This window comes from Oncorhynchus tshawytscha, linkage group LG03 (assembly GCF_018296145.1).
Source record: "Oncorhynchus tshawytscha isolate Ot180627B linkage group LG03, Otsh_v2.0, whole genome shotgun sequence".
In the NCBI taxonomy this organism is placed as follows: Eukaryota; Metazoa; Chordata; class Actinopteri; order Salmoniformes; family Salmonidae; genus Oncorhynchus; species Oncorhynchus tshawytscha.
This window is the reverse complement of record NC_056431.1, coordinates 1-111,151: the sequence shown is the minus strand read 5'-3', so window position 1 is coordinate 111,151 and position 111,151 is coordinate 1. Positions and strand designations below refer to the sequence as shown.

Genomic DNA, 111,151 nt, shown 5'->3' with positions numbered 1-111,151 from the left:
TAGCTTTAGCTTTACAGAGCTTTGGAGAGCTTCAGAGAGCGTTCAGAGAGCTTTACAGAGAGCTTTCTAGCCAGGCTCTGCATGACCACCCGTCTGGCCAGGTCACTGTACAGCGCCACTCGGTGGACACGACTATCCACAACGCGGTAATCAAACCCGTTCGCCTGTCCCGTCACCAGCTGGCACACGCCCGCCTCATCAAAGCCCTCGCCCACAGTGACGGCCAGCAGCTGTGTGTTCTCTGCCAGAGCGGCGGTGGCGGCTCTGGGGATAGCAGCCCGGGCAGAGGCCACAGACCTGCCGTCCGTGAACACCACCACTTTCCTGGGGACAGCAGAGCGGCCCTCCCTCTGGAGGGTGGAGGTCAGGAAGTCCAGGGCAGCTGGTAAGTCGGTGGCCCCGTTCATGTAGAGCGTAGCTGCTAGCCCCGCTAGCACATCCTCAACCCTGGCAGTGAAGGGCACCTCCACTCTCTGCTGCTGCCCATCGCTGTACTGCATGACGGACAGGCGGAGCAGCCCTCCCCGGTCCTGTGACAGCAGCCTGGCGGCCATGTTCTCAACAAACTCTCTGGCTCTGTAGAAGTTGGCCTGGCCCACACTGGAGGAGCCGTCCAACATAAAGACTATGTCTGTAGCTTCCTGGAAGTTGGCTGGAGGAAGAGTAGACTATTTTAGAACAGCAGTTGGGGTTCAGATACATTTACATACATTCCACTAAATCTTTAATTTGCAGTACTAGGCTGAATGCTAAAAATAACGTATTGTAATGCATAGGAAACTGTAACCATAAAAACAAGGGAGAGGAGCAGTCTTACCTGGACAGGTGTAATCAGGACATTTCTTATCTGTAAACAAACACAACCCAGACCTTAGTTGAGAGCATAGGAACATAGCATGTATCTAGCTCCTGATATTGTAAATTAGGGCTAGCCTGTACATAGACTACCTTGGCAGATGTAGCTAGCTCCAGATATTGTAAATTAGAGCTAGCCTGTACATAGACTACCTTGGCAGATGTAGCTAGCTCCAGATATTGTAAATTAGAGCTAGCCTGTACACAGTCTACCTTGGCAGATATAGCCAGTAACGTTGTTGAAGAAGGAGTCCTCCAGCAGTTGCACGTGGTCTGTAATCTTCAGGTAGAGTCCAGGTGAGGCTGTGCCCAGACAGATGATCTCCTTCAGCATGGTGGCGTAGGACGCCCGTCTGAAGATGTCACCTATGCCAATGCCCACCACCTGAGGAGCCAAGATGGAGGACATACTGAGGCTTTGCCACAAAATGGCAGACTTGTAGGAGAGAGAGATGGTTCTCTTTATGTCTAATGAAATGAACCCTTGGTCCTGACATCATCTCTTCACCCCAACCTATACATGTCCTTCAGCCCACTCTCCCCCATCCCATTGCCCAGTCCCATTGACATCCCTCACCCTTATATTGGGCACAGAGCAGAGGGAGGACAGCGGTTTGGCGTCCCGGCGGGTGTCCGACCGTCCGTCTGTCAAGACTATGGCCACCTTCCGGTCCAGCTGGGAGCTGCCGAATGCCTGCCGGGCAAAATCCAGCGCCTCTCCCGTGTACGTACCACCGGCAATCCAGCGCATGTTTCTCACCGAGCTGCAAGTATGGGACATCAAACACAACAGTTAGTCAGTCAGTCAGTCAACTGATATCAGGTAACTGCTGTACTTTGGACTTTTGACTCTTATCTGGTCGGACCTTTTGAGCTGTGCTACTGTGGTGATCTTGGGGTCCTCCATAGATACCAGCTCCTGGGTGCCGTCATGGCTGTACTGAATTACACCCACTCGTGATCCTAGATCCTTCTGCAAACAGAAACACACACAGAGAAACAACATTTAGTTAAGGCCCCTCTATCACCCAGGGAAGTCAGGACAAATGTTCACCCACCTTGTCTTTGCTGAACTTGGTAATCTTGTTGATGATTCGAATTATAAACTCTTTTTCCAGGGTGAAGTTCTGCAGCCCAACACTCTCTGAACTGTCCAGTACAAAGAGTAGCTTCACCGGACCACACTCACACACTGTGAATGCCAGTTACATTGTCATTATAATAATATCATGATAAATTCTGAGGATCATACACCATATGAATAGTACAGATGAAGGATCTTCATTTGATCACTCTTTTGTTGCTGAAAAATGTCCTGCACAGCAGGAAATGCAAACTTGTAGTGTGTTCGAGGTTTAAAAAGGCTTCTAAAGTTTGTAATTTACACTTTAGAATGTCAGACTTGATTTGCCCTAATGAAAAATGTATCAACTCCTACAAAAAAAATCCCAGTTAACTATAATCCACATAATAATTCACATTCCCTGTTGCTGCAGGATAATTTCCTTGCTGTAGCAAACTGTCTCAAATTAAGATCGTACATCTGTATATCTATGTGACTATTTACAATACATGCTGTGAATGTAATTTGGTGCCTCTTAGAGTCTCTCACTGGCATACAGAGTGAAATTGAATCTTGAAAATTGAAACTGAAGGTCATGCAAGGATGTAAAATAATGCCATGTGTAACTGTTAAGCGCTAAAACTTTGTAAGGGTCCAGGAACTTACCACAGCATGCTACAAGAGAAAAACAAAGACATTACATCAAGATCCACCCTGATTGATATCTTAATCACATCCCCATCATTTACAGTTTTGTTTTTTTACAATCGCTAACATCCTTTTGTCCAATCTGTAGTCACATTTTCAAAACCCTAAACACGATTAGCACAACATCTGTCTGTGTTGTGGATCATCATGCCAATAAAAATGCAGCGTGGTATGTGTTCACAGAATAATTAAAGAAAACTGAACATACAAAATATACAAAAACAATAAACTTTAACGACTTGAACTATGATACAAACTGTGCTGACACAAGCAATACCATAGACAATCACCCACAAACAAAATGTTGCACCCAGTATGCCACGTATGATTCTGAACATCATTTACACCTGCCTCTGATTGAGGTTTAACCTGGGCCAAAACATAGAAATCCCCAAATCATAGAAAAACAAACATAGACTGCCCACCCCAACTCACACCTGACCATACTAAATAATGACAAAACAAAGGAAATAAAGGTCAGAACGTGACAGTTGTGGACCATACCATTAACACATTTCATGTTGTTTTCACAGAATATTCAGTCAATTAACACATTTCTAAAATGCTTACACTTTCTTTACATACAAGCTTACCCAATACCATAATGAGGGATCTTTCTTGTCTTATTTATAAATGCTTGCACACAGTATGCCAGAAATGAACGTCATTTATGTAGACGAGGCAGGGTTTAACCTGGGAAAAACACGTCTGTGGGGAAGAAAGGTCATCGGGAAAAGGGCCACCGTTGATGTCCCGGGTCAGAGAGGAGCAAATATCACAATGTGTCCTGCAATCTCTCTGGTTCGGTCCTGCAGAAATGCCAGATTTCGGAACACACATAGTCATTCAAGCAAATGAGAAATAAGTGCACTCAGGCTATCCGGAAGGCCAATGTTAGTTACTTTAAGGAGCAGTTCTCTCTCTGTGGGTCTAGCCCCAAGAAGTTCTGGAGAACGGTTAAAGACCTGGAGAATAAACCCTCCTCCTCACAGCTGCCCATGTTCCTTAAAGTTGATGATGTGGTTGTTACTGACAGTAAGCACATGGCTGAGCTCTTTAATCACCACTTCGTTAGGTCGGGATTCCTATTTGACTCAGCCACGCCTCCTTGCCCGTCCAACATTTCCTCATCTCCCACCCCTTCTAATGTGACTATCCCCGATGCTTCTCCCTCTTTTTCCTCTGCCCTGCAACAAAGTTTCTCCCTGCAGGCAGTCACTGAGTCCGAGGTGCTAAAGAAGCTCCTGAAACTTGACCTAAAAAAAACACCTAGGTCAGATGGTTTAGACCCTTTCTTATTTAAGGTTGCTACCCCTATCATTGCCAAGCCTATCTCCAACCTTTTTAACCTTTCTGGGGAGGTTCCCCTTGCTTGGAAGGCAACCACGGTTTGTTCTTTATTTAAAGGGGGAGATCAAGCTGATCCTAACTGTTATAGGCCTATTTCTATTTTGCCCTGTTTATCAAAAGTGTTGGAAAAACTTGTAAATAATCAACTGACTGACTTTCTTGATGTCTTAGTATTCTCTCTGGTATGCAATCTGGTTTCTGCTCAGGTTATGGATGTATCACTGCAACATTAAAGGTCCTCAATGATGCCACCATTGCCCTTGATTCTAAGCAATGTTGTACTGCTATTTTTATTGACTTGGCCAAAGCTTTGATATGGTAGACCATTCCATTCTTGGGAGTATTGGTGTCTCTGAGGGGTCTTTGGCCTGGTTTGCTAACTATCTCTCTTAAAGAGTGCAGTGTATAAAGTCAGAAAATCTGCTGTCTCAGCCACTGTCTGTCACCAAGGAAGTACCCCAAGGCTCAATCCTAGGCCCCACTCTCTTCTCAATTTACATCAACAACATAGCTCAGGCAGTAGGAAGCTCTCTCCTCCATTTATATGCTGATGATACAGTCTTATACTCAGCTGGCCCCTCCCCGGATTTTGTGTTAAATGCTCTACAACAAAGCTTTCTTAGTGTCCAACAAGATTTCTCCAACATTAACCTGGTTCTGAACACCTCCAAACAAATGTGGTTTGGTAAGAAAAATGCCCGTCTCCCCACAGGTGTGATTACTACCTCTGAGGGTTTAGAGCTTGAGGTAGTCACCTCATACAAGTACTTGGGAGTATGGCTAGACGGTACATTGTCCTTCTCTCAGCACATATCAAAGCTGCAGACTAAAGTTCAATCTAGACTTGGTTTCCTCTATCGTAATCACTCTTCTTTCACCCCAGCTGCCAAACTAACCCTGACTCAGATGACCATCCTACCCATGCTAGATTACGGAGACATAATTTATAGATCGGCAGGTAAGGGTGCTCTCGAGTGGCTAGATGTGCTTTACCATTCGGCCATCAGATTTGCCACCAATGCTCCTTATAGGACACATCACTGCACTCTATACTCCTCTGTAAACTGGTCATCTCTGTATACCCGTCACAAGACCCACTGGTTGATGCTTATTCATAAAACCCTCTTTGGCCTCACTCCCCCCGATCTGAGATATCTACTGCACCCATCATCCTCCACATACAACCCCCGTTCTGACAGTCACATTCTGTTAAAGGTTCCCAAAGCACACACATCCCTGTGTCTCTCGTCTTTTCAGTTCGCTTCAGCTAGCGACTGGAACGAGCTGCAACAAACACTCAAACTGGACAGTTTTATCTCAATCTCTTCATTCAAAGACTCAATCATGGACACTCTTACTGACAGTTGTGGCTGCTTTGCGTGATGTATTGTTCTCTCTACCTTCTTGCCCTTTGTGCTGTTGTCTGGCAGGCCAAGCGTTACTATACAAGGTGCAGAGACATCTCAGCTGAAGACTGCCAGGGGTGGATAAGGCAGGCCAAGCGTTTCTATCCAAGGTGCAGACATCTCAGCTGAAGACTGCCAGGGGTGGATAAGGCAGGCCAAGCGTTACTATCCAAGGTGCATAGCGAGAGACGACATAAGATGTGATGTGGACGAGAACATGTGGCCAAATGCTGAAGATGGTATAGATTAGAACAGAACGGGGCATTTTACTGTTTTTCCCTTCTGTGCCTTTTTTACTGTAATTGTGTTTTATTTTTACACATTTGGAACCAAAGGTCATGTATGTTGGAGGTGTTGTTGAACCAAAGGCCATGTATGTTGGAGGTGTTGTTGAACCAAAGGCCATGTATGTTGGATGTGTTGTTGAACCAAAGGCCATGTATGTTGGAGGTGTTGTTGAACCAAAGGCCATGTATGTTGGATGTGTTGTTGAACCAAAGGCCATGTATGTTGGATGTGTTGTTGAACCAAAGGCCATGTATGTTGGAGGTGTTGTTGAACCAAAGGCCATGTATGTTGGATGTGTTGTTGAACCAAAGGCCATGTATGTTGGATGTGTTGTTGAACCAAAGGTCATGTATGTTGGATGTGTTGTTGAACCAAAGGTCATGTATGTTGGAGGTGTTGTTGAACCAAAGGCCATGTATGTTGGAGGTGTTGTTGAACCAAAGGCCATGTATGTTGGATGTGTTGTTGAACCAAAGGCCATGTATGTTGGAGGTGTTGTTGAACCAAAGGTCATGTATGTTGGATGTGTTGTTGAACCAAAGGTCATGTATGTTGGAGGTGTTGTTGAACCAAAGGCCATGTATGTTGGAGGTGTTGTTGAACCAAAGGCCATGTATGTTGGATGTGTTGTTGAACCAAAGGCCATGTATGTTGGAGGTGTTGTTGAACCAAAGGTCATGTATGTTGGATGTGTTGTTGAACCAAAGGTCATGTATGTGTTATGCCCCTGAGAACAGGGGAGAAATAATCACGAGAGTGATACGGTGTTGTATTCTCAATTCAACGTTTCGTGTAATGAGAAAAGACAGCGATTTTCCCCAGGAATATGGGTGGAGACCAGAACAATCGATCTCCGGATCATAGATTAAGAGCATTTCGTAGATGACAGATGAACACTCTTAGGCACCACAAAATAAAGTAATCAATATAACGTTTACACATTACTCTCACAATTCGTACCCTTTGACAGATTTTAACTTTAACACAATTATATGAATGTTATCAATCTCTGTCAACTAATACTGAATGCATCTTCTTAACCTTAGATGTTTTAAGATCCTCACATACTATGAACTTACTCATACTTTTTAATGTATAAATAACAGGCTATGAATATTTCCTTTAACCTGTTACATATGTTGGATGTGCTGTTGAACCAAAGGCCATGTATGTTGGATGTGTTGTTGAACCAAAGGTCATGTATGTTGGATGTGCTGTTGAACCAAAGGCCATGTATGTTGGATGTGTTGTTGAACCAAAGGCCATGCATGTTGGATGTGTTGTTGAACCAAAGGCCATGCATATTGGATGTGTTGTTGAACCAAAGGCCATGCATGTTGGATGTGTTGTTGAACCAAAGGCCATGCATGTTGGATGTGTTGTTGAACCAAAGGCCATGCATGTTGGATGTGTGTTGAAATATAGGCCATGTATGTTGGATGTGTTGTTGAACCAAAGGCCATTGGATGTTGGATGTGTTGTTGAACCAAAGGCCATGTGTGTTGGATGTGTTGTTGAACCAAAGGCCATGCATGTTGGATGTGTTGTTGAAATATAGGCCATGTATGTTGGATGTGTTGTTGAACCAAAGGCCATTTATGTTGGATGTGTTGTTGAACCAAAGGCCATTTATGTTGGATGTGTTGTTGAACCAAAGGCCATGTGTGTTGGATGTGTTGTTGAACCAAAGGCCATTTATGTTGGATGTGTTGTTGAACCAAAGGCCATGTGTGTTGGATGTGTTGTTGATCACTGGCAGTAATTTCATGTTGCTAATAAAGCTTTTACTGCAGCAATTCTGTCACTTACTTTGTTTCTACTTTACATTCTATGAAGTAAAGATCACTCATTCACTTTTAGATAGTATGTTGCCAAAAAGGCACACAATCGACACTCAACCAAAACATGTAGAGTGGTTTACAATAAGAGGAAACTGAATTATAAAAACAATGGATTTCATATTGTCTAATGTATGCAGGTAGAACTGAAACATGAAAAGTAATGCAGTTTTTGTAATGCCATTAACTGTTAGTAGTTTGAAAGTCATTGTGTTATGATTGACTATACGTTCCTCTTGGATAGAAAACATGTGTTTTGACAGAATGATGAGATACTGTATTGAGTCGGGTTTGCCGTGCTTTGATAGAGTTAGTGTTTGTACAGTAGAGAATCTCTTTTTGCATTTTGAAATGGAGAGTTGGTATTTAATGTTTGTATTTGTATTTTGGTTTGAGCAGAAAATGTACTATTTGGCTAATTGTGTGATGTAGGTGTGTTGCTGTCTTAAGAGTTAATCATTTTAAGTATAAGTAAATGCTTGTTAGCAATTGTAAAAAAAAAATTAAAACACTTGCATTCCAAACATACACAACAAGCACTGAACTACAGAGTTCTTATAGCTACATTACATCCACAGCTGCCGCCACAATTCGTGTGTCCCTGAGTCTGTGTGTGTGCCTGCATATGTGTGCGTAAGTAAGTGTGTTCGAGAGTGTGTGTGTGTGCCTTCCCGCCTGCATGTGTGTGTTTAAGTGATTGCGTGTGTGTTCGTTTGCATCTCTTTCACAAAGTTTGTCCCAAACTCAACCCAGGATAAATGATGCTTCAAATGAACTGTTTAGCTAGGAAGATAAACTGTGTATTAGTCAGCTTTAATGGAGACATGTTTAGATGACTAGTGCAGGGTACATTTCTAACAGTAGAGGTTGGAACTGTGTTCAGGCTCACTGATACATCTTCTAAATCTATGTTGAGTAAACTTATGTTTCACTAAAGGAACATGTTCGGCACAGCACAATGTTCATCTGGAAAATAACCAGTATGACTGAATTTTGAGCACTCGATATACTTACAGCAGAGTTTCTGAATGACCTCCAGGATCTCACATTCCTGAGACAGGAAGATAAATGCATTACAGAGTGATTTAGGAGAACAAGTATTTGATACACTGCCGATTTTGCAGGTTTTCCTACTACGTTTAGACCATGTAGTCGTCTGTAATTTTTTAAATCATAGGTACACTTCAACTGTGAGAGACGGAATCTAAAACAAAAATCCAGAAAATCACATTGTATGACTTTTAAGTAATTAATTAGCATTTTATTGCATGACATAAGTATTTGATACATCAGAAAAGCAGAACTTAATATTTGGTACAGAAACCTTTGTTTGCAATTACAGAGATCATACGTTTCCTGTAGTTCTTGACCAGGTTTGCACACACTGTAGCAGGGATTTTGGCCCACTCCTCCATACAGACCTTCTCCAGATTCTTCAGGTTTCGGGGCTGTCGCTGGGCAATACAGACTTTCAGCTCCCTCCAAAGATTTTCCATTGGGTTCAGGTCTGGAGACTGGCTAGGCCACTCCAGGACCTTGAGATGCTTCTTACGGAGCCACTCCTTAGTTGCCATGGCTGTGTGTTTTGGGTCGTTGTCATGCTGGAAGACCCATCTTCAATGCTCTTACTGAGGGAAGGAGGTTGTTGGCCAAGATCTCGCGATACATGGCCCCATCCATCCTCCCCTCAATACGATGCAGTCGTCCTGTCCCCTTTGCAGAAAAGCATCCCCAAAGAATGATGTTTCCACCTCCATGCTTCACGGTTGGGATGGTGTTCTTGGGGTGGTACTCATCCTTCTTCTTCCTCCAAACACGGTGAGTGGAGTTTAGACCAAAAAGCTCTATTTTTGTCTCATCAGACCACATGACCTTCTCCCATTCCTCCTCTGGATCATCCAGATGGTCATTGGCAAACTTCAGTTGGGCATGGACATGCGCTGGCTTGAGCAGGGGGACCTTGCGTGCGCTGCAGGATTTTAATCCATGAAGGCGTAGTGTGTTCCCAATGGTTTTCTTTGAGACTGTGGTCCCAGCTCTCTTCAGGTCATTGACCAGGTCCTGCTGTGTAGTTCTGGGCTGATCATCCTCATGATCATTGATGCCCCACGAGGTGAGATCTTGCATGGAGCCCCAGACCGAGGGTGATTGACCGTCATCTTGAACTTCTTCCATTTTCTAATAATTGAGCCAACAGTTGTTGCCTTCTCACCAAGCTGCTTGCCTATTGTCCTGTTGCCCATCCCAGCCTTGTGCAGGTCTACAATTTTATCCCTGATGTCCTTACACAGCTCTCTGGTCTTGGCCATTGTGGAGAGGTTCGAGTCTGTTTGATTGAGTGTGTGGACAGGTGTCTTTTATACAGGTAACGAGTTCAAACAGGTGCAGTTAATACAGGTAATGAGTGGAGAACAGGAGGGCTTCTTAAAGAAAAACTAACAGGTCTGTGAGAGCCGGAATTCTTACTGGTTAGTAGGTGATCAAATACTTATGTCATGCAATAAAATGCAAATTAATTACTTAAAAATCATACAATGTGATTTTCTGGATTTTTGTTTTAGATTCCGTCTCTCACAGTTGTAGTGTACCTATGATACAAATTACAGACCTCTACATGCTTTGTAAGTAGGAAAACCTGCAAAATCGGCAGCGTATCAAATACTTGTTCTCCCCACTGTGTGTGTGTGTGTGTGTGTGTGTGTGTGTGTGCATACGTACGTACGTACATGTGTGTGTGTGTGTGTGTGTGTGTGTGTGCGTGCATGCATGTGTGTGTGTGTCTGTGACTGTTATTTACGGGAGTAAATTATTTACGGAATATACACAGTTGTCATTCAGTGTAAGCAGTGTTGACTGCTGACCTGTTTGACACAAATCCCGATGACAAAGTTTAATACACACCCACTGTGACTGAGGAACAGAGGTCACTTTTTTACCTCTGACCAACCTCATCAAACCAGCCCACCCTACACTCGCCCATCCCTACGAGCTCCAAGTCCCAACCTTCCTCAACTCTTATTCCTGCACTCCCCCATTACACACACAGTGATGAAAAGTGTGTTGGACTTTGGCTCCTTCCCATCACCCACAATTGCTCCATTATTTAAGAGTTACTCACGTCTGCCCCCGGATGGCCCACTGGGCCTGGTGATCCCTGTAGGGAAGGACATGAAGCCATGAGTCAGATAGCAGATTTTCGTTGGTACTTTGTAGGTACTACTTAACATATTCATACAGCATAGGTCATAATAAAAGTCGAAAAATACGTCAACTATGTATTCAGAGCTGTGGTTCTGTAATATTTACTGTGAACTCAATGTTGTTGTGGAACTTACATTCTCTCCTGTGACACCAGGGTATCCTTTTGGCCCCTGGAGTCCTCCCCGACCTGGCTGGTCGTTCTGTGGAATCAATAAGGAAGGAGTATGAATGAGCAAACAGGTATTAGCTATGCTAGGCAATTTATACCCTACGGAGATTACAATGGACCTGGTTTAGCCCTTTGGTGGCAGTGGACAGTGCTGAACTCTTTAATCTAAGGTCAACTTACATCATCACCGCGTTCACCTGGCAGGCCGACATCACCCTTCAGCCCTGTGAATCCCCTGATGCCCTATGAGAGAGAGAGAGAGAGAGAGAGACAGAGAGAGACAGAGAGAGACAGAGACGGTTAGTGGCTTGTGCTTCTAGTTCCGACCGTGCAGTAATATCTAACAAGTAATCCAACAATTTCACAATAACTACCTTATGCACACAAGTGTAAGGGAATGAATAAGAATATGTTATATAAATATATGGATGGGCGATGGCCAAACAGCATAGGCAAGATGCAGTAGATGGTATAGAGTACAGTATATACATTTGAGATGAGTAATGTAGGGTATGTAAACATTGTATAAAGTGGCATTGTTTAAAGTGTCTAGTGATACATTTATTACATCCAATTTGTAATTAATAAAGTGGCTATAGATTTGAGTCAGTATGTTGGCAGCAGCCACACTGTTGCGCCTTCTTCACCATGCTGTCTGTGTGGGTGGACCAATTTAGTTTGTCCGTGATGTGTACGCCGAGGAACTTAACTTTCCACCTTCTCCACTACTGTTCCATCGATGTGGATGGGGGCGTGCACCCTCTGCTGTTTCCTGAAGTCCACAATCATCTCCTTTGTTTTGATGATGTTGAGTGTGAGGTTATTTTCCTGACACCACAATCCGAGGGCCCTCACCTCCTCCCTGTAGACCGTCTCATCATGTTGGTAATCAAGCCTACCACTGTAGTGTCGTCTGCAAACTTGATGATTGAGTCAGAGGTGTGCATGGCCACGCAGTCATGGGTGAACAGGGAGTACAGGAGAGGGCTGAGAACGCACCGTTGTGGAGACCAAGTGTTGAGGATCAGCGGGGTGGAGATGTTGTTTCCTACCCTAACCACCTGGGGGAGGCTCGTCAGAAAGTTCAGGACCCAGTTGCACAGGGCGGGGTCGAGACCCAGGGTGAACAGCATTCTTACATAGGTATTCCTCTTGTCCAGATGGGTTAGGGCAGAGTGCAGTGTGATTGCGTCGTCTGTGGATCTATTGGGGTGGTAAGCAAATTGGAGTGGGTCTAGGGTGTCAGGTAGGGTGGAGGTGATATGATTCTTGACTAGTCTCTCAAAGCACTTCATGATGACGGAAGTGAGTGCTACGGGGCGGTAGTCGTTTAGCTCAGTTACCTTCGCTTTCTTGGGAACAGGAATAATGGTGGCCCTCTTGAAGCATGTGGGAACAGCAGACTGGGATAAAGATTAATTGAATATGTCTGTAAACACACCAGCCAGCTGGTCTGCGCATGCTCTGAGGACACGGCTAGGGATGCCGTCTGGGCCAGCAGCCTTGCAGGGGTTAACACGTTTAAATGTTTTACTCACATTGGCTGCGGTGAAGGAGAGCATGCAGGTTTTGGTAGCGGGCCGTGTCAGTGGCACTGTATTGTCCTCAAAGCGAGCAAAGAAGTTGTTTAGTTTATCTGGGAGCAAGACGTCGGTGTCTGCGACGGGGCTGGTTTTCTTTTTGCCATCTATGATTGACTGTAGATCCTGCCACATATTTTCATGTCTGAGCCATTGAATTGCGACTCCACTTTGTCTCTATACTGGCGCTTAGCTTGTTTGATTGCCTTGCGGAGGGAATAGCTACACTGTTTGTATTTGGTCATGTTTCCGGTCGCCTTGCCATGATTAAAAGCAGTGGTTTGCGCTTTCAGTTTTGCATGAATGCTGCCATCAATCCATGGTTTCTGGTTGGGGAAGGATTTAATAGTCACCGTGGGTACATCATCACCGATGCACTTGCTAATAAACTCGCTCACCGAATCAGCGTATACATCAATGTTGTTGTCTGAGGCTATCTGGAACATATCCCAGTCCACATAATAAAAGCAATCTTGAAGCGTGGAATCAGATTTCGTCGGACCAGCGTTGAACAGACCTGAGCACGGGCGTTTCCTGTTTTAGTTTATAGGCTGGGAGCAACAAAATTGAGTCGTGGTCAGACTTGCCGAAAGGAGGGCGAGGGAGAGCGTTGTATGCATCGCGGAAGTTAGAGTACTGATGATCCAGAATTTTGCCAGCCCAGGTCGCGCATTCGATATGCTGATCAAATTTAAGGAGCCTTGTTTTCAGATTAGCCTTGTTAAAATACCCAGCTACAATAAATGCAGCCTCAGGATATGTGGTTTCCAGTTGACATAGTCCAATGAATGAGTCCAATGAAGTTCTTTCAAGGTCATTGAGGTGTCTGCTTGGGGGGGATATACACGGCTGTGATTATAATAGAAGAGAATTCTCTTGGTAGATAATGCGGTTGGCATTTGATTGTAAGGAATTCTAGGTCAGGTGAACAAAAGGACTTGAGATCCTGTATGTTGTTATGATCACACCACGTCTCGTTAATCATAAGGCATACACCCCCGCCCTTCTTCTTACCGGAGAGATGTTTGCTTATGTCGGCGCGATGCGTGAAGAAACCGGGTGGCTGTACTGACTCTGATAACGTATCCCGAGTGAGCCATGTTTCCGTGAAACAGAGAATGTTACAATCTCTGATGTCTCTCTGGAAGGCAACCCTTGCTTGAATTTTGTCTGCCTTGTTGTCAAGAGACTGGACATTGGCAAGTAGTATACTCGGGAGCGGTGAGCAATGTGCCCATCTACGGAGCCTGACCAGAAGACCGCTCCGTCTGCCCCTTCTTCGGCGGCGTTGTTTTGGGTCGCCTACAGGGATCCGATCCATTGTCCTGGGAGGTGGTCCAAACAGAGGATCCACTTTGGGAAAGTCGTATTATTCCTAGTCGTAATGTTGGTAAGTTGGCGTTGCTCTCATATCCAATAGTTCTTCCCGGCTGTATGTCATAAGACTTAAGATTTCCTGGAGTAACAGTGTAAGAAATAATACATAAAAAAAACAAAATACTGCATAGTTTCCTAAGAACGCGAAGTGAGGCGACCATCTCTGTCGGCGCCATCACGATCCTGTGGTTCATTAAGTACCAGTAGGACATGATCCTGTGGTTCATTAAGTACCAGTAGGACATGATCCTGTGGTTCATTAAGTACCAGTAGGACATGATCCTGTGGTTCATTAAGTACCAGTAGGACATGATCCTGTGGTTCATTAAGTACCAGTAGGACATGATCCTGTGGTTCATTAAGTACCAGTAGGACATGATCCTGTGGTTCATTAAGTACCAGTAGGACATGATCCTGTGGTTCATTATGTACCAGTAGGACATGATCCTGTGGTTCATTAAGTACCAGTAGGACATGATCCTGTGGTTCATTATGTACCAGTAGGACATGATCCTGTGGTTCATTAAGTACCAGTAGGACATGATCCTGTGGTTCATTAGGACATGATCCTGTGGTTATTAAGTACCAGTAGGACATGATCCTGTGGTTCATTATGTACCAGTAGGACATGATCCTGTGGTTCATTAAGTACCAGTAGGACATGATCCTGTGGTTCATTAAGTACCAGTAGGACATGATCCTGTGGTTCATTAAGTACCAGTAGGACATGATCCTGTGGTTCATTAAGTACCAGTAGGACATGATCCTGTGGTTCATTAAGTACCAGTAGGACATGATCCTGTGGTTCATTAAGTACCAGTAGGACATGATCCTGTGGTTCATTAAGTACCAGTAGGACATGATCCTGTGGTTCATTAAGTACCAGTAGGACATGATCCTGTGGTTCAATAAGTACCAGTAGGACATGATCCTGTGGTTCAATAAGTACCAGTAGGTGATCCTGTGGTTCATTAAGTACCAGGACATGATCCTGTGGTTCATTAAGTACCAGTAGGACATGATCCTGTGGTTCATTAAGTACCAGTAGGACATGATTCAAGATAACTTGAATCTCTCTTTGACAGGCATGGCGCCAGGATTTTCTCTCCCGTTGCTAAGGGGAGCTTGACCAATACATGGGGGATGCTCAGAAAATAATCGATTTTCATGACTTCAGAGTTATAAGGAAGTTCTCGTTTCTTCAATAAAAGCAGATATGGCACACAGCACATTCTATATAATTTAATTGAATTTGGCCAAAGAATATTAAACAAAATAGCTACAAGCCTAATACAAGTGACCACAAGGCAATGACAAAAACATCTTTCACGTGCAAAGGTGCAAGACTTCAGCACCAAGCACTGCATGGGTGCTGTCCGGTGCTGAAGTCTTTCAGCAATAACAACACAATACATCCAAAATGCGACAACAACAGGAAGTGCATTTATTCCATATGCATAATCAGACAACTGTGTGTTGGTAATAATGTTTCGGATTAAACGGCTATCAAGAAGTGCATTTACCCTGTGTGTGTCAACTGTGCACACATGGTGGAAAACGAGCTGGCTATCATCACAATAATAGCGATTATATTTCAATTGCAAAAAATACTTGTAGACCGACTGGCTGACAATATGGCTGTGTCTTCTTGTTCCATCTAGATCCAGATCAGCATGATTGAATCATGTTTCCACAACTGGACAGGCGCCCCGTCAATTAAAAGACCTTTCAGTTACTCACCAAGTGTTGTTTTATAGAAGGACAACGCGTCTGTTGTTGTGGTTTAGTGCAAGATAGTCTATAATCTTCTGGACATACAGGGCTTTGGTTGTTTCTACGTGTATGGACAGGCAGGCAAGGTTGATGAATCGAGGGTTTGCCATTTTGTTTCTCATGTAGATTTTTACACGCCGCATGCAGGAAAAACTGCGCTCACATGACGTGGAGGTTACTGGCAGTGTGACAGATATGTGTACAAGTTTATAGATGTCCACGAAGGAGTCTTGAAGGGTTAAATCTTGGACAGGAACTCCAGTGTGCTGCTAACTGTTTCGCCTTGTTCTTTTTTTCTTTCCAAGAGCCGGCGCACTTGGTGCACCTCTGCCAGCTGACTGTCCTCTCTGATTCCATAGTGCTGTGCCATGGGCACAAGGCTCTCCTTTTGAAGGAATCTGGCATGCTTGGGGTTGAGGGCTGACTTTCCCATGAGAACTGTACCTGCTTCTGTGTAAAAGTGTTGGGTCATTTCGTTCACCAGTCGGTCAATGACATGAGAAGAGAGGACATGGATGGATGTTCAGTTTGAATTGGAGCTTCAACTATAAAGTCCTGTAAGTGGGGAGGATGTTGGGATTGTCTCTTCTCTTGTGGGGGCGGCGGTTGTATGGCGAGATCGACCTTTGTGCACAGGGCCTCTGCCTTGCTCCATATGGCTCTCCAAGAGTCCTCCGTGTGCTTTTCTTTTATGCTCGTGATGACGGACTGTGCGAGGTCAGAGGCAATCTCGAGCAAAAGATCAAGGGACTGTAGAGTGTCAGACATGAACTTTGCTGTGCGGAACAGATCCTCAAACAGGATAAGGTGGAAAATGAATTCAGAATCAATGAGTGTGAGTAGTGACCGCTCGTCAGTCGAACTGCGTGAATTGGGCTGCGACTTAATGTCATTTAAGGTAGCAGTGATGGCTGGGAGGGTTTTTAAGGTAGCAGTGATGGCTGGGAGGGTTTTTAAGGTAGCAGTGATGGCTGGGAGGGTTTTTAAGGTAGCAGTGATGGCTGGGAGGGTTTTTAAGGTAGCAGTGATGGCTGGGAGGGTTTTTAAGGTAGCAGTGATGTGGCTGGGAGGGTTTTAAGGTAGCAGTGATGGCTGGGAGGGTTTTTAAGGTAGCAGTGATGGCTGGGAGGGTTTTTAAGGTAGCAGTGATGGCTGGGAGGGTTTTTAAGGTAGCAGTGATGTGGCTGGGAGGGTTTGTTGCACTGCCCACAGCGAGTAGTACTGGCAGGACCATCGCGTATTAGACCGTTTCTTGAGTTTAATGGGCTGCTTGGAAGGCTGAAGTTCCCTTTGCTTCATAATGAAATAGGCATGAACAAATGAGCCTGAGAAAAACAACGTATTTACCTCATTGGTTGGATATTTAACAATTATTTACTTAACAAACAGTAAGATATTTCTGTCCTGCTAATGCTGTGTTTGATGGTCTCCACTCTAGCACCCTGCAGCTAATCTGGGTTTATGGTTTTACTAGAGATAGCTTGAGCTGATAATTGATGGATATCTCAGTGATAAAAACCAACAGCCACATTCCATTCTATGATTAGTGGTGCACATGAGACATATGTCTCCGGTCTGATTAAGCCTGCATTCCATAGACAAGATATGGTGTATGTTTAGCCGGGATAGAGAGAGCCTGGAGGAGCAGAACCAAGGCCTCAGTATTCCTAAGTATCCGGGAAACTAAGACAGGGTGGGGTTAAGACAACACTAGGGGCAGATGACCAGGAGATGAACCAGAGTGGCTTATGATGGCCCTTAGTCTGAATGGGAAGGGTGGAGCCAGCCATGACAGCATTTTTAGGTCTACTATATTAACACAACTCTGCATTTCTGTAAAAGTTAAGCTCTCGGCAACACAACTTAGGGTGTGCAGTCGACGGTTTCATTATTGCAATAATTAATCGATGTTGAATGAAGATGATTGTTTGAATAATTGTCCAAGTCTCTCTCAGTACTGAAATTTCCACGACAAGCGCCATGCCTGCTCTTTGAAACTTTGACTGAAAAGTTTTCAACACAGCTTGAGTAATTGGAGAGATTTTTCACTTTATACATATGCCAGAGTCACTGCTTCCTCAAAGACACTTATACTGGTCTGGCTGTTGATAAAAGCCAAGGTGTTTGGATGTCAATGGTTAGTGGTGCAATTCAAGTTTATTGGGCCTGACAAGGAGTTGGAACCAGTTCATGGAAAAGAACCGAAAACATTTTCAATGAACAGAAACGGAACCCGGAGTGAAAGTGATCAATACTGTTCCAGAACAGAATGGTTATTTTAAAAGCATGGGAACCGGTTTATAACGTTATTTTACTTTCCAGGCATTTTTTTCTAGTCCCACAAATGCAAAGTCCTCCCTCTGTCACTCAAAAACTTCTTCCAGTGTCTACCAACAAGCTGAAAATCTTTACTAGTGTGTGTGTGTGTGTTTAGGCTATTGTAGCCCCTCCCCCTCCAAAGCATAGGCTACTGTAGCCCCTCCTCCCTCCAAAGTATTGGCTACTGTAGCCCTCCCCTCCAAAGCATAGGCTACTGTAGCCCTCCCCCTCCAAAGCATAGGCTACTGTAGCCCTCCCCCTCCAAAGCATAGGCTACTGTAGCCCTCCCCCTCCAAAGCATAGGCTACTGTAGCCCCTCCCCCTCCAAAGCATAGGCTACTGTAGCCCCTCCCCCTCCAAAGCATAGGCTACTGTAGCCCCTCCCCTCCAAAGCATAAGCTTCTGTAGCCCCTCCCCCTCCAAAGCATAGGCTACTGTAGCCCCTCCCCCTCCAAAGCATAAGCTACTGTAGCCCCTCCCCCTCCAAAGCATAAGCTACTGTAGCCCCCCTCCCCCTCCAAAGCATAGGCTACTGTAGCCCCTCCCCCTCCAAAGCATAGGCTACTGTAGCCCCTCACCCCTCCAAAGCATAGGCTACTGCAGCCCCTCCCCCTCCAAAGCATAGGCTACTGCAGCCCCTCCCCCTCCAAAGCATAGGCTACTGCAGCCCCTCCCCCTCCAAAGCATAGGCTACTGTTGATGCAGACAGACAGACATTTAAACCTGCAGGTCCTCTCAGACATAGAGATAGAGATAGAGAGACAGACAGACATTTAAACCTGCAGGTCCTCTCAGACATAGAGATAGAGATAGAGAGACAGACAGACATTTAAACCTGCAGGTCCTCTCAGACCTGGGTGTATAGATAGAGAGACAGACAGACAGACAGAGACAGACCTTTAAACCTGAAGGTCCTCTCAGACCAGGGTGTATAGATAGAGAGACAGACAGACAGAGACAGACCTTTAAACCTGCAGGTCCTCTCAGACCAGGGTGTATAGATAGAGAGACAGACAGACCTTTAAACCTACAGGTCCTCTCAGACCAGGGTGTATAGATAGAGAGACAGACAGACCTTTAAACCTACAGGTCCTCTCAGACCAGGGTGTATAGATAGAGAGACAGACAGACCTTTAAACCTGCAGGTCCTCTCAGACCAGGGTGTATAGATAGAGACAGACAGACCTTTAAACCTGCAGGTCCTCTCAGACCAGGGTGTATAGATAGAGAGACAGACAGACCTTTAAACCTGCAGGTCCTCTCAGACCAGGGTGTATAGATAGAGAGACAGACAGACCTTTAAACCTGCAGGTCCTCTCAGACCAGGGTGTATAGATAGAGAGACAGACAGACAGAGACAGACCTTTAAACCTGCAGGTCCTCTCAGACATAGAGATAGAGATAGAGAGACAGACAGACATTTAAACCTGCAGGTCCTCTCAGACATAGAGATAGAGATAGAGAGACAGACAGACATTTAAACCTGCAGGTCCTCTCAGACCTGGGTGTATAGATAGAGAGACAGACAGACAGACAGAGACAGACCTTTAAACCTGAAGGTCCTCTCAGACCAGGGTGTATAGATAGAGAGACAGACAGACAGAGACAGACCTTTAAACCTGCAGGTCCTCTCAGACCAGGGTGTATAGATAGAGAGACAGACAGACAGACAGAGACAGACCTTTAAACCTGCAGGTCCTCTCAGACCAGGGTGTATAGATAGAGAGACAGACAGACCTTTAAACCTACAGGTCCTCTCAGACCAGGGTGTATAGATAGAGAGACAGACAGACCTTTAAACCTACAGGTCCTCTCAGACCAGGGTGTATAGATAGAGAGACAGACAGACCTTTAAACCTGCAGGTCCTCTCAGACCAGGGTGTATAGATAGAGAGACAGACCTTTAAACCTGCAGGTCCTCTCAGACCAGGGTGTATAGATAGAGAGACAGACAGACCTTTAAACCTGCAGGTCCTCTCAGACCAGGGTGTATAGATAGAGAGACAGACAGACCTTTAAACCTGCAGGTCCTCTCAGACCTGGGTGTATAGATAGAGAGACAGACAGACCTTTAAACCTGCAGGTCCTCTCAGACCAGGGTGTATAGATAGAGAGACAGACAGACAGAGACAGACCTTTAAACCTGCAGGTCCTCTCAGACCAGGGTGTATAGATAGAGAGACAGACAGACAGAGACAGACCTTTAAACCTGCAGGTCCTCTCAGACCAGGGTGTATAGATAGAGAGACAGACAGACCTTTAAACCTGCAGGTCCTCTCAGACCAGGGTGTATAGATAGAGAGACAGACAGACCTTTAAACCTGCAGGTCCTCTCAGACCTGGGTGTATAGATAGAGAGACAGACAGAGACAGACCTTTAAACCTGCAGGTCCTCTCAGACCAGGGTATCCCTGTAAGAAGGTGAAAGAAAAATCTGAAATAGGCAAATGAGGTCCATGGACACTTTGTCCAGACAATGTTGATAAATCATACTTGTAACTAAGAATCAAAACATGAGGTGGCAGGGTAGCCTAGTGGTTAGAGCGTTGGACTAGTAACCGGAAGGTTGCAAGTTCATATCCCTGACAAGGTACAAATCTGTCATTCTGCCCCTGAACAGGCAGTTAACCCACTGTTCCTAGGCCGTCATTGAAAATAAGAATTTGTTCTTAACTGACTTGCCTAGTTAAATAAAGGTTACAAAAAATATATATTTTTTAAATGCCTACTTATTGCTCAGAAATTCACTGCTGAGGAATACAGACCTGGAACCCTGGATATCCAGGTTGGCCTTCTCCTTGTGTTCCAGCATCACCCTGAAGAGAGAATCAAGATAATATTGTGTATTCAGAATATTAGCCTCATGATAAATCAGATAAGCTCTTCAATACACTCGCCCTTTTCCCAATGGGCCCTGCATCTCCCGGTGCTCCTGGAGGCCCCCTGGAGCCCTTAACACCCTGGGGGGAGAGACCCTGGTCAAAACATGTATTGTAGTTTGCATGTGTTACCACATGGTACAGCTGTGTCATCATCAAAATCATTAAATGACTGGCCATCGTACCGCAGGCCCGTAAGGTCCCGGCTCTCCTCTGTACCCTTTGAGCCCAGACACTCCACTCAGACCCTTTCAGGGGGAAGAAATTAAGAGAGGGGGTGTGACAATGACTGGAGGTAAAACATCAACCTATATTTAGCAATAGCCCATGAGAGAGCTAGCTTGTTCCCCAAGAAGGTGTTGGTGGAACCATATAAGAAAGAACAAGTGATCACACAGAGTAATAGAGGACCGAGGGACACTCACCTGTGAACCCACGTCTCCAGCCTGACCTTCATGACCCTGTGCTCCAGCAGAGCCTGTGTCACCCGTCTCCCCTTGACCACCTCTTATTCCTGGAGCACCTCTTAGTCCCCTCTCTCCCCCTACACCCTTAAGAGAGACAAATAGGAAGAGAGATGGAGAGAGAGAGTGTCATGTGTGCTCCCTCTCCGGCCTCTAGGTCACCAGGCTGCTCGTTAAGGCGCACACCTGTCACCATTACGCGCACCTGCACATCGTCAGACTCACCTGGACTCCATCACTTCCTTTATTACCTGCCCTATATGTCACTCCCTTTGGTTCCTTCCCCGGGCATCATTGTTTCTATTTCATATCTGTGTGCTGTTTGTGTTTCTTGTTTTGTATTTAGTTGTATTTATTTATTAAACAACAAACTCCCTGAACTTGCTTCCTGACTCTCAGCACACGTCGTTACAGAGAGAGAGAGGTCACCAGCTTGGATGTGAACAGCATTGTTCAGCTAAACAGCAGCTTCCCATCGGTCAACAAGGCCATTTTACCATAATGTAAACATCAAAGTGTTTACAAAAGCTAAACCAACTTTTTGGATTCATTATATACTAATGTGTTTTCTTTTACAGTGATACAACTATTTAATTCAGCCATTTAGTCAATGTAGAGCAGGGATCATCAACTAGATTTCTTGATTTTTCTCCCCCTATCAGAGGAAACAGTCATTACCAACATCAACCAGTCTGAACTTAAATATGAATACTTCAGATCAGAGGAAACAGTCATTACCAACATCAACCAGTCTGAACTTAAATATGAATACTTCAGATCAGAGGAAACAGTCATTACCAACATCAACCACTCTGAACTTAAAGATGAATACTTCAGATCAGAGGAAACAGTCATTACCAACATCAACCACTCTGAACTTAAAGATGAATACTTTAGATCAGAGGAAACAGTCATTACCAACATCAACCACTCTGAACTTAAAGATGAATACTTTAGATCAGAGGAAACAGTCATTACCAACATCAACCAGTCTGAACTTAAATATGAATACTTCAGATCAGAGGAAACAGTCATTACCAACATCAACCACTCTGAACTTAAAGATGAATGCTTTAGATCAGAGGAAACAGTCATTACCAACATCAACCACTCTGAACTTAAAGATGAATACTTTAGATCAGAGGAAACAGTCATTACCAACATCAACCAGTCTGAACTTAAATATGAATACTTCAGATCAGAGGAAACAGTCATTACCAACATCAACCAGTCTGAACTTAAATATGAATACTTCAGATCAGAGGAAACAGTCATTACCAACATCAACCAGTCTGAACTTAAATATGAATACTTCAGATCAGAGGAAACAGTCATTACCAACATCAACCAGTCTGAACTTAAATATGAATACTTCAGATCAGAGGAAACAGTCATTACCAACATCAACCAGTCTGAACTTAAATATGAATACTTCAGATCAGAGGAAACAGTCATTACCAACATCAACCAGTCTGAACTTAAATATGAATACTTCAGATCAGAGGAAACAGTCATTACCAACATCAACCAGTCTGAACTTAAATATGAATACTTCAGATCAGAGGAAACAGTCATTACCAACATCAACCAGTCTGAACTTAAATATGAATACTTCAGATCAGAGGAAACAGTCATTACCAACATCAACCAGTCTGAACTTAAATATGAATACTTCAGATCAGAGGAAACAGTCATTACCAACATCAACCAGTCTGAACTTAAATATGAATACTTCAGATCAGAGGAAACAGTCATTACCAACATCAACCAGTCTGAACTTAAATATGAATACTTCAGATCAGAGGAAACAGTCATTACCAACATCAACCAGTCTGAACTTAAATATGAATACTTCAGATCAGAGGAAACAGTCATTACCAACATCAACCAGTCTGAACTTAAATATGAATACTTTAGATCAGAGGAAACAGTCATTACCAACATCAACCAGTCTGAACTTAAATATGAATACTTCAGATCAGAGGAAACAGTCATTACCAACATCAACCAGTCTGAACTTAAATATGAATACTTTCAGATCAGAGGAAACAGTCATTACCAACATCAACCAGTCTGAACTTAAATATGAATACTTTAGATCAGAGGAAACAGTCATTACCAACATCAACCAGTCTGAACTTAAATATGAATACTTCAGATCAGAGGAAACAGTCATTACCAACATCAACCAGTCTGAACTTAAATATGAATACTTCAGATCAGAGGAAACAGTCATTACCAACATCAACCAGTCTGAACTTAAATATGAATACTTTAGATCAGAGGAAACAGTCATTACCAACATCAACCAGTCTGAACTTAAATATGAATACTTCAGATCAGAGGAAACAGTCATTACCAACATCAACCAGTCTGAACTTAAATATGAATACTTTAGATCAGAGGAAACAGTCATTACCAACATCAACCAGTCTGAACTTAAATATGAATACTTCAGATCAGAGGAAACAGTCATTACCAACATCAACCAGTCTGAACTTAAAGATGAATACTTCAGATATAACTAACAGCATGAATCTACTATTTATCTAGAGACTATGAAGTCTGCTGAGGACAGAGTTATGGGAATAATGTGTAGTATTGTAACTCCCTGTTTGCAGTACATGTCAGTCTACTGATTAGCTCTGGCTCCTAGAGCGCTATTGGCTGCCAAGACGTTCTTGGCTGTGGGGGGAAAATTCTGGGAAATGATGACCGCTTGGTGTAACGCTCCCAGAGTTTCACTGTAACTAGTCTAGGAGGTCATGTGTGTGTGGTGCGTGTAGTGTGTGTGTGGGTGTGTGTGGTGCGTGTAGTGTGTGTGTGGGTTTGTGTGGTGAGTGTGTGGGTGAGATGGTGAGTGTGGTGTGTGTGTGTGTGTGGGTGAGTGTGGTGTGTGTGTGGGTTCGTGTGGTGAGTGTGGTGTGTATGTGTGGGTTCGTGTGGTTCGTGTGGTGTGTGTGTGGGTGTGTGTGGGTACGTGCACATGGGACGGAGTAGATGGTATATTTTAAAGGGGGAGTGTGGAAGTGGGACTAAGGAGGGCCGGTGGTGATCAGTCTGGAAAGACTGTGAAGAAAAGGAAAAGCAGTAGGAAACAAGACAAGCAGAATGTGATGACTTTGACTCTGGCTACATGACCTTGCATCACCCCTATAGACTTACCTCTGCCCCCTCGTCTCCTTTACAACCAGGCAGGCCTATAACCCCAGAGTCCCCCTACAGAGAGAGAAAGAGAGAGGGCGACGTGGGAGTTTACTGCACATTTCAAGGAATAATACAAACATGAGTGACCTCACTGAAGGTTTCCAGAGAAACAGAACTCGATTATGTACTTTGTAATCTGGGCCTACTACACAGTTATCTGCTCTGAAAAACATCTGCTCTGGTCTGAGAAACATGTCAAGGGATTCAGGACCCGGGGTGGAGGTGGAGGTGGAGGTGGGGGTGGGAACTGTCTTTAAGCTAAATCTTCAATTTTAATCATTTTTTGGAAAATAATTTTTTATTATTTGACTTTTATTTATTTATTTATATATATATATATTTTAAATATATATATTTTTTTCTCAGAAAAACCAGTGTACAGACAAAAAGTATAGAAACAGACAATGATAACATATGCTTATTAGTGATAACATAATTTTCCATTAGCGCAATTCGATTTATGAAGTAAAATAGTTTTTCTTTATCCTTTTCATAGTTAAGGAACTTCCTGTCAAATCTCCCAGGGGGGGTTCTAAAGGGATGTGACCATGAGGCTTTAGTGCTGAACATTTAGTCTATAAAACACCTATATGATTCATCTGGCTCATTCATATCCACCATACAGCACCTGGATCGGTTTTAAGATCATTTTTTTGGCACCCTGTTATGCTCCATATAGTGCCTCACGGGGATGGACAAAAGCATTGCTCTGTACTGTATAATAGGTCCAGAGCCTATGGAAGAAGGTACAGGTGTTACATAATACTAACAGCCTTCAGCATGGGCTGGGCCATCCTTCGTCTGTATTTCATTCTCATCTTGTTTTCGTCTCAACCCCTCTAATAATTCTGGAATATGGGTGTATATAAAGGGAGACCTGTGAGGGCGAAGCCTGCATCCCTGTTTAATTGGTCACTCACACTTTACGAGGCCTTGATATGCTTGTTTGTCTGTTTGTAAGTTTACAAAGTGATACTCTTGTTAAACATTTAATAATGCGGGGGCTGTGTGTTGAGTAAGAGGTAGAAAACAAACAAACCACAAGGCCATCCTTCCCGTCCACTCCATCCGCTCCTTTCTCACCCTAGAAACACATGGGTCACATGACTTCATTCCCACCACTGCAATTGGTTGAATTGGTGAGTATGTGACAATGTGGATGACTGAATGGATGGATGGACACATGAATGAATGAATGAATGATGCATAAGATCAACAACATACCTTTTGTCCAGATGGTCCTCTTGGACCCTGTAGGGCAAAATAACGTTTGAACATTTTGACAGCTGAACCTATGGCTGTTGGATGATGTGATGTATTCTTTGTTTACATTATATACGTATGTACTATAAGGTTTATAAACACTATTATAAACACTATTACTCTCCACAAAATCGATGAGAGCTTACTCTGTCACCAGTAGGACCACGGTCACCCTGTAGAGAAAGAGAGTGATGAATATCAGAGTTTAGCTTCTAAGCACTTAATACGGATCCGGACAGTTAACATTCCTGGTGTTGGAAACACTGGGAACATATGGCATATTTTAATTCGGGTTAAGTGAATGCTCATGGAACATTGCATTAGCTAACCTCATACAGCCAGACAGGTATGTCTCTAAATATTGCATTTACGCCATAGCTCTAAATTCTACCAGGCAATGTTACATTATAGCTAACCAGCATGTGTTATGAATAATCTAAAACATTCAAAGTGGTACATATTTTTATTTTAGATAAATAATCACTCTGACCTTCTCCCCTCTGTGTCCTTGGGGCCCCTGGTCACCTGCATTCCCCTAGGTGACAAAGATATGATACACATGTGATCCACATATGATCCACATTGCCTGTAGCCATAATCTGTAGCATCAAACAGACTGCAAAGCATAATGTCTCCACAGTCTACAGTCAGCAGACAGACAAGTTCATGTTCTGTAATGTGTCATATACTACCTTTGCTCCCAAACTTCCCGGTCTCCCGGCAACCCCCTGACGTCCTGGAGTTCCCTGAAAAAAAGAATCATATCTATTTCTCGTGTCATCAGTCAACCTCTTCCAGTGTTAGTCATTCTGAAGCAGAGTCTGAGTGAAGCCGTTTGTATAAACTGTGTTAAGCCACAGGAAGCTTCCATCCCCAAGCAATACGACTGATAAATAGATAACAAATAGCTACATGGACTATCTGAGTTAACCTTGTATCTTTACTGAGCTTTTATTTTTATTTGTGCACTGTCTCTGTTTACACGCACAGGGCCCTACACACACACACACACACACACACACACACACACACACACACACACACACACACACACACACACACACACACACACACTGTCTCTGTTCACACACACAGGGCCCTACACACACACACTGTCCTGTTCACACGCACAGGGCCCTACACACACACACACACACTGTCTCTGTTCACACGCACAGGGCCCTATACACACACACTGCCTCTGTCACACGCACACGCACACACACACACACACACACACACACACACACACACACACACACACACACACACACACACACACACACACACACACACACACACACACACACACACACACACACACACACACACACACACACACAGTCTCTGTTCACACGCACACACACACACTGTCTCTGTTCACATGCACAGGGCTCTACACACACACACACACACTGTCACTCCATCATCTGCTCACTCAGACATAATATGCACATTCATATTGACTCTACACACAAGCACAGCCACTCACATACAAGCTGCTGCTACTCTGTTTATCTTAAATCCTGTTGCCTAGTCACCTTACCCTTATATATATATATATATATATATATATATATATATATACATACAGTGCCTTGCGAAAGTATTCAGGCCCCCTTGAACTTTGTGACCTTTTGCCACATTTCAGGCTTCAAACATAAAGATATAAAACTGTATTTTTTTTGTGAAGAATCAACAACAAGTGGGACACAATCATGAAGTGGAACGACATTTATTGGATATTTCAAACTTTTTTAACATTTCAAAAACTGAACAATTGGGCGTGCAAAATTATTCAGCCCCCTTAAGTTAATACTTTGTAGCGCCACCTTTTGCTGCGATTACAGCTGTAAGTCGCTTGGGGTATGTCTCTATCAGTTTTGCACATCGAGAGACTGACATTTTTTCCCATTCCTCCTTGCAAAACAGCTCGAGCTCAGTGAGGTTGGATGGAGAGCATTTGTGAACAGCAGTTTTCAGTTCTTTCCACAGATTCTGAATGTGGCAAAAGGTCGCGAAGTTCAAGGGGGCCGAATACTTTCGCAAGGCACTGTATATATATATATATATATATATATCTACCTCCAACACTCCAATGTTCCTGCACATTGTAAATATGGTATTGGAACTGACCCTGTATATAGTATGCTTACTTACTTATTTATTGTTAGGTTTTGAGTTTGCAAGAAAGGCATTTCACTGTACTTGTGCATGTGACATTACACCCTTTGGCCCAAAATTCCCATTGAGACAGAGAAGAAAGTCTTGGACTTGCCAGACTGCCAGAAGTTGTGCACAGAACACGGTACTGTACAATAGAATCAATCAAACTAAGCCTTTTTCAGTTCCACTACCTCCTCGTCTCCTTAATGCATTTCTTGGCTGGAACACACAAGAGCTGTGTTGACTAGCAGTGGGCTAGGCAGGCCATCTGGACGCCATGATTAGATCAGACACAGAGAAAGCCAGAGTCATTTGTCCCCATCAGGTAAACAGGGGCCTGGGGGCATGCTCAGATCACACATAGAAATGTCTGTTATAGAGTGGACATGATTCCCTATTCCACATGACATAGAAGCATGGCTTTTCTATGTAATATATTTCTATCTCAATGTTCCATAACGCTGCACCCCATGGAATAGAGTCCTGGTAAAGCAAAGATTGTCATCTCATTAGCATTCCATTGGATATTGGCACAAAGCCACTCCTGTCCTTAAAACCTATGGTTTGAATCCAGAACACAGCAGGGGCAGCTTTTTTTCAATCAATCTGATTACAAACCAGTATCAGTACTTTCTGTTTCACTCATTCTTTCACTGTCCTGATATTGACCTTGTAATACTGTGTGATTATAAATGTCTGGCATATTTATAGTAATGTGCACAAACGCACACACGCACACACACGCACACACACTCACGTGTTTACATTGTGAATCCTTACTATATATGAACTGCAGTACATGAGCCAAATCACCAGGGTTTGATTAACGTTCCTCAGGCCCCCTTCTCTCCCCCTATGCTTACTTATCCCTTAATTAGTCACTGAGAGTTGGAGCTAAGCAAACCATCAGTAAGGTAAGGTAAGTATAAGGTAAGGTAAGGTAAGTACAAGGTAAGGTAAATATAAGGTAAGGTAAGTATAAGGTAAGGTAAGTATATCTAAGAACGCAGCGATCAGCATTTTCAACATTTTCACCAATAGCTAAGGTGGGCGACTGATAGCCTAGCGGTTAAGAGTGTTGGACCAGTAACTGAAAGGTTGCTGGTTTGAATCTGTCGATGTGCCCTTGAGCAAGGCACTCTAATAACCCTAATTGCCCCTGTAAGCCGCTCTGGATACGAGCGTCTGCTAAATCTAAATGTGGTGTTTTAACTAAAAGGAAAACAGATAGCACCCTACCGCTCCCCCTCCGGCACCAGCAGGGCCTTGAGATCCCAGGGGAGCCTGTGAAACAAAGAACACGGATGAGAAAGACTTTTGACTCCACTGGACCCCAAATTGTATTGGTAACATACACATATTTAGCAGATGTTGTAGCGAAATGCTTGTATCAAAAAGACTGAAGAAAAAACTCACCACAGATTCAGAATCCTTGTACTACAGATCCATAAAAGAAGAGACAGACATTTGGTTAGAATAGTCTGTTTGGGCAACAAAAAAATGCCCTACAGTAAATTACATTTAGGTACAGGGCCTTGGTTTAAAAATGTCCGCTTGTATGATGGTAACTATGTGACGATGGTGTACTCACCATGGTAGACACTATGGAGCTGATGGTGTTCCTAACAACCTGCAGGTCCTCACTAGTAGCAGACATGTTATGGGTGTGTTGTACATTTGTTGCTATGGAACCAAGTCTGTTGTCCTGCAGAGAGAGAGAGAGAGGTGGAGGGGGAGAGAGAGAGAGAGAGGTAGAGGGAGAGAGAGGTGGAGGGGGAGAGAGAGGGAGAGCGAGAGAGAGAGAGGTGGTCCTGCAGAGAGAGAGAGAGAGAGGTGGAGGGGGAGAGAGAGAGAGAGAGAGGTAGAGGGAGAGAGAGGTGGAGGGGGAGAGAGAGGGAGAGAGAGAGAGAGGTGGAGGAGAGAGAGAGAGAGAGTGGAGGTGGAGGGGGAGAGAGAGAGAGGGAGAGAGAGAGAGAGAGAGGTGGAGGGGGAGAGAGAAAGAGGGAGAGCGAGAGAGAGAGAGAGAGGTGGAGGGGGAGAGAGAGAGAGAGAGAGGTGGAGGGAGAGAGAGGTGGAGGGGGAGAGAGAGAGAGGGAGAGCGAGAGAGGTGGAGGGGGAGAGAGATAGAGAGAGGTGGAGGGGGAGAGAGAGAGAGAGAGGGAGGTGGAGGGGGGAGAGAGAGAGGGAGAGCGAGAGAGAGAGAGGGAGAGCGAGAGAGAGAGGTGGAGGGGGAGAGAGAGAGAGAGAGGTGGAGGGGTGGAGAGAGAGAGGGAGAGGGAGAGAGAGAGAGGTGGAGGGGGAGAGAGAGAGAGGGAGAGCGAGAGAGGTGGAGGGGGAGAGAGAGAGAGGGAGAGCGAGCCTTAGAGACAGAGCAGAGACTGAAACACTGAAAAACTACCTCAAACTAGAAAAACTACAGTAAAAAAAGGCTGTTTTAATTGTTTTAATTATTTGTATATTTTTTATTTAACTAGGCAAGTTAGTTAAGAACAAATTCTTATTTACAATGACGGCCTACCCCGGCCCAACCCGGACGACGCTGGGACAATTGTGCGCCGCCCTATGGGACTCCTAATCACGGCCGTATGTGATACAGCCTGGGTTTTGGCATACCCACACATTCTTGAGGTGCAAGAGAAGAATGCAAAGACTACATATAAATATATAATATATCAAATACAGTGGGATCCTTGAGTTAAAAAACTCAAGGATGTCAGACTACAGCCAATCCAGTTTGTTTGAGCAGTATTAGTTATTGTATTTCCATGACCACTACAGAGGGCAAAGTTCTCTGTCTACAACCTGGACCTTCTAGCCAGAGCTCTATTCCCTCTTGATTACCAGGTGATGTGGAGTGATAGCCACGCTGAAGATGTTAATGTTCATGGCTCTGGCCTCAGACACGGTGTATTTATCCCAGTGTTTCCTGTCTCTCTGAGCCAGTTCATCTTGTATGTTTCCAAGTCAACCAGCGTGTTTCTCCCCGTGCTCCTGCTTTTGCTAGTCCTCCCGGTTTTGACCCCATGCCTGTTTTCTGGACTCCGTACTCGCCTGCCTGACAAGTCTGCCTGCCCTGACCTCGAGCCTGCCTGCCACTCTGTACTTCCTGGACTCTGATCTGGTTTTGACCTTTTGCCTGTCCACGACCATTCTCTTGCCTACCCTTTTTTTAAACTAATAAATATCAAATACTCAAACCATCTGCATCTGGGCCCTGAGCCCTTATACAATCGATGGACTCACCCTGTCATCAGCTGCCCAGTTGCTACGGAGATGGCACAGTCGGTGTGGGTTCCCTTGCCGATGTAGCGAATGTCCTGTATAGCTCTCTTCAGCTGATCTCTTCCTTGGGCCTCCTTGGTGCTGGTCAGCTCCCTCATCACCTTTACCTCATCACTGTAGTGCAGCACTCCCACACTCCACGTCAGGTTACGCTCACAGCGGTAGTATCTAGATGAGTACAGGCAGAGCTATGTCACAATGGCACACAAAGCGTGACACCAAGCAAGTTACCTCTGATCTACATGTACTACAGGGACAATTCCCCTAAATCAGCAGTATTTAATTTACTGTCTACAGATTAGAAGGCAGGGAGTTCATTCATGGGAATGATGTATTGATTCCCAGAGGGGAGAAAGTGGTACTAAAACCTGATAGAACAAATCTATTACAAGTGTGCCGTCTTGTCAAGCCCCAAGCACATTTACACCCATCGTCCTCCTGCTATTTTCTCCAGTACCCAATCAAACCATCAGGCAGTTGCTATTCTGATGAAGTCAATGAAAGATACAAAAATACTCAACCAACCGTGTCAAGAACCAGGACCTGTCAATAACTAGGTGTTCTTTAGCTCTTTAAACTTTAGGCCAGTAGCATTTTGCATACTTCAGTAGGATCACATCACTAATGGATCACATCACAAAAAAAAAATCTACTATTTTGGCTGTTTTGCAAAGAAGTTGTGCTGAGTCAGACACATTAGAGGATACACCATGATCTTTGGCAAATGGCATACTTGGACATGTATCCTTCCTTTATAAACATTGAGCTGATGATATTTTATTGTACAACAATGTCTTGAATCACAGGGATTCTCCAAAACATGGGCCCCAATTCAATAAATGTCAGATAATGACAAAGCTCACTGTGTGCCTGCATGACTGAAAGTGTTGTTCTCTTATATGTGTATTTCTTATCACGTGAAGACGTCATTCATCAGGTCCTCTGAACTTCAGGAGGACAACTCCTTAGCTGTAAGGTGAGACTTCGTTAGATGGAGATATCATATCAAGATGGAGATAACATATCAACCTTTCTCTCAGTCAGGAATGCAGCTCAGTGCCCCAAAGGTAAACCCCAAACCTTTTCTGGGCGAATGATTTGGAATGGCTGCACTGAACAAACACGCACAGTCGCTCATTACACTGGCTGCCTGTCTGAGCTTGTTAGTGAGTAACACACACACACACACACACAGGCATTCAGTGATGAAACGTATCGGTATGGGTCACAGAAAACACAGCTCAAATATTTTAACTGTAATAGTTGCACTGTTTCCGAACAGTGGGATGGCAAAAGAAAATCTATTACAATTTTAACAGATAAATTGCAGCATCTGTATAAATGCTGCTGGTCTTAGCAAAAAGCCCAATGCGTTTCGTAGTTCAACAAGATGAGCTGTCTTGGCCTCCGTAGACCGCTTTCCTTCAGTCAAATGACCAAATCGCCCTCTAGTGGCCTCATGGATGGAATGTTATTCATATTTGTCATCATTTCATAATGAATAAATGTTTCTTTTTTTTTACTCCCAAACTCCGGTGTTTTAATGTCAAACGATTTTGTTATATTTTTCTGTGATGTATATAAAGTGTAAGAGTGGGATGCAAACTTAAAATGTAATACATTTGAACTCTATATCTTTCACACCCGGATCTGTTTCACCTGTCTTTGTGATTGTCTCCACCCCCCTCCAGGTGTCACCCATCTCCCCCATTATCCCCTGTGTATTTATACCTGTGTTCTCTGTTTGTCTGTTGCCAGTTTGTCAAGTCAACCAGTGTTTTTGTTCTCAGCTCCTGTTTTTCCCAGTCTCAATTTTTCTCCCCCTCCTGGTTTTGACCCTTAGCTGTCCTGACTTTGAACCCGGCTGCCTGACCACTCTACCTGAGCCTGCCTGCCGACCAGTACCTCTGGATTATTGACCCCTGCTTACCCTGACCCTGCCTGCCGTCCGGTACCGTTGCCCCACCTCTGGTTTACTGACCCCTGCCTACCTTGACCCTGAGCCTGCCTGCCGTCCGGTACCGTTACCCCACCTCTGGTTTACTGACCCCTGCCTACCTTGACCTGTCTATTGCCTGCCCTGTTGGATTATTAAACCATTGTTCATTTGACGTGTCTGCACCTGGGTCTTTCCTTCATACCTGATAATATCTGACATTCTTTTTTTAAGCCCATAACATGTGTGTGAGGTGTATACTTTTGTTTCAAGGTAGATTTGTTTAAGACTAACAAGAAACACTCTGTGTGACTCTGTTTTAGCCCACAGCAGTATGCTTGTGCTTTTCCAAGAGCATCATATTAACGCAACCCTGAGCACCATGTAAGGAGAGAAGCTGTTCTCATACACTACCTCTCAGCCCCGATTCATCACTGTAGAACCACAGTTCACACAGAGGTCAACACACAACCGTGTTCATAAGACTGCATGTAGTGAGGCAGACCTCCTGAGATGATCATCAACAACACATTGTCAGGAGAACACTACTGCCCAGAGCAGCTCTCAATGGTCATTCTGCATGTCGCTTATCAGGGTGGGTCTGAGTGTGTGGTAAATAATACTGGTACAATATGACTGTATTTTTTAATAATGATCACAGAGAGGAGTTTAAGAAATGAAACAGGAGGTATGCCGATGGAAGCCTCTGTAGGAGGATTGATATTGTTTGGTCTGCGCTAGTCTGTGGGGTGAATAAACGGTCAGGCGCGAGTTTCCCAGAAGCCTTGTCGCTAACATGACACTTGGTTTCTCTTGGCAAGCTCGCCATAATCATTACTACGTAGCATTAATTACCGTTTAGTTGCCAAATGTCATGAATTGAAGTAAGGGACCTGAAAGCACTCATTGTTAACCACATAATTTCTTAATGAATACCAGTCATGTAGCTGAAACTGTCAGAATGGAGGTGATACACACCTAGTATTGAGCTGGTCCACAAAGTCCTGGGCAAACTGCTTGATCTGTTTAACAATGGAGCCGTAGGGCTTGGCCCTCAGTGCCACACTCTCTGAGGTGTCCAGAACAATGTACACATCCGCTGGGCAGTCTGGGGAAACAAGAAGGGGAGGATAATGTTAGATTTGACAAGGCATAAAATAAATGTACAAAATATTTTTTTAAATTGTGATACTGTGTTCAATATAGTTTAAAAAAAAAGTTTATTCTGGATACTGAAACAGGCTTATTTTTTATTAAACTGACTGTTCTGGTTAAATTCAACTTCAGGACAGTTTTCAACACATATGATGAAAATGTACTTTGTTTTAGTCATTTACAAAAAGAAAGGAACTATGAAAAAAATCCATGAACAGACATTATGTGGAATTCCCACTGGTGAGCTCAATTCCCAAGAATTTCTGAAGAACTGCTTCTTTATAGCCAACTCAGCCAAGGATCATTTTCAAATGTGATGACATCTCCTTACAAAATATTTGATAGAAAATTATTCAAATAAAAGTGAAAGTCCCCCAGTAAAATATTACTTGAGTAAAAGTCTAAAAGTATCTGGTTTTAAAAGTACTTAAGTACAGTCGTGGAAAACATACTCATTGTCATACTTAAGTAAAATTACAAAGTAAATACTATACATCAAATTCCTTATATTAAGCAAACCAGACGGCACAACTGTATTTTTTTAAATGTATGGCTAGTCAGGGGCACACTCCAACACTCAGACATAAATGACAAAGGCAGTATTTGTGTTAAGTGAGTCCACCAGATCAGAGGCCGTAGGGATGACAACGCATTATATTGATACAGTATGTGCGTGAATTGGATATTGCTGTCCTGACTGAGCATTTGAAATGTAATAAGTACTTTTGGGTGTCAGGGATAATTTATGGGAGTAGAATTTACATATTTTCTTTAGGAATGTAGTCGAGTAAAAGTAATCAACAAAAAAATATATAGATACTGAAGAAAAAAAATGACTTAAGTCGGACTTTAAAGTATTTTTTACATAATTACTTTACACCACTGGTCATTGCTATAACAACTAGCATAGAATGCTTTCTGAACACAAATCCAATTTGGTCACAACGTTTGGAGAGTCAGTTTTCCAGAATGGATCTGAGAATAAATTTGAGCATTAAGGCCTGCTGTAACGGTTTTCTAGTGGTGATGAAGGAGAGTCGGACCAAACTGCAGCGTGTCGATTGCGATCCATATTTATTAAACAAAACGTAAACACAACTAAACACTAAACACTACAAAACAATAAACGTAATGAAAACCGAAAACAGCCTATCTAGTGCAAACTAACAGAGAGTACAAGTAAGACACTAAGGACAATCACCCACGACAAACTCAAAGAATATGGCTGCCTAAATATGGTTCCCAATCAGAGACAACGATAAGCACCTGCCTCTGATTGAGAACCACTCCAGACAGCCATAGACCTTGCTAGACAACCCACTAAGCTACAATCCCAATACCACCACCAAAACCCCAAGACAAACACACCACAATTACAAAAACCCCATGCCACACCCTGGCCTGACCAAATACATAAAGATAAACACAAAATACTTTGACCAGGGCGTGACACCTGCAGTGTGAACAAAGCTTTAGCCCTATACAGACATAGAGAGAAATGGCTGGTTCAATCCAAAGATCTTAGATCAAAGGTCTTATTACACAGGTACTCCATATATCAACGTGTTGTAGTAGAGAGATTACATGCAACCTCCTATTTAACGACTGCTCAGAGGATATTGACTGACAACAAGATTTACTACTGACCTCCCTCTGTTTTCTATTACAGGGGTTGAGCACATTTGAATTTGGTTAATCAATTTGGCCACTTTCCAAAATCATATATCATCTCCAGCACGAAACAACTGTCTATTCAGAAAGTACTCAGACCCCTTGAATTTGTTACATTACAGCCTTATTCTAAAATGTATTAAATGATTTTTTGCCCGCAACAATCTACACACAGTACAAAGTGAAAACTGTTTTTTGACATTTTTGCAAATGTATAAAAGATAAAAAACTGAAATACCTTATTTACATACGTATTCAGACCCTTTACTATATGACTTGCAAAAATGGGGAGAAAGGCCTTGGTCAGGGAGGTGACAAAGAACCCGATGGTCAATCTGAAAGAGCTCCAGATTTCCTGTGTGGAGATGGGAGAACCTTCCAGAAGGATAACCAACTCTGCAGCACTCCATCAATTAGGCATTTATGGTAGAGTGGCCAGACAGCCCACTTGGAGTTTGCCAAATAGGAACCTAAAGACTCTCAGACCATGAGAAACAAGATTCTCTGGTCTAATGAATCCAAGATTGAACTCTTTGGCCTGAATACTAAGCGTCACGTCTGGAGGAAACCTGGCACCATCCCTACGGTGAAGAATGGTGGTGGTAGCATCATACTGTGGGGATATTTTTCAGTTTCAGGGACTGTGAGACTCGTCAGGATCGAGGAAAAGATGAACGGAGCAAAGTACAGAGAGCTCCTTGGTGAAAACCTGCTCCAGAGTGCTCAGGACCTCAGATTGGGGCGAAGGTTCACCTTCCAACAGGACAATGACCCTAAGCACACAGCCAAGACAATGCAAGAGTGGCTTCGGGACAAGTCTCTGTATGTCCTTGAGTGGCCCAGCCAGAGCCCGGACTTGAACCCGATCGAACATCACTGGAGAGTCCTGAAAATAGCTGTGCAGCGACGCTCCCGATCCAACCTGACAGAGCTTGAGAAGATCTGCAGAGAACAATGAGAGAAACTCCCCAAATACAGGTGCGCCAAGTTTGTAGAGTCATACCCAAGAAGACTTGAGGCTGTAATTGCTGCGAAAGGTGCTTCAACAAAGTGCTGAGTAAAGGGTCTGAATACTCATGTAAGTGTCATATTTCAGTATTTTTTATTTGCAAACATTTCTAAAAACCAGTTTTTGCTTTGTCATTATGAGTTATTGTGTGTAGATTGGTGAGTTTAAAAATAATTTAATAGATTTTAGTATAAGGCTGTAACGTAACAAAATTGAGAAAAAATAAAGGGGTCTGAATACTTTCCGAATGCACTGTGTCTGAAAATTGCGCATTAATATGATCTGTGGTTAACAAGATAAGAGGAAAGAAATCCAAAAAAGTGCTTCTCTGACATCACAGGAAGGATACATGTTTTTTTTAACGGTGATTTTCAAAACCTTCAACGAGTTTCTAGCCAGAGGGAGGCTATTTTTCTTGATCCCCACGTCACCGCCAATCTCATAGTGTTCTAATATCACTGTTTTTAAAATGTTTAAACTTTCGATGATGTCATCGGGTAGGATGTTTTCATTTTTTTTTTTATTATACAAAAAGTAGACATGTTGTTTTCACGTGTTGACTATGTGTTGACTATGGTACGGTGCTGGAGATGATGAAAATGAGGTTGAAATGTCATGGAGTTGCCCTTTAAAGTGCATCTAAATTAATATGTACTACCATTTCACTTGGCAACATTAAGGATTCTTGTGTTTAATGCTTTGCTTTGGCAAATGTTCAACAGATATTAAGCATTGGCATAACATCTTGCTAAGAAAAAAAAGAGTGGGCAGGAGAGCAAGGCTACTCAGCTACAGCTTGGCTTGATAGCCTACCATAGAGGTCTCCTCTGTTCCTCCCATTGAGAGAGCAGGCACCGTGGACTAGCGACACCAACGAGAGAAGTAGAATAGCACCGGTCAGCTTCATCATGGGAGAGGCCCTCTGGAGACGCAGGGGAGAAGGGACTTCAGGAGAACCTAGGCCAAAGAAAAATATTCACTAAAAAGAGAATGTTTAAGCACATCCAGCTTGGGTGGTCAAAGCCTGAAACCCCTCTTCACACCCAGCCTCCATACATCCTGTTGTAGGTCTTTGTAATCATCATCCAAATATAAATGCATCAGAATTTTCCTCAGTCAACATCGGTATCCACTACCTACCTTCAACAAGTCAACAAGAGTAAATGCTTTTCAAAAATAAAGTACAGTGTTTAAAAAAACATGTATTGACAAATTATTTTCCAATTCTGGTATTTCCAAATGCTTTGGTGTATAATGCTTATGACTTAACTTCAGATCCCATTGAATCCTCACTTGACAACGGAGAGGTTTCCTTACCATTCTAAAGACAAGTGGCATGGTTCTAAACTGACAAATGGATTTGTTCCAAACTCTTCTAAAGTGACCAGTGGTAGGTTCTAAGCACTTTAGAATACCTATGTGTTTGATAAAGTGGCATTTCTTACCTTTCTCTTTTTTGCATATGTGTTCAAATGTGAATATCCCACAGGTTTGTGTTGTCCAGGTGTGTTTGCTGCTCTCTCTGCTAGCAGTCTGTGCAACAGGAGAGGGTGGGGCTCACCAGCAAAGTGTCCTCCCATCTCATACAGTTTACACCCCACACAATCCTTGCTGCTACCTTACAGCAGCTTCTACTGAGGCCGATAGAGTAAATTACAGGGGATTTAATAAAGTAGGCTGCACAAATACATAGCACACAGTGCAATCTTTGCATGAAGTATCGCTGTGTGTGGCCTAAAAATGTTGCCAGTAGTGAAGATTCAAGGCCCTCTGAAGGTTCAATGTCCTCTTAGAGAAGTTTCTACAGGATGCACTTCCTCACATTATAACAGTTTCACAGTCTTCACCTCAGAATGACATGGAGGTCTGACTCAGTCAACTGAACAAGACTGTGCGAAGAATGAGAACACAGTTCTTGGCTAAAGTTGTTAGATTCAAGTGTCTGCAAAGTCCAATCTAAACAATGTAATGGATCTCAAATAGCATTTGGCTCTCCCCAGATTAGACCTGAAGGAGTCCTTTCATTGCTATAAACTTGGCCTTGATGGAAACATTGACGAGTCAAGCTACCAGCTACCTTTTCTATCTCACTCTTATGCAACATTGAAGCTAAAAGCTGTGTCGAAGTGTCCTGGTAAATAGTGTTTTTAATGTACAATAGATTTCTCATTTCCTCAGACATGAGAAAAACAGAAATCTCTTGCTCTAACACAGGAGTTTGATGGAACCTTAATTGGGGAACTCGGGCTCGTGGAAATGACTGGAGTGGAATCAGTGGAATGGTATCAAACACATGGTTTCCATGGTTTCCAGGTGTTTGATGCCATTCCATTTGCTCCGTTCCGGCCATTGTTAGCAGCCTCCATTAAGAATAAGTTCACATGCAGATAAGTGCCTGCAGCATGCAATTCAAATCTGATATGGACTGGTCTTTGTCTCAGCTGGGCCTGTTTTGCCCTCAGGCTAACATAATGGAAGTCAGGAACTGCGAAGGCCAAACATGCAGATACATGCATCCTGCATGCAACCTGGCTGCCACCACTGACAGACCATCCTGCTCCTAAGTATGGATGGAAACGTTCAGCATGGTGGGCTGAACAAAAACATGGTAGACAGGGGCAAAGATTTCCACAATCACTCAAAGTAAATTGCACACTGGCTTTCTTGTTCAACATTTAGTTGACCAATAGATGATTGTATCTCCTAACTTGGTATAGGCTCTGAGATGAAATAGGCTATGAAGTCACTCTCCTATCTCATAGCAATAGGCTACTATAATAGATCCATTACTATACTATATATTTTAAATAGGCTACTGGTCTATTTACTTTCGATGCTTATTGAATGAGAGACAGATCAATGGTAGCTTAACATTTGTTGTGTAGCGGTAATAAACCAGTCATGTAAGACAATGAGAGACATGTCCTGCTGTAACGATATGCCCTGAGAGTCGGGAAGCAAGTTCAGGGAGTGAGTGTTTTAATAAAATAAACATAATCCAAAACCAGAAGGAAGGAACCAAAGGGAGTGACATATACAGGGAAGGATCCAAAGGGAGTGACATATATAGGGAAGGAACCAAAGGGAGTGACATGTATAGGGAAGGAACCAAAGGGAGTGACATGTATAGGGAAGGAACCAAAGGGAGTGACATATATAGGGAAGGAACCAAAGGGAGTGACATGTATAGGGAAGGAACCAAAGGGAGTGACATATATAGGGAAGGAACCAAAGGGAGTGACATGTATAGGGAAGGAAGGAACCAAAGGACCCAAAGGGAGTGACATATATACGGAAGGACCCAAAGGGAGTGACATATATAGGGAAGGAACCAAAGGGAGTAACATATATAGGAAAGGAACCAAAGGGAGTGACATATATAGGGAAGGAACCAAAGGGAGTGACATATATAGGGAAGGAACCAAAGGGAGTGACATATATAGGGAAGGACTCAAAGGGAGTGACATATATAGGGAAGGACCCAAAGGGAGTGACATATATAGGGAAGGAACCAAAGGGACTGACATACAGTATATAGGGAAGGAACCAAAGGGAGTGACATATATAGGGAAGGAACCAAAGGGAGTGACATATATAGGGAAGGAACCAAAGGGAGTGACATATATACGGAAGGACCCAAAGGGAGTGACATATATAGTGACATATATAGGGAAGGAACCAAAGGGAGTGACATATATAGGGAAGGAACCAAAGGGAGTGACATATATAGGGAAGGAACCAAAGGGAGTGACATATATAGGGAAGGACTCAAAGGGAGTGACATATATAGGGAAGGACCCAAAGGGAGTGACATATATAGGGAAGGAACCAAAGGGACTGACATACAGTATATAGGGAAGGAACCAAAGGGAGTGACATATATAGGGAAGGAACCAAAGGGAGTGACATATATAGGGAAGGAACCAAAGGGAGTGACATATATAGGGAAGGAACCAAAGGGAGTGACATATATAGGGAAGGACCCAAAGGAAGTGACATATATAGTGAAGGACTCAAAGGGAGTGACATATATAGAGAAGGAACCAAAGGGACTGACATACAGTATATAGGGAAGGAACCAAAGGGAGTGACATATATAGGGAAGGAACCAAAGGGAGTGACATATATAGGGAAGGAACCAAAGGGAGTGACATATATAGGGAAGGAACCAAAGGGACTGACATACAGTATATAGGGAAGGAACCAAAGGGAGTGACATATATAGGGAAGGAACCAAAGGGAGTGACATATATAGGGAAGGAACCAAAGGGAGTGACATATATAGGGAAGGAACCAAAGGGACTGACATACAGTATATAGGGAAGGAACCAAAGGAAGTGACATATATAGGGAAGGAACCAAAGGGAGTGACATATATAGGGAAGGAACCAAAGGGACTGACATACAGTATATAGGGAAGGAACCAAAGGGAGTGACATATATTGGGAAGGAACCAAAGGGAGTGACATATATAGGGAAGGAACCAAAGGGAGTGACATATATAGGGAAGGAACCAAAGGGAGGGACATATATAGGGAAGGTAATATGATATGATCAGGCTATGACTTAGGCCTATATACTGTGATAAAAGTAAAATAAATATTACACGACATACTATGTGAGATAGTAGATGACAATTTGTGCATAACCATGGTCTGAGCTGATAGTGGAAATATGCACACTTTCCAAATGACAAATATATAATCTACCAAGATTTTAAAATAACTGAAATTTGCACAAGATGGAGGTAATGTTGGAACAGCACTAACAAAATTACAGTTAACTAAAATGTACAGTTAATCCAGTATAAACTAATTTATAGAATTTAATACACAAGAGACAACATTCACAAATTCTACAGCACCAGGCAGAGTAATGTCTTAAGTGTAAAACTAACAATTACTCAGTAATCCATGCATTCTGGGAATGCTATAAAATCCCAAAGTTATGGGCGGAGTTAGGAAGTTGGCTCTCAGAAGTATTACAATGTAAATGTACTTTTAATCCTCCTGTCTTAATATTTCAAGACATGGCACATGAGCGTGGAGATACAACATAGATTGGACAAAATTTTACTTGTCAATAATCGCGTGGGCGGCGACGGAGAGAAACAAAATGGTGCCGTTTGAGGCAATGTGGCGGAGAGTGACACAGACGCTGGAGATGGGGGTGTGAGCAGGTGGGTCTGGGCAGGGGTGATTTAGTCAATGTTAGTGTGCGTCTGTATGTTCTAGTTTGTATTTGGATGTTTTATACTGTAAAAAAAAGAAATTGTTCAAAAAATGTAAGAAAATCACTTTACCATCAAGTTCCAAATGGATAAATACCAATCTTCGAGGAAACAGGCGCACGCAAGGTTTAGTGTTTTTTTGTGTGTACGCACCTGATAAATGATGGGAAGGTGTCCATGCATAAGCACGACTTCTAGTGGTTAATGAATTGTATGGCAAGCAAAGATGAAAACATCTTTAGAGGGTTGAAGTTGAGGAATGTTTCGATAAGAAGAGCATGGCTACAGTGTGTCGCTGTCAAAATGAGGGTTACTTCAAGAGAGGTGTATTTAGATGCCCTTAAACTTCTGTACACACGTCATGCCATCAGAACGTACTGTACTGTCTCTGAGGCTGCTGTAAAGGGCTGTCTCTGACGATGCTGTGAGGGCTGGCTGTCTCTGAGGATGCTGTGAGGGTCTGTCTCTGAGGATGCTGTGAGGGCTGGCTGTCTCTGAGGATGCTGTGAGGGCTGGCTGTCTCTGAGGATGCTGTGAGGGCTGGCTGTCTCTGAGGATGCTGTAAGGGGCTGTCTCTGAGGATGCTGTGAGGGCTGGCTGTCTCTGAGGATGCTGTGAGGGTCTGTCTCTGAGGATGCAGTGAGGGCTGGCTGTCTCTGAGGATGCTGTGAGGGGCTGGCTGTCTCTCAGTATGCTGTGAGGGTCTGTCTCTGAGGATGCTGTGAAAGGCTGGCTGTCTCTGAGGATGCTGTGAGAGGCTGGCTGTCTCTGAGGATGCTGTGAGGGTCTGTCTGTCTCTGAGGATGCTGTAAGGGCTGTCTCCGAGGATGCTGTGAGGGTCTGTCTGTCTTTGAGGATGCTGTAAGGGCGGTCTCTGAGGATGCTGTAAGGGCTGTCTCTGAGGATGCTGTGTGGGTCTGTCTGTCTCTGAGGATGCTGTAAGGGCTGTCTCTGAGGATGCTGTCAGGGCAGGCTGTCTCTGAGGATGCTGTGAGGGCTGGCTGTCTCTGAGGATGCTGTGAGGGCTGTCTGTCTCTGAGGATGCTGTAAGGGGCTGTCTCTGAGGATGCTGTGAGGGCTGGCTGTCTCTGAGGATGCTTTGAGGGTCTGTCTCTGAGGATGCTGTGAGGGGCTGACTGTCTCTGAGGATGCTGTAGGGGGCTGTCTCTGAGGATGCTGTGAGGGTCTGGCTGTCTCTGAAGATGCTGTGAGGGTCTGTCTGTCTCTGAGGATGCTGTAAGGGCTGTCTCTGAGGATGCTGTGAGGGTCTGTCTGTCTCTGAGGATGCTGTAAGGGCTGTCTCTGAGGATGCTGTGAGGGTCTGTCTGTCTCTGAAGATGCTGTAAGGACTGTCTCTGAGGATGCTGTAAGGGCTGTCTCTGAGGATGCTGTGAGGGTCTGTCTGTCTCTGATGATGCTGTAAAGGCTGTCTGTCTCTGATGATGCTGTAAAGGCTGTCTGTCTCTGAGGATGCTGTGAGAGGCTGGCTGTCTCTGAGGATGCTGTGAGAGGCTGGCTGTCTCTGAGGATGCTGTGAGTGGCTGGCTGTCTCTGAGGATGCTGTAAAGGCTGTCTCTGAGGATGCTGTGAGGGTTATCTCTGAGGATGCTGTGAGGGGCTGTCTCTGGATAGAGCCAGAATGTTTAAGGAATAAATGGGAGCTGAGTGAACGCAGCATGGTCCCGTAAAGCTACAGGAGGCCCTTCCCCAGGGCCAGGCCCTATGATTTATGACATGAACCAGAAATGGGAAGGGAGGGGAGTGGGACGGATGAAGAGATAGAGAGAAAGAGAAGGGAAGTCTGTCTTCAATCAGACTAGATGCCTCTGGGCCATGTTTTACTCTAGATTATAGATTCTGATAACTCAAATGGTGAACATTATTTTCACAGAAAGGGAGGATTCCTGACAGATATAAAGCATGATGTCACATTTTCAACATGCACACTTGGACGTTCCTATCATTCCTGTCTTGCAGGAAATGACGCACAGAATGAGCAGTATGGCTTGTGGCATTGTCATGCTGGAGGGTCGTGTCAGGATGAGCTTATTGTTTTGTTCTGTTTTGTTTGATTAAACATTATGGACACTTACCACGCTGCGCATTGGTCCTCCGATCCTTCTCGCTACTCCTCAGAAGAGGAGGACGAGATCCGTTACATAGCTGGGGTAGCCTAGCCCAGCAGTTCCCAACTCCTCAGAAGAGGAGGGAGAGATCCATTACATAGCTGGGGTAGCCTAACTAAGAAAAGCCCACTGCAAAGTATTCATCAGACCATTAGCCCGTCACATCTATGACATCTAAACATGAGTTGCCAAATACAAGTACACTGGCTGTACATTTTTTATGTTGAGAAATCAGTCTTGTCATGTTTATTAAAAAGATGCAGGGTTGAGCTCAATTCCTAACTCACTCAGCTATTACATTCAGGGAGTGTAGACCAAAAACCAATGATCTGGAAACAAATGTATTTCATTGTTCAAGAGGCAGAGTGGCGTGGGAGGCAATTCATGCCTAAAATTGAATATAAAAAATAGTTATGTAAAAAGGGTTGTGTACGCTGCAGTTCTGTGGTGAGTATTATAGCATGCTAAAATGAGGGCATAAATGTAACTAGTTGTAGCCTAGCCCAGCAGTTCCCAACTCCAGTCCTCGAGTACCCCCACAGCACACGTGTTGTAGCCCAGACAATCATACCTGATTCAACTCATTGAGGGCCCGATGATTAGTTGACAAGTTGAAGTGTGCTTGTCTGGGGCTACAATAAAACTGTGTACTGTTGGGGATACTGGAGGACGGGAGCTGGGAACCACTGGTCTAGGCTACTATATGCCAGTGTGGGGTTAGCATGGTAACTGGGCTGAGTTTAAACCTTGACAAGCAGGAGCAAAGTGACAGGTGTTGCCCGAGGATAAATGTCTGCTGAGTGAAAAAGGTTTCAGAGTCAGACCTCTTGGCATCACAACTTTTTTTATTTAACTAGGCAAGTCAGTTAAGAACAAATTCTTATTTACAATGACGGCCTACACCGGCCAAACCCGGATGATGCTGAGCCAATTGTGCGCTGCCCTATGGGACTCCCAATCACAGCCAGTTGTGATACAGCCTGGATTTGAACCAGGGTGTTTGTAGTGATGCCTCAAGCACTGAGATGCAGTGCCTTAGACTACTGCACCACTCGGGAGCCCCAACTTCTTCTGCACTGGTGTCAGAAATGGGATGGAGTTCACTGAAGGTGTGTTTTGGAGTGGGGTGTCCTAGAGCAGAGAGGTGCAGTTATATTTCACCTATCCTGCTAGGTCTGGATAGGTAACAGCAAAATGATCAAAGGTGTTAGTAATTGTCACTGAAAGTTACAGAAAAGCAAGACAAGGTTGTGAGGTTTGGCAAGGTTGTTGTAAGGTACTGGGTGTCGAGTGTGAAGTCAGGCGCAGGAAAACAGAGGGTTCAATATAGTGCTCTTTTAATGCGCACACGGTGAACCACGGCCCCCCCCACTAAACACTGGGTGCTCAAAACAAAATGCCCCAGACACGGGGAACGATACCATAAACCAACACGTTCGTCTGTCTCAAACACCAGGGTTACAATAATCAATCCCGCACAAAGAAACGGGCGGGCCGGCTGACTAATAAAGCCCAACTAATTACAACAAACTCAAAACAGGTGTAATCAATAAACACATAAGGAGGGATAGAAAAGAATCAGTGGCTGGTAGTAGGCCGGCGACGACGACCGCCGAGCGCCACCCGAACGGGAAGGGGAGCCACCTTCGGTCTGAGTCGTGACAGTTGTGAGGTTTGTAAATCTCATTATACGTTGAAGAGCATATAGCACTGGAGGCACATTCCCGCTCCTCTTGCAAAACACAATCGTAGAAAACAAACGGTCCTCAATCAGCCGTTTGAATTTCCCCAGAGGCACCAATTCATCCAAATTGAGAGAGCCTTGCATAACCGATAATGACCAACAACACTAGGCCTATATTGTAAAGGCTAATATTATAACACCAATATGTAATGGTGTTAGTCTCCTGGTACAAATAACCACTCCTGTTACATCACTTTACTATTTCTATCTGCTTCAGAATTTCCTTAGAATTCCTTCCCGCGGCTCCGAACATCAAGTTTCCCGGTAGAACTAATTCAGGGGGATGTAGGGGTGTGTATGACTCACAGGTCGTGTAGACTCAACCGAATAGTAGCGGGATGAATACTGTTGGCTATTCTTTGCCTAACCATTCGATGATTCGGGGCGGGGTGTGAGGAGTGGCCAGCCGCACCAATTTCTGCAGAACAAGATTGGGCTTTGGGTTCTATAAGGGAATGGGATTCCTGCCTGCGCGCACCAGATAGTGCTTCAGCCACATTGTAAGTTTATACATTTTCCGTACGCTTTTTTTGTTTGTTGTGCATGCAAACCTAGTCTACATTTAAATAATACAAAAATGTTGTGATTTAACGAATTAGCTCACAATGTCTCAGTGTATATGCCTAATTATCCTTTTGAGGGACATACTTGGAAACATAATGTAGGTTTTTATAGAGAAACTTTTGAATTCAATGGGTGGTTTTGAGGATGTTATTCTAAGTGCAAAGTTGTTAAGTACATTTTTTAAAATGTAAAATAATCGTGTAGGCCTATAAAATAAATAGGCTGAAGTGAATTGATCACAAATCCCTCTAATGATGGTGTCCATTGGATTGGCCTACCCGTCGTCGCAGTTTGCGTTCATTTAAGTGAATAGTCTACTCTGAAATGTTAAACATTTAGGGCTACAAAGATAATACAGCTGCCTTGTTGATTATAGTTAGGCTATAGACAGCATGCGCAACTTGTATGTTCAACATGTTTGAAGAGTGTATTGAACAAATTAATTAGGTTCAAATTATTATGAAAAATATATCTCTTTGCCGTGGATGAACTGGATCAAAAATAAACAATAGAATGGTATGTGTGCGTAGGTGCATGTGTGCTTGAAATTAATTGTAAGAAATTCTTGTCCATTTGCCAAAATCATGTTCTGAGAACATTTGGATAACTTTCTCAAACATTCTGTGACAATCTTTGTTCCCAAAATGGGTGTGTTGGTTGTAGATAAATGGTGTTGACTGGTAGTGGAGCCTCCTGCCAGCTGGATGCTGTAACAGTATTTCACAGACACTCCAGACTACTGCAGATCATGCTTATCATACTATCCACCATTTAATCACCATGCTGTACAGTTGCATAATAGACCATTCCCCTGTTAAAGTACGTTTGCTCACTAATGAAGTTTGTCACTGGATGACGCCTTATGATGCTGGGATGTTAGTACCTTATGATGCTGGGCTGTTAGTACCTTATGATGCTGGGATGTTAGCACCTTATGATGCTGGGCTGTTAGCACCTTATGATGCTGGGGTGTTAGCACCTTATGATGCTGGGATGTTAGCACCTTATGATGCTGGGATGTTAGCATCTTATGATGCTGGGATGTTAGCACCTTATGACCTTGTTAGCACCTTATGATGCTGGGATGTTAGCACCTTATGATGCTGTTAGCACCTTATGATGCTGGGATGTTAGCACCTTATGATGCTGGGATGTTAGCACCTTATGATGATGCTGGGATGTTAGCACCTTATGATGCTGGGATGTTAGCACCTTATGATGCTGGGGTGTTAGCACCTTATCTTGTGATGCTGGGGTGTTAGCACCTTATGATGTTAGCATCTTATGATTGCACCTTATGATGCTGGGGTGTTGCACCTTATGATGCTGGGGTGTTAGCACCTTATGATGCTGGGGGGTTAGCACCTTATGATGCTGGGATGTTAGCACCTTAGGATGCTGGGATGTTAGCACCTTAGGATGCTGGGATGTTAGCACCTTATGATGCTGGGGTGTTGGCATCTTGTGATGCTGGGATGTTAGCATCTTGTGATGCTGGGATGTTAGCATCTTGTGATGTCTTGTTTTCTAACAGTGTATATCTAAAACCTCAAAGGGTTCATCGGCTGTCCCCATAGAATAACTATTTGAAGAACCCTTTTTGGTTCCAGGTAAAAACTATTGAAGCCAACACTTTTAGGTTCCTTGTAGAACCTTTTCTACAGAGGGTTAATTTGGGAAACCTTTTTTCTAAGACAGTGTGATTGTTCTTTGGCCCAGATGAATGTCCACACGTTTGATTCTGGATTTTAGATGAGCCCACCACAATGCTTTATGAATAAAGGCAGCCAGCACTCACAAAGATGGTACATTATTTTGTTTCACTCCATAGTTTAACTTTCCAGGAAACCATGAATCAAGGATTGACGTTGAGCAGGTACAATGTTTGTGATGCTGGTTGTAAACTCAAGACACGATGTTGAGTCTTCGTCTGACCAGATAAACACAGTCAAGCACAGTTTATAGGTGCTTCACATCCTATACAGTTTATAGGTGCCACACACACACACACACATACACCAGAGTGAATACATCCATCAGTAGGTCCAACCCAGAGACCAGACCATCTAGTGACTGTTTATGGTTTCCTGTTTATATTGCTGTTGGGGAAAATATTTTTTTCATGTTAAGGAAATTGCTCCAGGTTGTGTTTACAGGTTCTGTCACGCCTTCTTCGACACCACATGAAGGCTCCTCATCAAATCCATTCATTATAACCCACACAATAATTCACATTTCCTTTTGCTGTAGGATTCTTTCCTGTTGTGAGAAACTGGTGAAATGAAGATCCTGCATCTGTAACCATTATTCTGCCCTGCCCTCCACCTCTCTTTCCAAATAACCTTTTCATTTAGACGGGATACTTTTGTTAAGACCAAGTTTGGATACTTTCTCACTATATCGTTCAGTGTTGCTCTATTTCCTTTCAGGCTAAACACAATGTTCTCTTCCTGTTGTGTCAGTCTGCATCACAATGCCCATGGACGTGCACCCTTCATTTGTTAAGGAATATCATAATGGGGAATTTCCACTTAATACACAAGACAGAGCCAATTAACGGGAAAGTGGCCTTTCAGACCATTTAGGGCAATGTGTAATTGTTTCACCCCCAAGCTCAGACTTGATCTTGCCAAAGCCACATATACACCTGTCAAAAGTTTGCAACACAAACAATACCGTTTTTAGTCTTCAATGACATGCAAACCACAACAGCCACATCAATAAGTGCCCTGACTTAATTTCTCAGATGTACTGCATCATATCACAGCCAAATCAGAGAAGTGTGCTAAGTTAAGTCAATAACAGCCGAGCAATAACATCTAATCTGTGCTACTCCAACTGCTTATGGTTCAAGTAGCCTTACATATTGTTATAGTTAAGCAATCTGGTACAATGTGATCATTACAATACGAATTCAGTGTAGTGTTCTGTTCTATTGATGATCAAGGTCACACAGTACGTTATTAATACTGTGTAATTACTGCGGTTGTTACTGTACAGCATGGCAACCCTATTGTAGCCAACACTACATTACTTAAATCTGCAACATTGGTTTGCTGAAACCTCAGCCACTGATAGATATCACTCACCAACCGCCACATTGTGAATAACAGTAAAACTGCAGAAACCACTGCTGCCAAGGTGATCTAACACAGATACATGACAAATAAGATTTTTTTTTTTTAAACAGGAACAGTTTCACAGGCTTCTGAATTTTCAATATGATTGAAATGAGCTGTGATAGTGGTTCTGGAAAAGTTGCTGTCACTCCCCCTGTAAAAAGCCTTTTGAGAAACATTCTGGCTGTGTAAACAAACTGACTGTGTTCACACAGCTACCCGAAGAACACAATTCACAATTTTCCATATCCAATCTTTTTTTCTGAGTGTCCAGACTCCGTGTCCAGACATTTTACCCATATCAGATTTGCTCATTCACACAGATGTAGCCTCTGAAGTAGATGGCCGGGCGGGTGGATGTGGAGCTAGAGAAAGCAGGGGTACAAAGTGTAGAACACAGTTCCTACATTCGAATATAAAAATAGATTTTATCAAACAAGACTATGCCACATTTTATCTCTGGGACCATCAGGATGACAAATCAGAGCAAGATTACTGAATGTAAGTCAATTATTTACCTTCAGAGGTGAATATATCAAACCAGTTGCTGGGATAAACGTTTTTTGTTGTTGTGCACTCTCCTCAAACTATAGCATGGTATTTTTTCACTGTAATAGCTACTGTAAATTGGACAGTGTGTTACATTAACAAAAATTTAAACTTTCATCCCATAAGACATGTCTATGTCCTGGAAAGTTTGCTGTTACTTACAACTGTCATGCAAATCACATTAGCGCACGTTAGCTCAACCGTCCCAGTATAGGGACACCGATCATGTAGAAGTTAAAATGTTGGGGTGGTTGCCATGGTAATGGCAGGTCATGTCCAAAAAAAGGAACACTTCAGAGTAAATCAGTTCTGAATTGAGCATCTAGACTGAGGTCACATTTGTACCATCAGAATTGTGATCCACATACAGTATGGTGGTGGTATACAGTAAGTCAAAAGATCAGATTCATGTGTTTTTTGTTGTTGCTGTTTACACATTAGGGACAAGATCAGAGAGGTATCAGATATGGAAATAATTGACAAAAGATCTGAATTGGGCTGCCTGTGTAAACACAGCCCCTGTGGTCCACAGCCAGACTAGCATGACCTGTAGTTCTGTATATTAAACAGCCAAGTTTCTTTGTTTACACCTCCTAATGCCTCAACGTCTGTGTCTAAAACACAGCCGGCACCAGCTGTAAATCGAAAGTGATAAGATGTAAATGTTAGGCTTCTCTATTTAGAGAAAGAGGGGAAGAAGGACATTGCATTGGTTATCCCATAGGTCTAGGACGTCTTGTCAGCAGAGCTAACAGCATACAGCTGTAGTGAAGAACTCTGAAATAGGATCCATTCACGTCTTCAGGCTTTATGATGATGTGTATGTTTAATGGAACAGGCATGCAGCTAAAGCAGTTAATAACTGATGCCTACCAGAACCCCACAGTCATCAGTTCAACATGAATTGATAGGTGACAAACAGAAATGAAGCTTGAAATCAACCAGCCACTGAAACCCTATTGTTGATTTATATGTTACGTTAAAGAGTCAGTCTTGGATAATTGTACTGGACCGTTCTGACCATAGACAATCTTGACCTTGACTCGTCATGAAGAGGTAAACCAAATGTTGGTGGTGTAATCATAGTCCTGTAGAAAGCTTTAAAGTGCTCCCTAAGTTAACAGATCCCTTGTGCCTGAATGTTCACGGTCAATCTGTGACCACAGTTTGAGTGGAATAGATGATTTGCCATTGAAAACAATGGGCCCCCACTTCTTTAGACCTCACTCTGTTGACTGGAAAGGAACTGCTTTGAACGATGCCTAAATAAACCGAGGTAGAGAACAGAGAGTGAAGGAAATGTGCATGGAGATCTGTTAGACCCAGATGTAAGTATATTCAGTGGAGTCTGACCTGAACAAATGAGATGTCAAGACCACCCTTTCAATCACTGTCATTCAAATGCGATTCTTGTTTGAAGTGGGGGTCTGCAAATCCTGATTACGTCCAGATGCATCCGGTTAGGATGGACCCCTGTTTCCTGAATTTCTCAACTCATTGGGATCGGGCCTCAACAAGCAATGGTATAAGATTCTTAAACAACCAGACACATACAGTACACATTAACCAGGCACACACACACACTCTGTTGATACAGTAAGTTTTGCAAGATAGGACGCCATATTTGGAATCCATTTGGGAATGGCGGTCGAATCTACAGATAATCCATAGATAAAGTATTTTCAAAACGGTCTTTGTCCTAAATACATTTATAGGCTGTGAAAGATTAGTGGAATCTGTGTGGGTAGCTGGACAGGTAGGATGACTGACAGTGAAGGTGAACAGGTGGTCACGTGTCAGGTGACAGGAATGGATGAGACTGAGGCAGGAATTCCTTTAACCATAAAGTGGTATATTTACGGAGTAGTCTGTGCTGCATCACAAAGGAAACAAATAACATGTATCCAATCAAATTCATAATCAAAGATCAAATCATATCATTCATTATTAACATAATTTAGGGATTTCAACAGTTCAGTTCATTAAGAAGTCAATAGTAATCATCCGCGAGTCATTTAGGCTCGTAACTATTTATCATAAATCATGAATACAAACAGTGAATGGTTATACAATCTATAATCCCCATTATCAAAGTCATTCAGTTAGCAAACAATGGCGGTAATAACTATAAACAATAACTGATGGCCCATCTCCGGATCGCAACAGATAGTTCAGATGAAAGGTAACAGAGTCGGTGGACTTACGTGGATTCATGGACGCACAGAACTTCTGGATCAGATGGAGTTGAGGAAGAGAAAGCGGCGAGATCAAGCGATGGCAATTTCCTCCTTTTATGGAGTTGAGATCTGTCGGACATTTCCACCTGACCTAATTAAAGCGCCCCTGGCCCAGCTGAGTAAATGGCAATGAATTAAAGGATTATTCCACCAACTCCATGGGCCATTTCTACAGGCTGTTTTACATTAGCTGAATCCTGTCCTAAAGACATGTATAGGCTGTTTTACATTATCTGAATCCTGTCCTAAACACATTTATAGGGTGTTTTACATTAGCTGAATCCTGTCCTAAACACATTTATAGGCTGTTTTACATTAGCTGAATCCTAAACACATTATAGGCTGTTTTACATTAGCTGAATCTTGTCCTAAAGACATTTATAGGCTGCTGCACTTGCTATAGGCCTATTGTTGACCTTTTTGTTGGTGACACTTTAATATCTTGATAATATGCAGATGTTTAAATGGCAAATCCACAGATGAAACCATAACAAAACGGTTGCCCCGCCTCTGTTTTGATAAAAAGCTAAGGAATGGGCCTGGAGAAATGTAACCACTCTCAGATTAATAGACAAAGACTGGTCATCCATGATATCAAAATGATTGATATCAAAATGACTGGTCATCCATGATGTCCATGTTATGAGGCTATACAGTGTTGGTTTACATTTACAATGTTTACAAACAATGGAGTAAAACATTCTTATATTTTGAGTTCTCATGGAGAGTGTCGTGTCTTTACTATCATTAAATTGAAGATTTCGTTTTTATCAAAGATTCTCTGTTATTAGTATTACGCGATCAACCGATTAATCATGTAACTGTAATTAACTAGGAAGTCGGGGCACCAAGGAAAATATTCAGATTACAAAGTTATAATTTCCTAATATAACTTTTCAAATATTTTATATCTGATCAATTAGTCTTCGAATTGATTAATTAATTATTTTACCTCACGTTAGTCTCATTCCAAACGTCGTAATTTGTTGCCTATCTGCATGAACCGTCTTCACTATGAGTCATACATCAATTGTCTTAAATGATTTATTTATTAACTAACTAAACAATCACAGAAGTGCATAAACAAACAAGTAAATATGTTAACAAGGAATGATAGGGGAATGTGCCCTAGTGGGCTAAACCGGCATGGCGACTTGTGAGACGAAAGGGGAGTGAGGGTCAGCTGAGAAGTCACTACAGAGTAGATAATTATAACTATTGAAATGCTAATCCTTTGCACATGAACGCTCACTCATTCGGGAACAATTACAATCAATATATATATTTACGCTCAGTGTGTCGTCTTGATCACTGTTGAAAAGTTTGTTTATTTTGTAGAATTGTCCGTCTTTCTGTCGTGGTTAGAGTGGATAGTTCAGAGTGACATTCATTCATGTTTCGGCGGTTGTCGTTCTTCACGTTCAATGATACCGAATTCCTAGCTGCAGACTAGCAATTAATATCAAAGACTTGTTCTTATTCTGTCGATATCGATAGTCTTAAGAGTTTAACCACGTGGTATGGTTAAAAGATTCAGCAATCATCTGCAACCTTTGTCCTCTCGTGATTGAGAGAACATGGTCTGTTGAAAACTTCTCAAAGTTGGGGTTTTATTCGTGAGTTGCAGAAAAGGGCCTGTCCCAACTTGCCCGACCCTAACTGGGCTCATGGGCAGTCCTCTGATTTAGTTAAACTCAAAAGGGAATTGGAGTTTCCTTCATTAAACAGTCCAAAATCACATTACACAATTTTACAAACAGTATCATCCTCAGTCGTTCATCTTATACAACAATTAGATGTAAACCTCATATCTGAGGCTATTATATTAACAGCTTTATGGTAATGTGGCCGCACCGTCTCATGAGTTTTACAAACTTGTACCAAACGGACCAGTGCGTAGCTGGATTCTTCACCAATCTTTTATACCTTCTCCAGAACATAAATGTTGTTCGGACGTCAAGTTCTGTGAGGTGGAAGAAATTCCTTTGTTCTGAAAATTCACTCTGTCACTATACTGTGGCCATAAGGAGATAATCTCTTCCAGGAATTTACGACCTCTCTGACCACAGCAGCCTAGTTGTAGGAGGCAGGGAGAGGGGTGGGGCTTGCTGTACCCAAAGAGGGCAACGTCATGACAAGTGTGACAGTTGAATTAAGCTCATGAGGCACATACATACAATTTATAAGTCTAAAAATGGATGTAGCAACTACAGATTGTCCCTTGTAAGTCTATTAAAAGTGTACAAGGTTGAGCATGTGTCCATTAGGCCTATGAAATTTATTTGGATTAGCATGAATTAGATTGAGCAATAAAAGCCCCACTTTTATTCCATAGGCTGGGATCCGCACTATGCAGCTGTTGCAAGACCACATTTTTCACCGGCTGTCCACTGGTTTCAAAAATAATGATTGATAGGCAGCTTTAACTTCTTGAATTCAAACATTTATTGGGTTCAAATAATACATATAGATTTGAACAGCCATCCACAACAACAACAATCCATAAGGCGCAAATAGCTAAAAGAGAGAGCAGCAGTGTGATTCACATCAATGCGCTATGTAGATATCAATAATAAGTGATATCCGTATCGCCGTAGACTAGACCACTGCTGTCATCCTTACCGCCAAGCATTTATTCAAGTTGGATAATCTTTTGAAGCCGACAGCAGTCGCACCATTGGAAGACATAGCTTTGACTGTAGCCTACCGAAGCCCATTCCTGCTCTTTTCCCGCAATCCATCAAACACATTTGGTGTGCCATCATATTGGTCTCTGATTTGAGGTCAGACTCGCTCAGGTAGAACAAACTTAAACTTGCTCCTTTTTTCAATGCTGATTTGAATGTCATTGAAAAAACAGAAGTGTTAGATTTGTTTATTTCGCAAAAACATCCTTTCTGAATTTAAAAATAATCCTTGAAGTAATCATGTCGTTTTTCAGATGTATCTGTACATGTAATCCTACTCCCCAACCCTGAGCATGAGCAATAGTAGCGCAAAATAATCTGTTATCGTGTAAGAAACATTTATAATTGAAGGCTAGGATGTCACAGGATGCTATGTTTAAATTAGATCTAACCACATTTCAGTTGAATCTGTTGTCAACACAACTTGATCTGATAAACAAATACTTTCTGTGTTCCAACAGTTGATCTGTCCATGTTTGTGTTCAAGGAGAGAGACTAGAGAAACGTTCCAACATGGAGGGGACACAGGGCCTCCTGGCCATCTTCACCATAGCAACATGTTTTCTGGTTAACGGAGCACAAAAAACAGGTAAGCATGTTTGTCTCCTGACATCTGAATCATTCCAGAATGCAGACCACAGTCCAGAATGGCATAAACATAGAAACACTGAAGAAATACCACACAAATGCAAAATTATGACCAACTCTTTGGGGCTTTAGACTGCTGAGCAGTTATAAGAAATGGGTTTTTATAAAAGCACGATAAAAATAATATTTGATTAATAGATTGATTTATTGATTAATTGCTTTCATTGCTCATCCCATGCACCAAAAACCTTGTGGTTTAGACACTTTTACGGAATTCCATTGGCTGACGACCATTTTCTTCCCCTCCCAGTCTGCAAGGAAGAGGCCGTGGCCGACATCGTCTTCCTGGTGGACGGTTCATGGAGCATCGGCTCAGAGAACTTCAAACAGATTCGCCAGTTCTTGTACACGCTGGTTAACAGCTTTGACGTGGCCCCCGACCAGGTGCGCATCGGTCTGGTCCAGTACAGCAACACACCGCGCACCGAGTTCCTCCTCAACACCTTCCAGGACAAACAGGACATCCTGCAGTACATTACAAACCTGCGTTATATGGGTGGTGAAACCAACACGGGCCTGGGCCTGGACTTCCTGCTGAACGAGCTCTTTGTTGTCCGCGCAGGGAGTCGGGTGAATAGGAACGTGCCCCAGATCGGCGTGGTGATCACTGACGGTGAATCAATGGACAATGTGGGGCTGCATGCCCTTAAGCTGAAGAAGCAGGGCGTAACGCTGTACGCCATCGGGATCAAAGAAGCAGACGAAGATCAGCTGAAGGAGATTGCCACTACACCTCACAACCAGCACGTGTACAGCGTGTCAGACTTTGCTGCACTGCAGGGGATCTCCCAGAGCCTCATCCAGGTGCTATGTACTACCGTAGATGAGGCAAAGAGACCAATATTCAAAGTGGTACAAGGTACTATAACAGTGTATTTATTGTTTCCATTTGAAAAATATTCTTTACAAAATAAATTATAGGATTATTTTCCTTAATCTCCAGAGTGCCTCAACGCCACAGTGGCTGACATTGTGTTCCTTGTGGATGGCTCCACCAGCATCAGCCCTACAAACTTCCAGGAGGTTCGGAGGTTTCTCCACAGCTTCATCGAGGGGCTGGATATCGGAGCGGACAAGGTTCGCGTAGGACTGGCCCAGTTCAGTAATGAGATCCAGAAGCAATTCCATTTGGGGGAACATACGGACCAAAGGGCCCTACTGGAGCAAGTGGACGGGCTTGTACAGCTCGAGGGAGGCACAGCCACCGGCAAAGCCATTACTGTCCTTCGGGAAGAGTTTTTCACCAAGGCCAACGGTAGCCGCGCTGATCAGAGGGTGCCTCAGATTGCTGTGGTGCTCACCGATGGGGAGTCTGCGGACAACGTAACGCTGCCAGCCAAGGCGCTAAGGCAGCAAGGGGTCATTGTGTTTGCTATTGGAGTTGGGGCAGCCAACATCACCGAGCTGAAGGATATCGCTAACAGGCCCCATGAGCATTTCGTGGTCAACATAGAACATTTCCAGGCCCTACAAACACTTTCTCAGGGTCTGCTGCAGACTGTCTGTGTCTCCATCAAGAACCAGAGGATGGGTAAGGGACTTTTATAAGGAAACATACTGTATGTTGTAACAAATTGTGAATGTTGAACTTGCAAACTATGTAATCCAAGTGACTTGCCTTAGTTGTACCATGGGATACCATTCTAAGCAAAAGTATGCAACCTTGAGAGGCAGACATTGGTTACGGCCGCTTGTGCCAACATTAAAGTCAACATTCAAAGGACCATTTCTAAAAATGAAAATAAAATATGACATACATTCACACTGTTGTCATAGCAATTATTCTATCTTTTTTCAGCTCTAATCCCAAAGTTCTCTGATATCTTCTTCCTGGTGGACAGCAATATGATGCAGGCAGACTTCCAGCTGGTCAGAACCCTTCTGATGCGACTGGTCAACCAACTCAACCCGAGCACTAAAACGATGCGCCTGGGTCTGGCCCAGTTTGCCCAGGACACCAAGGTGGAGTTCTTACTGAACACCCACAACACCAAGGAAGAGTACTTGGCAGCTCTTAGGAAATTCAGGCTGCCGCTGCGTCCCAACAGGTCTCGTCACCTGGGCAATGCCCTGGAATACGCCCGTGCACACTTCTTCACCACAGCGTCTGGTGGCCGTAATGAACAAGGCTACCGGCAGTTTCTAGTCACGGTGACAGGGGGGGATTCGAAGGATAACGTGATGAAGGTGGCACGTACTATCAAATCTGAAGGGACAACCATTGTGTCTATCGGGTTGGGTGAATCTACACTTCCAGAGCTAAAGTTAATGGCCACCTCGCCATTCTTTTACCAGACTACATCCATCACCTCTGTGCTAAAGACTGTCTTTGAGACTGAAGAGGTGGTCACTGTGACTGACGGTAAGGGCATTTGTGGATTTTTGCTGAATTAAGTGAATATCTGATCTCTTGTGAAATAGTTGCTCATTATACACAAAGGATAACAGATTGCTGTTGACTAACAATTTCCTCTCTATTGCAGATTGCAGTGAAGCTTCACTGGCTGACATTGTGTTTATAGTTGATGAGTCTTCGAGCAATAGTACTGCAAACTTCCAGCTGGTTCGTGGATTCATCTACAAGATAGTAGACGGCCTAGATATAGACTTCAACAGGGTGAGGGTGGGCATCGTCCTCTATAGCAACAAGGCCTCGGCCCAGGTCTACCTCAACTCCTTCCGAGAAAAAACAAATATCCTTCAGTTCATCAAGATCCTGCCCTACCGTCGCGGTCTCACATACACTGGCGAGGCCCTGGAGTATGCCAGGGAGAAGATGTTTATCAAGGAGAGGGGCAGCCGGAAAGAACAGGGGGTGCAGCAGGTGGCGATAGTCATCACCGGAAAGTCCCAGGACAACGTAACTTCTCATGCCGCTGCACTGCGCAGAGCTGGTGTCACTGTCTATGCAGTGGGGATCAAGGATGCTGACGAGAACGAGCTGAGACAGATCGCTTCAGATCCCCCTAACAAGCACGTATTGCATGTGGACAGCTTTGCCAAGCTCAAGACCCTGGAGAAGAGCCTGAAGAAGAGTGTGTGCTACAATATCCTTAAAAAAGCAGTCAAAGACAACGCAAGGACATACACTGCCAAGCAAAGTGAGATCAAAATGACTGTAACAATGCTTCTTGTTGTTTAATTTGTAGAGGAATGTTGATACAGACATAATGTGATCTCCGAGATGACACTAGTGCTTTCTTTTCTCTTTTGATTCTAGGCTGTTTGCAGACAGATGAAGCAGACATGTTCTTCCTGATCGACCACTCAGGGAGTATTGAATATCCAGACTTTGCTGACATGAAGACATTTATTAACAAATTCATAAACACATTCCACATCGGACCGCATCATGTCCGCGTGGGTGTGGTAAAGTTCTCTGATACACCAGCTCTTGAGTTTGATTTGACAACCTACCCTGACAAACCTTCAGTGGAGAAAGCAGTGGATGGTATCATGCAACTTGGAGGCGGGACAAAGACCGGATTAGCGCTGAACTCTATGGGTCCCCACTTTGATCGGGCTAAGGCCACCCGTAGTAACAAAGTTCGTGAGTACCTCATTGTCATCACAGACGGAGAGTCTGAAGACAGCGTGAAGGATCAAGCAGCAAAGCTGAGGGCGCAGGGCATCACCATATATGCCATTGGCGTGAAGCTAGCTAACGATACACAGCTGCTGGAGATTGCTGGCAGCCAAGAGAAGAAGTTCTTTGTCAACAACTTTGACTCTCTGAAACCAATAAAAAATGACATCATCACAGATATCTGCTCCCCTGATAGTAAGGGCATCTCTATTGTTTTTAAGTGTTACATCTTATTTATTTTTTGATTTCAGTAAAAATATGAAACACCTTGTCTCTTGCCAGGGATTGATTATGAGCACACATTGAGTTATAACAACAGCTAAATTAATATTTGTTCTCTATTCATAGTTTGCAACGACATGAAGGGGGACGTCCTCTTCTTGATCGACAGCTCAGGTAGCATCAACAACCCAGACTTCCAGAAGATGAAGGTCTTCATGCAATCCATCATCAACAAATCTGACATAGGCCTGGATAAAGTGCACGTGGGCATCATACAGTTCAGCACCAGCCAACAGGTCATCTTCCCTCTCAACAAGCATAACGATAAGGAAGGCATGTTGCAGGATTTACAAACGATGCAACAGATAGGCGGGGGCACACACACCGGCAAAGCCCTGTCCTACACATCGCAGTTCTTTGACCCACCGAAAGGAGGGCGCACTAACGTGAAGCAGTTCCTGATTGTCGTAACCGATGGTGAGGCGCAGGATGAGGTCATGTCTCCTGCCAAGAAACTTCAAGACAAGGGTGTGATCATCTACGCTATTGGGGTGGTCAATGCCAACAATACACAGTTACTGGAGATCAGTGGCGCACAGGAGAGGGTCTACTCCGAGAGGGACTTTGATGCACTCAAGGCTTTGGATAGCCAACTGGCATTGGCAATCTGTGATCCGGAGAGAGGTGAGTGCCACTTGGTTCATGAAACATTACTTAAAAGCAACAATGAGTTCACATTTCTTAGATTTTGACATTGATATTTTCCTCTATCTCTTCTTCTCTTCCACCAGAGTGTGTGAGGACGGAGATCGCAGACATTATTTTCTTGGTGGACGGCTCCACCAGCATCAGCTCAGATAATTTTGACATAATGAAAAACTTCATGATGTCCGTGGTCAATGAAACCTCTGTTGGGGAGAAGCAGACACGCTATGGTCTGATTGTCTTTTCAGACAACCCCGAGTCTAAATTCACACTCAACGAATACAAATCTAAGCGAGACGTCAATAGTGCCATCGCAAAGCTTAGAGAGCCCAGTGGAGACACCTACACTGGAAAGGCACTCAAGTATTCCTTGGGTTATTTTGGTGCACAGTACGGCGGGCGAAAGGCCCTAAATGTTCCCCAGTGGTTGATGGTGATCACAGATGGTGAGGCTACTGACCCCTATAGCCTAGCTGGGCCAGCCAAGGAGCTACGGGACAATGGGATCATAGTCTATAGCATCGGAGTGGTTGGAGCAAATAAGCAAGAGCTTGAGCTCATGGCAGGGGACACGAATAAGGTTTTCTTTGTGGATGACTTCCATAAACTAGACACACTGCACAAAAATATTTCCTTTGAATTCTGCCAAACGAGCAAACCAGGTAAGACAGAATCCAACTGTAAAAACATCTAAACTGAAAGTACAAAGCCTTGTAGCATAAGCATTTTGAAATGAGATGGTTCAACATGATCTGACATCTTCTCTTCTCCTCTTAGTCTGTGAAAAAACGCAGGGGGATCTGGTCCTGTTGATTGACAGCTCAGGGAGCATCAGCACCACCGACTTCACTATCATGAAGAAGTTTGCCACAGACCTTGTTTCCAGCTTCAACATTGCAGAGCAGTCCTTCCGGGTGGGAGTCGCCCAGTTCAGCAGTGATCCTAAAAAGGAGTTCTTCTTGAATGAGTATTACACAGAAGCAGAGGTGAACAACCAGATAAACAATATGATGCAGATTAGGTACACAACGAACATCGGAAAGGCCCTGGACTACGTCCGTACAGAGTACTTCCAACCAGCTAGAGGGAGCCGTATCAATGCCAAGGTCTCTCAGAACCTGGTTGTGATCACTGACGGACGTTCAGATGACGATGTTGTTGATGCAGCAGAGAAGCTCAAGGCCATGAACATTGAGGTGTTTGCCATCGGTATCGGGAAAGACCACAAACCTGTTGAGCTTGGGCAAATCACTCTCAACCCGGAAAGGGTCTTCTCTGTGCAGGACTTTGCCAGCCTGGACAAGATCAAAAAGAAGGTGGTGGATACTATATGCTCCTCCAAGGTACCAGACACTCAAGCGTGTGAGTAAACCGTATGCACGTTTTATTTCCTCTGTCTCTCCTGACTCAATGTAAAACCCTCGTCAAAGAATGCTTGTTAGTGTTTGAAAAACAGGCTATTTTACATTCTCTCATATTATCCTTGAGTAAACATAACACATAAAGCTTTTGAACTTGTTAAAGGGGTTAATTTGGATGTTAAGTAATAATGAGTGTGTCTGTGTCCAATAGGCTGCACCATAGACATTGCCATGGGGTTCGATATTACACGCAGGGCCACCACCCAGGGGCTCTTCGATGGCCAAGCCCAGCTACAGGCCTTCCTGCCACAGATCATCCGCTATGTGTCCAACCTGAAGGGCCTGTGCTGCGTGGCGGGAGATGGTTCCATTGAGACTAACATTGGCTTCCGCGTGGTGGAGCAGGACGGAAAGGTTCTCTACGACTACAACTTCGAGAAGTACGACGAGAAAATTGTGGAGAAGGTTATGGCCCTGCAGACCTCCCAGACAACATACTTCAACTCCTTCCTCCTGCGCTCCTTCAGTGATAAGTTCCAGAAATCTAATGCTGGCGTGAAGGTGGGCCCAAACATTATGTCTCCTGTGTGGTTGATCACAGACTCCAAAAATGTTCATTTCATAACATATTTTGTTGGTTATTTCACATTGTAATGACAATGTCCCAACTACTTTGTCCTTTAGGTGCTGGTGATCTTCTCAGACGGACTCGATGATGACGTGATGAAACTGGAGCAAGAGTCGGAACTTCTCCGCACTAAAGGTTAAAGAACCAGGGGAAACCCACCGAAACGGACAAATTTAAGAACATTCATGAGACAAAAATGAACATTAAAATCGGTTATATTTTATTTCTGTCTTCCATGTCACATTTCAGGAAAAGGTATCAACGCCCTGCTTACAGTCGCCCTAGAAGGGATCCAAAATGCCAACCTTCTTCAGAAGGTGGAGTTTGGGCGAGGATTTGGCTACAAGCAGCCGCTCAACATTGGCATGCACAATTTGGGAAACACCCTGTTGACACAAATAGTAAGTGGTTCATCATTTTGTGACAACAGAATCAGAACAACCCTTTTAGTTGTATCTCCCTGTGTTGTAGTAATACTGTATGTCACTTAGACTGGCTAAGACTCTTCGGGCTGACATGTAAGTCCTTTATGTCTCTATCTACAGTAATTCCATTTCCAGTCATATTCCCAGCTGTAGGGATAGAGAAGTATTTCTGTCATACAGTACAATACAGTACAAGGGTCATACAGTACAATACAGTACAAGGGTCATACAGTACAATACAGTACAAGGGTCATACAGTACAATACAGTACAAGGGTCATACAGTACAATACAGTACAAGGGTCATACAGTACAAGGGTCATACAGTACAAGGGTCATACAGTACAAGGGTCATACAGTACAATACAGTACAAGGGTCATACAGTACAATACAGTACAAGGGTCATACAGTACAAGGGTCATACAGTACAATACAGTACAAGGGTCATACAGTACAATACAGTACAAGGGTCATACAGTATACAAGGGTACAATACAGTACAAGGGTCATACAGTACAATACAGTACAAGGGTCATACAGTACAATACAGTACAAGGGTACAATACAGTACAAGGGTCATACAGTACAAGGGTCATACAGTACAAGGGTCATACAGTACAATACAGTACAAGGGTCATACAGTACAATACAGTACAAGGGTCATACAGTACAATACAGTACAATACAGTACAAGGGTCATACAGTACAATACAGTACAAGGGTCATACAGTACAATACAGTACAAGGGTCATACAGTACAATACAGTACAAGGGTCATACAGTACAATACAGTACAAGGGTCATACAGTACAATGACAAATGTTTCTGTTTAAAAAAGTGGATTATGTGACATTGTTGAAGGATGTCAGGATGTCAGAAATGACAAAGGAATTGTGTTCCTGTTTCGGCATGTCAGGTTGGAAGCATCAAAACTAGAACTCTGGGGTCATGGGAAATGGGATATAGTACACCACGAAATAGAGTCGTCACTTGCTAGAAATGTACTTAGCAACAGGAGCCACTGGAGTCAGAAAAACAGAGCAGTGACATGATTGGTTGTTTTTAGAGTGGCTTTTGAGATGAGTGCCTCCAAAGGTGTCTCCAATTATGAGGGTATGTCAACAAATGACATATTGGATTTAATAACACATGGTCTCATTCTCTCTCTTTCTATCCCACTCTCTCCTTCTCCCCCTCTTTCTTCCCCCTCTCCCGTTCTCTCTCCAGGACACAGTGGCTGAGAGGGAGTGCTGCAATGTGATGTGTAAGTGCACCGGACATGAGGGTATCCGTGGCAACAGAGGACACCCAGGGACAAAGGTGAGGCCCTCTGAGCCTTCTTTATAAAATTATACAGTGTTTAAGATGTGACGTGACACAGTAATTTAACACTGTTAAAATACTGTAAAGAAGATGTGGGTTAATGTACTTCGTCAGTCCTCCCTTTGCCAGTTTCAGTTTCCTCATTTGTTTTTCATTTCTCTCCTTACAGGGTCAGCCAGGACTGAAAGGACACCCTGGCTTCCCTGGCGAGGATGGGGGGATTGTAAGTGTGTGTTTTCAGGGAGGGAAGAATAATTCTCAGTGTGGTATTCAGACATCTGACAAATCAAAACATATGAATCGTGGATGGTGGGCAAGGTCTACAAGTCAGTTTAATAACCTGTGACCTTTGACCTTAAAACCAATGACCCTTGTCCTCGCTCTCTGATTTGCCACAGGGCGAGAGAGGTCCACCAGGTCCCACTGGCCCACAGGGACTACAGGGCTGTTCTGGGAGGAGAGGCGTCAAGGTGAGCAGATGGACTACTGACTAACCAAAAATCTATGTTTATAGACTGTCTGGTCTGGAATGTTTCCCATTAGATGTCTTCCCGACATCTGCTTTTAGATCACCTTTTACCATGACCCTGGGGAAGTTACCTGTCCAAAATAATCCCATCTAATCTGACCTCTGAACCATGACCCTGGGGCAGTTACCTGTCCAAAATAATCCCATCTAATCTGATCTCTGAACCATGACGCGCTGGAGTTACCTGTCTAAAATAATCCCATCTAATCTCTGAACCATGATGCGCTGGAGTTACCAGTCTAAAATAATCCCATCTGATCTCTGAACCATGATGCGCTGGAGTTACCAGTCTAAAATAATCCCATCTGTTCTCTGTTTTTTTCCAGGGCTCAAGAGCCTACAGAGGGGACAGGGTAAGTGTATGAAGCTGTTGATACCACGTTCACACAGCTAAATGTAGTGTACAGTAGAAACCTTTCTATGTGCAGTATACTAGGTATTTTGTCTTAACCGATGGAAAACAAGGTTTACCATGGTGCTTTCTTTTTTTCATTGTGTGGATGTAAACGTCTGCTGTTTAGTGTGTTGTGAATCAGTGTGCACATTACCATGGCAGGGTGATGATGGAGACCATGGCCTTGATGGGGTTGATGGTGAACAGGGTCTGATTGGAACAGCTGGAGCTGCAGGAGAGAGAGGAAACCCAGGAAGACCAGTAAACACAATTTCTCATATTCTACATATATTTCGCCAATATACTACTCCTAGGTCACTGATATACTACTCCTATGTCACCAATATCCTACTCCTATGTCACCAATATACTACTCCTATGTCACCAATATACTACTCCTATGTCACCAATATACTACTCCTATGTCACCAATATACTACTCCTATGTCACCAATATACTACTCCTATGTCACCAATATACTACTCCTATGTCACCAATATACTACTCCTATGTCACCAATATACTACTCCTATGTCACCAATATACTACTCCTATGTCACCAATATACTACTCCCATGTCACCAGTTTACTTCTCCTATATCACTAATATCGTTCTCATATGTCACCAATATACTTCTCCTATGTCCCCAATATCCTACTCTTACTCGATTCTCTTCTCTAATGTCTAACCTATTGATGGTGGTTTCTCTTGCAGGGCAACAGCGGCCTCATAGGAGAGCCAGGAGTGAAGGGGCAGCGTGGACTTAGAGGTGACCCTGTAAGTCACATAAACTATGGACGCCATTTAACAGTGCAAATGATTTACAATGGTTCAGGGACCAGAATCTGCTGGTTTTAGGTTTTCCTTTCAATTAAGATCTAGATAACCAGAGGAGGGCAGTTCCTCACTAATTAGTGACCTTAATTCATCAATCAAGTACAAGGGAGGAGCAAAAACCCACAGAGACTCGGAATGAGTTTGACAGTTGTGGTTTAGACTGTAACAAATGCAGTGTTTCTATATCTTATTTTCTAACTGCTACTAAAAGTTAGTCTCTGGTCTTTTAGGGAGACTCTGGAGTGGACAGCATTGTCGCGGGTCCCAAAGGAGGAAGGGGAAACCCAGGACTACCGGTATGTAGCTTGTAGTTGGCCACTGTCAATGTACTGATCTAAGAATCAGAATCGCTTATTCACCAAGTTCATTTGCAAGTACCAGATCATTTTGACTGGCTCTTTCTAGTGAGTAAAGCAGGATTCCCTTACCGTCCTGGAGGGTGACAACACTGCTGTTATTCTCATCCTCTCTCTCCCTCAAAAACACCTTTTTTCTCGTCTCCCTTTCCACACCGACAGGGAGACTCAGGAGAAGAGGGCAGTCGAGCAGAAAGTGGAATCGTTGGAAACCCAGTGAGCGAAGTTTCATTTCTGCTAAGCTGTCCTTGTCCTGTTATACTGATGTTGTCTCACCTTTTTGGTCAATTGTCAAGTGATGATTATGTCCTGTGTCCTGCTTTGTAGGGTCCTCAAGGAAGAAGAGGTCTCCCTGGTCCAAATGTACAGTAGGCAGCATTATCAACAAAGCTACTTCATGAATAACAGTCCCTAGGATTACTATCTATATCTACTGTATGTACCCATTACTGTGTTCTTTGTGTGTGTATGTGTGTTTTGTGTGTATGTTTGCCTGTGTGTGTGTGTCTAGGGAACACCAGGGGATCCAGGAGATGTAGGCCTCCAAGGAATTCCTGGCCCTTCTGGACCACAGGTAAGTAATATATACCCATTCCCCTCATCCACAACTCCACAGTAATGCTACTACTAATGCACTTCTGTTGCATTTGGAACAGTCCACCAATACCTCAGATACTGTTGCTGAACATGTTTCTCTCCTGTGTGCACAGGGTATAAGAGGAGACTTGGGCCAGCCCGGACCCAGGGGCCTGCAGGGTTTACCTGGACCTCAGGTCACTTTTCTTACCTTTCTACTTCCATCCCATCTTACCACATTGAGGATGCCTGATACATAAATCCTACTGTTATGTGATGTTGACATGTAATGATTGCGTATGAATGGCTTTTCCCTCAGGGCACACCTGGAACTATGGGTGGCAAAGGATCAACAGGAAGACGAGGGATGAATGGACAGAAGGTGCATTGCCTTTGTTAGCAATTTATGATATTCTTCAATAACACAAACTACAAAGCAAATCAGGGGGAGAAAAATAGGTTAATTTGAGAAGGATAAATCAAGATGTTATGCTGGGAGGTAGATGTTCAGATGTGTTCAGTCTCCCCTGTCCTCAGCTTTTCCCCACTGAACAAAGGAACAAGATGCCATTTATAACCCCCATCCTAGTTTAGGGTTGACCAATCAGAAGTCCTTGCAGTACAACTTGGCCAAATAACAAGTATCCTGCCCCAGACTCCATGTACAGAACGTAGCACACGTCACTCTGAGTTCAGGAGTGACATTCCACAGATTCTAAACAGATGTTGAACTGAAACCCAACTCCTATTTATAATTCCCTATTGACCATTAGGACTTTTAGTACGCTCGTCCTCTCAAACCCTCAAACTCTGCATTTGGTATTTATATTCAACATATTCCATTACCTTTGACCTACAGTTATGTAATACATTACAATACATTGGCCATCTTGGTAGGACAATTTGTTACCAGGCCTGCAGAGCAACTGAAACATATTACATGTAGACACATAAAAAGTATACATTAAAAAATGTCTGTAAAATAATGTTTTATAGCCCTTCTTCCAACCCAATACTGTGTGGTTTCCTCACAGGGCCAACCTGGGGACCTCGGAGTCAACGGAGCCCTTGGAACACTTGGGCCAAGAGGGATGCCGGTAAGGTGTTGCCTTGTCATTACACACTTTACCTGCATGCACACACACATGCTGTACACACACTGCATGTGTTTGTAAGGTCATGTAAGAATGGGACGTGATGGTGTGTTTTCTTTAATACAGGGTCTTGATGGCAGTGACGGCCATGGGCCTCCCGGACCCCAGGGAATGAAGGTAAGGTACACTTACTCAGTACTCAGATCAACAGCTGCTGTCCATAGACATCCTAGTAGTTTCCCCTTTGGAAAATATTGTTCATGTACTTAGTAGATTATAAAATAAAATGTCTCTTCATCTAAATGATGGTCGACTGACCGAAAGCTCAGCTAAATGAAATAAATGTGCATCTGACTGGAAGTGTTCAGAGACTTTTTCCTACTTCTCTAGTGGCGTTTTATTCCTCCAGCACCTTCTCTAATCAGATCTGGTTGGGTGCTAGATTCTGCCTATTATCGTTTCATTCAAATGAAAGGATTTTAATATACAGTAGATTTGTATTCCAGACATGTTTGATGGACACTAATAAATTATTCCTTGTGTTTTGTGATTACTTTAAAGGGAGAGCCTGGTTTCCATGGTTACCCTGGATTACAGGTCAGTTATTGATATAAAATCTCCCCTTTCAGAATGGATAAGAGAACAAGGCTGGAATCCAATCATGGCACATTGCATTCTGAAGCTCACAAAAGGTAAACAATCCCCTTTTCCTGTTTGTCATCTTCAGGGTGAAAGTGGTGATTTTGGAGTCAAAGGAGGTCCAGGCCCCAAAGGAAACCGAGGCAGAGGGGTGAGACTCACACACACTATCGCCAGGAGACCCCAGAGCGTCCTGTTGCACATGCATTGCTGCAACTGTTAAATCAATACCACTACATTTTTAGTGCCCAGAACGGTCACACTTTATTTGGATAATCCCAGTGTACAAAACATTGACGTCTGCTTTTTCCGTGACATAGACTGACCAGGTGAATCCAGGCGAAAGCTATGATCCCATATTGATGTCACTTTTTAAATCCACTTAAATCAGTGAAAATGAAGGGGAGGAGACAGGTTGAAGAAGGATTTTTAAGCCTCGAGACATGGATTGTGCATGTGTGCCATTCAGAGGGTGAATGGGCAAGACAAAAGATGTAATTGCCTTTGGACAGGGTGTGGTAGTATGTGCTAGGCGCACCGGTTTGTGTAAAGAACTGCAATGCTGCTGGGTTTTTCAAGCTCAACAGTTTTCTGGACCAAGAATGGTCCACTTCTCAAAGGACATCCAGCCTACTTGACACAACTGAGGGAAGCATTGGAGTCAGCATGGGCCAGCATCCCTGTGGAACGCTTTGGAGACCTTGTAGTGTCCATGCCCCGACGAATGGAGGCTGTTCTGAGGGAGAAAGGGGGTGCAACTCAATAGTAGCAAGCTGTCCTTAATGTTTTGTACACTCAGTATAGATGCTCTACAGATGGTCATACTATTAACAAACTATCTGTTGATAAGCAACTGCTTGTTAAGGTTACAGTTAGGGATAGGGTTAGGTTTTGATTTAGGGTTAGGTTTTGATTTAGGGTTAGGTTTTGATTTAGGGTTAGGTTTTGATTTAGGGTTAGGTTTTGATTTAGGGTTAGGTTTTGATTTAGGGTTAGGTTTTGATTTAGGGTTAGTTTTAGAATAAGGGTAAGGGTTAGTTTTAGAATTAGGGTTAGGGTTAGTTTTAGAATAAGGGTAAGGGTTAGTTTTAGAATAAGGGTAAGTTTTAGAATAAGGGTTAGGGTTAGTTTTAGAATAAGGGTTAGGGTTAGGGTAAGGGTTAGTTTTAGTATAAGGGTAAGGGTTAGTTTTAGAATAAGGGTAAGGGTTAGTTTTAGAATAAGGGTAAGGGTTAGTTTTAGAATAAGGGTAAGGGTTAGTTTTAGAATAAGGGTTAGGGTTAGTTTTAGAATAAGGGTTAGGGTTAGTTTTAGAATAAGGGTTAGGGTTAGTTTTAGAATAAGGGTTAGGGTTAGTTTTAGAATAGGGTTAGGGTTAGTTTTAGAATAAGGGTTAGGGTTAGTTTTAGAATAAGGGTTAGGGTAAGGGTTAGTTTTAGAATAAGGGTTAGGGTTAGTTTTAGAATAAGGGTTAGGGTAAGGGTTAGTTTTAGAATAAGGGTTAGGGTAAGGGTTAGTTTTAGAATAAGGGTTAGGGTTAGTTTTAGAATTAGGGTTAGTTTTAGAATAAGGGTTAGGGTTAGTTTTAGAATAAGGGTTAGGGTAAGGGTTAGTTTTAGAATAAGGGTTAGGGTTAGTTCAAACTTCAAACCTTGTGATATTCGCTTGTGCCACAGGTACTAATATGTGTTGACATGTATAAAATCTTCTGTTAAAATGGCCAAATGTTACGATGTGATTGAACCAGGGGAACTCGGGCAGATCGGGTGAGTCAGGAGATCCCGGATCCATTGGACCACCTGGACACATTGTTAGTATTTCATTTGCATTTTTAGATCTTTTAAAAGAACTTTACAAATCTCATGTATTAGTTGTTTTATTGTTGTTATTTGTTTCAAGTGAATAATAATCGTAGTTTTGGTTTTGGTTGTTTTACAGTAGAAGTATTGGCAAGATATTCACTGTTTGGATGTGGATTTCTGACTAATTCTCTATTTCTATCTAGGGCTCTAGAGGCAGACCAGGAGAGAGAGCCATGTCTGTATGTGTATTCTGTCTGATTTTTGTTCCAATTTAAAACATTTTCTGTAGAGAATCTTGGGAGCTATTTAACATGTTATTTTGTCTCCCTAGGAATGCCAGCTGACCACCTATATCCGTGATAACTGTGGTAAGCTCTTGGTTTTCCTGCTCTATATGTGTCAATTGCTTTATTGCTGGTAAGGTCATGTTTTCATAAGCAAAGATTAATTCATTCCTAATTTTGTCTCTGAACTATGATATTTTTCTCCCCCAAACAGCATGCTCTCAAGGTATGTCTCCATTAACCCTTCATCGTCCAAATAAATGTATGTACTTGACTGAAGATTCTGGTGTAATCAAACCAGAACTCTTGGCAAAATGATGTTATGAATGGTTGTCATTAAAAATACCATTGCCCCCCTGTTCCCTTCTCTTTCTCTGTACCTCTCTCCCTCTCCCCTACTCTCTCTCTGTACCTCTCTCCCTCTCCCCTACTCTCTCTCTGTACCTCTCTCCCCTACTCTCTCTCTGTACCTCTCTCCCTCTCCCCTACACTCTCTCTGTACCTCTCTCCCTCTCCCCTACTCTCTCTCTGTACCTCTCTCCCTCTCCCCTACACTCTCTCTGTACCTCTCTCCCTCTCCCCTACACTCTCTCTGTACCTCTCTCCCTCTCCCTACTCTCTCTCTGTACCTCTCTCCCTCTCCCCTACTCTCTCTGTACCTCTCTCCCTCTCCCCTACTCTCTCTCTGTACCTCTCCCCTCCTCTCTCTCTGTACTCTCCCTCTCCCCTCTGTACCTCTCTCTCTGTACCTCCTCTGTACCTCTCTCCCCTACTCTCTCTCTGTACCTCTCTCCCTCTCCCCTACTCTCTCTCTGTACCTCTCTCCCTCTCCCCTACACTCTCTCTGTACCTCTCTCCCTCTCCCCTACTCTCTCTCTGTACCTCTCTCCCTCTCCCCTACTCTCTCTCTGTACCTCTCTCCCTCTCCCTACTCTCTCTCCCCTACTCTACTCTCTCTCTCCCCTACTCTCTCTCTGTACCTCTCTCTCCCCCCTACCTCTCTCCCTCTCCCCTCTCTCTGTACCTCTCTCTCTCTCCCCTACCTCTCTCTGTACCTCTCTCCCTCTCCCCTACTCTCTCTCTGTACCTCTCTCCCTCTCCCCTACTCTCTCTCTGTACCTCTCTCCCTCTCCCCTACTCTCTCTCTGTACCTCTCTCTCTCCCCTACCTCTCTCCCTCCCTCTCCCCTCTCTCTGTACCTCTCTCCCTCTCCCTCTCTCTCTGTACCTCTCTCCCTCTCCCCCTACTCTCTCTGTACCTCTCTCCCTCTCCCCTACACTCTCTCTGTACCTCTCTCTCTCCCTACACTCTCTCTGTACCTCTCTCCCTCTCCCTCTCTCTCTACCTCCCTCTCCCCCCTCTCTCTCTGTACCTCTCTCCCTCTCCCCTCCTCTCTCTGTACCTCTCTCTCTCCCTACCTCTCTCTGTACCTCTCTCCCTCTCCCTACTCTCTCTCTGTACCTCTCTCCCTCTCCCTACTCTCTCTCTGTACCTCTCTCCCTCTCCCTACTCTCTCTCTACCTCTCTACCCTCTCCCTCTCCCCTCTCTCTCTCTGTACCTCTCTCCCTCTCCCCTTCTCTCTCTCTGTACCTCTCTCCCTCTCCCCTACTCTCTCTCTGTACCTCTCTCCCTCTCCCCTGTACCTCTCTCTCTCTACCTCTCTCCCTCTCCCCTCTCTCTCTCTCTCTCTCTCTCCTCTCTCCCTACTCTCTCTCTGTACCCTCTCCCCTCTCCCCTTCTCTCTCTCTGTACCTCTCTCCCTCTCCCCTACTCTCTCTCTGTACCTCTCTCCCTCTCCCCCTCTCTCTCTGTACCTCTCTCCCTCCCCTCTCTCTCTCTGTACCTCTCTCCCTCTCCCCTGTACCTCTCTCTGTACCTCTCTCCCTCTCCCCCTACTCTCTCTCTGTACCCTCTCTCCCTCTCTCTCTCTGTACCTCTCTCCCTCTCCCCCTCTCTCTCTGTACCTCTCTCTCTCCCCTACCTCTCTGTACCCTCTCTCCCTCTCTCTCTCCTACCTCTCTCCCTCTCCCTCTCTCTCTCTGTACCTCTCTCCCTCTCCCCTTCTCTCTCTCTGTACCTCTCTCCCCCTCTACCTCTCTCCCTCTCCCCTCTGTACCTCTCTCCCCCTCTGTACCTCCCTCTCTCTCTGTACCTCTCTCCCTCTCCCCTCTCTCTCTCTCCCTCTACTCTGTCTCTCCCTCTCCCCTCTCTCTCTCTGTACCTCTCTCCCTCTCCCTCTCTCTCTCTGTACCTCTCTCCCTCTCCCCTCTCTCTCTGTACCTCTCTCCCTCTCCCCTCTCTCTCTCTGTCCCTCCTCTCTCTGTACCCTCTCCCCTACTCTCTCTCTGTACCTCTCTCCCCTCTCCCCTCTCTCTCTCTGTACCTCTCTCCCTCTCCCCTACTCTCTCTCTGTACCTCTCTCTGTACCTCTCTCCCTCTCTCTCTCTGTACCCTCTCCCTCTCCCCCTCTCTCTCTACTCTCTCTGTACCCTCTCCCCTCTCTCTCTGTACCTCTCTCCCTCTCCCCTACCTCTCTCTCTCTGTACCTCTCTCCCTCTCTCTCTCTCTGTACCTCTCTCCCTCTCCCCTCTCTCTCTCTGTACCTCTCTCCCTCTCCTCTCTCTCTCTGTACCTCTCTCCCTCTCCCTCTACCTCTCTCCCTCTCTCTCTGTACCTCTCTCCCTCTCTCTCCCCTACTCTGTACCTCTCTCTCCCCTCTCTCTCTGTACCTCTCTCCCTCTCCCCCCCTCTCTGTACCTCTCTCCCTTCTCTCTCTCTGTACCTCTCTCTCTGTACTCTCTCTCTGTACCTCTCTCCCTCTCCCCTCTCTACCTCTCTCCTCCTACTCTCTCTCTGTACCTCTCTCCCTCTCCCTCTCTCTCTGTACCTCTCTCCCTCTCCCCTACTCTCTCTCTGTACCTCTCTCCCTCTCCCCTTCTCTCTCTCTGTACCTCTCTCCCTCTCCCCTCTCTCTCTCTGTACCTCTCTCCCTCTCTCTCTCTCTGTACCTCTCTCCCTCTCCCCTCTCTCTCTCTGTACCTCTCTCCCTCTCCCCTCTCTCTCTCTGTACCTCTCCCTCTCCCTCTCCCCTACTCTGTACCTCTCTCCCTCTCCCCTACTCTGTACCTCTCTCCCTCTCCCCTACTCTCTCTCTGTACCTCTCTCCCTCTCCCCTCTCTCTCTGTACCTCTCTCCCTCTCCCTCTACCTCTCTGTCTCTCTCCTCTCTCCCTCTCCCCTACTCTCTCTCTGTACCTCTCTCCCTCTCCCCTCTCTCTCTCTGTACCTCTCTCTCTCCCCTCTCTCTCTACCTCTCTCTCTCCCCTCTCTCTCTCTGTCCCTCTCTCCCTCTCTCTCTCTACCTCTCCCTCTCCCCTCTCTCTCTCTCTGTACCTCTCTCCCTCTCCCTACCTCTCTCCCTCTCCCCTACCTCTCTCCTCTCTCCCCCTCTCTCTCTGTACCTCTCTCCTCTCCCCTACTCTCTCTCTGTACCTCCTCTCTCCCCTCTCTCCCTCTCTCCCTCTCCCCTCTCTCTCTCTGTACCTCTCTCCCTCTCCCCTCTCTCTCTGTACCTCTCTCTCTCCCTTCTCTCTCTCTCCCTCTCTCCCCTCTCTCTCTCTGTACCTCTCTCCCTCTCCCCTCTCTCTCTACCTCTCTCCCTCTCCCCTCTCTCTGTACCCTCTCCCTCTCCCTCTCTCTCTCTGTACCTCTCTCCCTCTCCCCCCTCTCTCTGTACCTCTCTCCCTCTCCCCTCTCTCTCTCTGTACCTCTCTCCCTCTCTCCCTCTCTGTACTCTCTCTCTGTACCTCTCTCCTCTCCCCTCTCTCTCTACCTCTCTCTCTCCCCCTCTCCCTCTCTCTCTCTCTACCTCTCTCCCTCTCCCCCTCTCTGTACCTCTCTCCCTCTCTCTCTGTCCTCTCTCTCTCCCTCTCCCCCTCTCTCTCTGTACCTCTCTCCCCCTCTCTCTCTCCCCTCTCTCTCCCCTCTCTCCCTCCCCTCTCCCCTCTCTCTGTACCTCTCTCCCTCTCCCTCTCTCTACCTCTCTCCCTCTCCTCTCTCTGTACCTCTCTCCTCTCTCCCCTCTCTGTACCTCTCTCCCTCTCCCCTCTCTCTCCTCTCTCCCCTCTCCCTCTCTGTACCTCTCTACCTCTCTACCCTCTCCCCCCTCTCTCTCTGTACCTCTCTCCCTCTCCCCTCTCTCTCTCTGTACCTCTCTCCCTCTCCCCTCTCTCCCTCTCTCTCTCTCTCCCTCTCCCCTCTCTCTCTCTGTACCTCTCTCCCTCTCCCCTCTCTCTCTCTGTACCTCTCTCCCCTCTCTCCTCTCTACCTCTCTCCCCTCTCTCTACCTCTACCCTCTCCCCTCTCTCTCTCCTCTCTCCCTCTCCCCTCTCTCTCTCTGTACCTCTCTCCCTCTCCCCTCTCTCTCTCTCTCTCTACCTCTCTCCCTCCTCTCTCCCTCTCCCCTCTCTCTCTCTGTACCTCTCTCCCTCTCCCCTCTCTCTCTGTACCTCTCCTCTCTCCCTCCCTCTCTCTCTCTGTACCTCTCTCCCTCTCCCCTACTCTCTCTCTACCTCTCCCCTCCCCCTCTCTCTCTCTCTACCTCTCTCCCTCTCCCCCTCTCTCTCTGTACCTCTCTCCCTCTCCCCTCTCTCTCTCTGTACCTCTCTCCCTCTCCCCTCTCTCTCTCTCTGTACCTCTCTCCTCTCTCCCTCTCTCTCTCTGTACCTCTCTCCCTCTCTCCCCCTCTCTCTCTGTACCTCTCTCTCTCTCCTCTCTCTCTCCCCTCCTACCTCTCTCTCTCTCCTCTCCCCTACTCTCTCTCTCTGTACCTCTCTCCCTCTCCCCTTCTCTCTCTCTGTACCTCTCTCCCTCTCCCCCTACTCTCTCTCTGTACCTCTCTCCCTCTCCCCTCTCTCCTCTCTCCCTCTCCCCCCTCTCTCTCTGTACCTCTCTCCCTCTCCCCTCTCTCTCTCTGTACCTCTCTCTCTCCCCTCTCCCTCTCCCTCTCTCTGTACCTCTCTCCCTCTCCCCTCTCTCTCTACCTCTCTCCCTCTCCCCCTCTCTCTGTACCTCTCTCCCCTCCCTCTCTGTACCTCTCTCCCTCTCTCTCCCTCTCCCTCTCTGTACCTCTCTCCCTCTCCCTCTCTCTCTCTGTACCTCTCTCCCTCTCCTCTACTCTCTCTGTACCTCTCTCCCTCTCCCCTCTCTCTCTCTGTCCCTCTCCCCTCTCTCTCTCTCTCTCTCCCCTCTCTCTGTACCTCTCTCTCCCCTCTCTCTCCTACCTCTCCCCTCTGTACCTCTCTACCCTCTCCCCTCCCCCTCTCTCTCTCTGTACCTCTCTCCCTCTCCCCTTCTCTCTCTCTGTACCTCTCTCCCTCTCTCTCTGTACCTCTCTCCTCTCCCTCTCTGTACCTCTCTCCTCCTCTCTCTCTCTCCTCTCTCTCCCTCTCTCTCTCTCTCTCTCTGTACCTCTCTCCCTCTCTCCCTCTCTCTACCTCTCTCCCTCTCCCCTCCTCTCTCTCTCTCTCCTCTCTCTCTCTCCCTCTCTCTCTCTACCTCTCTCCCTCTCCCCCTCTCTCTGTACCTCTCTCCCTCTCCCCTTCTCTCTGTACCTCTCTCCCTCTCCCTCTACCTCTCTCCCCTCTCTACCTCCTCCCTCTCTCTCTCTACTCTCTCTCTCTCCCCTCTCTGTCCCTCTCCCTCTCTCTCTGTACCTCTCTCCCTCTCCCTCTCTCTCTCTGTACCTCTCTCCCTCTCCCCTCTCTCTCTCTCCCCTCCCCTCTCTCTGTACCTCTCTCCCTCTCTCTACTCTCTCTCTCCCTCTCTCTCTCTCTCTGTACCTCTCCTCTCCCCCTACTCTCTCTCTGTACCTCCTCCCTCTCCCCTCTCTCTCTCTGTACCTCTCTCCCTCCCCTCTCCCTCTACCTCTCTCCCTCTCCCTACTACCTCTCTCCCTCCCTCCCCCCTCTCTCTCTGTACCTCTCTCCCTCTCCCCTACTCTCTCTCTGTACCTCTCTCCCTCTCCCCTACTCTCTCTCTGTACCTCTCTCCCTCTCCCCTCTCTCTCTGTACCTCTCTCCCCTCCTCTCTGTACCCTCTCTCTGTACCTCTCTCCCTCTCCCTCTCCCTACTCTCTCTCTGTACCTCTCTCCCTCTCCCCTCCCCTACTCTGTACCTCTCTCTGTACCTCTCTCCCCTCTCCCTCTCTCTCTCTACCTCTCTCCCTCTCCCCTCTCTCTGTACCTCCTCTCTCCCCCTCTCTCCTCTCCCTCTCTCTCTCCCCTCTCCTCTCTGTACCTCTCTCCCTCTCCCCCTCTCTACTCTCTCTCTACCTCTGTACCTCTCTCCCTCTCTCTCTCTCTCCCTCTCTGTACCTCTCTCCTCTCTGTGCCTCTCTCCCTCTCTCTCTCTCTGTACCTCTCTCCTCTCTCCCCTACTCTGTACCTCTCTCCCTCTCTCTCTCTCTGTACCTCTCTCCCTCTCCCCTCTCTCTCTGTACCTCTCTCCCTCTCCCCTCTCTCTCTCTGTACCTCTCTCTCCTCTCCCCTACTCTCTCTCTGTACCTCTCTCCCTCCTCTCTCTCTCTACCTCTCTCTCTCCCCTCTCTACCCTCTCTCTCCCTCTCTGTACCTCTCTCTCCCCTCTCTCTCTCTGTACCTCTCCCCCTCTCTCTCTCTCTCTCTGTACCTCTCTCCCTCCCCTCTCTCTCTCTGTACCTCTCTCCCTCTCCCCTCTCTCTCTCTGTACCTCTCTCCCTCTCCCCTCTCTCTCTGTACCTCTCTCCCCCTCCCTCTCCCTCTCTCTGTACCTCTCTCCCTCTCCCCTACTCTCTACTCTCTACCTCTCTCTCTGTACCTCTCTCCCCCTCTCTCTCTCTGTACCTCTCTCCCTCTCCTCTCTCTGTACCCTCTCTCTCCCTCTCTCTCTCCCTCTCCCCTCTCTACCTCTCTCCCTCTCCCCCCTCTCTGTACCTCTCTCCCTCTCCCCCTTCTCTCTCTCTGTACCTCTCTCCCTCTCCCCCCTCTCTCTGTACCTCTCTCTCCCCTCTCTCTCTCTCTCCTCTCCCTCTCTCTCTCTCTCTCCTCCCTCTCCCTCTCTCTCTGTACCTCTCTCCCTCTCCCCTCTCTCTCTGTACCTCCTCTCTCTCCTCTCCCTCTCTCTCTCTCTACCTCTCTCCCTCTCCCTCTACCTCTCTCCTCTCTCTCTCCTACCTCTCCCTCTCCTCTCTCTCTCTCTGTACCTCTCTCCCTCTCCCCCCTCTCTCTCTCTCCTCTCTCTCTCCCTCTCCCCTCTCTCTCTCTGTACCTCTCTCCCTCTCCCTCTCTCTCTCTGTACCTCTCTCCCTCTCCCCTTCTCTCTCTCTGTACCTCTCTCCCTCTCCCTTCTCTCTCTCTGTACTCTCTCTCCCCTCTCCCCTACTCTCTCTCTGTACCTCTCTCCCTCTCCCCTACTCTCTCTCTGTACCTCTCTGTACCTCTCTCCCCTTCTCTCTCTCTGTACCTCTCCCTCTCCCCTTCTCTCTCTCTGTACCTCTCTCCCTCTCCCCTACTCTCTCTCTGTACCTCTCTCCCTCCCCTCTCTCTCTCTGTACCTCTCTCCCCTTCTCTCTCTCTGTACCTCTCTCCCTCTCCCCTACTCTCTCTCTGTACCTCTCTCCCTCTCCCCTTCTCTCTCTCTGTACCTCTCTCCCTCTCCCCTCTCTCTCTCTGTACTCCTCTCTCCCTCTCCCCTCTCTCTCTCTGTACCTCTCTCCCTCTCCCCTCTCCCCTCTCTCTCTGTACCTCTCTCCCTCTCTCCCTACCTCTCTCCCCTCTCTCTCTGTACCTCTCTCCCTCTCCCCTCCCTCTCTCTCTCTGTCCTCTCTCCTCTCTCCCTCTCTCTACCTCTCTCCCTCTCCCTCTCTCTCTCCTCCTCCCTCTCCCCTCTCTCTCTCTCCTCTCTGTACCCCTCTCTCTCTCTGTACCTCTCTCCCCTCTCTCCTCTCTACCTCTCTCCCTCTCCCTACTCTCTCTCTGTACCTCTCTCCCTCTCCCCCCTCTCTCTACCTCTCCCTCCCCTCTCTCCCTCTCTCCCTCTCCCCTACTCTGTACCTCTCTCCCTCTCCCCTACTCTGTACCTCTCTCCACCTCTCTCCCTCTCCTCTCTCTGTACCTCTCTCCATGCCTCTCACTCTATCCCCCAGGCCAGGCAGCGTGCCCAGCCTACCCCACAGAGCTGGTCTTTGCTCTGGATATGTCACAGGATGTGGAGCCTGCCACGTTTGAGAGGATGCGCTCCGCTCTCCTCTCCATATTGGATGACGTTGCCATCGCCGAGAGCAACTGCCCGACGGGTGCACGCGTTGCCGTGGTATCCTATAGTGCCAACACCAAGTACCTGATCCGATTCCAGGACTACCAACGCAAGCCGGAGTTGTTGGAGGCCATCCAAAACATTGCACTGGAACGAACGTCCAACCAGCGCCATCTTGGGGAGGCCATGCGCTTTGTGGGGCGCCATGTCTTCAAGCGAACCCGTAAAGCGTTGACGATGAGGAAGGTGGCAGTGTTCTTCACCAACGGGCCCTCTGTGGACAGCGCTGCCATCGTCACGGCCGCCATGGAGTTCAAGGCCCTGAACATTGCTCCTGCTGTCATCGCCATGAGGAACTCCCCCGATGTTCAACGGGCTTTTGAGGTACAATTGCTAACAGATGCTTTCTGGTTATGGGATAGTGAACAGGGCAGCGTTAAGGCTGGTGAATTGAAATGCAGCCCATGTGTGTTTTTGTTTTGTTGTGGCGCAGGCTGATGACACGGGCAGCTTCATCCTTGTTCGGCTGGTGGATAGGTCACAGGACCAAAATGCTGTGCTGACAAGAATAAAAAATTGCGTCATCTGCTACGGTAAGCACACAGGGACATAATAAAATATAGTCTTATTTGGTATCAATGTACAAATATTCCCCTTGGGCATAAATCATTTTCTACTACTACTACACTATTACTGAAGCTACTGTACTACTAATACACTACTACTGATGCTACTGTACTACTACTACTACATTACTGCTACTGTACTACACTACTACTACTACTACTAACACACTACTGATGCTACTGTACTACTACTACTACTACACTACTAATGATGCTACTGTACTACACTACTACTACACTACTAATGATGCTACTGTACTACTACATTACTACTACTACTACTGATGATACTGTACTACACTACAACTACTACTACTAATACACTACTACTGATGCTACTGTACTACTACTACTGCTGCTACTGTACTACTACTACTACTACTACTACTGATGCTGCTACTGTACTCTTCCTCCTACTACTACTACTACTACTGATTCTACTGTACTACTACTGATGCTACTGTACTACTACTACTACTACTACTACTACTACTGATGCTACTGTAATACTACTAATACTACTACTGCTACCACTGATGCGACTGTACTATGACAGTACTACTACTGATTCTACTGTACTACTACAATACTACTACTGATTCTACTATACTACTACTACTACTACTACTGATGCTACTGTACTACTACTAATACTACTACTGATGCTACTGTACTACTACAGTACTACTACTACTACTACTGATTCTACTGTACTTCTACAGTACTACTACTGATTCTACTGTTCTACTACTGATGCTACTGTACTACTACTACTGATGCTACTGTACTACTACTGATGCTACTGTACTACTCCTCATACTACTACTGATGCTACTGCACTACTAATACTATTACTACTACAGTACTACTGATGCTACTGTACTACTACTACTGATGCTACTGCACTACTACTGTACTGCTACTACTACTGTACTACTACTACTGTACTACTGCTACTGTACTACTACTGCTACTGTACTACCACTGTACTACTACTACTGATGCTACTGCACTGCTACTCTACTACTACTGAGGCCACTGTACTACTACTGATGCCACTGTACTACTACTGATGCTACTGTACTACTACTACTACTGTACTACTACTACTGATGCTACTGCACTACTACAGTATGACTATTACTGAGGCTACTGTACTACTACTACTGATGCTACTGTACTACTATTGCTACTACTCTACTACTATTATCTCTAAGCTCTGGTTCTGTGTGTCCATCAGACCACTGTAAACCAGCCCAGGGGTGTGATTTTACTGACGCTCAGCGGCCCCTGGTGGTGGATATGGACCTGACCCTGGTGGTGGACGGTTCAAGGGAGATCCGGGCCGATCAGTACGCTGGCGTCCAGGAGCTTCTGGGCTCAGTGGTGAAGCAGGTAGCCTGGAGCCCCAAACCCAGCGTGGCTGACGGCCGGGCCAGAGTGGCCCTTCTCCAGACCAGTGGTTCTCTGCTCCCCCAGACTTCCCAGGCCGTCAAGGTAGAGTTTGACCTGCAGAAGTACCACAACCACATTGGTCTACAGACACACCTGAGGAGCATGCAGCAGCAGGGAGGAGTGTCGTCTCTGGGGCAGACCCTGGAGTACGCTCTGAGCAAGGTGTTCCTCAAGGCCACCAGGCCCAGGAAGAGTAGAGTGGTGCTGGCTGTGGTGGGGTCGAGACAGCCCACTGGGACCAGGCCAAGCTGGCCTACATTTCCCAGAAGGCCAAGTGTCAGGGCGTTTCCCTGTTTGTGATCGCGGTGGGCGACCATTACAACAGCACACAGGTGGAGGAGTTGGCGAGCACGCCGTCAGAGCAGCACCTGCTCCATCTGTGGCACGTGAAGGAGTGGGAGAGAGGCTACGCACAGCGCTTCTTCAGAGCCTTCCTCAGGGTCCTCAGCAGTAAGGAACACTAGCTTCTTCATCTGGTTGTCTCTTGAGGGAGAGATAATTATGCCAGAATAAATCATACATTTTAACATTTGCATTTATTAGAGATCCCCATTAGCTGCTGCCAAGGCAGTGCTACTGTGTGTCCTAACTCTCTCACTTCTCCCTCACTATTTCAGAGGGAGGGAACAGCTACCCTCCTGCCCGTCTCAAACTCAAGTGTGAGCAGATGCTGGGACAGGAACACGGACAGGGACAAGGACAGGCAGAGTGGGATGTGTGGAAAGAGGAAGAGGAGTACACAGATGAGGAGGAGTTCCTGGAGCACACTGGTGTATTTCCGACTCAGATAGCTCTTGACCAGGTTGACACTATACATGCCTTCTCCAGGGGAGATGGAGCCACTTCACCGTCCCGGCCACAGCCAAACTCTAATGGTAATCAGTAACCCCACATTTATAACAGAACTTCTATTTCTCTCTCCCTCACGTTCCCTCGTATCCCACTACATGAGTAGTCTCAGTTTGCAACCTCATACTGCATGTCTTCCTCCCCGTTTACAAACCTGCTTGTTCTGCTTTTAGCCCACTGTAAGTTGGATGTGGACAGTGACACTAACTGCGGGGACTATGGCCAGCGATGGCACTTTAACAAAACGCTCTGTGCATGCTTGCCTTTTTGGTATGGCGGTTGTGACGCTAACGCCAACCGTTTTATCACGGAAAACGAATGCTTTGAGACGTGTGGCACTTCCAGTAAAGTCCCCCAGCCCTCTACTGAACATCATGTGGAGGTCATAGATGTAGAGCTCTGTTAGCCACAACCTGAATTACAACGACTGTTGTGATGTTTGTCAAATGCTGAATCACATAATGCTGCATGAGAGGAGAACACTAGTTGTTGTATTTGCATTCTCAAATCAGGAGGCTTTCAGTTGAGAGAATTCTAATGAGCTGAACCCTTAACATTAGTGACTGTAATATACCTTGTTTAAACAGAATGGCAATTACAGGATTGAAATGACAAAAGTTGTGATGCCACTTTTGTCAGTTGTCATGTTGTTTCATGTTGTTGTGTTGTCATGTCAGCTGCGAGGTCATCATTCACAGCACTACGCCAGAGATTTTCTTCTAATGTTATGTATTCACAGATCACACAACCCTCCTGAGGACAGAGGAAAGTACAGTTCTTAACCAGGGTAAGGACCACATCTCTCTCTAATTTTGTATGCAATAATACATGTGAAAAGACAGCAGGCTCGGGTCTGTACAATAGTGTAAAAGGCATGAGTCTCAACCTTTGGCTTTGTCCTCTTTCCTCTCCCCTCTCTTTCCTCTCCTCTCTCTCTCTTTCCTCTCCTCTCTCTCTTTCCTCTCCTCTCTCTCTTTCCTCTCCCCTCTCTCTTTCTCTCCTCTCTCTCTTTCCTCTCCTCTCTCTCTTTCCTCCCCTCTCTCTTTCCTCTCCCCTCTCTCTTTCTTTCCTCTTTCCTCTCCTCTCTCTCTTTCTTTCCTCTCCCTCTCTCTTTCCTCTCCCTCCTCTCTCTTTCTCTCTCCTCTTTCTCTCTTTCCTCTCCTCTCTCTCTCTTTCCTCTCTCTCTCCTCTCTCTCTTTCCTCTCCCCTCTCTCTTTCCTCTCCCCTCTCTCTTTCCTTCTCTCTCTCTTTCTCTCTTCTCTCTCCTCTCTCTTTCCTCTCCTCTCTCTCTCTTTCCTCTCCCTCTCTCTTTCCTTTCCTCTCTCTCTTTCCTCTCTCTCCCCTCTCTCTTTCCTCTCCCTCTCTCTTTCCTCTTCTCTCTCTTTCCTCTCTCTTTCCTCTCCTTTCTCTTTCCTCTCCCTCTCTCTTTCCCTCTCTTTCCTTTCCCTCTTTCTTTCCTCTCCCCTCTCTTTCCTTTCCTCTCTCTCTCTTGCCTTTCTCTCCCCTCTCTTTCTCTCCTCCTCCTCTCTCTCCTCTCCTCTCCTTCCTCTCCCTCTCTCTTTCTCTTCCTCTCTCTTTCCTCTCCCCTCTCTGTCTTTCCTCTCCTCCTCTCTCTCTTCTTTCCTCTCCCCTCTCTCTTTCCTCTCCCCTCTCTCTTTCCTCTTCTCTCTCTCTTTCTCTCCCCTCTCTCTCTTTCCTCTCTCTCTCTTTCCTCTCCCCTCTCTCTTTCCTCTCCCTCTCTCTCTCTTTCCTCTCCCCTCTCTCTTTCCTCTCCCCTCCCTCTTTCTCTCTCCCCTCTCTTTTCTTTCCTCTCTCTCTTTCCTCTCTTTCCTCTTTCCTCTCCCCTCTCTCTTTCCTCTCCTCTCTCTTTCCCCCTCTCTTTCCTCTCCCCTCTGTCTTTCCTCTCCCTCTCTCTTTCCTTTCCTCTCTTTCCTCTTTCTCTCTTTCCTCTCTTCTCTCTTTCCTCTCCCTTCCTCTTTCCTCCCTCTCTCTTTCCTCTCCCCTCTCTCTTTCCTTCCCTCTCTCTTTCCTCCCCCTCTTTCTTTCCTCTCTCCCTCTCTCTTTCCTCTCCCTCTCTCTTTCCTTTCCCTCTCTCTTCTTTCCTCTCCCCCTCTCTTTCCTTTCTCTCTCTCCTTCTCTTTCTCTCTCTCTCTTTCCCTCTCTCTCCCTCTCTCTTTCCTCTCCCCTGTCTGTCTTTCCTCTCCCCTCTCTCTTTCCTCTCCCTGTCTCTCTTTCTCTCCCCTGTCTGTCTTTCCTCTCCCTCTCTCTTTCCTCTCCCCTCTCTCTTTCCTCTCCCTCTCTCTTTCTTTCTCTCTCCCCTCTCTCTTTCTTTCCTCTCCCTCTCTTTCCTCTCTCCCCTCTCTCTTTCCTCTCCCCTCTCTCTTTCCTCTCCCCTCTCTCTTTCCTCTCCCCTCTCTCTTTCCTCTCTCCTCTCTTTCTTTCCTCTCCCCTCTCTTTCCTCTCCCTCTCTCTTTCCTCTCCCTCTCTCTTTCTTCTCTCCTCTCTCTCTCTCTTTCCTCTCCCCTCTCTCTTTCCTCTCCCCTCTCTCTCTTCTCTTTCCTCTCCTCTCTCTTTCCTCTCCCCTCTCTCTTTCCTCTCCCTCTCTCTTCCTCTCCTCTCTCTCTTTCCTCTCCCCTGTCTTTCTTCTCTCTTTCCTCTCCCTGTCTGTCTTTCCTCTCCCCTGTCTCTCTTTCCTCTCCCCTCTCTCTTTCCTCTCCCCTGTCTCTCTTTCCTCCTCTTTCCTCTCTCTCTCTCCTCTCTCTTTCCCTCCCCCTCTCTTTCCTCTCCCCTCTCTTTCTTTCTTTCCTCTCCCTCTCTCTCTTTTTCTCTCTCCCTCCCCTCTCTCTTTCTCTCCTTCCCCTCTCTTTCCTCTCCCCCTGTCTGTCTTTCCTCTCCCCTGTCTGTCTTTCCTCTCCCCTGTCTCTCTCTTTCCTCTCCCTCTCTTTCCTCTCCCCCTCTCTCTTTCCTCTCCTCTGTCTCTCTTTCCTCCCCTCTCTCTTTCTTTCCTCTCTCCCTCTCTCTTTTCTTTCCTCTCTCTTTCCTCTCTCCCCTCTCTCTTTCTTTCCTCTCCCCCCTCTCTCTCCCCTCTCTTTCCTTTCCCCTCTCTCTTTCCTCTCCCTCTCTCTTTCCTCTCCCTCTCTCCTCCCCTCTCTCTTTCCTCTCCCCTTTCCTCTCCCCTCTCTTTCTTTTCTTTCTCTCCTCTTTCCTCTCCCTCTCTTTCTTTCCTCTCCCCTCTCTCTTTCTCTTCTCTCTTTCCCCCCCCTCTCTCTTTCCTCTCCCCTGTCTCTCTTTCCTCTCCCTGTCTCTCTTTCCTCTCCCTGTCTCTCTTTCCTCTCCCTGTCTCTCTTTCCTCTCCCCTGTCTCTCTTTCCTCTCCCCTGTCTCTCTTTTCTCTGTCTCTCTTTCCTCTCCCTCTCTCTCTTTCCTCTCCCTCTCTCTCTTTCCTCTCCCTCTCTCTTTCCTCTCCCCTCTCTCTTTCCTCTCCCCTCTCTCTTTCCTCTCCCCTCCTCTCTCTTTCCTCTCCCCTCTCTCTTTCCTCTCCCCTCTCTCTTTCCTTTCTCTCTCTTTTCCTTCCTCTCTCTTTCTCTCTCTTCTCCTCCTCTCTCTCTTTCCTCTCTCTCTCCTCTCCTCTCTCTCTTTCCTTTCCTCTCTCTCCTCTCCCCTCTCTCTTTCCTCCCCTCTCTCTTTCCTCTCCCCTCTCTCTTTCTTTCCTCTTTCCTCTCCCTCTCTCTCTTTCCTCTCCCTCTCTCTCTTTCCTCTCCCCGTCTCTCTTTCCTCTCCCCTCTCTCTCTTTCCTCTCCCCTGTCTCTCTTTCCTCTTCTCTCTTTCCTCTCCCTCTCTCTTTCCTTTCCTCTCTTTCTCTTTCTCTCTCTTTCCTTTCCTCTCTCTCTCTCTTTCCTCTCCCCTCTCTCTTTCCTCTCCCCTCTCTCTCTTTCCTCTCCCCTCTCTCTTTCCTCTTCTCTCTTTCCTCTCCTCTCTCTCTTTCCTCTCCCCTCTCTCTTTCCTCCTCTCTCTTTCCTCTTCTCTCTTTCCTCTCCTCTCTCTCTTTCCTCTCCTCTCTCCTCTCCTCTCTCTCTTTCTCCCTCTCCTCTCTTTCTCTCCTCTCCTCTTTCTCTCTTTCCTCTCCTCTCTTTCTTTCCTCTCCTCTCTCTCTTTTCCTCTTTCCCCTCTCTCTTTCCTTCCCCTCTCTCTTTCCTCTCTCTTTCCTCTCTTTCCTCTCCCCTCTCTCTCTTTCCTCTCCCCTCTCTTTCCTCTCCCTCTCTCTTTCCTCTCCCCTCTCTTTCCTCTCCTCTCTCTCTTTCCTCTCCCTCTCTCTCTTCCTCTCCTCTCTCTCTTTCCTCTCCTCTCTCTCTTTCCCTCTCTCTCTCTCTCTCCTCTCTCCTCTCTCTTTCTCTCTCTTTCCTCTCTCTCTCTCTCCTCTCCCCGTCTCTCTTTCCTCTCCCCCTCTCCTTTCCTCTCCCCTCTCTCTTTCCTCTCCTCTCTCTCTTTCCTTTCCTCTCCTCTCTCTCTTTCCTTTCCTCTCCCCTCTCTTTCTTTCCTCTCCCCTCTCTTTCTTTCCTTTCTCCCCTCTCTTTCCTTTCCTCTCCCTCTCTCTTTCCTCTCCCCTCTCTCTTTCCTCTCCCCTCTCTCTTTCCTCTTCCTCTCTCTCTTTCCTCTCCCTCTTTCTTTCCTCTCCTCTCTCTTTTTCCTCCCCTCTCTCTCTTCCTCTCCCCTCTCTCTCTGTCCTCTCCCCTCTCTCTTTCCTCTCCTCTCTCTCTCCTCTCTCTCTCTCTCTCTCTCTCCTCTCTCCTTCCTCTCCCCTCTCTCTTTCCTCTCCCCTGTCTCTCCTTCCTCTCTCTCTCTTTCCTCTCCCCTCTCTCCTTCCTCTCTCTTTCCTCTCCTCTCTCTTTCCTTTCTCTCTCCTCTCTCTTTCCTTTCCTCTCCTCTCTCTTTCTTTCTCTCTCTCTCTCTCTCTCTCTTTCCTCTCCCTCTCTTTCCTCTCCCCTCTCTTTCCTCTCCCCTCTCTTTCCTCTCCTCTCTCTTTCCTCTCCCCTCTCTCTTTCCTCTCCCCTCTCTTTCCTCTCCCCTCTCTTTCCTCTCCCTCTCTTTCTTCCTCTCCCTCTCTCTTTTCTCCTCTCTCTCTTTCCTCTCCTCTCTCTCTTTCCTCTCCTCTCTCTCTTTCCTCTCCTCTCTCTCTTTCCTCTCCTCTCTCTCTCTTTCCTCTCTCTCTCCTTTCCTCTCTCTCTTCCTCTCTCCTCTCTCTCTCCTCTCCTCTCTCTCTCCTCTCTCTCTCTCTTTCCTCTCTCTCTTTCTCTCTCTCTCCTCTCTCTCTTCTTTCCTCTCCTCTCTCTCTTTCTTTCCTCTCTCTCTCTCTCTCTTTCCTCTCCTCTCCTCTCTCTCTTTCTCTCCTCTCTCTTCCTCTCTCTCTCTCCTTCCTCTCTCTCTCTCTCTCTCCTCCTTCTCTTTCCTCTCCTCTCTCTTTCCTCTCCTCTCTCTTCTCTCCCTCTCCTCTCTCTCTTCCCTCTCCTCTCTCTCTCTCTCTCTCTCCTCTCTCTCTCTTTCCTCTCTCTCTTTCTTCCTCTCCTCTCTCTTTCCTCTCCTCTCTCTCTCTCTCTCCTCTCCTCTCTCTCTTTCCTCTCTCTCTCTCTTTCCTCTCTCTCTCTTCTCCCTCTCTTTCTCTCCTCTCTCTTTCCTCTCTCTCTCTCTTTCCTCCTCTCTCTCTTTCCTCTCCCTCTTCCTCTCCTCTCTCTTCCTCTCTCTCTCTCTTTCTCTCTCCTCTTTCCTCTCTCTCTCTTTCCTCTCCTCTCTCTCTCTCCTTCCTCCTCTCCTCTCTTTCCTCTCCCTCTCTCTTTCCTCTCCTCTCTCTCTCCTTTCCTCCTCTCTCTCTTTCCCTCCTCTCTCTCCTCTCCCTCTTTCCTCTCCCTCTCTCTTTCCTCTCTTTTCCCTCCTCTTTCCTCTCTCCTCTCTCTCTCTCCTCTCCTCTCTCTCTCTCTCTCCTCCCTCTCTCTTTCCTCTCCTCCTCTTTCCTCTCCCTCTCTCTCTCTTTCCTCTCCTCTCTCTTTCCTCTCTTTCCTCTCCTCTTACCTTTCCTCTCCCCTCTTTTGTTTTCTCCTGAATCGTATCCCCTTTTTTCTATCTCCCATTTCTCTCCTTTGCCCCGTTTCCTCTCCCTCTTCCCCAGATGCATGTTTCATCAAACAGGACAAGGGAGGTTGTGAGAACTACACTCTGAAGTGGTACTTCGACACAATACAGAGCGAGTGCTCCCGTTTCTGGTATGGCGGCTGTGGCGGCAACGGTAACCGCTTCGAGACGCAGGAGGCTTGCGAAGGCCTCTGTCTGAGGAGGAACTCCACACATGTAAAACCCTGATTAGAGTGAATTGAAGATCACGCCAGAAACCAGCCAAACAAATGTCTCATTCAAGGTGTGAACATCAAAACAACACTGTCTGTGTAAATAACTCTGGCCCTTAACTTTAGCATTTAGTTGTTCTCCTTTTGGGTAGAAATGACTGAAACAGAAGTATGAATATTTCTCTTTTATTCAAGTCTGTTCAAGCAGACCTAAGTAACGGATCTGACTCTCATGCAGTCATGCAACAAACATCCATAAGGGCACTGCTGCTTTTGTGAGAATGACTTTAAAGCAATGAAATAACCTGTGTCTCTTGTGGCTATTTTCCATCCTCACAGATCAACAGCTACCAAACCAACTCAAGCACCAGGCAATGCACTGTTAACTTGGATGTTAACCGTAGATGTAAATTCAGGCTGTATGTCATCCGCTCAGTGTTTGTAAATAGGATTTGTTGCACTGTGTGTCTGTTTCCTCTAACTTGACCATTTTGTTTACATACCCTACATCTCATATGTATATACTGTACTCGATACCATCTACTCCATCTTGCCTATGCCTTCTGTACCATCACTCATTCATATATCTTTATCTACATATTCTTTATCCCTTTACACTTGTGTGTGTATAAGGTAGTAGTTTTGGAATTGTTAGTTAGATTACTCGTTTTTTTCTGCATTGTCAGAACTAGAAGCAAAAGCATTTCGCTACACTCGCATTAACATCTGCTAACCATGTGTATGTGACAAATACATTTGATGCTAAGTGTTGAAAATAAAACTCCACAAATTCCTTAGCGGTCAGTGTATTTTTGATGCTCTTATGACCTTATTCTACTGATATTGATTCTGAATGGATACTGGGCCGGATTAAGAAATCATAACAATATCCCAGGCCAATGAAGAGACACACAGATATGTCCAATATTAGAAGGAAATACATGCGTATGTATACATACAGTAAGTTACTAAATACAATTTCCAGTGGAACACTGACTCACCTAATGATGAAGATGAAGCCATGGGCTACTCACGGTGATGGCCGATGCACTCGTCGTCGTGGCGATAGCCTATCTCAAGATGAGCTACTTTTTAAAACAGTGCTGCTGTTCACGAAAAAATGGGAGTTTATTATTTATTTATATTGGTTTTACAGGCTGATTAGTCTTCTTTCAGGTGTATGCATTTGCTTTCCAAACTGTACGTTTTTTCCCACAATATTATTTTTTAATCTGCAAAAGGCAAACCTACAGCAGCAACCTACCATAGAAATATAATCCATAGATGGCTGTTCCCATTCAAATCAGGACTGGTAGCTATTGCTAGTACCCATGAGTATAAGAGTCAAATTGCCAGGGTAAGAGATTCCAAAACTCTTCTATGGATTGTCTATGGCCACAACGAAACAAGCTGTAACCTATATTTGGTGCATATGCTGCCCAAATTGTGCCCTTCCCGGCTGTAGGCATACCAGTAGCTGCCCAAATTAAGGAAACACTTGAGTAAATGAGGGATACAAAGTATATGTTATGGTGTGGGATGTATTTTCCTGGCATGGTTTAGGTCCACTTCTAGAATCTATGCCAAGGCGCATTGAAGCTGTTCTGGCAGCTCGTGGCCTAACACCCCTATAAAACACTATGTTGGTGTGGGCTCCTGTGCTGGATTTACTTTTTAAAGATTTACATTTTTTATTTGTATTTGTTTTTGCCTCTTGGGCCCAGCCCGACTCACACAAAGAAATGATGTATTAGTCAGTTACCCAATCAAGGTAGGACCCCCCCAGTTACCCATGTGGGCCCCCTACCTCCTCCCCTCATTTGATGATTAGCAGAGCGGCAGCAGGCTGTCTACACTCCTTGAGAGTGGGCTCCTGAATCATCCCATCGTTGGCGGTGCCGGTAAAAAAAAAAAAACTAAATATATACAGTGGGGCAAAAAAGTATTTAGTCAGCCACCAATTGTGCAAGTTCTCCCACTTAAAAAGATGAGGCCTGTAATTTTCATCATAGGTACACTTCAACTATGACAGACAAAATGAGAAAAAAAATCCAGAAAATCACATTGTAGGACTTTTTAATGATTTTATTTGCAAATTATGGTGGAAAATAAGTATTTTCATACACACAACATGAGCCACACATGACCCACATGCTCACACCAGCACCCAGGCAGAGCCAGCACTGGTGCATGTCCACGGTGAAGGAGGTGATGAGGCCCAGGCGGAGGTCGTGGCGGAGGGTCCAGGCGTTGGAGTTGGAGCGCAGGTCCCAGCCCACCAGGGAGCCGTTCACCGTAGGCCAGCACAGACTGGGCTCCAGAATTAAAATGGTGGACGTCCACCACGCAGCCGTCATCCTTCTGGTGCAGCAACCTGAGAGGACAGTCGATATAACAGACCTGGCCAAGATAAAGCATAGCAGTGCGACACAAACAACAAAACAGAGTTACACATAGAATTAACTAGGGTACAGTCAATAACACAAAAAAAAATGTCTATATACAGTGTGTGTAAATGGCGTGAGGTAGGCAATAAATAGGCCATAGTAGCAAATAATGACAATTTAGCAGATTAACACTGGAGTGATAAATGAGCAGATGATGTGCAAGTAGAGATACTGGTGTGCAAAAGAGCAGAAAAGTAAATAAAAACCATATGGGGATGAGGTAGGTAGATTGGGTGGGCTATTTACGGATGGACTATGTACAGCTGCAGCGATCGGTTAGCTGCTCAGATAGCTGATGTTTAAAGTTAGTGAGGGAAATATAAGTCTCCAGCTTCAAAGTGCTTTGTGTACCTCGGTAGAAAAGCGTTATATAAATCCAATAAATAATTATATCAACTACAGTAAATAAAACCAACTTAATGCTTGATCAACCCATGATGGATAGTACATACCTGGTCTGAAAGGGGTTAACTTTGGGTGATTTGGGGGACTTGTTGGCCTCGATGGCCAGGAGCTGGATGGAACCGTTGTCTGAGGCAGCAGCCAGGTAGTGTGACCCCTGACAGAAGGTCAACGTCTTCACGTGGCCCCCGACAGCATCAAAACATTCACACATGTTGGGTTGAGGCCTGTTGTTCATGAGTTTTTCCATCAACGTTTTGGTCATTTATAGCAGACGCTCTTATCCAGAGTGGCGCCCTTATCCAGAGTGTGTGATAAAGTGCGTCTCGGTGAGAGGTGTAGGAGTCAGGCGCAGGAGAGCAGGGATTTTTGGAGAAGCGTGTTTAATGTAGAGATCTGTACACATAGTCCACCAATACAAAATTGGCCCAGATGAATGTCCAAACAACGCGCACGAAGGAAAACAAACTCGTGTCAGTACACGGAGGAACAACCACAGTTCCGACACTACATACACATACGTCAATGCGAAAACAATAAACCGCATAGAATACTGAACGCTAATACTCACAAGCTTAATCCTGCACGAATTACGGCAGATAACAAATGCCCTATATACCCACAGAAATCAAAGCAATTGAAACCAGGTGTGAAAAGGAACACAGACAAAACAACCAGAAAAAGAAAAAGGGATCGGTAGCGGCTAGTAGACCGGTGACGCCGAGCGCCGCCCGAACAGGGAGAGGAGTTACCTTCAGTAGAAGTCCTGACAGAGTGACGCCCTTATCCAGAGTGACGCCCTTATCCAAGTGCATTCCAAGGAAATCTAAGATGGTCAACACAGGTAGAGCACATCGGTGAAAAGGTGAGCTGATGTCTGTTCCTCCTCTGATGAGCCTCTACTGACTCCCCATCCCTCATGCGGGAGCGTAATCATCGCCTGAAACTAATTTGCATAACGCAACGGACATAAATATCCCTAGAAAATATTGCTATTCATGAAAATCACAAATGAAATATATTGAGACACAGCTTAGCCTTTTGTTAATCACCCTGTCATCTTAGATTTCCAAAATATGCTTTACAGCCAAAGCTAGACAAGCATTTGTGATGGTCTAACCCACCCCAATGATGGTCTAACCCACCCCAATGATGGTCTAACCCACCCCAATGATGGTCTAACCCACCCCAATGATGGTCTAACCCACCCCAATGATGGTCTAACCCACCCCAATGATGGTCTAACCCACCCCAATGATGGTCTAACCCACCCCAATGATGGTCTAACCCACCCCAATGATGGTCTAACCCACCCCAATGATGGTCTAACCCACCCCAATGATGGTCTAACCCACCCCAATGATGGTCTAACCCACCCCAATGATGGTCTAACCCACCCCAATGATGGTCTAACCCACCCCAATGATGGTCTAACCCACCCCAATGATGGTCTAACCCACCCCAATGATGGTCTAACCCACCCCAATGATGGTCTAACCCACCCCAATGATGGTCTAACCCACCCCAATGATGGTCTAACCCACCCCAATGATGGTCTAACCCACCCCAATGATGTTCTAACCCACCCCAATGATGGTCTAACCCACCCCAATGATGGTCTAACCCACCCCAATGATGTTCTAACCCACCCCAATGATGTTCTAACCCACCCTAATGATGGTCTAACCCACCCCAATGATGGTCTAAGTCTAACCCACCCCAATGATGGTCTAACCCACCCCAATGATGGTCTAAGTCTAACCCACCCCAATGATGGTCTAATCCACCCCAATGATGGTCTAAGTCTAACCCACCCCAATGATGGTCTAAGCCTAACCCACCCCAATGATGGTCTAAGTCTAACCCACCCCAATGATGGTCTAATCGACCCCAATTATGGTCTAACCCACCCCAATGATGGTCTAAGTCTAACCCACCCCAAGGATGGTCTAACCCACCCCAAATGATGGTCTAACCCACCCCAATGATGGTCTAACCCACCCCAATGATGGTCTAACCCACCCCAATGATGGTCTAACCCACCCCAATGATGGTCTAACCCACCCCAATGATGGTCTAACCCACCCCAATGATGGTCTAACCCACCCCAATGATGGTCTAACCCACCCCAAATGATGGTCTAACCCACCCCAAATGATGGTCTAAGTCTAACCCACCCCAATGATGGTCTAAGTCTAATTCACTCCAATGACGGTCTAACCCACCCCAATGATGGTCTAACCCACCCCAATGATGGTCTAAGTCTAATCCACTCCAATGATGGTCTAACCCACCCCAATGATGGTCTAACCCACCCCAATGATGGTCTAACCCACCCCAATGATGGTCTAACCCACCCCAATGATGGTCTAACCCACCCCAATGATGGTCTAACCCACCCCAAATGATGGTCTAAGCCTAACCCACCTCAATGATGGCCTAACCCAGAGCCACTCCTTAAAGCGGACATATTTACGGACATATTCAATCAATCCCTATACCAGTCAGTCTGCTGTTCCCACATGCTTCAAGAGGGCCACCAGTGTTCCTGTTCCCAAGAAAGCTAAGTTAACTGAGCTAAACGACTACCGCCCCGTAGCCCTCACTTCCGTCATCATGAAGTGCTTTGAGAGACTAGTCAAGGCCCATATCACCTCCACCCTACCTGACACCCTAGACCCACTCCAATTTGCTTACCGCCCAAATAGGTCCACAGACGATGCAATCTCAACCACACTGCACACTGCCCTAACCCATCTGGACAAGAGGAATACCTATGTGAGAATGCTGTTCATCGACTACAGCTCGGCATTCAACACCATAGTACCCTCCAAGCTCGTCATCAAGCTCGAGACCCTGGATCTCGACCCCGCCCTGTGCAACTGGGTACTGGACTTCCTGACGGGCCGCCCCCAGGTGGTGAGGGTAGGCAACAACATCTCCACCCCGCTGATCCTCAACACTGATGTAAAGGCCATCAGACTGTTAAACAGCCACCACTAACATTGAGTGGCTGCTGCCAACACACTGACTCAACTCCAGCCACTTTAATAATGGGAATTGATGTCAAATATATCACTAGCCACTTTAAACAATGCTACTTAATATAATGTTTACATACCCTACATTATTCATCTCATATGCATACGTATATACTGTACTCTATATCATCTACTGCATCCTTATGTAATACATGTATCACTAGCCACTTTAACTATGCCACTTTGTTTACATACTCATCTCATATGTATATACTGTACTCGATACCATCTACTGTATCTTGCCTATGCTGCTCTGTACCATCACTCATTCATATATCTTTATGTACATATTCTTTATCCCCTTACACTGTGTATAAGACAGTAGTTTTGGAATTGTTAGTTAGATTACTTGTTGGTTATTACTGCATTGTCGGAACTAGAAGCACAAGCATTTCGCTACACTCGCATTAACATCTGCTAACCATGTGTATGTGACAAATAAAATTTGATTTGATTTGAAGCTGTGATCTGCATAAGGTGAAGCAGCACCACTGGTGGCCGCAGACACGTTTGTTATTGTTTTTAAATGTGGCAGAGGAGCATCCTGCATCGTGGTAAACAAAAATCACAGTACATAATCTGCTGTTCTGTCGCACGTTCAATGATGTGCAAAATATGTTTGAAGTAACGTCTTTGTTGTTGTAATACTGCAAGCGGACGTGTCAGTTTCACCGCTACAGATTCCAGCTTTAGCTAAACTGGAGCTGGTTGGTTATTGGTTACTACTTGGTTAACTGGTTGGTTACTACTTGGTTAACTGATTGGTTGCTACTAGGTTAACTGGTTGGTTGCTACTAGGTTAACTGGTTGGTTGTTGTTTACTACTTGGTTAACTGGTTGGTTGCTACTTGGTTAACTGGTTGGTTACTACTTGGTTAACTGGTTGGTTACTACTTGGTTAACTGGTTGGTTGCTACTAGGTTAACTGGTTGGTTGCTACTAGGTTAACTGGTTGGTTGTTGTTTACTACTTGGTTAACTGGTTGGTTGCTACTTGGTTAACTGGTTGGTTGCTACTAGGTTAACTGGTTGGTTACTACTTGGTTAACTGGTTGGTTGCTACTAGGTTAACTGGTTGGTTGTTGTTTACTACTTGGTTAACTGGTTGGTTGCTACTTGGTTTACTACTTGGTTAACTGGTTGATTGTTGGTTACAACTTGGTTAACTGGTTGATTGTTGGTTACAACTTGGTTAACTGGTTGGTTATTGTTTACTACTTGGTTAACTGGTTGATTGTTGGTTACCACTTGGTTAACTGGTTGGTTATTGGTTACTACTTGGTTAACTGGTTGGTTGTTGTTTACTACTTGGTTAACTGGTTGATTGTTGGTTACCACTTGGTTAACTGGTTGGTTATTGGTTACTACTTGGTTAACTGGTTGGTTGCTACTAGGTTAACTGGTTGGTTATTGGTTACTATTTGGTTGGCGTACCTGGTGGTAGTGGTTTTGCCCTCCATCTTCTGGCTGTCCCAGACCTTGACGGTGCCGTCGTTGGAGGCCGTGGCGAAGATGGAGTGCTCGTCTGACACACGGATACGGTTGACAGCAGACTTGTGCTCATGGAGGTGGGCCACTAGAAGACCCTTAGGGGGCCACCCTGCAGAGCAAAACAACAACACAATGTGGATGTGGAGGGGCCCTGACTAACCCTACTGCTTGTTGACATTTCTGATGTGCTTAGTCCAAATTGGCAAGAAACACACCTCTAGTGGTATATTCAATAATACAATGACCAAAAAAGAATACATTGTGGAGTCAATAGTTTGACTTTATTTATTTTTACAGGGACATGGCACTACTTTATGGCACTACTTTACCTTGGAGGCGGACGACTCTCCCATTCAGCGCTCTCCATCATCTGCTTGGCCATGCGCTCTGCGCTGCACTGCTCTCTCTTCTGCTGCACCAGATGTTGAAGCTCCGCCTTGCACGTGTTGAGACGACGCTGATAGGTTGAGACTGCGCCTGCAGACTGCCCCACAGGGACACCAAGGGAGGCTGTGGTCTTCCTGGTCTGAGTCCCCGCCCCTTCAGGCACCTGGTGGAGTACACAGAGATAGAAGGTAGACTACCAGAGTGGACCAGGCTATAAAATAAATCAATTAGTATATCAATCAATAGATCATTCAACACTCGTCCCCGCTTATTCTTAGCAGACATCATAGGTTAACCCCTTATGTACCGTGGGGAGCTGTGGTGCCGTAGCCGCTGACTCCTGAGAGCCAAACATGCTCTTCCACTCTTCATTCATGTTGGAGTCCTGTTTGGTGTGTTTCCGGGCTGAAGACAGAAAGAGAAATACAGAAAAAGCTAAGAAACACTAGTTAAGAAGCATTCAGCACTGGAGGTCAAAAGCTTGGGGACTGTTGGATTAAATAGCCATTAAGTTGAAGGGGGCTCCCTATTTTCAGCTATTCCAATAAGCCATGGAGAAGGCACTACGGTTTCAAACATCTAATGAAAATACTAACGGGAGACGGCAGGCATTAAAAGGAGTTGAAGGCCAATGCAGATACAACAGGTTTTAAGACCACCAGACTACGTGAAGCAGTTGGGAGCTGGGAGATATGCTAATCACAGGACATGTTATAGTGAGTAGTTAAATTAGTCACCAGCAGCAGTCCAACACTCCAAAAGGACAGTTCCATGCGATTGAAACATACCAGCTGCAACACACAGTTACTTTTAGCCCACGGTAAATTGTGTCAGACAAGCTACTAACAGTGCCTATGAAAAAAACACTCCAAAACACCAAACAGGTTAGATGTTAATGTACTGTACCTGTTATCCTATGGCGTAGATACATAACACAATCTTTCAGTATGTCCTTGAATAAATACTTTCTATTGAATACCATGGAGTCTAGCCCTATATGGGATTTAACTGGTATAGTGTTACTTAAACAGACTAAGGACCTTTGATCCATTGTTTACACTACTGCCAGTGAGCACTTACGCCTTTTTAACAAAACGTGATTTGCCCTAGTGGGGAGTCTGCCTGGTATGTTAACAAAACTCAAGACCAGTCGGACATTTTATTTGACTACAGGGAAAAGAAGATGTTTGTGTGCTGCCGCAGGAATAGCCAAATAAAGGTTTGAACTGAACACTAACATGTACTGCTCTGTCGTGTGTAGACAGCCACAGAGGTAATGAGAAAATGTGAAAACTCTGCTTGTCCTGATGCAGTTTAACCCATCTAGTGAATTAAATGTAATGAGGCGATGTGGGTAATCTGGGGGAAATGATGTCTGTATGGGATTATTTGTTATGCACATCATTACAGGCTAAACCACACCAGCAATATACCAGATGCTGTGGCGATGAAGTCTGCAAACAGAAATTACAGGTCATTGATATCAAACATGGGGAAAATATAACAACTATAAATCAAGCTATCCAATCTTTTCAGTGTCTACACACAAGTGTTTTTTTTCTTCAATAATTGGGCAAAAGATCAGAATTGGGGTGTCTGTGTAAATGCAGCATTTGGGTTTGTGTACCCCTCTGCTATTACAGGGGTGTACTTTGACCACCAGGTGTCAGTGGCGTCCCTACCTCTCTTGTCCTCGGCCTCCTGTTTAGGTTTGACCAGGTCCACCTGGCGTCCCATGATACCCAGCGTGGCCAGGTCAATGACCCCGCTCTGGACTGCCTCCCCCAGGTGGCTCTGGTCTCCCATGTTGGCCTTGGCCTTGTTGGACTTGAGCATGAAGTCCTTCAGTGCTAGCAGCTTGTCCTCTTCAGCCTCCGTCATCCCCTAGAATAAACAATTATCCCCATCGTTGTGATCATCATCATCATAACAATAATGGTCAAACGTTGTGCATTATATGGAAACATTACATTTCCCATCCATGTAACGTTGAGACATCACCCCGCCCTCTGACCTGAGAGAGCAGTTTCTTAAGCAGCTGGGCAATGGCGGGGTCCTCCGGAATGGGGCATTCTGGGAGTGAGCCGCTGCGCTTCTTCTGCCGCAGCAGCAGGTGGCGGAAGAGGCTGGCGATGTCTTTGGAGCGCAGGGAGTAGTCGAAGATGGAGCGGCTCACTGGCTCCTTCAGCACACTCAGAAGTACTATCTCTTTATCAATCTGAGAGGAAACACAGCCTCATTTAACATAGCACAGTATCACACCATAACATAACATAGCACAGTACACCATAACATAGCATAGTACAGTATACCATAACACAGCATAGCACAGTACACCATAACATAGCATAGTACAGTATACCATAACCCAGCATAGTACAGTACACCATAACATAGCATAGTACAGTACACCATAACATAGCATAGTACAGTATACCATAACCCAGCATAGTACAGTACACCATAACATAGCATAGTACAGTATACCATAACACAGCATAGTACAGTACACCATAGCATAGCACAGTACACCATAGCATAGTACAGTACACCATAGCATAGTACAGTACACCATAGCATAGTACAGTATACCATAACACAGCATAGTACAGTACACCATAGCATAGCACAGTATACCATAACACAGCATAGTACAGTACACCATAACATAGTACAGCACACCACAACATAACACAGCACACCATAACACAGCACAACATAACACAGCACACCACAACATAGCACAGCACACCACAACATAGCACAGCACACCACAACATAGCACAGCACACCACAACATAGCACAGCACAGCACACCATAACACAGCACACCACAACATAGCACAGCACACCATAACATAGTACAGCACACCACAACATAGCACACCACAACATAGCACAGCACACCATAACATAGTACAGCACACCACAACATAGCACACCACAACATAGCACAGTACACCAAATCAAATCAAATTTTATTTGTCACATACACATGGTTAGCAGATGTTAATGCGAGTGTAGCGAAATGCTTGTGCTTCTAGTTCCGACAATGCAGTAATAACCAACGAGTAATCTAGCTAACAATTCCAAAACTACTACCTTATACACACAAGTGTAAAGGGATAAAGAATATGTACATAAAGATATATGAATGAGTGATGGTACAGAGTGGCATAGGCAAGATGCAGTAGATGGTATCGAGTACAGTATATACATATGAGATGAGTATGTAAACAAAGTGGCATAGTTTATCTTGTTCACGCTACCACGTTCCTCAAGGGGTACCACCCCCCCTGCTCAACTGAAACAGTGGCGCACAGAATGCAAAAATATTCTTAGAAATATTTAACCTCCACACATTAACAAGTCCAATAGCTCAAATGAAAGATAAACACCTTGTTCATCTACCCAGCAAGTCAGATTTCTAAAATGTTTTACGGCGAAAACAGCACATATTTATGTCAAACCACCACCAAAGATACGGCTAATTTAAATAGCCATATTTGTCAAACAAAAGATGCGATCACAAAAGCAGGATTAAAAGAAAAATAATTCACTAACCTTTTGAAAATCTTCATCAGATGACAGTAATAGGACATGTTATACAGTACATTTATGTTTTTTTCAATAATATGTTATTTATATCCATAAATCACTGTTTACATTGACGGCCATGTTCAAAAAATGCTACTAGAATGTCCGGAGAAATTATGATAACTCTGCCAGATAACAGCAATACACATCATAAACTTTGACTAAATATACATGTTCTACATATAGTTAGAAAGATACACTCCTTCTTAATGCAATCGCTTTGTCACATTTATTTTTAACGTTACAGAAATCGTTCACTATTCAATAATCTGAGACGGCGCTCAGACATTAGCAATATTTCTCCGCTATGTTGGAGTCAACAGAAACACAAAATTACCACATAAATATTCCCTTACCTTTGATGGTCTTCGATCATAAGTCGTGTAAGGAGTCATACTTACCAAAAACTGCGTTTAGTTTTCAAGTCTGTGTCTTTGTGTTCTCAAACGCGACAAATTCCGGCTGAAATGTAGCCAAAATTCAAGGGGTTGCGCATCAAAACTTCAAAATTACATATTATATGTCGACTAAACTGGTCAAACTAAGTGCAGAATCAAGCTTTAGGATGTTCTAAAAGTGCAAAACAATTCTCAACTCGAACAGACAAACTGGTATCGTGTAGTGATTCCTGGAACAAAGGGACCTCCAGGTGCAAAACGCGCATGAAAGTGCATGTGTTTTCACGTGACACCAATGCTTTTGCCCGCCAACGGGTCAATGCATGCGCGATTCTCACAATGATACGCCCTATTGAAAGAAGACATCTCGCTGAAGAGATAGAAACTGTTCCCAGATCCGTAGCTGGTTGGGAAGGGTGGGGGCGATGACGTCAAAGTTGGCCCAAATTTCCTGATGACAGAGAGAGTTTGGGAGAATGGCTTCCCTGTGAGTTCTGCTTTACATAGAGACATAATTTGAACGGTTTTAGAAGCTTTAGAGTGTTTTCTATTCAATAATTATTATTATATGCATATATTAGCAATTTTGGACAAATTATTTTTCTGTTTACTATGGGCACGCAATTCCTCCAAAGGGGGCAGTATTCTGCCTAGCCCTAACAGGTTTTAAAGTGGCTAGTGATACATGTATTACATAAATATGCAGTAGATGATATAGAGTACAGTATATACGTATACATATGAGATAAATCATGTAGGGTATGTAAACATTATATTAAGTAGCATTGTTTAAAGTGACTAGTGATATATTTTACATCAAATCCCATCAATTCCCATTATTAAAGTGGCTGGAGTTGAGTCAGTGTGTTTGAAGCAGCCACTCAATGTTAGTGGTGGCTGTTTAACAGTCTGATGGCCTTGAGATAGAAGCTGTTTTTCAGTCTCTCGGTCCCAGCTTTGATGCACCTGTACTGACCTCGCCTTCTGGATGATAGCGGGGTGAACAGGCAGTGGCTCGGTGGTTGTTGTCCTTGATGATCTTTATGGCCTTCCTGTGACATCGGGTGGTGTAGGTGTCCTGGAGGGCAGGTAGTTTGCCCCCGGTGATGCGTTGTGCAGACCTCACTACCCTCTGGAGAGCCTTACGGTTGTGGGCGGAGCAGTTGCCGTACCAGGCGGTGATACAGCCCGACAGGATGCTCTCGATTGTGCATCTGTAGAAGTTTGTGAGTGCTCAGGAGGCCGAATTTCTTCTGCCTCCTGAGGTTGAAGAGGCGCTGCTGCGCCTTCTTCACGATGCTGTCTGTGTGAGTGGACCAATTCAGTTTGTCTGCGATGTGTACGCCGAGGAACTTAAAACTTACTACCCTCTCCACTACTGTCCCGTCGATGTGGATAGGAGGGTGCTCCCTCTGCTGTTTCCTGAAGTACACAATCATCTCCTTAGTTTTGTTGACGTTGAGTGTGAGGTTATTTTCCTGACACCACACTCCGAGGGCCCTCACCTCCTCCCTGTAGGCCGTCTCGTCGTTGTTGGTAATCAAGCCTACCACTGTTGTGTCGTCCGCAAACTTGATGATTGAGTTGGATGCGTGCGTGGCCACGCAGTCGTGGGCGAACAGGGAGTACAGGAGAGGGCTCAGAACGCACCCTTGTGGGGCCCCAGTGTTGAGGATCAGCGGGGTGGAGATGTTGTTACCTACCCTCACCACCTGGGGGCGGCCCGTCAGGAAGTCCAATACCCAGTTGCACAGGGCGGGGTCGAGACCCAGGGTCTCGAGCTTGATGACGAGTTTGGAGGTTACTATGGTGTTAAATGCTGAGCTGTAGTCGACGAACAGCATTCTCACATAGGTATTCCTCTTGTCCAGATGGGTTAGGGCAGTGTGCAGTGTGGTTGAGATTGCATCGTCTGTGGACCTATTTGGGCGGTAAGCAAATTGGAGTGGGTCTAGGGTGTCAGGTAGGGTGGAGGTGATATGGTCCTTGACTAGTCTCTCAAAGCACTTCATGATGACGGAAGTGAGTGCTACGGGGCGGTAGTCGTTTAGCTCAGTTACCTTAGCTTTCTTGGGAACAGGAACAATGGTGGCCCTCTTGAAGCATGTGGGAACAGCAGACTGGGATAGGGATTGATTGAATATGTCCGTAAACACACCAGCCAGCTGGTCTGCGCATGCTCTGAGGGTGCGGCTGGGGATGCCGTCTGGGCCTGCAGCCTTGCGAGGGTTAACACGTTTAAATGTTTTACTCACCTCGGCTGCAGTGAAGGAGAGTCAGCATGTTTTGGTTGCGGGCCGTGTCAGTGGCACTGTATTGTCCTCAAAGCGGGCAAAAAAGTGATTTAGTCTGCCTGGGAGCAAGGCATCCTGGTCCGTGACTGGGCTGGTTTTCTTTTTGTAATCCGTGATTGACTGTAGACCCTGCCACATACCTCTTGTGTCTGAGCTGTTGAATTGCGATTCTACTTCAATTGTGACATCTTCAACGCGCGTTCTAATGAACTCGCTCCCCGAATCAGCGTATTCGTCAATGTTGTTGTTTGACGCAATACGAAACATATCCCAGTCCACGTGATGGAAGCATAACATAGCACAGTACACCACAACATAGCACAGTACACCATAACATAGCACAGCACACCACAACATAGCATAGTACACCATAACATAGTATACCATACCATAACATAGCACAGTACACCATAGTATAGCACAGCATAACATAGCACAGTACAGCACACCATAACACAGCACAGTACACAATAACATAGTACAGTACACCATAACATAGCATAGTACAGCACACCAAAACACAGTACAACATAGCATAGTATACACTAACATAGTATAGTACACCATAACATAGCATAGTACACCATAACATAGTACAGTACACCATATCATAGCACAGTACATCACACAATAATATAGCACAGTATATCACACAATAATATAGCACAGTACACAATAACATAGCACAGTACAGCACACCATAACATAGCATAGCACAGTACATCATAACATAGCACAGTATAACATAGCATAGTATATACTAACATAGCATACCATAACATAGCACATAGCACTTACCCACGATGCTGTCGAAGAAGGCTCCCCGGAGATGCCAGTCATTCTTGTCGTTCAGGAAAGTGATCATGTGGGACAGGAGCACGTCGTTGGCCTTCTGCCGGCCGAAGAAGACGCAGAGCCGCGTGATGCCATTCTCCATCAGAGACTGCTTGACGATGTTCTCCGAGTCGCTCAGTAACGTAACCACCTTCTGCTGCACCATCTCATGAAGCGCCTGCAGCTCTGTCAGGAGGAACAGGAAGTCAGAACAGAATATAATTTTCCCAAGGGAGCATTCGGGTGCGACATTCAGTATCCATGTTTCGGTGATAAACCTCTACCTCCGATCTGATATTTGAGAGAGAGGAGGCCTTAAAATTACCAGAGTCGTAGTTCTCGTTGGGGTGGAGGGTCTCCTCTGTGTCCTCCCCATTCAAGTCGTGCTCCATATTCAGGTAATTCTCCTGAACGAGCTCTAAAAAACGCAAAGCTGTCTCAGCCAGGTGGGCTATGTTCTCTGAGAAAAGGAGAGAGGTGAATGGATAGGCATTACAAACAACATAAATACTGTCAACCTTTGGACAATTAAGTGTGTAATCATATTTAGAGCAACCCGTGGTCATTGTCAGCCCATCGTCGTCCTGCGCCAGGTGGGCGATGCCTGGCAGGATGTACTCTGGGTAGATGTTGACATCGTTACGGGGAACCTCCTTCACCAGCGCCAGCACCTTGGCTAGGGTGCGCACGGCCTGGGCCCTAACCCGTGGCGCCAGGTCGCTGCAGAAGTGCAGCAGGTATGGCGTGATGCGGTCCAGCAGCGTCTCCACCCTGAGGCAGCCTGCCAGGTGCAGCACCAGCTCCAGAGCCGCCAGCTTGGAGTCGCACGAACGCAGCGTCTGGAGGCAGGAGGTGATGACAGACACCAGCACCACCAGACCCTGATCCTCCTTGGTCGACACCACACTCGACTCCTGGTCCCCCTTCTCAGGCTTCTCCGTCGACCCACCTGACCCTCCCTCGCGGAGGTTATGGAGGATGTTATCCAGGTCCTTGCGGATGACCAGCACACGCTCGTCTGCCGACTGGAAGGTCTCCTTGGCAAACTGGGCCTTGTAGGGCTGCAGAAAGGTATAGAAGATGTCTGGGAAGGCGTTACCTCTCTGCTGCTTCAGGTACTCCTCCGCAGTCAGACGCTTCTCCGGCTCCCGCTGCACCATCTGGGCCACCTAGGAGGAGAAAAGAGGGTTTTGGTGGTTACCAGGAGACAGCGGTACACTTAACAATTGGTGCTCAGGATGAATTTAGTATTTCACAAGAACATCTTCACGTGAAGATAAAACATATAGACTTACTAGTTCTCTGATGTAATGGTCTTCTATTTTCATGAGAACATGCTCTGTCTGGAAGTGTCCTTTGCGATACGCCAGAAGTTGGGAGAGATCAAACAGTGGTACTCCCTCTGTGAAGAGTTCTGCGATCACACAACCTAAAACATGAAATAACAGCCAGGGAAGGGGAATGTACATTAGATGTTTAAACACTCTCAATGTCGATCATACAACTACTCCATGGCATCCACTTATCTCTCTCTCTATTGCCCCTAAACAGAAAATATGTTTCAGCTATGAAAGTTACCTGCTGAGAAAATATCCATTGCCTGTTTGAGCTCTCCCCTGCTCCTCTGGCTGTTGCTGGTGAGGTCCACCAGAGGGGTATTCTGGTCACAGCATAGTTCAGTACAGTATACGTTCTTTGCTTCACGGAAACATGGCTCACTGGAGAGACGCTATCGGAGTCGGTGCAGCCAGCTGGTTTCTCCACGCATCGCGCCGACAGAAACAAACATCTTTCTGGTAAGAAGAGGGGCGGGGCGTATGCTTTATGGTTAACGAGACGTGGTGTGGTCACGACAACATACAGGAACTCAAGTCCTTCTGTTCACCTGATTTAGAATTCCTCACAATCAAATGTCGACCGCATTATCTACCAAGGGAATTCTCTTCGATTATAATCACAGCCGTATATATTCCCCCCCAAGCAGACACATCGATGGCTCTGAACGAACTTTATTTGACTCTTTGCAAACTGGAATCCACATATTCTGAGGCTGCATTCATTGTAGCTGGGGATTTTAACAAGGCTAATCTGAAAACAAGACTCCCTAAATTGTATCAGCATATCGATTGCGCAACCAGGGCTGGCAAAACCTTGGATCATTGCTATTCTAACTTCCGCACCGCATATAAGGCCCTCTCCCGCTCTCCTTTCGGAAAAGCTGACCACGACTCCATTTTGTTGCTCCCTGCCTACAAACAGAAACTAAAACAAGAAGCTCCCGTGCTGAGGTCTGTTCAACGCTGGTCCGACCAATCTGATTCCACGCTCCAAGACTGCTTCCATCACGTGGACTGGGATATGTTTCGTATTGCGTCAGACAACAACATTGACGAATACGCTGATTCGGTGAGCGAGTTCATTAGAACGTGCGTTGAAGAAAGCACTCACAAACTTCTACAGATGCACAATCGAGAGCATCCTGTCGGGCTGTATCACCGCCTGGTACGGCAACTGCTCCGCCCAAAACCGTAAGGCTCTCCTGAGGGTAGTGAGGTCTGCACAACGCATCACCGGGGGCAAACTACCTGCCCTCCAGGACACCTACACCACCCGATGTCACAGGAAGGCCATAAAGATCATCAAGGACAACAACCACCCGAACCACTGCCTGTTCACCCCGCTATCATCCAGAAGGCGAGGTCAGTACAGGTGCATCAAAGCTGGGACCCAGAGACTGAAAAACAGCTTATATCTCAAGGCCATCAGACTGTTAAACAGCCACCACTAACATTGAGTGGCTGCTGCCAACACACTGACTCAACTCCAGCCACTTTAATAATGGGAATTGATGTCAAATATATCACTAGCCACTTTAAACAATGCTACTTAATATAATGTTTACATACCCTACATTATTCATCTCATATGTCTACGTATATACTGTACTCTATATCATCTACTGCATCTTTATGTAATACATGTATCACTAGCCACTTTAAACTATGCCACTTTGTTTACCTACTCATCTCATATGTATATACTGTACTCGATACCATCGACTGCATCTTGCCTATGCCGTTCTGTACCATCACTCATTCACATATCTTTAGGTACATATTCTTTATCCCTTTACACTTGTTGTGTATAAGGTAGTAGTTTTGGAATTGTTAGTTAGATTACTCGTTGGTTATTACTGCATTGTCGGAACTAGAAGCACAAGCATTTCGCTACACTCGCATTAACATCTGCTAACCATGTGTATGTGACAAATAAAATTTGATTTGATTTGATTTATACACACCTTAATATACAAAACATTAAGAACACCTTCATAATATTGAGTTGCACACCCTTTTTGCCCTCAGAACAGTTCGTTGGGGAATGGACTCTACGAGGTGTCCAAAGCGTTCCACAGGGATGCTGGCCCCTGTTGACTCCAAAGCTTCCCACAGTTGTGTCAAATTGGCTGGATGTCCTTTGGGTGGTGGACCATTGTTAATACAAACATGAAACTGTTGAGCGTGAAATACCCAGCAACCTTGCAGTTCTTGACACAAACCGGTGCACCTGACACCTACTACCACACCCCATTCAAAGGCACTTCAATATTTTGTCTTGGCCATTCACCCTCTCAATGGCACACATACACAAGCCACGTCTCAATTGTCTCAAGGCTTAACAAAATGATTTAAACCCGTCTCCTCCCCTTCTTCTAGACTGATTGAGGTGGATTTAATAAGTGACATCAATAAGGGATCATAGCTTTCACCTGGATTCACCTGGTCAGTCTCATGGAAAGAGCAGGTGTTCATAATGTTTTGTGCACCATGTAGTTCAGTACAGTAAATTGTACACTGCTGTATAAACATATAAAACAGATATCTATCATTGATTCAGACTGACCAAATTAAAAAAAACTACTTTTCAACGTCCATTGACATCGGTCCGCAGTGGGTGAGATGGGGGGGTGTCAATAAGAGCTGGGAGAGGTGGCATTAATGAGAGGTGGCATTAACGAGAGGGAGTTAGGTTGTCCAGACTGTTTTTCACACTTTTGCTTTGACCACCACGTGACAGAGAAAAAAAACAGTTATGAGCTTAACATAACAGTATGCCAGTGGAAGGGAGGACAGTTGGCAGGTGACCCACAGTTGGTTTGTGACAACTATGAATTTCCATTGTAGCCAATTCAATTGCAGTCATTCCGTTAGGGCCCGATTCCGACCTGAAGTGTGCTTAAATGGAATGCAATTCCCTATTTAATGCACTTTTTTCTATGAAAAAATGACGTGAATGAAGGGCTACAGTAGCCTGAACAGCACTCTGGGGTAGTACCATGGTGTAGCCAGAGGACAGCTAGCTTCAATACAACACCTAGGAGGCTCATGGTTCTTGCACAGTAATTATGACAACTTCCGGAAGACGTCCTCCAACCTATCAGAGCGCTAGCAGCATGAACTGACAAGTTGTTCATCCAATCTAAGGATCAGAGAAAGAATTTAGAACTGAAAGCATAGCCTACAGCTAGCTAGCATAGCAGTGCATAAAATGGAGGTGAGCAGTTGACTCAAGTAGAGATTAAGACAGTAGTTTGACAGATTTGAACAAATGAATGTCTTCAAAAATGAAGGAGAAGCAAGAGAGAGTGTAAGCTAGCTATATTTTGTTGTATTTTCATTTTGTTAGCTAGCGAATGCAGCTAGCTAGTTTAGCCTACTCAAACAGCCGGTTCAAACAAACAAAGATTGGAGCCATGTTAGCTAGCTGGCTATCCAACAATGGAGCTCTTCCAAGGTAAGCTTTTGGTTTTATTAATTTAATGCCACCAGGGCCTGCCAGTTTAACTGCTAAATTGCACTGCATGATTGTAGTGGGTTTACTAACACGTTAGTTCTAGTAGTCATGTTGACTATGACGTTAGCTAATATGGTGATAACGATGTAGGCTGTGTGTAGCGGTTGTCGGTTATGGTATGAAGGTTTGGCTTGGAAAGGTTTTCGTCTAGTCACAGACAGCTGTTGTGTGACCAGTCCACAAGCGAAGGAAAAAGGTGAGAGGAGGAGAACGTGTAGATGCGAGAAGGAATTATACAACGAGAAAAGTGATAATGCTGTTTCTATGTGGCTACTATTCTATGTGGCTACTATGAAAGTGAACTGTTTGAAGGTGCTCATGTCGATTCTGTTGAAAATAATTTCTTAAAACAGAAGCAAACTGAACAGGAATAAACATTACTGAATTTGTCCAATAGAAACTCTTGTTTGTAACTAATGATTACACCTTAGATCTGGCAGATGTAGGCAAGAGTGTGCAAGGCATTTATTTGATTTAACTAGGCAAGTCCGTTAAGAACAAATTCTTATTTACAATGACGGCCTACCCCGGCCAAACCCAGACAACGAGCAGAAGTAACGTTAGCTAGATGACTAAATACCGCAGAGGCTAACGTTCAGACGCCTTCCCTTTTCCCACATTTTGTTGTAGCCTAATTCTAAAATGGATTACATTTATTTTTGTTCCATCCATCTACACACAATACCCCATAATGACAAAGCAAAAAATAGGTTTAGAATTTTTTGCAAATGTATATATTTTTTTAAAAAACTAAACAAAAACGGAAATATTTACATAAGTATTCAGACCTTTTACTCTGTACTTTGTTGAAGCACCTTTGGCAGCGATTACAGCTTAGAGTCTTCTTGGGTATGACGCTACAAGCTTGGCACACCTGTATTTGGGGAGTTTCTCCCATTGTTCTCTACAGATCCTCTCAAGCTCTATCAGATTGGATGGGGAGTGTCGCTGCACAGCTATTTTCAGGTCTGTCCAGAGATGTTCGATCGGGTTCAAGTCCGGGCTCTGGCTGGGCCACTCAAGGACATTCAGAGACTTGTCCCGAAGCCACTCCTGCATTGTCTTGGCTGTGTGCTTGGGGTCATTGTCCTGTTGGAAGGTAAACCTTCACCCCAGTCCGAGGTCATCATCAAGGAGCTCTCTGTTTCCCTCGATCCTAACTAGTTTCCCAGTCCCTGCCGTTACCCGGACTATTTGCATTGTGTGCCCCCCCCAGCCCCTCTTTTACGCTGCTGCTAGTGTAACAGGGTTATATTGGTGATTCCCCTTGCCACTTTATTGTTAAGCCAATGGGTTTTTGGTTTGAGTTTGTCTTGCCTTCACCTACTCAACATGGCATCTTATTGGCTGGTTTGCGTAGCTTGCTTACGAGGGGGGATGTTCCAGTTAGAATTGTCTCAGTGAACAAGCACCAAACCAGCGGTAAGTTGTTGGTTGCAAAGCACTGTACATCAAAAGTGATTTTTTATACTCTCAAGTGATGATTTAAATGTACAATTTATATCAAATTGTTTGTAAATGTTATTCAAACATAACACATAAGATGCAGCGGTTTTTGGAGAATATTTGTTGTGCATTTTGTTGTAAAGAATTCCCGCCAGTACTAGCTAGCAACTTACTGTGTCTGGTGGTGGGGGGGGGTTCATATATTTTGTACAGTGCGTGAGTGCAGAGTTGGATGGTGAGACCTGCATTGCATGACGTGCAATTTTGTGCCGTTCCTATCAGGTACATTGTTAAAGATATTATATTGTATATTGTAATTGTATTATTTTGGCAAACTAGCCCAGTGAACAAGCACCAAACCAGCGTGCGTGAGTGCAGAGTTGGATGGTGAGACGTGCATTGCATGACGTACAATTTTGTGCCGTTCCTATCAGAATAAATCTACATGACTGGTGCTACATGTTGGAGTTCCGTGTCGATGACTGCTACTCTCTGTTTATCTTATATGCAGTCACTTTAACTATACATTCATGTACATACTACCTAATTGGCCCAACCAACCAGTGCTCCCGCACATTGGCTAACCGGGCTATCTGCATTGTGTCCCACCACCCACCAACCCCTCTTTTTACGCTTCTGCTACTCTGTTCATCATATATGCATAGTAACTTTAACAATACCTACATGTACATACTACCTCAAAAAGCCTGACTAGTAGGTGTCTGTTTGATTTGAAAAACATCCCCACAGCATGATGCTGCCACTACGCTTCACCGCAGGTGATGAAGGGTGCCTGGTTTCCTCCAGATTGAACTCTTTGGCCTGAATGCCAAGCGTCACATCTTGATTTCATCAGACCAGAGAATCTTGTTTCGCATGGTCAGAGTCCTTTAAGTGACTTTTGGCAAATTCTAGGCAGGCTTTTATGTGCCTTTTACTGAAGAGTGGCTTCCGTCTGGCCACTCTACCATAAAGTCCTGATTGGTGGAGTACTGCAGAGATGGTTGTCCTTCTGGAAGGTTCTCTTATCCCCACAGAGGAACTCTAGAGCTCCTTCAGAGTGACCATCGGGTTCGTGGTCACCTCCCCGACCAAGGCCCTTCTCCCCAGATTGCTCAGTTTGGCCGAACGGCCAGCTCTAGGAAGAGTCTTGGTGATTCCAAACTTCTTCCATTTAAGAATGATGGAGGCCACTGTGTTCTTGGGGACCTTCAATGCTGCAGAAATGTTTTGGTACCCTTCCTCAGATCTATGCCTCGATACAATCCTGACTCGGAGGTCGACGGACAATTCCGTCAACCTCATTGCTTAGTTTATGCTCTGACATGTGCTGTCATCTGTGGGACCTTATATAGACGTGTGTGTGTGCGCCGTTCCAAATCATGTCCAACCAATTTAATTTACCACAGGTGGACTCTAATGAAGTTGTAGAAACATCTCAAGGATGATCAATGGAAACAGGATGCACCTGAGCTCAATTGAGTCACATAGCAAAGGGTCTAAATACTTATGTAAATAAGGTATCCTTCATATTTTTAATACATTTGCAAACATTTCTAAAAACCTGTTTTCACTTTGTTATTACAGGGCATTGTGTATAGATTGAGGAATCTTTTTAAAGATTTAAACCAGCTTCTACCCCCAAGCCATAAGACTCCTGAACAGCTAATCAAATGGCTACCTGGATATTTGCATTGACCCTCCTATTTGCATTGACCCTCCTATTTGCATTGACCCTCCTATTTGCATTGACCCCCCCTATTTCCTGTCTCAGCCTCC

The 111,151-nt window shown here is 45.1% G+C and overlaps 3 protein-coding genes and 1 pseudogene across 6 annotated transcripts; 2 read left to right on the top strand and 2 right to left on the bottom strand.

The window, feature by feature from the left end:
• Positions 1–11: 11 nt before the first annotated feature.
• LOC112222669 (collagen alpha-1(VI) chain) lies at positions 12–38,555 on the bottom strand. Its single transcript, XM_042306760.1, has 26 exons — positions 38,405–38,555; positions 37,773–37,916; positions 34,103–34,232; positions 31,150–31,356; positions 29,498–29,603; positions 29,323–29,343; positions 29,146–29,190; positions 26,433–26,486; positions 26,231–26,275; positions 25,887–25,913; positions 25,702–25,728; positions 25,517–25,561; positions 24,436–24,489; positions 20,693–20,743; positions 20,303–20,338; positions 11,059–11,121; positions 10,844–10,909; positions 10,627–10,662; positions 8,523–8,559; positions 2,585–2,593; positions 1,914–2,047; positions 1,722–1,828; positions 1,433–1,619; positions 1,069–1,240; positions 818–847; positions 12–652 (listed from the first exon to the last, which is right to left on the bottom strand). The coding sequence occupies exons 2-26, from the start codon at positions 37,867–37,869 to the stop codon at positions 12–14; spliced, it is 2,427 nt and encodes an 808-aa protein (XP_042162694.1). The 5' UTR covers positions 37,870–37,916; positions 38,405–38,555.
• Positions 38,556–46,405: 7,850 nt separating this feature from the next.
• LOC112239893 (collagen alpha-6(VI) chain-like) lies at positions 46,406–81,299 on the top strand. Of its 4 annotated transcripts, none has more exons than XM_042306741.1 (36): positions 46,406–46,559; positions 55,677–55,804; positions 56,114–56,722; positions 56,807–57,394; positions 57,662–58,225; positions 58,347–58,964; positions 59,084–59,644; positions 59,798–60,355; positions 60,463–61,038; positions 61,154–61,738; positions 61,949–62,298; positions 62,422–62,500; positions 62,615–62,766; positions 64,018–64,110; positions 64,283–64,336; positions 64,512–64,583; positions 64,969–64,995; positions 65,199–65,297; positions 65,753–65,815; positions 66,106–66,171; positions 66,394–66,447; positions 66,559–66,594; positions 66,743–66,805; positions 66,942–67,004; positions 67,127–67,189; positions 67,842–67,904; positions 68,028–68,078; positions 68,463–68,498; positions 68,629–68,691; positions 70,288–70,350; positions 70,546–70,581; positions 70,674–70,710; positions 70,841–70,852; positions 78,809–79,302; positions 79,412–79,511; positions 80,785–81,299. In XM_042306741.1, exons 2-36 carry the CDS (start codon positions 55,729–55,731, stop codon positions 81,297–81,299), a joined length of 7,539 nt encoding a protein of 2,512 aa, XP_042162675.1. In that variant the 5' UTR covers positions 46,406–46,559; positions 55,677–55,728. The 4 variants fall into 4 exon arrangements, with proteins under 4 accessions (XP_042162675.1, XP_042162680.1, XP_042162679.1 ...); XM_042306745.1 differs by having other exon boundaries at positions 46,410–46,559; positions 55,703–55,804; XM_042306746.1 differs by lacking the exon at positions 56,114–56,722 and having other exon boundaries at positions 46,407–46,559.
• Positions 81,295–88,975, top strand: si:dkey-117n7.5 (uncharacterized protein LOC559444 homolog). The gene is made up of 4 exons (XM_042306755.1): positions 81,295–81,449; positions 81,617–81,874; positions 82,588–82,635; positions 88,008–88,975. Exons 2-4 carry the CDS (start codon positions 81,667–81,669, stop codon positions 88,196–88,198), a joined length of 447 nt encoding a protein of 148 aa, XP_042162689.1. The 5' UTR covers positions 81,295–81,449; positions 81,617–81,666; the 3' UTR covers positions 88,199–88,975.
• Positions 88,976–90,252: 1,277 nt separating this feature from the next.
• Positions 90,253–104,732, bottom strand: LOC121846251 (annotated as a pseudogene).
• Between the last annotated feature and the right edge of the window lie 6,419 nt (positions 104,733–111,151).

What these genes read in the sequence shown, in the direction of transcription:
- LOC112222669 (XM_042306760.1), bottom strand. Translation starts at nt 37,869, where the DNA reads ATGATGAAGCTGACCGGTGCTATTCTACTTCTCTCGTTGGTGTCGCTA. An exon ending in GCTCTGTGCCCAATATAAGG is followed by an intron (nt 1,241 to 1,432) that starts GTGAGGGATGTC and finishes TTGGCTCCTCAG; the next exon opens with GTGGTGGGCATTGGCATAGG. An exon ending in TACTGGCTATATCTGCCAAG is followed by an intron (nt 848 to 1,068) that starts GTAGACTGTGTA and finishes GTTTGTTTACAG; the next exon opens with ATAAGAAATGTCCTGATTAC.
- LOC112239893 (XM_042306741.1), top strand. Translation starts at nt 55,729, where the DNA reads ATGGAGGGGACACAGGGCCTCCTGGCCATCTTCACCATAGCAACATGT. An exon ending in GAGGACACCCAGGGACAAAG is followed by an intron (nt 64,111 to 64,282) that starts GTGAGGCCCTCT and finishes CTCTCCTTACAG; the next exon opens with GGTCAGCCAGGACTGAAAGG. An exon ending in CTGGCCCTTCTGGACCACAG is followed by an intron (nt 66,806 to 66,941) that starts GTAAGTAATATA and finishes CTGTGTGCACAG; the next exon opens with GGTATAAGAGGAGACTTGGG.
- si:dkey-117n7.5 (XM_042306755.1), top strand. Translation starts at nt 81,667, where the DNA reads ATGCTGGGACAGGAACACGGACAGGGACAAGGACAGGCAGAGTGGGAT. An exon ending in GCCACAGCCAAACTCTAATG is followed by an intron (nt 81,875 to 82,587) that starts GTAATCAGTAAC and finishes ATGTATTCACAG; the next exon opens with ATCACACAACCCTCCTGAGG. An exon ending in AAGTACAGTTCTTAACCAGG is followed by an intron (nt 82,636 to 88,007) that starts GTAAGGACCACA and finishes CCTCTTCCCCAG; the next exon opens with ATGCATGTTTCATCAAACAG.